This window comes from Ovis aries, chromosome 1, assembly GCF_016772045.2.
Source record: "Ovis aries strain OAR_USU_Benz2616 breed Rambouillet chromosome 1, ARS-UI_Ramb_v3.0, whole genome shotgun sequence".
NCBI lineage: Eukaryota > Metazoa > Chordata > Mammalia > Artiodactyla > Bovidae > Ovis > Ovis aries.
This window is the reverse complement of record NC_056054.1, coordinates 246,724,884-246,849,855: the sequence shown is the minus strand read 5'-3', so window position 1 is coordinate 246,849,855 and position 124,972 is coordinate 246,724,884. Positions and strand designations below refer to the sequence as shown.

The 124,972-nt window shown below is 42.2% G+C and overlaps 1 protein-coding gene across 1 annotated transcript; it reads right to left on the bottom strand.

Annotated features, from left to right (window-relative positions):
• Positions 1-3,989: 3,989 nt before the first annotated feature.
• On the bottom strand, positions 3,990-88,322 carry PCOLCE2 (procollagen C-endopeptidase enhancer 2). Its single transcript, XM_004003284.6, has 9 exons — positions 87,961-88,322; positions 86,855-86,963; positions 34,210-34,465; positions 28,082-28,206; positions 24,642-24,778; positions 16,233-16,387; positions 10,643-10,726; positions 7,503-7,670; positions 3,990-4,570 (listed from the first exon to the last, which is right to left on the bottom strand). Exons 1-9 carry the CDS (start codon positions 88,041-88,043, stop codon positions 4,440-4,442), a joined length of 1,248 nt encoding a protein of 415 aa, XP_004003333.1. The 5' UTR covers positions 88,044-88,322; the 3' UTR covers positions 3,990-4,439.
• Between the last annotated feature and the right edge of the window lie 36,650 nt (positions 88,323-124,972).

The following is a 124,972-nucleotide window of genomic DNA, read 5'->3' as shown; positions in this document are numbered from 1 at the left end:
GGAACACATTTTAGTCGGTTCTGATGAGGTGGGTGAACAGTGAAGTGAGTCAGAAAGAGAAGATAAGTATTATATTCTAACACATATATGGACCTAACAGAAGCAGAAGATATTAAGAAGAGGTGGCAAGAATACACAGAAGAACTGTAAGAAAAAGATCTTCACTACCAAGATAATCACAAGGGTGTGATCATGCACCTAGAGCCAGACATCGTGGAATGTGAAGTCAAGTGGGCCTTAGGAAGCATCACTACAAACAAAGCTAGTGGAGGTGATGGAATCCCAGTTGAGCTGTTTCAAATCCTAAAAGATGATGCCGTGAAAGCACTGCACTCAATATGCCAGCAAATTTGGAAAACTCAGCAGGGGCCACAGGACTGGAAAAGGTCAGTTTTCATTCCAATCCCAAAGAAAGGCAATGCCAAAGAATGCTCAAACTACCGCACAGTTGCACTCATCTCACACGCTAGTAAAGTAATGCCCCAAATTCTCCAAGTCAGGCTTCAACAATATGTGAACCGTGAACTTCCAGATGTTCAAGCTGGTTTTCGAAAAGGCAGAGGAACCAGAGATCAAATTGCCAACATCTGCTGGATCATGGAAAAAGCAAGAGAGTTCCAGAAAAACATCTATTTCTGCTTTATTGACTATGCCAAAGCCTTTGACTGTGTGGATCACAAGAAACTGTGGAAAATTCAGAAAGTGATGGGAATCCCAGAGCACCTGACCTGCCTCTTGAGAAACCTATATGCAGGTCAGGAAGCAACAGTTAGAACCAGACATGGAACAACAGACTGGTTCCAAATAGGAAAAGGAGTACGTCAAGGCTGTATATTGTCACCCAGCTTATTTAACTTCTATGCAGAGTGCATCGTGAGAAACGCTGGACTGGAAGAAACACAAGCTGGAATCAAGATTGCCAGGAGAAATATCAATAACCTCAGATATGCAGATGATACCACCCTTATGGCAGAAAGTGAAGAGGAACTAAAAAGCCTCTTGATGAAAGTGAAAGAGGAGAGTGAAAAGTTTGGCTTAAAGCTCAGCATTCAGAAAACAGAGATCATGGCATCTGGTCCCATCACTTCATGGGAAATAGATGGGGAAACAGTGGAAACAGTGTCAGACTTTATTTTGGGGGGCTCCAAAATCACTGCAGATGGTGATTGCAGCCATGAAATTAAAAGACGCTTACTCCTTGGAAGAAAAGTTATGACCAACCTAGATAGCATATTCAAAAGCAGAGACATTACTTTTCCAACAAAGGTCCGTCTAGTCAAGGCTATGGTTTTTCCTGTGGTCATGTATGGACGTGAGAGTTGGACTGTGAAGAAGGCTGAGCACCGAAGAATTGATGCTTTTGAACTGTGGTGGAGAAGACTCTTGAGAGTCCCTTGGACTGCAAGGAGATCCAACCAGTCCATTCTGAAGGAGATCAACCCTGGGATTTCTTTGGAAGGAATGATGCTAAAGCTGAAGCTCCAGTACTTTGGCCACCTCATGTGAAGAGTTGACTCATTGGAAAAGACTCTGATGCTGGGAGGGACTGGGGGCAGGAGGAGAAGGGAACGACAGAGGATGAGATGGCTGGATAGCATCACTGATTCGATGGACGTGAGTCTGAGTGAACTCCGGGAGTTGGTGATGGACAGGGAGGCCTGGCGTGCTGCGATTCATGGGGTTGCAAAGAGTCAGACACGACTGAGCGACTGAAATGAACTGAACTGAACTGAACACATATATTTGGAATCTAGAAGAATGATACTGAAGAACTTATTTACAGGGCAGCAATGTAGAAACCGACATAGAGAATAGACTTATGGACATGGGGAGAGGGGAGGAGAGGGTGAGATGTATGGAAAGAGTAACATGGAAATTTATGTTTCCATATGTAAAATAGATAGCCAACAGGAATTTGCTGTATGGCTCAGGAAACTCAAACAGGGCCTCTGTATCAACCTAGAGGGGTGGAATGGGGAGGGAGGTTCAAAAGGGAGGGCGTATATGTATACTTATGGCTGATTCATGTTGAGGTTTGACAGAAAACAACAAAATTCTGTAAAGCAACTATCCTTCAATAAAAAAAATTTTTTAATTGTTTAAAAAAAAAGACAAATCATTGCCATCTATTATTAACCACAAATCCCATCAATGGTTCTAAGTCTTCTTTCAGAGATGTCAGTGGTATAAGTAGTCTGGATTTCTTTTTACCTCATTGTGACTCCAACCTGCTCTCAGAAACCTATGGAGATATTTCCACTGGTTGTGAAGGGAGCTAATGGCTGCAAGCCTGCTACCTGTGGTACACCAATAAGAAGTTTCTGTAAGAAATGCTAAAATGTTTAGTAATTGCTCCCAAGGTCCCACAGCATGCATTCTTGAAAGGTAGTGAGCTGTCTAGAGAAGGATGGAATCAATCAGGATTCCACAGTTAAATCCTGGCTGCTCGCAGCTGCCCTGTGCCCTCTGTGGGTTGAGAGGGCTTTTCTAGAAGGTGGCACTGGCTCGGGAAGCTGCCACCAGCTCTTCTAAGTCACCCACTTCCGCAGCTGGTGAATTCCCTGGTTGGTGTTGTCTGGTTGTTAAGTTGAGTCCGACTCTGCAATCCCTTGAACTAGAGCCTTCCAGGCTCTTCGGCCCGTGGAAATGCCAGCAAGAATTCTGGAGTGGGTTGCCATTTCCTCCTCCAGTGATCTTCCCCACCCAGGATCAAGCCTGTGTCGACCCACATCTCCTGCATTGGCAGGCGGATTCTTTACATCTGAGCCACCAGGGACGACGCCCTGAATTCCCTGGTACTGATGGTCATCCCACCGGGAGAGTTTAGGAATGATCCCTAACCCTCAAACTAGCCCACATTCATTGCTTTCTTGTGCTCCCCTAGCTGCCCAAGCAGGATTCTTCCTTTTGAATTTCCATTTTCTGCTCTTGGAGTGTCTGGTCACGTCTAGGGCTGGGAGTTATTATTTTTACCCAAAGGAATATTTTCCCTTACTTCTAAAACATTGCTTCAGCTATGGGGGACCTTATGACCCAAGTCGGTGTTTATCCCTGGTATGCTTTTTACCTTCTTCAGATAGGTACAGTTATTTCCTCTTCTGCAGTTCCCGGCCAACAACCTCCTGAGGCTGGTTGCCACACCCCTGGCAGGTCCGGCTGTGTTTTAAGTAGCTCTGTACATGATGGGAGCCCTTTTATAGTTCTTCCTCTCCTGGGTGAGTATAGATTTTTTAAAGGCAGTGACAGAATGCATCCCAATAGATAAACCCTGACCCAGTTAACTAGGGATGAACAAAATAGCGGTGGGAGGAGCTCTTCTAATTTCTGTGCTTCTAATTCAGGTCCTACAAAATGACTATGATTTAGGCTAGGGAAACAAAGGCTAAACTCTGCAAGATGAGAGTTTTCCTCTGGGGCAGAGAAGACCTCTTCTAGTGGCAGGAAGGGCACTGGGTTTGGACTTAGGACTTCTAAGCTTGATTGCCTGTTCTGTCTTTTGGGAGGTGTGTGCTCTGGACAAGTTACTAAATATACCCGAGCTTCCATTTCTATTACAAAGTGAAGGACCTGAACGCGATTCCTGAGGGACATCGTTCCAGCTCTCAATTCTCTGGTTCTGCAGAAAAGAATTTTAGTCTGTTTACAGGACTGAATCCAACTGGTTCCTGTCGTCCTTGGACTGCTCTTTTGGTGGTGGTGGTTTAGTCGTTAAGTCATGTCCGACTCTTGCGATCCCATGGACTGTAGCCTGTCAGGCTCCTCTGTCCATGGGATTCTCCAGGCAAGAATACTGGAGTGGGTTACCATTCCCTTCTCCACGGGATCTTCCTGATCCAGGAATTGAACCCGGGTCTCCTGCATTGCGGGCTGATGATTTACCAACTGAGCTATGAGGGATGCCCCTTGATACAAGGACAACTTTACAGGTAAATACCAGGGAATATCCTTTTCATAGTGTTACACTTTTTAATGAAAAATTTTAATGGCAGTTATATAATCATTTAAAAATATTTTATTAAGCACTGGTTTTAAAAATGCGAGAGAAGAATATAACACCTCAGAGCAAATGCTTGAAGGTAAAACAAATATCACTATAAATATTGCACGTATAAAAATCTCTTTTTTACATCTTCACACAACTCATTTCTAAAATATCCTTTTACAGAGATACATAAATAAACTGCTTCCAAACTGTCAACGCTTGATACATTTAGTCTCATCACCCCACTGAGTCTGCAGGCTTCCAATCAGATATCTGCTCCTCTTACGTGCAAGCAACAGAACTTCCATCAGCAACACCTGAGCTCTCCTACCTACATCCTGTGAAGAGTAAATCTCTCTGAAAGCTCAATATTTCAGGTTATAAATTTTCTTTTCCTACTGAGAAAAAAAAGATCTTTCAAAGGCAGTGACAGAATGCAGCTTAAATGGACACAGTGTTAACATTGCTTGTTCTTCAGGGCGTCCAGGAGCTTCTGATTCTTGGTCTTGAACATCATGATAAAGCTGTTAGGCATGAGCTTGCCTCGCCCATCTTCACCCACTTGACCCATAATTATGTAATTTAAACCTAAAAGAAAATGTAAGATTAATTTTTTTTCTCTGTGTGTGTTGGTTTGAAACAACTTAAGACTATAACTTACCTCCAGATAAATGTTTTACAAATGGTGTAATTAGATATTTGTTCTTTCTAGCATAAAATCTTGTTTAAGGCTCTCATTGAAAAAAAAAAAAATCTAACTTTGACAGAATAGAATGTTCCTGCTCTGGTTACATTAAGAAACTGGATGGAATGATTAGACCCAGTCAGGTCCAGCTCTGCATAAGGTCTAGTATTTACTGAGTGTCCTCTACAAACACTATTCCCATGAAAAGCTCTCCTTCCTCAAGGGGCTGTCTTCAGAAGGCCCCTCCTGGTCCCACTAGGCTTCTGGATCTCCCCAGGCATTTGGAAACTATTGATCCATTGTCTTCCGTTGTTGTCTTGAACTTTTTATTAAACCCTCCAACATTTATATTATGTAAGTTTTTGAGGGCATGGTTGGACCATATACTTCTTTACATTCTTTTAGTCCCTAAAAAGATATGTACTAAAAAGTACTTTTATCATTGTACTATTTTTTTATATATCTGTGTGTCTGGCTAAGGTAAGTAAGCCTAGACTGGAGCCCACACTGAGGTATGTCGGGTTCAACTCTGAAGATTTACATTGCTTAAGAAAAATGTATGTGTTACCACCTCCTTTATTCTCCCTCTCCCCCTGTGTGTCATAAGAGACATTTCCCCCCCTGTATAAGCCTTCCTCTGTGGTCCGCCACTATAATCGTAGTGGTCCTGAACCTGTGAAGGCTCAGCAGGCTGGCCGGGCAGATGCCACTGCAAGAGAGATGACAGTAGGTATGAGATCTGATGAGATGAGATCTGACAGTATCCAGACCTGGATTATTTGCTGTTCCGGATACTTCTGGAAAGAAGTGTTACCTTTTACAGAGCCTTTACTATCCCTTCTTAAGAGTCAATGGAATTATTATTTGGAATTTATGTGGTTTACATGCATATTTGTTCTCGTCTCTGATTATTTCTTCAAGAAACTACGTTTTAGAGTATAATTTCTGAGCAACAGCATATGAAAGTTGTACTATGTTGCTTTTTCAACAAACTATAAGGTGATGTTGGTCTTATTTTTCTGATGTTCACTTTTCTTAGTAGTGAGGTACAATGTTACTGTATTAATTCATTATTTATTCTTGATTATATCCTTTCTACATTTTGCTTTGAAGTTACCAATTATTTTCTGTTCAGAAATCAAGTCCTTAATACTACTTAAATATTATCAACCTCTTATCCATTGTGTTTTCAAAAATTACTCTCCCATTTTATTTATCATGTTTGTTTGCATTTTAATCTAGTTTACAATGTTACATGAAGCTCTGAAGATCAAATCTGTTATGATAAAACTGATGAAAATTTTCCTTTCTGGCATTTTCCATTTTATTGTAGAAAGATTTTCTCACAATATATAAATTTTTTCAAAAATACAGTCGATGTGAGGCTGCTGGCCTCTTGACTTTTCTGAACAATCTGAATTCATAGTAAAGCTTTCTTAATGTGGATATCTGTATTTCTGTATGTGTGGTAAAGGTTTGGCTTCTTTTGATTGTGGAAGAGGTTTGTAATAAGACTGAGAAAAGGAACAAGCTGATGTCGGATGGGAAGTCATGGTTCATCACACAGCGGAGTGCCAGGCATTACTGCCATTCCAAAGAAAGAGAGCTGTGTATATGCTGTTGATGGAAAGCTGTCCACACACACATCATGTGGAGGGAAGGTTGAGCAGAATATGTGTAGAAAGATCGCATTTGTCTACATGTGTATGTACATTTTTACACGGACAGAACCTTCTGGAAGGAGCTTTTCACTGTGCCTCTGGGGAAAGGGAAAGGGCTTCCCTTTTTATTTTAAATCCTTCTCTACTTAGTTGGCACTAGTGGCAAAGACCGCCTGCCGATGCAGGAGACATCAGAGATGTGGGTTCAACCCCTGGGTTGGGAAGATCCCCTGGAGGAGGGCATGGCAACCCACTCCAGTATTCTTGCCTAGAGAATCTCTAGGGACAGAGGAGCCTGGTGGGCTATATAGTCCACAGGGTCACAGAGAGTCAGACACAACTAAAGCGACTAAGCGTGCACTACTTATTTAACTTTTTCAAAAACCACAGAACATACATTACTTTTATATACCTGTTTTAAAAAATTACGTGCCTCTGGCTCTAGGGTAACTTTCCTTTTCCTAAAATTTATCTTAATAAACTCACACTCACCCATGAATTTAATAATCTCATATTTACAGATGAGCCCCAGATCTTTTATTCTAGCCCATAGATACCTCTCTCTTCTGAACACCAGCTCTGAATTTCCTGTTCCTTTTTTAAAAAAATGTTTTTATTTGGCTGTACTGGGTCTTAGTTGCTGCTCATGGGATCTTCAATTGTCACTGAGGTATGTGAACTCTTAACTACAGCATGTGGGATCTAGTTCCCTGAACCAGGAATTGAACTCGGGCCCCTTCCATTGGGAGCGTAGAGTCTTATTAGCCACTGGACCGCCAGGGAAGTCCTTGAATTTCCTATTCCTTGATAGATATTTTCCTCTACACATAGTAGTGGTACTTTAAGTGCAGTAACTGAAAATCTCTTTCTCCTGAACCTCTTTCTTTGTCTGTTCCCTATTGATCCAACTTCAAATGCTTCTTGAACTCACTGACCATTTCCATTATCCTGTCTTCTTCCACAAGTTACAGGAACTGAGACTGGAGCCCAGTTCTGCCTGACTCCAAAGGCCCTCCTTCTCCATCAGAAGTGGGCAATACATGAGCCACGACTTGACTTCTCTAGACCAGCCATGGCATGGAAAGATCCATGACTTGCTTGGAGAGGCTCTCCTTTCCCCTTCTCTGCCCTTGAGCTCCCCCGGAAGAAAGCTGGGAGTTTTCTTGCTGCTCACCTCTTCTGAGGAGTGGGCACTGCTTGCAGACCACAATGACCTTGGCGCTCATGTTCTTGCCGGCCTGCTGAATTGCCAGATTGCCCTCTTTATAAATGTTGATGATCGAGACCGTGGCATGCAGACTCCCACCTCGAGGGATGGTGGTGATGACAGTGCCGGCCAAGACTGCAAAAGAAAACATTTTTAAAATCATAGGACAGTGAAGACCAATGTAAGCAGAACTGAAAATAGTTGTATTGATACATTCCACTAACTTTCAGACGGAAAACATTTTAATGTTAGAAAGAAGGGCTTAATAAGAGTCATTAAATTTAATTCTGTATATCTGTCATCAAAATACAGGTTGAAAAACAGGAGTCATGGGGTACCACTGTATATTACCCTAGCTGTTAGGTATTGAAAAAAACCAAAATAACTACCAAACTGCAGTCAGTTGCTGAGACAGAGACTTGTTTCAATGTTTTATCCAACTTGTGGATCAATTACCAAATGTGGTAATTGCATCTCTGCTTGTTAATACTCAACAGGACCATGTAACTTTAAGGCAGTGCCATAATAAGAAGTTGCATGATGGAGGTTTGAGCCATAAAGATCTGAGTCCTTGTGTCTGTGTGGGTGAGCACTTACCTTTCTGTATCTCCCCCTGGTTCCTCTCTTTTTATTTATTTATTTGGCGGAAGCTGGGTCTTAGTTGCCGCATGCAGGATCTTAGTTCCTTGACCAGGGATCGAACCCAAGCCCCCTACATGGGGAGCTTGGAGTCTTAGCCACTGGACTTCTGGGGAAGTCCCTCTGGGTCTTTCATATTCTCTTTCTTATCCATCCTTTTTATCTCAATGAACAAGTCAAAGCATAGAACTGAGGTATAACTTTAAACATTTCCTTGGTTAGAAAAAATTAGCAAAATTCCATTGCTTTTCATTACGTAACTCTCTCTTCTTACCATGTAACACTCAGAGAAGAGTCTTCCGAGCCATGTAAAGAAAGACACAGTGTTTCACAAAGGCATGCTTCAGGCATTTTTTTAAGAGGGCGTATTTCATGTGATGCAGGACTTGGACTGAATGACTTTTTGATAATCCTGTCTTTATCCAGAAAACCAACTGCAGCCCCCAGTCATTGTGAAATCAAAACTTGTCCCTAAAGGGATTTCCTTGGTGGTCCAGTGGTTAAGACTCCATGCTTCCACTGCAGGGGGCATAGGTTCGATCCCTGGTCAGGGAACTGAGATACTGCATGCTGCATGATGTGGCCAATTAAAAACAAAAACAAAACCCTGCCCCTAAAAGAGTGTTACCAAGGCTGGTTAAGAACCAACAGGCCTCCTGTGATAGTATTGGGTCATTTTGCCATGTAAGTCACAATGGAATGGATGGAATTTTGGACTTAATAATATTACCCCTTCAGGATAAAGTGAAAACTCACTGCTTATGTGGTGTGCAAAGCTCATCACATCAGAATTCTTATTACGCCTTACTTTGATTCCCAGTGATGAGTGATTCTCTGCAAAATGTCAGTCGGCAGTGGAGTGGAATCGGATAGCTCTGAAGGACTGGGAGGAAGATTTCCTTAAGCACCTGTTACAGGAGATCACACTGGATGTGGGAACAATGACACCTGGTGCTACTAGTCTTCATTTTCATGCCGGTTATTTGCATTTTGGCATGCAAACTCCAGATACATTTAGGGCCCTAGTTTTTTTTACTGGCGTATAGTTGCTTTGGGGGCATCCCAGGTGGCTCAGTGCTGAACAATGTGCCTGCCAATGCAGGAGACACAGGAAACTCAGGTTCGATTCCTGGGTTGGGAAGATCCCCTGGAGTAGGAAATGGCAACCCACTCCAGTATACTTGTCTGGGAAATCCCATGGACAGAGGAACCTGATGGGCTCCACTCTGTGGGCTCACAAAGACCTGGGCACGACTGAGCTGCTGAGCATGCATAGTTATTTTATAATGGGGTACAACAAACTGAATTAGCTATGTGTTTGTGTGTGTGTGTATGTACACTCAATCATGTCTGACTCTTTGCGACTCCATGGACTGTAGCCCACTAGGCTCCTCTGTTCATGGAATGTTCCAGGCATGAATACTAGAGTGGGTTGCCATTTCCTCCTTCAGGGCATCTTACCGACTCAGGGATTGAACCCACGTCTCTTACATCTCCTGCACTGGCAGGCAAATTCGTTACCAAATGCACCACCTGGGAAACCCCAAATTAGCTATACGTATACATATATTCCCTCCTTCTAGAGGGCCCTCGATTCTTTACTGTCCTCACATCTTTACCACAATATGGTCAATCTGGGCTGCAGTTATCATTTGAAGGCATAAGGAAAAGCAAGCAAAGCTTCTTCTGGGAGGCCCTCTGTGTTAGGTAACCTATTTAGGCTGTAGCAACTTTCTTTTCCTGATAAGACTTTTCTTCCATATTCCTTTCAAACATAAGCAACATAATTCAACTTGGGATCATTTGCTCTTGAGCAGTTTTCACAGAATGTGCAAGATTTTTTTAAAAATTTTATTTATTTGATGCAGGATACAGGATGCTTGGGGCTGGTGCAAGATTTTTTTAATTGGAAAAAAACTCTTTAGGAATTCTGATTCATTAGGTAATATCTGCCTGATATCTTCCAGTTTATAAGAGTTTCCAAACGGATTTCAGATTTCCAAGTTTTAATTTCATCCTCTGGAGGGACACTGCAGAGGAAATATTTGAATTTCTTCTGAGAGAGGCCAGCTTGTTTCTGATTTATTTAAGTTGAATTACAGATGTGTGAAAAAATACTCAGTACATGAAAACTGTGAGAAAAAAACAGGATGCAGGGTTTTTTTTCCTGGGGTGGGGGAAACACTGGGCTACACAGAATACACAGAACAGCAGTGTCATGTACCAGAGGTCAAATTATTAAGTTTTAAGTTTATGTGAAAAACGTGTATTTTCTGCTCACATTTTTCTCAGTTGTGAACTCTAACACTTCGAACAGTGCAACACACCTTAGTGTGGAGGAAAATATTTTCCTGGGTAGATGCAGAGTGTAACTGACCCTCTACCATCCCATTCATGGCAGTTCCTTTGAGATTAAGCGTGCAGTTTCGGGTTTCTGACTAAAGAGGAAAAACGGTTTTCTTTCTTACCGAAGTTGCTTGAGCAATAATTGCTCTCCAGAGTCCCCGACCGTCTACACTTCTGCTGACACAGGGCCACGGTGGGCTTTAAACCTTCATTCCAAGATGAAATACATAAGATTCAGGAAAATGAATGCATATATAATTGGTGTTTAGGTCTGAATCAGTCAATTTAAAATTCTCATTTATTTCTCTGAGCCCCCAATCTGTCACTGCAATGAAATAATTAAAGAACCTGCAAAGGATATTCCTCATGTTACCAACTTCTACTCTTAATTTCCTCAGGGTAACTCAATGCCCTCTACTGAGCTTTAAACCTGAGATCAAAGATAACCCGAATTTAGCCCTATTCTCTTCTTCCTTTATATATAACTAATGCTGTATCCAAAAATAGATACAGTCTCATGTGCCCTGCTTACCAAAAACCCAGAACAACAAATAAGAACACAGGAAATATAGGTTAACTCTTCACTTCACCAAAGGAACCTTATGGGGTTCCCCTGTGAGTGGAGGGAGTTTTCTTGGTGCATTTGAAATTCACAATTATCCAAATGTTAGCATCACAGGTTTTGGGGAACAATGCTCATGTGATGAAGTGTGCTGTATCTGTACTCAGATGCAACTCATCACTAAAACATTTTGAGCCTGTCATTGCCTGTAAGGATCTTAAGAACTGAGAAGTAGGCAAATTTAAAAGTACAGCTAAATAGATAAACACAGTAGTTCTCAATTGGGGGTGATTTCTCCCACTAGGTGATATTTGTTAAACTCTGGAAATATTGTTGGCAGTCACAACTAGGGGATGATACCAGCATCTAGCAGGTAGATAATCAGTGATGCTGCTCAACATTTCACAGTGAACAGGACAGCCCCCAACAGCAAAGAATTATCTGGCCAAAAATGTAAATAGTGCCAAGGTTGGAAAGCTGTGATATGATGATAATATTTAATCCTTATGAAATGAAATGAAAATATTTAATCCTCATTTTCATCATTAAAAATGTTTCCAAAAGAGGTGGCAAGAATACACGGAAGAACTGTACAAAAAAGACCTTCAAGACCCAGATAATCATGATGGTGTGATCACTAATCTAGAGCCAGACATCTTGGAATGTGAAGTCAAGTGGGCCTTAGGAAGCATCACTATGAACAAAGCTAGTGGAGGTGATGGAATCCCAGTTGAGCTGTTTCAAATCCTGAAAGATGATGCTGTGAAAGTGCTGCACTCAATATGCCAGCAAATTTGGAAAACTCAGCAGGGGCCACAGGACTGGAAAAGGTCAGTTTTCATTCCAATTCCAAAGAAAGGCAATGCCAAAGAATGCTCAAACTACCGCACAATTGCACTCATCTCACATGCTAGTAAAGTAATGCTCAAAATTCTCCAAGCCAGACTTCAGCAATACGTGAACCGTGAACTCCCTGATGTTCAAGCTGGTTTTAGAAAAGGCGGAGGAACCAGAGATCAAATTGCCAACATCCATCCGATGGATCATGGAAAAAGCAAGAGAGTTCCAGAAAAACATCTATTTCTACTTTATTGACTATACCAAAGCTTTTGACTGTGTGGATCACAATAAACTGTGGAAAATGCTGAAAGAGATGGGAATACCAGACCACCTGACCTGCCTCTTGAGGAATCTGTATGCAGGTCAGGAAGCAACAGTTAGAACTGGACATGGAACAACAGACTGGTTCCAAATAGGAAAAGGAGTATGTCAAGGCTGTATATTGTCACCCTGCTTATTTAACTTATATGCAGAGTACATCATGAGAAACGCTGGACTGGAAGAAACACACGCTGGAATCAAGATTGCCGGGAGAAATATCAATAACCTCAGATATGCAGATGATACCACTCTTATGGCAGAAAGTGAAGAGGAGCTAAAAAGCCTCTTGATGAAAGTGAAAGAGGAGAGTGAAAAAGTTGGCTTAAAGCTCAACATTCAGAAAACGAAGATCATGGCATCTGGTCCCATCACTTCAGTGGAAACAGTGAGAGACTTTAATTTGGGGGGCTCCAAAATCACTGCAGATGGTGATTGCAGCCATGAAATTAAAAGACGCTTACTCCTTGGAAGAAAAGTTATGACCAACCTAGATAGCATATTCAAAAGCAGAGACATTACTTTGCCGACTAATGTCCGTCTAGTCAAGGCTATGGTTTTTCCTGTGGTCATGTATGGATGTGAGAGTTGGACTGTGAAGAAGGCTGAGTGCCGAAGAATTGATGCTTTTGAACTGTGGTGTTGGAGAGGACTCTTGAGAGTCCCTTGGACTGCAAGGAGATCCAACCAGTCCATTCTGAAGGAGATCAACCCTGGGATTTCTTTGGAAGGAATGATGCTAAAGCTGAAGCTCCAGTACTTTGGCCACCTCATGTGAAGAGTTGACTCATTGGAAAAGACTCTGATGCTGGGAGGGATTGGGGGCAGGAGGAGAAGGGGATGACAGAGGATGAGATGGCTGGATGGCATCATGAACTCAATGGACGTGAGTCTGAGTGAGCTCTGGGAGATGGTGATGGACAGGGAGGCCTGGCGTGATGCGATCCATGGGGTTGCAAAGAGTTCGACATGACTGAGCGACTGAACTGAACTGAACTGCAAAACATTTGGTAATGATTCCCTTATATGTGGCAACATGTTAAGAAGAACTAAACAGAACCACTGTCATAGAGCTGTACATATTGGGTAAGAATTTGCCCTTCTGATATGTTCTGCTAACCCTTCTGTGAATTTACTCTTAATTTGTATCCCTACTTATCTCCAAAAGGATCTAAAGTGTATTACAATATTAAAATATACACAGTTTAATGTTAAAATATACATAGTAGCATATATATATATATATATATATATATATATATATATATATAATAGAGAAAGAGCTCAGAAAGCATTTAGAGGGAATATTGCTCTAAAAGTTGGGGACCTAAATTTATCTAATTCACCGAGTCCAAAGCTAAGTGCCTTAGTGGTTCTCCTTGTCTGATGAAAGAGCATCTTCTTATGCGGACCACTTGGAACCAGCTCCTTCTTGGCCTTAGGACATTAGTCTGGTGGTTGGGTGGGTGGCCCACCCTGACACTCTTCATCTTCCTGTCTGCTCTCTGCTGCCCTCTGTAGCCTCAACACCCCCTGCATCTCAGATGTTCCCTCTGGTCTATCTTAGCCCCTCAGTCCCAAGCTCACATGTCCTTCTGCTGAAGTCTCATCACCAATCTCTCATCCTTCATCCAACAGAACCTCCTCTCCTTTCAGTTCAGTTCAGTCGCTCAGTCTTTCTGTCTTTAGAGGTTCAATACACTGACCCCTCTCCTATTTCTCACTCCATCGCCCTGGCCCATCTTAATTCCTTAGCTTCTCCATGTAGTTTTCATGGTCCATTAGTTCAGTCACTTTCTTAACAACACTTACACTCCTGTTCTGCTCTGCCCTCTGCCCTTTAGCAGTCCGGTAGGAGACTCTTTTCTCTTTCTGTGTCTGCTCACAGACAGCTGAGAACACAGACAGACCCTCATCCAAGTGACAAACTGCCCCACAACCCCCAGGGCGCCCACCTCCCTTCTCGTTCTCAGCGGGTGACCTTGCCTATTTTCTGGTGAGAACGAAGATCACGGAACAAAATGTCCTCCACCAGACCTCTGAGCTGTCTCCATCTGTTCCCTCACTTCCTTCCTCTCCTAAGAGAGGAGGCTGCCTACCTCTGGCCTAAGGTCTGTCCTGCACACCCTCTGGAGGCCAGCCCCTGCCATCTTTGCAGAAATTTCCTCCTCACTTATTCCCTTGCTCCGCCCTTCTGTTTTCCCTCTTTGCAAGCTGCTTCCCCTTAGCTTTACCACGTTCAAACACTCAGGCTCTCTACCTCCCTTCCTCAGGGCTGAACCCTCAGACTGAGTTGCTGGACGTGGTGTTCATTTCCTTGCCACGCTCCACACGCCCCCTCACCCTTGTCCAGCTTCTACCTGAACCACTCGGCTCACACAACCCCTGCCAGGGTGTCCGGCAGCCTCCACATCACGAAATCAGATGGTACCATTCTATCCCTGCTCTTGTTTAAAGTCTCATCAACATCTGAGTGAGATGAATTCTCAACATTAAGTGAGAATCTAATCCTGAACTTTGCTTAAATCCACCAACAGCTTCCTCCACACTTAGGATAAAATCCCAAATACTTAGAGCATAAGGAGCAAGGTGGTAGAGCCCAAAGATGAAGCTAGAAGGAGAGGCCCCAGGGACAAAGTGTGAAGGAGATTGGCCCCTGCGCTGTCCTCTGGTCTGGCTGCTGGCCACAGGAGGCTTTTTAAATTTAATGAAGTTAAAAATTCAGATCTTTAGTTGCACTAATCACATTTCAAGCATCTAAATGTGGCCACCGTATTGGAAGGCATAGGCGTAGACAACAAATTCTGTGGGGGAAAGAAACAGTCTGCGATGTTGGGGGTCGGGGGAAGGGGCAGGGCATGCTGTGGGGAGTTAAGATAGAGGAAGTCAAGGGAACCCTAGGAGTGTGGCTACAGATGCCATGGCCCAGGCTTGAGAAAACAGGTGGAGAAGCAGAAATGAGACAGAAATGTGACAGAAATGAGTTAAATCTGTATTTTCATTTCAATGTATAGCAGTTGCAAACCTGTAGGAGATAATTAAAAATTCATGTTTGCAACTTCAGAGAAAGTTTAGGACTGGATATAAAAGCTGGAGAGCCACATGGGTGTAGACAGATGATTCACTGAGAGAACCGGAGAAATATTGCTGCTATGTGCAGCAGTACACTTCCGGGCCACAAGGTGGCACACTTGTAGAGTGCTCAGAAAAATTAGCCCTTCTGGAAGTGCCTGTACTCAGGACAGCCCTCTCTGCGAACTGGCAGAAAATGGTGGGCAAGAAAGCTGGGCTAATTTCAGCCCAATTCATGTCTTAACCTTAGATTCCCCCTTCCCACTTTTTTCTCCTCCCTTTTAGATTTTTGAGATCTGAGGCCTGAAATGCTGGAGGGCTGTGCTGACAGGGTGTAGAGACAAGAAACAGGACGCTCTGTTGCCCTTGGACTTCTGAGGTCATACCCAGACCGGAGGTCCCCAACTGGTGTCTACAATACATAGAATATTTTTTGTTTGATTTACTCCAGTTTGAAAAAAATAATATATTTTGTATGGCACATTTTGGATCATACCCCCCCCCACCCCCTACAACAAAGTCCAAATACTGGCAGAAATGAAAACAGGCAGGAATCAGAGCCCTGAAATTTTAACCCAAAATACTACAGTTCTATGTAATAAAAAGGAAACCATGATTTTATAAATGCCAAGAAAGAAAAATTAGGCTTGTTATGATCTCTACTTATAATAGGGTTCCTAGTATTTTTAAGTGACCATAATTTTCTTGGATAACATTTTAAAATTATCTTATAAGCATTCTTATTTCTTATACTTTCCTTTCATTCATGGAATCATATTATTCTCTTACGTAAGTTTTTGTCTTATTTAACTTACTTTAGTTTCAATTATTTTCCTCTTAATCAGGTTCCCCCCCCCCCACTTCAGAATAATTTTTCTTATACTCCTCAAGTTTGAGCAGAAATTTCAAAGCAGGCTTACTTGTAGTCGCTGGAAAGGTGGTGGTTACAGGCAGTGCAGTTGTTGTCGGCAATTTTTTGGGCCTGAATTTGTAGTGACCAATAAATCCATCTGCAGTTAAACTTAAATCTGATAAAAACTGAATGAGAAGTTCGTTTCTCTCAGATACAATTGGCCTAAAAGGGAAAAAAAAATGTTTTAAAAAATATATATATATAGATAGATAGGTAGATTTAAAAGTGTAAGGGACACCTCTGAAATGTAGAACTAACTTTCCTTTAATTTCCAACAATAGATTACTGTCTGTTTAAACCGAAAAGTTAAAAGACGACATTCTTAACCTGCTCAATATTCATGCAAATAGCTGACATTTACTGAACGTTTGCTCAGTTAGGCACTGTGCTTTTTGCAAACTGTTGAATTGTGCTTTCACAACCATGTATTATCCCCTTTTTATGGAACAGGTGACTGAAGATCAGCGAGTTCAAGTGATTTGCCCAAGGCCCTCTGCTTGTGTGTAGGAGAGTCAGGATTTGAACCCAGGACCAGGTGCCACTGGGGACAATGTAAACACTGAAGCTGCAGCTGGTGCTTCATAAGTGGTTTAGGGTCTGGTCTGACTCAGCAACCGCACAGCCTCTTTGAACTAAGACTCAGTTCCGGCTGGCCTGGGGAGCTAGGGATTGCTGGCCATGGGGAATCAGATGGAGAAACCTGGTGAACAAATTTCCACACCTTGTGAAGACACTATGAAAGGGATCATCTTAGCGAGGTGGTCACCTAGGGATAAGAAAGCCACGCAGAATTTAACGGGACTTTCATTTCATTGTTAGTAAGAGTTCTCATGCGTGCCTGAAATGGAAACCTTTCTGTTTATAATCTGGGTAGCAAAATGCTCTTAAGGAGAAAGAGAAAGTGATTGTTTTGGTGGTCAGGAACAACCTCATTAAGAATCTAATTTTAAAGCAATCTTAGGGGCGTGCTTGTTAGTTGGGACTAAAGATTTAGTGGCGATAATTACTGAGGCTCAGAAGCTCCCTTACTTAAATCTTAGGGGATAACTATGTTATAAAAGATGGTAGTTTCATCTGATCTTTTGCTATTGTTATTTAAACAATGGTTTAAAAATGCTGTTTGGCTAATTTCATTTTAAAACTAATTCAGAAGTGGAAAAAATTAAAGTTATTTAACCAAATTAATTGGTGGTTTGTCTAAACTCCTTTTTTGAGGCATCTTCTCAGCCGAACCACTTCTTAGGCATCTTGGACAATAAATAAATGAGGCAACTCTTGTTTTCCTTCACCTATCAGCTACTTTGAGTTGGAAGCGTGGAGGGGAAGGTAGATCTAGGTTTGACCACCAGGGAGAAACAGGGCAGGGTCTTCTCTGTCCTGAAGGTTATTGCCTTCCGAGCCAAGGGATGAACCAAACCTAAGAACGAGCTCTGACACCTCCATTTTGCCTTCCAGTCACAAAAATGGGACCAAGGTCATTTAAATAATGCTTCTGAGCATCAAGCCACAAACGCGAATATTTAATCCTGCTTCTGAAAAATATTCCATGAAATAAACACAGCGTGCATGAAACACAGTTCTCAACTACAATTACAAATAAGACATGCTAACCTTGTTTAGATGATAAAATTACAAAAAGCACTTCTTGCAAGCAGCAAAGAAAACCTGAAGATCCAACCAAGCCAGCCTTATGGGCACGATGTTATAATTATAGTGATCATTCACTGCCTCTTGTATGAACTAATCTTGGAAGCACTATACTGGAAGCTGAATTTTCTCAAGGAAGAGTATTTTTGTCACCAAGACATATTTCAGCTATGCTGCTACTGAGCTTTAGTATGAATGTGACAGAACTGCAGTGCCATAAATGTACTGAGGGCCAAGTGTTGCATTTGCAAATTAATGTTGCGAATCACTCGAAAGGCAAGGGGATATCTCATGTGTGCCCACTCCCCACTAGCAAATCCCAGGACTGGATGAAGGATGCTGACTGCTGTCTTACAGAACTGGCTATGAGAACTGTCTGCAGCCAACCAACCACCATATTTCTTGACCCACCTCCTCGTCTTCATCTCTACCACCCTTCCCTACCTCCTTGTCTTGACCTGGACCACTGCCACAGTCTCCCCCTTGCTCTTGTCTAGGAGGGGGTTCTAGGGGCACCAGTCCGGTCATTTTCCCCACCCGCACGGGGAGGGCCCCCATGTCTGCACGATGTGGAGTCCAACTCCACTCTCAGCCTCCTCTCTCTCTCCCACTCAAGGTGTAGGCTCCAGAACAGCACCCATCTCCTCTGTGTATCTTTACAACCAAACTCTGCTTGGAACGAATCCTCTTTTCTGTATCTAACTTCCACTCTTCCTTCAAGACTCAGCTTCAAGAAGCATAATTTCCCCCAACCTCCCCACCACTTGTCCCTACTGGACCAAAGGACTCCTTGTCAGAAATCCACCCAAGACTTTTCATTACCAATTTACCTGTCTGCCTTGTTTCCACCCCTCCTGCTACTCACCTCCGTATCTTTTATTAATCTTGGAGTTCCAGGTCCCTAACATCATGCCCACCACATGGCTGGGGTATATATAGTACCATCTGAACTGAACTGAATCCAATGGTACTGATACTGCGTTGAATCAGGCACAGGGATGCTGGTGATGTCCTGCCAGTCACAACACCCCTCCTCCTAGTCACACATCTAACAGGGGAAAAGTTCCCCAAATGGGTTTTCTCACTTTCTGTACTGCCCCACCCCAGAAGTACTCTGACTGTGGGGAGACAGTCCTCTGGTCCACATGCTAGTTGGTGGGCAGGCAGTCCAGCTCTTCCAGGCAAACTTCTCAGGAGGCCAGGGATGCTCAACAGCGCCCCCATCGCCTCCACCCACCCTCAGTGGAGGCAACCACTACCCTGAGTTTGTGCTCCTTCTTTCCCTTCCTTTATCTACAGATTTACTTATATAAGCTATGGTTTGTCCAGTAGTTATATATGGATGTGAGAGCTGGACCATAAAGAAGGCTGAGTGTCAAAGAATTGATGCTTTTGAACTGCAATGTTGGAGAAGACTCTTGAGAGTCCCTTGGACAGCAAGGAGATCAAACTAGTCAATCCTAAAGGAAATCAACCCTGGATATTCATTGGAAGGACTGATGCTGAAGCTCCAATACTTTGGCCCCCTGATGTGAAGAGCCGACTTGTTGCAAGAGACTCTGATCCTGGAAAAGTCTGAGGGCAGGAGGAGAAGGGGGTGACAGAGGAGGAGATGGTTGGATGGCATCACTGACTCAATGGATGTGAGTTTGAGAAAACTCTGGGTGATCGTGAAGGACATGGAAGCCTGGTGTGCTGCAGTTCATGGGGCCGCAGAGTTGGACACGACTGAGTGGCTGAACAGCAACGGTCTGTATCATGAATCCATATAACCTACAGGTTTGTATGCTTTTAAACTTCATATAAATGAAAGCGTATAGTGTGTCTTTTTCTGTTTTTTTTTTTTCTCACCCTCAACATTACAACTGTGAGATTTATCCACTATGTTCATAGCTATAGTGTGTGAACTGCAACAGAATCTGACTATTCTCTTGTTGATAAACTGTTTACTCTCCCTCCGGAACAAACAACATTAAAGAGAACACTTTTATGTCCTGTGACGCACGAGGACAAAAGCGTCGTTAGTGGACACACCAGAAGGTTAGGGTATACACTCTACACCAGGTTAAAGGATACAAGCTCGTGTTCAATTTTAGTAGATCTTGCCAAACTGATTTCCAAAGTGACTGTACCAATTTACATTCTTCTCAAAGATGTATTCACTGTGCAGCTTTCTTCTTCTGGGAATGCCTTTTCATGTCCTTTGCCCATTTTTCTTAATGAGTTGTTCCTTTTTCCTTATTCACTTTTAAGAATTTCTTGATATGTTCTGGAACCTAGACCTAGGTCTTTGTCAAGTATATCAAATATTTTACAAACATCTGTTTCGGTTTTGTGCCTTCTCTTTCTCTCCCTTTAAGGTGTGTTTTGATGAGCAGAAATTCTCATTTAAACTTCTCATTTAAGTTCCACCTGTAACCCATCTGTAATTGGCTTTTGTGTGACATAGATATGAACACAATTCATTTCCCCATGGAAACAAAAATGGTCCCTGCCTCCATTCTCAACAGGACCAATCTCTGGCTGCTGACCTGTGGGACTCGAATGTGCCCACTCTGCAGAGACACGTGGGTGTGTTTCTGGCTTCTCTGGTGTTTTCATTAGTCAATTTTTCTACCTCTCTGTTAAAACCACACTGGCTTGAATTACAACAGCTTTCTGACCTTGTTCCATCGTGGTAGGTTAAATCTTCCTGCCAGGTCTTCTCCTTCAGAACTGTTCCCTGATCAGGGATCAAACTGCTGTGGTGCCTGCATTGGGACCGTGGAGTCTTAACAACTGGACCACCAGCGAAGTCCTGAAGTGTTCTCTATTTATCCATTAGACCAAGCCTGTTGGTTTACAACCTTCATTTCTACTTTTTTTAAGAGGTTACCTCAATTTACCATCCATACTTACTTTGGCATATTATAAAGTTTCACAATATCTTCACCCGATTCTCAAACAATACAGAGACCTGAGAATCCTTCAACTCTATATCCAATATCTTTGCTCAGTGCTGGTTCCTGCATTTCAGTCTTTTATTCTGTGGTCATTACCTTTCTGCCTGATTTAAAGTTATAATGCAGTTTCTTCAGTTTGGATTTGTTGGTAGTAAACTGTCTCAGCTCTTATTCAACTAAAAATGTCTGTATTTCACCCACATTCACAAAAGAGAAGGTTTTCTGGGTAATTAATTCTAGAGTGTCAGACTTTATTTTTGGGGGCTCCAAAATCACTGCAGATGGTGACTGCAGCCATGAAATTAAAAGACGCTTACTCCTTGGAAGAAAAGTTATGACCAACTTAGATAGTCTATTCAAAAGCAGAGACATTACTTTGCCGACTAAGGTCCGTCTAGGCAAGGCTATGGTTTTTCCTGTGGTCATGTATAAATGTGAGAGTTGGACTGTGAAGAAGGCTGAGTGCCGAAGAATTGATGCTTTTGAACTGTGGTGTTGGAGAAGACTCTTGAGAGTCCCTTGGACTGCAAGGAGATCCAACCAGTCCATTCTGAAGGAGATTAGCTCTGGGATTTCTTTGGAAGGAATGATGCTGAAGCTGAAAAACTCCAGTACTTTGGCCACCTCATGCGAAGAGCTGACTCATTGGAAAAGATTCTGCTGCTGGGAGGGATTGGGAGCAGGAGGAGAAAGGGACGACCGAGGATGAGATGGCTGGATGGCATCACGAACTCAATGGACGTGAGTCTGAGTGAGCTTCCGGAGATGGTGATGGACAGGGAGGCCTGGTGTGCTGCGATTCATGGGGTCGCAAAGAGTCAGACACGATTGAGAGACTGAACTGAACTAATTCTAGAGTGACAGTTATTTTGTGTTAGCATTTTGAAAATATTTTTCTAAGATCTAACTTTCACTGTTGCTACGGAGAAGTCAGTTGTTAGGCTCTTTGTGATAATCTGTCTTTTCTTCCTGGATGTTTTTAACATCCTTCTTTGCTTTTTTGTGGTTTTACTATAATACATGCAGGCATGGATCTATTAAAATATATATTGCTTAGGCTTTATTGACTTCTCATATTTGATCATTGATATCTCTCCTCCATTTTGGAAATTGCTCAGCTAGTATTTCTTCAAACATTAAATTTCCTACATTCTGTATTTTTTCTTATGGAACCTTGGTTAATGTATATTAGGTTCCTTCACTCTAGCTTCTATAAATCTTAACCTCTTTTTCATATTTTCCATCTGTCTCTTTGAGCCATGTTCCAGGTAATCACTTCGTGCCTATTTCTCATCTTAAATCCTTTCTTGAACTATGTCATATCAACTATTTAACATATGTATTAATGTTCTTGTTTAAATTATTATATATCTCAGTTCTGGAAATTCTGTTAGACTCTTTGTTAAATCTATTTGATCATTTCTAAAAGTCTCTTGGTTCTTACTCATTTTCAACAGTCTGTACCTTAAAGGCTCTAAGTAACATATTTTACATGAATTTCTTTGCACATACTTATTTTACATTCTGTATCTCATAATTTTACTATATTTTACTATATATAGTAATTATGTAGTTAATATTTAATTAATATATTTAATTTATATTTAATATAAAATTAAAATATGTATGTTTTAATTGTACTATATTTTTACTGATTACTATAATCAGGCCTCTGTAGGTCTGATTATAGCTTGTTTCTGCTGCTGATGGTTTATGTTGGCTTTTTCTTCATGTTTCATGATTTTTTTGATTAGTACTTGTATTTCTTGAAACTTTATTTATAGGAATTCTTAAAGCCTATGTTAAGATGCATTCTTTCAGCGAGGATTTGTGTTTTCCTCTGTCATACCATGTGGGCACTCACAACTTGGAAATTCTTTAAGTTTCTGACTGCATTTTTTGGGGAATAGTCAGGTAGTGTAAATTATAACCTCAAATCCACATGTGGACTAGTTTTTGGTTAAGAATTCCCATCAGAGACTATTTTTCCTTTCTTTCACCAGAAGCCAAGGCCAAAACCAGCCAATTTTCCTTATTATCTCCCTTGGGGTGGGGGTAAAGAAAATTAATTCAACCACATTGGTGTCACATAGCCATCTCCAAAGCCAAATCTGTGTACAGTAATTCTGAAAGTAATGGCAACCCACTCCAGTATTCTTCCCTAGAAAATCCGATGGACAGAGGAGCCTGGCGGGCGCTACAGTCCATGGGGTCACAAAGAGTCAGACATGACTGAGCGACTGATTACATACACGTTTAAATTACTACTAACTTGTACGTATTCAAATTCTTAATATTATCAAACTTAATAAATATAAATGAATCTAAACTGGAAAGTAACTTGGGACTTTCCTAGTGGTCCACTGGCTAAGACACCATGTTCCCGATGCCTGGGGGGTCGAGGGAGAGGGGGCAGGTTTGATCCATGGCCAGAGAACTAGATTCCACAGGCTGCAACTAGGAGTTCGAATGCCACAACTGAGACCCGGCACAGCCAAAGAAATAAAAATAAATTAAAAAAAAAGAAAGAAAATGCTGTGCTTTAATTCTAATGTGCCTATGGGAAATCACAGAAATTCACTAAGATCAAGTGATGCAGATACTCTCATTAGGTTGAAGAACAGGGTAAGAAAGGCTTTTTTTTTAAGAAAGACTTTTTTTTAAGAAAGACTTTTTTTTTAGAAAGACTATTTAAATTAGCACAATGGTGATTTGCAGGCAAGCAGTAGTCATTTAAACTGCTACCTTTACCAGTATTGTATGCGAAGGTGTGATATGTAGTTTAGTCGCTAAGTCATGTCCAACTCTTGTGACCCCATGGACTACAGCCCACCAGGCCCCTCTGTCCATGGGATTCTCCAGGTAAGAATACTGGAGTTGGTTGCCATGCCCTCCTCCAGGGGATCTTCCCAACCCAGGGATCGAACCCAGGTCTCCCGGATTGCATGTGAATTTTTTACAGTCTGAGCTACTAGGGCTTATTCAACGAGAATTTGGGCAACCATGTGAGGAAGCATAAAGCTCCCAAAGGTCCAGGACAGGCCTCTGATCAGGTAAAATCATCTGCATCCAGCTAGCCTAAGCTTCCAGGTTTCCTCATCTGGATTCTCAGTAAACAGCCCCCAAATTTTTCCTTCGAATTTTCCTCATTCTGCTATGACACTGGAGCTCCCCTCGCAGGGCAGTGAGGTTTCCAGGTCTCTGGCTCAGCATCTGCGCCTGGGGCATCACCAACTCTGCTTCTGTGTATCTATTCAGCTGCCCAGGCCTCTCTGCTGCTGCTGCTGCTGCTGCTGCTAAGTCGCTTCAGTCGTGTCTGACTCTATGCAACCCCATAGATGGCAGCCTCTCTCTTGTTAACGCTGCCTTGCTCTCTGGGTTGGCTATTCTTTGTGTTGTTGCTGTGTGGGACTCCACTGGGAAGGAACCCAAGAATCTGTGAACAAAACAACACAACATCTTCCAGAAAATACAATATAATTGGACAATTTTAGGGGACGTCCCTGCTGGTCCCATGGTTAAGACTCCCCCTTGCAATGCAGGGGACTTGGGTTCAATCTCTGGTTGGGAAACTAAGATCCCACAAGCAGCAGAGCAACTAACCCCATACGCCCCAACTACTGAGTCTGTGTGCCACAACTACTGAAGCGCACTTGCCACAACTAGAGAGTCCGTGTGTACAACAGAACAAAGATCCCGCGTGCTGCAACAAAGACCTGACGTAGCCGAATACAGAAAGACATGCTTAACAAATATATTAAAAAATAATCAGGCAATTTTATAAGAAACAAGTTTAGAGCCCCTAAAATAAAACAGGTGCTACTTACGCAGGGGGGCTGTCGCCACAATACTTTCCAATTCTTTCAGCGTCGTTGATCTCCCCACCGTTAAACACAGCCACGTAATCGTACCGGCAGTAGTTATCACGCTCAACATCAAATTTCTCAAACTTTAATTCTATAAGCTTTAGTGAAAGCACAACATTAGAAGGGTCAAAGGGGTAGTGCAGAATAACCTCAAACAGAATTCTTCCTCTCCTCAGGTTTGTAAGGGTACTGTGTTTTTCCTTCCTAAAAAAAAATGTATTTACCTTGTTTAAATTTTTTCTTATCGTTTTCAAACTTCTTCTTTAGTTAACAACATATTCTCTTGCTTTCATTTTTAATTATTTCAAAAGATCACTTTAAGCCCAGATCAACCCTAGTTAGGATCTTTTTTTACTGTTTTTTTAAATTGTGGTAAAAGTCCCATAATATAAAATGTACAATTTTAATCACGCTTCCCTGATAGCTCAGTTGGTAAAGAACCCACCTGCAATGCAGGAGACCCTGGTTTGATTCCTGGTTCGGGACGATCTGCTGGAGAAGGGAAAGGCTACCCACTCCAATATTCTGGCCTGGAGAATTCCATGGACATATAGTGGCACTTACATTCACGTTGTTGTTCAACTCTCACCGTCATCCATCTCCTGAATATTTCACCTTCCTAAATTGAAACTCTGTCCCCATTAAACTCCAAGTCCCCATTCTTCCTCCCCCACCGCTAGCCCCTGGCATCTACCAATATACTTTCTGACTCTATAATTTGATTATTCTAGGTACCTCGTATAAGTGGAGTAAAACAGTATCTGTCTGCACTTACAGAATCCCATGGACAGAAGAGCCTGGTGGGCTATAGACCACAGGGTCGCAAAGAGCCAGACACGACTCAGTGATTAAACAACAACTGTATATTAGAATGCATTTTTAAGGTTACCGATTTAGGATCTTAAACATGGGAACTCTGTTCACTTACAGCTAAGAAAGTACAGAAACACTACATAATCCTAGCAATCTGTATTAAGACTTAAATTGGGTTTGTATTGGAGTGGAAATTGGGGCTATATACCAGCTTCATTCTTCTCTAGAGGAAAACTAATAGAAATAAAAAGTATTACCTACAATGTCCCCCGAGGTAGTGTATGTTGGGATGTGGTGCTTGTGTTCGTGTTTGGTTGTCTGAGATGGGTGGACACAGCAGTTCTACCTCAAGGGAAGGAGACTAATATTCCCATCACATGCAAAGAACTCAAATTCTTCAGGACCAGAGGTTCAGGGAGGTGGGAACTGACTCTGATGTCTTCTGGAAGTATGTTTTTAAGACTGTGTCTGCCAAGCACAGTGTGCTTGGTGATCTGGTTGATTTTTGAAGAGGCTGCATAGAAGCATGAATGCACAAAGTCAGTGTTAGATTTCTGAAGTGTTTTACTTTTTTTTGGCACTGGTACCAACAATAGTGTCCTAAAATACTCAAGTCAATAGGAAGTTTTGATTTAAAAGCAATCATTCCCCTTATAAAAGCAGATCTTTCGAGAGTACCTCTACCGTATGAATCAAAGGAAGTCTCACTGGGTTCATAAATACCCATGGCACCCAGAGACTGGTCCCTATTCTTCCAGGGTGGGCAGGCAACCCTCCCTAATGCTTACGGAAGATAATAGGTGTTAACTCATGTTAGGACAGTCACGATGCTATTAGCCGTTAGCTAGCGAAGACTTGGACAGTAATGTGGGTGAAGTTGTAACACCAGTGACATCACAAAGAGACATAAAAGGAAAGTTTGGCTTTGAACATGATTGCTGCATATCCACACATTTATCCACTTTTCAAAAGCACCGGGAAAGGGTGAATAATAGCTTATTCATACTCAACACTGCTTTAAGTTACATTAAAATATTTCCCCTTTGGGCCCTGTAACTTTTCATTGGTCAGAAATAAAATGCATTCCAGGTTACTAAAAAATTGGCTGAACTTTTTCTACTTAGAAATTGGTTACAAATTTTGGGAGAGAAAATAAAAATAAGGAGGATAAAGTGGAAAGCTATGATTTTTTAAAAAGATGTCTTTTAATAGAAGAAAATGCCCAAAGATTTACATAGAAATTACTTGACTTAATTTTCTCATATTATTTTTCTCATTTGGACAGTTTCCACTGACTTCAGACATTACAACTATGACTAGAGACTCAATTGGCTAAAGCCAAAAATTAAATAAATTAAATCTAAACGTAATTTAAATAAAGAGAAAAACTTGGGGAAAAGATGCTAAATTGTAATCTGCAAGTATAATTAAATGAAAGTCACTTAATCTAACATATTTACAAATGACACAAAGAGGAAAAATGATCAATACAATCTCAAGAATCACATAATAGCTTAAATGTTGGATAAATTTAATTTTTAAATGTTATATTAAACTATAAAATGTTCAATAGATTTACAGAATCCTTTATTATCAAATAAATGAGTAAATTTTTCATTTAAACATAAAACTGAGTTTTAGGATCATGATCAAAGTATGTGTGTGTGTGTGTGTGCACTCAAATCACTGACTTGCATAGTATATTTGCCTGAATAATTTCCACTAAGGAAATGAATATATGGCAAATAGTATTTGTGTAAACAAAAGATCAAGTTAGAAAAAAATTTTTTAACAATATCGTAATATTCACCATACCGTGTTTGGATTAAAGTCTATAATATTTCCCATAATAATAATTTTTAAAAGTTATTTTCAAAATTCTATAGCAAAGAGTTGGTTTATTCTCATGCTAAGTTCTGTCCTGAAATTAATATCTGAAAGTGGTCCCCAGAAAGAGTAAAAATTTATATAACCACAAACTAGTAAACACTGGAAAACTAGATCTCTGTTGATTGTTTTAGAGCAATGAATAGTTTTGTGGGGAACCTGCACAAATTTTAAACAACAACCAAAAGAAGAAAAAGAAAAAGCACCATGGAGCACAGCAGTTTTCATGTCAGAGACCTTGTTCTTAGAAAAGATGATGTGATGTGCTTGCACTGGCTTGGCTGAAGTGAAGCATTCTGGCTGTTCTGGATTTGGCGATTTGGAGGGCTGTTACCAGGACATGATGCTCTGTGAGCAGATGGTAACCTGAGGTGTACATAAACTTGGAGCTTTGCTGTCCTCCTGCAAGTTGGTCACTGCTGCTCATAAACCCATGCTTATAACACCTTCCACAGTGTTTAAACAACCTCATGTGGGATTTGCAGGCTGTTTGTATTTGAAACCTGTTGAAAATTGTAATTCTCTAATGGGAAGTTAAATCCATGACTTTGCAAGTCAAAGAGCACAAAGGCAGCTTTAACCTGGGTCTCTGCGTGAAGAAATGCTGTGTCCAGCAGGGCCTTCCTCGCCTGTTATCTTTAACAGTCCACACTGGGCAATTCACACATGCATACTTTCTTCATGTTTTCAGGGAACCTCACCTGATTCTTCGGGGCTACGATGTGCCACACACAAGCGACTCCTGCAGGGTAATCACGGTCTGGCCAGTTGGGGGTTTTGAAAGAGCCGGAAGGTCTTTCAAGGAGGCCTCCACAATACTGATCACCTGAAGTTATTAAAAATGAAAAAAAGTCCACGTGTATGGCAATGCAACCATATGGAAATAGGAACTTGGAATATTGATAGTATAACAAAGGCAGTAGCAGATGCTCTTAGTTCTTCCCTTAAAAATGGTTGTACGGTCTCCTTTAAACACACACACACATACGCACACACAGAATGATCTCGAGGTTACCTGACAGATCACACCAGCATAAGACAGTGAAGGAGAGAAATGAGGGCTTAGACTCTTTTCTTTTCCCCATTTTTTGGATGAGACAAAACATTTGGGCTGTTGCTCATTCAAACACCACGAAGGCTCAACCAAATCTATACATTTAAGAACTCAAGGCAGAGGTATTTATTAATAAGGCATTCAGGTCCATGGACAAAGTCTGAATGAGTTATTATAGACAACTCTTATTACGAGTAAACTGTTTATAAATCTTTCACAATTTTCAGGAATAATTTTGTCAAAACAATATATGTTTATAACACTGTCAGCGATACAGAAGAGCATTAAAGGTAGGATTGATTTCTAGATGGGCCTGATATCGGGCAAGCTCTCTCCTGGTCTGAGAAAAGTGACTGCTTCAGAAAAGTCTGCCGGATTAACAGGTACAGGCGTCGCGTGGGGTGGCTCCGCGCCTCGCAGCTAACCATGCCTCTGTACTTGGTGCCGGGCATGCGCACTTCTGCTCTGAATGACGTCAGAACAGAACCAGGATGGCTAGCCGCCAGGAGCCTCAGAAGGGGCTGTTGGCGGCGCCCTCACACCACATAGCACAGGCCTGCATGGTTCGACAGGGGCTGTGCTTCTTCACCCTGCGTCCCTCTGCTGCCCTCTGTCCCCAACCCTCGGTTCCTCCCTCGCCTGCACACTGAGATGGCCTTGTGTTGGGGGATGAGACCACCCCCCACCCATTCCTCTGTCTCTCCCACCCCAGAGCCTAACCTAACATAGAGCCCAGACTCAGCCGTGCTGAAGGGTCTCCCTTTAGGCACAAATCTCATTATTTCACTAGGAGGTTCCGGAAGTTTCACCAGAGCCAGACTCAGCAGTAGTTCTGATAGTGAGGATACTAAGGATGAAGGTTTGGTTTCAAACTTGGTTTTCAAGAGAATATTCTGCAATGCTAGCTTCCTGGCCTGTGCAAATATTAGCCTCACTTCCCTGGGACTGAACTGGGTTTCCTGGACACATCTAGACTCTTAGCAAAGCTGCTTATTCCCTGTGGGGGGTGGGGAGGTATTGAACTTGGGGTAAGATTCCCTCAAATCCCACCACTTAAAACTAACCACAATAAGTATGTGACAAACGCATTTCAGATATCTCTATGCATATGAACCAAAGGGTTAATTGAAATAATTTTAGAAAGATATTTCAATACAAGTTTTAATTTAATTTTACTTGGATTTAACCAACAAAGAAAAACTGAAACTAATTCATACACTTTAACAAAATATTTGACACAGAAGCTAATCATTCTTAAAAAGATTCTTTAAATTGAAGACAATGTATTATAAAAATTGAGGTTGGAATAACTTCTACAACTTTTTGTTTATGGAAAACTTCAAGCATATGCAAAGCAAACAGACAATATAATGAATCTCTATGTATTCGTCCAGTTTCAACAAGTATCATCATTCTACTATTATTTTTTAAAATGTCCTTTTATTTTTATTTATCCTTTTTGGCCATGCTGTGTGGCATGGGGACCCTTGCTTCCCCAGCCAGAGATTGAATCCAGGCCCCTGCACTGGGAGTGTGTGGAGTCTTAACCACTGGACCACCAGGGAAATCCCATCATTCTACTATTCTATCAATATAGCTAGCCAATGCCCACCACTTGCACTATGATTATTATTATTACTTTATAGGTTTGAGGGAGGTAAATTCGATACTTTGAAATGCACAAGTCTTAGCTGTAAAAAATTGAAAAATGGTTACACCTGTGTGAGCCACACTCCTACGATGTATGTATCCAAAATTTCTGTATCCTTCACTAGTCAATTTGCTGGATCTCCACATCACTTTTCTGAAAGATTCCACTGTAGGTTAGTTTTATTCTAGAGCTTCATATAAATGGAATCATATGGTGTTCCTTTTCTGTGTTTGACTTCTCTTGCCTGGCACAATGTCTGAGATGCATTGCTGTGTGTATTGGTAGCTTGTTCCTTGACATTGCTGAGTAGTAGTCTGGGGTGTGGAAACAATAATTTGTTCACCCATTCTCCCGTTGATATCCATTTGGGTTGCTTCCAGTCTGGGCTACTGTGAATGAAGATGTTATGAACATTTTTGTACAAATCTCTTGGTGGACTTGTATTTTCATTTCTCTTATATAAATACCCAGGAATGCAATTGCTGGGCCAAGAGTAGATGTAGATGTTTAACTTCTTAAGAAACTACCAAAATATTTCCCCAAGTGGTTTTACTATTTTATGCCTCTCAAGGGATGAGAACTTTGGCTGCATCACATCTTTGCCACCATTAAGTGTTGTCAGTTTGTTTTTTTTTAACCCAACCTGGTGGGTATGTAACGGTATCTCATTGTGTTTTTAATTTGCATTTCCCTGTTAACTAATGACACTGAACAATTTTTCATGCACTTATGAATCATTTGTGTATCTTCTTCTGGAAAGTAAAAGTTCAACTGTTTGCCCATTTTTATATTTATTGGGATCTTTATCTTTTTACTGTTGAGTTATATAAGTTCTTTATATATTCTGAATACAAGTCTGTTATGAGGTATTTTTGCAAATGTTTTTCCTATTCTTTAGGCTATCTATATAAAATTATCTTTTTATAAGCATTAGTTTTCACTTTAATGAAGTTTGCATGGTACATATTTTTCCATCTTTTTATGTTTAGCCTGTTTTGTCTTCATATTTCAAGTGCTTTTTTGTAGACAATATGGTTGGGCTTTGCTTTTTAACCCATTCTAATACTTACTGTCTTCTAATTGGAGTACTTAATCCTCTATATTTAATGTATTTATTGATATGCTTGGATTGAGTGTGCCAATTACTATTTTGTTCTATTTGTCACACCTTTCTCTTGTTCCATCTCTTCTTCCTTTCCTGCCCTCTTTGTGGCAGTTAAATAATTCTGGTATTTATTTTAATCTTTTGGCTTTTAGTTAACACAAAAAAGGCATTTTTAATGGATTCTCTAGGGACTGCAATATGCGTCTCTAACTTATCACAGCCTTTTAGGGTTAACAGAATGTTTCTTCATGTGTTGTATATTTCCACTTGCTTCTCCATCCTTTGTCCCATTGTTGTTATATATATTATATCATATATTATACTTGCCACAATACGCACGTAAGCTTTTTGTTTTGTTTTGAACAGACAGATGGTAAAGAAATGAAGAGAAAAAAAAAATAAAATAACACATAGTCTGCTATATTTACCATTTCCAGTGGCCTTCAATCCTTCTATTACCTTTTGGTTACCCTGCGGGGCCACTTCTCTTCAATTTAAGAAACTTCCTTCAGTATTTCTTGTGACATGGTTGTTTATCTGAAAATGTCTTTATTTCACTTTCATTTTTAAAGTCTGGTTATAGAATTCTGGGTTGATGCTGTTCCACTGCCTTCTGGCCTCCACTGTTTCTGATTAAAAGAAAGCCATCCTTCATACCATTGTTTTTCTATATGTAATTTGGGTTTTATCTGATTGATTTTAAGATTTTCTCTTTATCTTCTGATTTCTTTAATCATGATGTGTCCAGGTATGGCTTCATTTTCTACACATCTCATTTGGGGTTTGTTGACCTTCCTAGCTCTGTAAATTGATATTCTTCACTAAATTTGGGTGGCTCCAAGCCATTATTTCTTGAGATTCCTTTTTTCTGCACTTTTATCACTCTCTTTTTCCTCTGGGACACAAATTACATATATGTTAGACCACCTGAGATTGTCTCACTAGTCTCCAAGGCTGTCATTTTTTCCTCTTTTTCCTACTGGGTCTTCAGATTGAATCAGTTCTAATCAAAACCACTGCATTTTTCTTCTACCATCTCCAATCTACTTATAAGTCCCTCAGATAAATTTCAGAATTCCATAGTCTCTATCTTTCAGCTCTAGCATTACCATTGTATTCTTTTCTGAGACTCTCAGTTTGTTTTTTTACACATATATTTTCCTTTAAGTCTTTAAACAAATGTATAATAGCCGCTTTAAAATGCTTGTCTGCTAATGGTAACCCCTGGGCTAGCTGCAGGTCAGTTTATTTACTTATCTTTGGCCGTGCTGGTCTTTGTCGCTGCACTGGCTTTGCTCTTGTTGTGGTGAGCAGGGTTGTGGTGAGCGGGGGCTACTCTCTAGTTGCGGTGTGCCGGCTTCTCACTGTGGTAACTTCTCTCGTTGTTGAGCACAGGCTGTAGGGTGCATGGGCTTCAGTAGTTACGGCACGTGGGCTCAGTAACTGTAACTCCTGGGCTCTAGAGCATAGGCTTAACAGTTGTGGTGCATAGGCTTAGCTGCTTTATAGCATGTGGGATCTCCCCGGATCAGGGATTAAACCTGTATCTCCTGTGTTGGCAAGCTGATTCTTTATCACTGAGCCACCAGGGAAGCCCTGGGGGTCAATTTTTATTGACTGCTTTTTTTGTTGTATAGAGACACACTTTCCTGGTTTCATCATATGATTAGATACTGGACATTATGAATACAATATAAAGTATATACATGTGTATATGTATATATGCATACATTATGTATATGTATATACATTATGATACGCTATAAAGTCTCTAGATTCTACTGTGTTCCAATGAAAAGTGATTTTTGTTCTGGGAGGCATTCAACTTGGCTAGATCCAAGCTCGAAGTCTGTCACCCTGCTAATGGGCAGCAGCTGTATCTTGGATCAGTTTCTTCATATTCCAGATGATGCTTTTGTGCCAGGCCACCTGGGCTCTCCTCCATATATGCAGAGTTTAGCTGTTAGCCAAAGATTTGGGTGGATTTTATATGTATATTTTGTGCCTCAGTTCTTCAGAAGCTCCCAGCCAGGATTTCCTCCCAAGTGTTCTGGCTGCTCTGTCAGCCCCAGATTCTGTACTCTAATATCTCAAGGCTGAGCTACAGTCCAAGGCAAGAAAAGATTAGGCAGTGCCTTTAGGCAGAAGGCTGCAGATCTTGGCCATTGCAGCTGTCTTCCAAGGACGGAGGTTTCTACCCTTGGGAGATCACATGTACTGATGTGAAACTACTCCAACTTGTAGGGCGAAGCAAAAAGAAAAAGCTGTGAAACAATATGAAAGCATGATCCCACTTACACATTTTAAAAGTTATTGCAAAAGTACAAACTAATAAGTAAGTGCACAAACCATGTATGGGACCCACCAGCCATGCATGGCTGTTTCTAAGAGGGGATTACCATGGGGCGAAAAGTCTCTATATGTATGCAAGGTTTCACATTTTTTACTCCATGAATTTCTACATTTGAATTTTATAAGAATATATATGGGCTTTAAACAAATACTGATTTTTGTATATGGTTTATCTCAGAATACATGAATATAATTCCCTGTGCCATACAGTGGGACTTGTTGTTTAACCATTCTATATGTAACAGTCTGCATCTGCTAACCCCAAACGCCCAGTCCATCCCTGCCCATTGGCAAGACTGATTTTTTTTAATGGTCTCTTGATGGTTTGGTGGGCTCAGCGGTAAAAAATCTGCCTGCAATGCCAGAGACCAGGTTCAATCCCTGGGTAGGGAAGATCCTTTGGAGAAGGGAATGGCAACCCACTCCAGTATTCTTGCCTGGGGAATTCCATGGACAGAGAAGCATGGTGGGCTATAGTCCATGGGGTCGCAAAGAGTCGAATATGACTGAGTAACTAACACTTTGATGATTTGGTGGTATTTATTAGCTCTCTGTTTGAGAAGAATTGCTCTTAAACTTTGGATTAAGTGCCTAGAACAGTGCCTGACATAAAGGAGGCATTCAGTAACTATGGGCCCTTATTATTGCTGTAATGTGGGAACAATACCTCTTTCATTTGGTTCCGCAGCAGAGAACATGGCCATGAAGCCATTCCCAGCTGTGTTGGCGTCGGAAATCATCTGCACCATCATCTTGTTGCTGCTGGACACGAGGGCTCCAGGCCGGAACGTGCCGCAGAAGCGCCCGATGCGCTGGCCGTTGGCGTGGCCATTGTACACATCCACAAAGTCATAACGACACAGGTTGTCACTCTCCAGGTCTATGAATCGGAAATTGAGAACTACCACTTTTCCCTCCGGAACCTGCCAAGAAAACGGCCAAGGAGAAAACTGTGTCATGGAAGTGGCGTCTGAAGCCTTCATGTCTAAGCCAATTACTGAAATGAGCAGAGAAAAGTTTAATACCCCAGATCATGCTTTTTCCCTTCAACTCTGAATGAGGCCACAAAAGGCATTCTACCATAATGCGTTCCCAGTAAAAGACGAGCATTTATTATCTTTTCACAAATTCCACAATTATCTAGGGTACATGAGCTTATTCTTAGGGAGTCTGTCTCAAAGTTGCAAACTATTGGATCAGTCTTACTTTTGAAAATTAATTATTAATTTGTTTGGCTGCACTAGGTCTTAGTAGCAGCATGCGTTTTGGGGATTTTTTTTAGTTGCAGCATGCGAACTCTTAGTTGAGGCATGTGCGATCTAGTTGCCTGCCCAGGGATCAAACCTGGGCCCCCTGCATTGGTAGCACAGAGTCTTAGCCCAACACCATGAGGGAAGTTCCAGGATCAGTCTTATTAATTTATAAATCATAGCTTACAAAGAATACCAGGCCCAACTGGATCTTAGCACACATCTCACATCTGCACATTCTAAAGCACAATGGCACTCAGACATAGTGCTCAGCAGAGATACATTTGAAATGTCAATTCTTACAAATAATACAATAGGACAATCTCAAGACATAGAATGTTTCTGTGAAAGTCAAACTCAAAGGGTGATTTGGCAACAGTGTAGGTAATTTATAGATAATTAACTTTGGGTCCTCAAGAGGCCAGATCAATTATCTACACTGATTATATTGATTAATTGTTGAATCAGCTCTTCTCAAAGTCACTAAGTTTTTGTTTTCCAGGTGAAAACGATATACTAGGCAGCCCTGAAACATAATACACTGATGAAAAAGATGCGTTTTCACCTTCTCCACTTTCTCATAAGACTTTTTCACCATAATTTCCTCCTCCCTCCTTGTTCCCTGACTAAGCAGAGAAAAATGGCTACAAAAGCATTTGGCAGGATTCTTACAAAAGCCCCATTTATTTCACACTATCTTTTAATTTCTTCATACAAGCTGTTTAGTCGTAAAGTCTTGATAAGATTTGTTTCACACTCGATAGCATAAGAATTTCATTCTGTAAAAACCTACAGATGACAAAGATCAGTGATTTAAAAACAGCAAAGATACACAAGCAACACTGTTCGCTTCATCTTAATTAACCATCTCAGACTTAAGGATCAAAGGACGCCATCACATAAATGTGGCTTCCCCATGTTGCTAAGCTCCCCATACTGGTAAGTGACATGAATTTTTTTTTCCTATAATAAGAAGTGTGTCAGTGCCACTTGCCTTTTTTAATCAAACACATAACACCCAATGGAGAAACTATAACCCAGTAATCACAAGAAGGGGGATATTTTAGCTTTACCATCGTTGCATTCTAATTGCTGGAGGCTTATCTTAAGTATGAACATCAGAAGCTCTAAAGCCACAGTCTAAGAAGCTGACAGCAGAAAACACAATTTAATTTTTAAACATTCTCACTGAGATATTTGTTGCAGAATATCCTTGGTTTTGTTTTGTTTTGTTGCATACAGTCTCTCTTTATCCCATGATCAGAAAATTATTACAATGTGATGCCACATCTGCTACCTTGACTATAGGCAAGCTCTCCATGAATCACTGAAAAATTCCCAGTTAAGAAAAACATTTGGAACTAAATTAATTTGGATTGTCCTTGAGTGAATAATGACTATTTGCGTAAATGTATAAACCCTATGGAGGGCAATTCAAAGCTATGATACTCATCCACCCACAGAGTGAGTGTAGATTAAAAAGGAAAGAGGTCTAAGGATGGAGTCCTGGGGCATTCCAATGTCATCGTGTCTCCAAGATGAAGCCAAACCACCAAAGGGACTGAGTCAGTAAGTAGGAGGCAACCAGAAGGAGGATGTGGTGCCCAGAAGCCAGACGAAGAGAGTGCGTCAAGCAGGAAAGGCTGATTGGCTGAATCAGGCGCTGCTGTTTAGTCAGTAAGGTGATGACTGAGATAAGACCACTAGGTTTAGCAACCGGAGGTCACTGGTGACTCTGACATGACTGTTTTGCTGAAGCAGTAGGGATGAAGCCTGAGAAGAGAAGGATCAAGAGAAAATGGAGTGAGAGAAATTGGTGCAAATGAATACAGACAAGTCTTTCAAGGAGTTTAGCTGGAAAGATGAACAGAGTAAAAAGGCTGTAACTAGAAGGGGATGTGCGGTCAAGACAGGATATTAAATGGGCTGAATTAAGGCATGCTTGCTTGCCAGTGGGAATAATCCCGTAGAGAGGGCAAAACTGATGAAGTAAAAGAGAGGGAGAATTGATTGAGCAATGCCATTAGCAGGCCGGGGAGAGCTGATCTAAGATACCGTGGAGCACGGATGGTCTGCCCAGTGAGAAGAAGGCAGGTAGATGCAGGGAGGTTGGTACACGAGGTTGTGGTGGCATGTGAAACTTTTCTTCTGATCACTTTGCTTTTCTCAGTGAAATAGAGTATGAGGTCATCAGCAGCAAAAGAGTGGATATGGGAGGAGATACTGGGAGTTTGAGAACAGATGAATAGGTGTGTTAACAGATTAGGGAAGTGTAACAGGGCTGTCATGAGTGCTGAGGGTCCACTGGAAATAAATGAATTAAAAGTGAGTCCTCTCTACCGTATGATCCAGCAGTTCCACTCCTGGGTACATATTTGAGAAAAACAAAAACAGTAATTCAAAGACACCTGCACCCCAGTGTTCATAACACCATTATTTACAAAAGTTAAGATACTGAAGCAGCCTACGTGTTCATCAACAGATGAATGGATAAAGATGTGGCACATATATACAATGAAATATTACTCATAAAAGAATGCAATTTTGCCATTTGCAACAACATGGATGGACTTGGACTCTGGGATTCCCTGGTGGCTCAGACAGTAAAGAATCCTCCTGCAATGTAGGAGACCTTGGTTCAATCCCTGCGTGGGGAAGATCCCCTGGAGGAGGGCACGGCAACCCACTCCACTATTCTTGCCTGGAGAATCCCCATGGACAGAGGCCTGGCAGGCTACAGTCCATGGGGTCACAAAGAGTCAGACATGACTGAGCGACTAAGCACAGCACAGGATGGACTTGGAGAGTATTCAGGTCAGTTCAGTTGCTCAGTCGTGTCCAACTCTTTGCAACCCCATGAATCTCAGCTCGCCAGCCCTCCCTGTCCATCACCAACTCCTGGAGTTCACTCAAACTCATGTCCATCAAGTCGGTGATGCTGTCCAGCCATCTCATCCTCTGTCATCCCCTTCTCCTCCTGCCCCCAATCCCTCCCAGCATCAGAGTCTTTTCCAATGAGTCAACTCTTTGCATGAGGTGGCCAGAGAACTGGAGTTTCAGCTTTAGCATCATTCCTTCCAAAGAAATCCCAGGGCTGATCTCCTTCAGAATGGACTGGTTGGATCTCCTTGCAGTCTAAGGGGCTCTCAAGAGTCTTCTCCAACACCACAGTTCAAAAGCATCAATTCTTCGGCGCCCAGCTTTCTTCACAGTCCAACTCTCATATCCATACATGACCACTGGAAAAACCATAGCCTTGAACTAGACGGACCTTTGTTGGAGAGTATTAGGCTAAGTGAAATAATTTAGACAGAGAAAGACAAATACTGTATGATATCACTTAAGTGTGGAATCTGTAAAGTACAACAAACTAGTGAATATAAAAAAGAAGCAGGTTAACAGATACAGAGAACGAGTCAGTAGGGAGAGGGCAGGGAGGAAAGGGAGCAGAGGAGGAAAGTAAAAACTATTATGTACAAAATCAACAAGACCTGGGTTAGATTCCTGGATTGGGAAGATCCCCTGGAGGAGGGAAAGGCTACCCACTCCACTATTCTGTCCTGGGGAATTCCATGAACATCATAGTCCTTGGGGTCGCAAAGAGTTGGACACGACTAAGTGACTTTCACTTTCACAAAATAAGCTACAAGGATATAGTGTACGACACAGGGGATATAGTCAATAATTTATAATGTTAATAACTATAAATGGAGTGTAGCCTTTAAAAGTTGTGCATCACTATGTTGCATCAGAATAACTTACATAATCTTGTACATAAACTATATCTCGTTTAAAAGGAAACAAGTGAGTCCGCTGCATGGTTGTATTCTCTTTCTCCCCAGCCATGTTCAGCTCCCTAGGTGGAGGTCCAGAGTGGGCAGAGTTGAAGTAAAGCAGTGTTGTGGGTGGAGGTTGGGGAGGTGGAGGGATATTTGCCAAGTTAGGACAATGAAGGGAGAGAGGACATAGGCGGGGGAATGACCACAGTGGTGGGCTATGGAATCCACGCTGGGTTATAAGGACACAAGTCAGGACTCAGTGGGGTGAGGACAGTTGTTCTTGTTGTGACTCTGTTCAGTGGCTCAGTCATGTCAAACTCTTGGCGACCCCATGGACTGCAGCACGCCAGGCTTCCCTGTCCTTCACCATCTCCAAGAGCTTGCTCAGACTCATGTCCATGGAGTCAGTGATGCCATCCAGCCATCTCATCCTCTGTCGTCCCCTTCTCCCCCTGCCTTCAATCTTTCCCAGCATCAGGGTCTTTCTAATGAGTTGGCTCTTTGTATCAGTTGGCCAAAGTATTGGAACTTCAGCTTCAGCGTCAGTCCTTCCAATGAATATTCAGGACTGATTTCCTTTAGGACTGACTGGTTTGATTACCTTGCTGTTCAAGAGACTCTCAAGAGTCTTCTCCAACACCACAGTTCAAAAGCATCAATTCTTTGGTGCTCAGCCTTCTTTATGGTCCAACTCTCACATCCATACATGACTACTGGGAAAACCATAGCTTTGACTAGCCAGATCTTTGTTGCCAAAGTAATGTCTCTGCTTTTTAATATGCTGTCTAAGTCAGTCACACCTTTTCTTCCTAGGAGCAAGCGTCTTTTAATATCATAGCTGCAGTCACCATCTGCAGTAATTTTGGAGCCCAAGAAAATAAAGTCTGTAGATTGTGGTGGAGGCAAGGATAATGACAATGGATGTGGGTGACTAAGAAGCGATGGAGGAGGGAAGCTAAAAGACCCAAAGGGATCATCCACACAGATGTTGAAATGACTGTCAATAATGACAAGTCTGGTGCTGAAAACAGTGACCATAAGCCAGGGCCTAAAGTTTATAAGAAACGAGGAAGGCTGTCCTGAAGTCTTCCAGTGACTGCAACATGGAGGGACCCAGGACACGATAGTCTTGTTTCACTGGTGATTTCTCAGTTCTCTGTCTCTGAGAAAATACCGTGACTGCAGTGAGGCTGTTGAAACGGAACCCAAGCTTTGGAAATTCATTCCCTATGGGATAAATCATTTCTTCTCCAATGTTCTTTACTTGGTCTGGATGCAATGAAAAGTTGAAGCTTCTCTGAGAATGAGACACAAATATATTGGTAATAGAAAATGGGCTACATTGTGTAACTCTGAACACAAAATCCAACAACCCTAACAAAAATTCTTTGGAGGGAAGATTTCAGGGGAGACTGGTATTCACTGTGGGTCTCCTGGGACTAGATAAATGCCATCTTGCACTGAAGGCCAAGAGAAATTCTGTTGCAAGTGAGATGCACGCTGCAGTGAACCCCTCACTATAGCACAACACTGTTCATCTTTATACGAGGAACCAAGATTGATGCCCTGTGATATGAACTCTGCTAAGAGTTCCTGGATTATCATTCAAAAGGATTTTGGAAAGCATCTTCTCTGAAGATGACCTTCCACTTCAAGAATCTATAGTCTGTACCCTTGGTTTTTCTTTGTTAGGAGTATAAAAAAATATTGAAAGATACATAAAGTAATATACACTTGGATACCAACAAGCCAGAATTGATTATTGTTAACATTCTTTAAAGTCTCTTCCAATAAAGTAAATAAATAATTCCAGATGAAATAGCTTTCTTTGTCCTCATGTACAGCCTTATTCCTCTGCCTTTCTCAGAAGCAAACACTCACAAATTTAGTGAGTTTCCTTCCATGCTATTCAAAAAGCTAAGTTAATATACCTGTTATGTATCCATGCAAAATCCATAATTGTGTTTTTATGTCTGTTTTAAAAATGAATGAAACTGGGATAATGCTGTACATATCACTTTCCAACCTGGGAGTCCTTGAATTTTCTCAAGGGTGAGGAAGAAGAGAAGCAGGAGAAATTAAAACAACAGGGACTTGGTAAGCTATTTCTTCTGCCTAGAGCACTTTTCCACTTCTGCCCTTCTCTTACTCAGGCTCAGGGTCTCCGTTTCAAGGTCACCTCTTCCTGGAGGTGCATCCAGACCCCTCCCATGTCCTCCCCTCAAGATAGGCTCTGCCCACAGGTCTCCGAGCCCTGGAAGGCTCAACTCACTTACTTGGCCCCTGTCTGTTTTCCCTGAAAGATGGAGTTCTAGAAGGTAAGGATCCCCGTGCCTTGTTCACTGTTGCATTCCCAGCTTCTGGACAATCCATGGCCCCAAGCAGCTGTATCATAAAGATTTACTTAATGAATGAATCCATCAAGAGCTAAATGGACATTAAGTTCTTTGCACAAATCCTGGACAAGGTACCTCCTGGGTGGCTCTGCCTCTTTGAGTTTTAACATCTCATACCCCATCCAGCAGCAAAAATCTACAAGGCCTCTCTCTTTTCTAGGTCATTCTTTAAAAAAAAAAAAAAAAAAGAAGACATATCCTTGGGGAAACTATCTTTCAAATCTCCTGTAAATGCTAACACAATGCAGAAACTCAATTAAGACACTTTCTTGGGGTAACATATTAGACAAGGCCACTGATTTGTGAGATCAAATTGACCAGGGGATAAATTATCTGCCTGTAGAAAAATAAATCTGTATTTGTGTTTTTCCCTATCAGCAGCTGAATCCTTCATCGGCCAAAGCCCGGCACTGCAATAATGACCTCAGCTCACCCCGCAGCGCCTGGGATGTCCTCACGGTCACAGGCAAGAGTGCCAAGTCGCTCAATGCCAATGCCAGGGCTGCTGCCAAAAAATGAACTGGGAATTGCATTCTAGGCTGGTTGTTTGTATTTTCAGGAAACTATAAGCAAGTGCAAATAGAAGTCAGCTTCTTTTGTGTGGAGGAGTAGATTTCTGCAGAAATGGGAACGCTCCTTTGTATCTACAGCTTTTCTTTCCCCAAAACACCATTTACTAATTTAAGCAAAAAAAAAATCTGTTTCTAAAGCTTGAGATTTTAAAAAGCCCTTGTTTTTCATTCCTTTTTATGACTAATACCAAGCTTCCCAGGTGGCTCAGTGGTAAAGAATCTGCCTGCTGATGCAGGAGCTGCAGGAGACATGGGTTTGATCCCTGGGTCAGGAAGAACCCCTGGCAACCCACTCCAGTATGGGAATTCCAAGGACAGAGGAGCCTGGTGGGCTACAGTCCACAGGGTGACAAAGAGTCAGACACGACTGAGGATGTACGCACATATGTACTATATATCTTTATCCATTCATCTGTCAATGGACATTAGGTTGCCTCTCTGTCCAAGCTCCTGGGGCAGGAACTGGCAACCCACTCCAGTGGGTGGACTCTAGTCACTGAGTGACTAGCACACGCACACGTCCCGGCTCCATGTGCTGGCAGGCTATACTCCATGGGGTTGCAGAGTCAGATACAACTTAGTAACTGAATGAACCGAATGAACTGTGAGAACACTGGGGTACATGTGTCTTTTTGAATTAAGGTTTGCATAGGTTGCTTAGCTCAGTGTTCTGTGATGACCTAGAAGGGTGGGATGGTGGGGTGGGAGGGAGGCTGAAGTGGGAGGGGATATATGTATACATATAGCTGATTCACTTCGTTGTACAGCAGAAACTAACAAAACATTGTAAAGCAATCATACTCTAATTTTAAAAAAGAGAAAAGCCCTCGTTTTAATCTAAGATTCTCCTGTTCCACAAACAGACCTTGGGGAAAGCGTGTTCTAAAACACTGACCACAGTTTATTTATGGAAAGTTCAAGAGGCATAGCAGCTCTGTTGTCAACTCATTTATATCCCCAAATGTAATCCAGGGCAATGTACATACAAATTATGTACAAATATTTGGCGATGCCTCAAGAAGGGGATAAATCCAAAGCTTCAAGATCTTATTCATGTATATTCTGTGTCTATGTAAATACTCTTTTGAAAGATTGACCTGTATAAGCATTTGGAAACCAGAACACACATTTTGATTCATGGAAACAACATGTGATGTTTAGAAAAGAAATTTTTTTGGCTGGGGATTGAAAAAAACAACTCTATTTACCTGCATGTTTAAAAGGAGGGTGGAAACCCCCAACTACCTCAAGCCCAGGCCATGAGAATCAGTCGAAATGGAATGATACGCCTTTTTTGAAAACTGTCCAAAAGCTTTCCCATCGAGGTAGGAATAGAATCCTCACTGTACCTACAGTCACACACCTGGATAGTGTGTATTAGGTGCCAGATATTTTTCTAAGCACTTTACTCATATTATTCCATTTAATAACAGCAAACCTATGAAGGTGATGTTAGCCCCATTTTATAGTTTACAGGTAAGGAAACTGAGGCACAGAGAGGGAAAGGCCTCGTATAATATCCCTGACTCTCCGGCCTCATCTTTCTCTGTCATGCAACAATCTGGCTGTTCAAGGAACCCCCCAAGCTGGTTTGCCACCTCAAGGCCTTTGCACAGTCAGGCCCCTCTGCTCAGCACACTCTCCTCCCTGATATTCACACATCTGCCTCTACCTACCCTATCATTTAACACTCAGCTCAAGTGTCATCTTTCCAGAGGGGCCTCTCCTGAGCCCTTCAGTTGCTTTAGATCATGTCATCCACATAACCATGCTATTTCTTTATAGATTTTCAACTGTCTCTCCACCAGAATGTACAATCAAGAGACCAGAGCTTGTCCACAGCTAGTCCAATACCTGGCTATTACAGGAGTTCAAAAAGTAACTATTGAATAAATGACTGAGATCCTTATAATCTTTTTTTAAAGAAATTTTATTTATTTATTTTGCTGTGCTGGGTCATAGTTGGGACACGTGGGATCTAGTTCCCTGACCAGGGATCAAAGCCAGGCCTCCTGTATCGGAAGCGTGGAGTCTTAGTCACAGGGCTACCAGGGAAGTCCGCAAACACTCCTATTCTTAATTTTTTAAAAACAAAGCAGACCACAGCTCCTATAACTAGCACATTAAGTTTATGTAACAATGTACATTAACTAATGGGCTTCCTTGGTGGCTCAGTGGTAAAGAATCTACCGACGCAGGAGATGTGAGTTCAATCCTGGGTCAGGAAGATGCCCTGGAAGAGGAAATGGCAACTCATTCCAGTCTTCTTGCCTGGGAAATCCCATGGACAGAGGAGTCTGGCGGGCTACAGTCCACAGGGTGGCACAGAGTTGGACACAACTTGGTGACTAAAAATCGACAACAAACAGGTACAAGGCAAGTGGCAGTGGCACGCTTCTGAAAAGGAAGAAACTGCCTGGAGTGGTTGTGATGACTTAGAGGCACCCAGCAAGTCAGCAGCAGAGGCCAGGTCTCCTGACTCCTTCCCGGCTATGTTTCCCGTGGCCTGATACAGGCAGAGGCTGAGGAGGTGCTTACGATCTCAAGTCCTCTCCCCAGCCCCACAGGAAGCTGACATGTCCCAGCCTGCACTGCGGTTAGGTAAGGCCAGATGCCTGGGTCCTGATCAGTGGGATGTAGTGAGGGAAGTCAGGTACCCATGTCGAGGCCTAGCCATAAATGTCTCTGCCCAATCCTTTCAGAGTTCTCTTTTGGCTCTAAGGAAGAAACACAACAGAGGAAACAGGAAGGTTCTAGGAGAAGGCAGAGTCACACAGGAGTTAATGCTCAAAAGAGCTGTCCAGGACAGTCATCCAACAGCACTGGATTGTGTCATAAGCGAGAAATCACCATCTGTTCAGACTCACAGACACAGAGTGCTTCACGACGGCGCTGGTGGTAAAGAATCCACCTGCCAATGCAGGAGATGCAAAAGATGCAGGTTCGATTTCTGGGTCAGGAAAATCCCCTGGAGGAGGAAATGGCAACCCACTCCAGTATTCTTGCCTGGAAGTCCCATGGACGGAGGAGCCTGGCGCCCTACAGTCCATACGGTCACACAGAGTCGGACGTGACTGAAGCGACTTAGCGTGCACACACAGACCCAGAGGAGGCTGCCAGGGGGAGGGAAGGATTGGGAGTTAGGGACTAGCAGATGCAAACTCTTCCAAATAGAAAGGATAAATAACATGGTCCTACTGTATTGCATACCTGTTATTTACCTGGGCCAAACTATGGTGGAGGTAATGAAGATAATGGTGACCTCCTTCAAAAGATCCCATGCATGCACTGCTACACTCAGTGCCCCCAACTCTGCAGCAGGCCACCACCAACCCATGCCTCTGCTGGAAACTCCTGGACACTCACAGGAGTGAGTGAGTCTTCACACCCCAGATAATCATGATGGTGTGATCACTCACCTAGAGCCAGACACCCTGGAATGTGAAGTCAAGTGGGCCTTAGGAAGCATCACTACAAACAAAGCTAGTGGAGGTGATGGAATTCCATATATTTCAAATCCTAAAGATGATGCTGTAAAAGTGCTGCACTCAATATGCCAGCAAATTTGGAAAACTCTGCAGTGGCCACGGGACTAGAAAAGGTCAGTTTTCATTCCAATCCCAAAGAAAGGCAATGCCAAAGAGTTCTCAAACTACCACACAATTGCCGTCATCTCACACACTAGTAAAGTAATGCTCAAAATTCTCCAAACCAGGCTCCAGCAATACATGAACCATGAACTTCCAGATGTTCAAGCTGGTTTTAGAAAAGGCAGAGGAACCAGAGATCAAATTGCCAACATCTGCTGGATCATGGAAAAAGCAAGAGAGTTCCAGAAAAACATCTATTTCTACTTTATTGACTATGCCAAAGCCTTTGACTGTGGATCACAATAAACTGTGGAAAATTCTTTAAGAGATGGGAATACAGACCACCTGACCTGCCTCTTGAGAAATCTGTATGCAGGTCAGGAAGCAACAGTTAGAACTGGACATGGAACAACAGACTGGTTCCAAATAGGGAAAGGAGTATGTCAAGGCTATATATTGTCACTTTGCTTATTTAACTTCTATGCAGAGTACATCATGAGCAACGCTAGGCTGGATGAAGCACAGCTGGTATCAAGATTGCTGGGAGAAATATCAATAACCTCAGATATGCAGATGACACCACCCTTATGGCAGAAAGTGAAGAGGAACTAAAAAGCCTCTTGATGAAAGTGAAGGACGAGAGTGAAAAAGTTGACTTAAATCTCAATATTCCGAAAACTAAGATCATGGCACCTGGTCCCATCACTTCATGGGAAATAGATGGGGAAACAGTGGAAACAGTGAGAGACTTTATTTTTGGGGGCTCCAAAATCACTGCAGATGGTGGCTGCAGCCATGAAATTAAAAGATGCTTAGGAACTAAAAAGCCTCTTGATGAAAGTGAAAGACGAGAGTGAAAAAGTTGACTTAAATCTCAACATTCAGAAAACTAAGATCATGGCACCTGGTCCCATCACTTCATGGGAAATAGATGGGGAAACAGTGGAAACAGTGAGAGGCTTTATATTTTGGGGCTCCAAAATCACTGCAGATGGTGACTGCAGCCATGAAATTAAAAGATGCTTATTCCTTGGAAGGAAAGTTATGACCAACCTAGACAGCATATTCAGAAGTGGAGACATTACTTTGCCAACAAAGGTCCGTCTAGTCAAGGCTATGGTTTTCCAGTAGTCATGTATGGATGTGAGAGTTGGACTACAGAGAAAGCTGAGTGCCAAAGAATTGATGCTTTTGAACTGTGGTGTTGGAGAAGACTCTTGAGAGTCCCTTGGACTTCAAGGAGATCCAACCAGTCCATCCTTAAGGAGATCAGTCCTGAGGGTTCATTGGAAGGACTGATGTTGAAGCTGAAACTCCAATACTTTGGCCACCTCATGCGAAGCGTTGACTCATTGGAAAAGACTCTGATTCAGGGAAAGATTGAAGGTGGGAGAAGAAGGGAACAACAGAGGATGAGATGGTTGGATGGCATCACTGACTCAATGGACATGAGATTGGGTAAAATCGGGGAGTTGGTGATGGACAGGGAGGCCTTGCCTGCTGCAGTCCATGGGGTCGCAAAGAGTCGGACATGGCTGAGCGACTGAACTGAACTGTATAGCACAGGGAACTATATTCAATATCCTGTAATTAACCCATAATGGAAAAGAATATGAAAGAGAATGTATATATATGAATAACTGAATTGCTTTGCTGTACAGCAGAAGTGAACACAACATTGCAAATCAACTATACCTGAATAAAATAATTTTTTTAAAGAAATTACCATTTGTTGTGCTAGGCCACTGAGATTTGGGGGACTTGGGGTACAGCTTTGCACTTTAGGTTAATTATCCTGACATAAGCCAGTTGTCCTGACCAAGCAGTTCGGTGACAGGCAACTGGAGAGATGTCTTTGTTGTTTTTTGGTGCCTGTCAAGGCTATGGTTTTTCCAGTGGTCATGTATGGATGTGAGAGTTGGACTGTGAAGAAGGCTGAGCACCGAAGAATTGATGCTTTTAAACTGTGGTGTTGGAGAAGACTCTTGAGAGTCCCTTGGACTGCAAGGAGATCCAACCAGTCCATTGTGAAGGAGATCAGCCCTGGGATTTCTTTGGAAGGAATGATGCTAAAGCTGAAACTCCAGTACTTTGGCCACCTCATGCGAAGAGTTGACTCACTGGAAAAGACTCTGATGCTGGGAGGGATTGTGGGCAGGAGGAGAAGGGGACGACAGAGGATGAGATGGCTGGATGGCATCACGGACTCGATGGACATGAGTCTGAGTGAACTCCGGGAGTTGATGATGGACAGGGAGGCCTGGCGTGCTGCCATTCATGGGGTCGCAAAGAGTCGGACATGACTGAGCGACTGACCTGAACTGAAGTTCTATACAAATCAACATTATAACATGGCCAGCGAAAAACTGGGCACAGTCTCAGGTTGTGTGACTGGTGAGAGAGGTGACAGACAATTTGGAGCAATCAGGAAAGTGAGTGAATTCAGCAGGCGTCACTGAGGTAGGTATGTGCTGTAAATTCAACGGCTCCTGCAAAGTCTAACTGGCACCACCATCATGAGCCCACGATGCCTTTACCTGTGGCTGGGCAGTGAAGGTGAGAAGAGGGTCAGCAGCCAGTGGGACTGCTCCAGCTGGGAAAAGAAATGGATCTAACGACTGAAGACTTGGCTTAGTCCGCAAGGGAAAATTCTGGTGGGAAAAACTTGAAGAAGCAATAAGGCAGAACCCAGGGCAACAGGATCTGAGGAAATTCCAGTCAGGATGGGGAGACAGGCAACTGGGCAATGAGCTGCTGGTTTAGGTTTTGCTTGGGATAGAAGAAAGAGTCAGGTATAAATGCAGAGTATTCCTTTTTTTTTTAAATTCTGAATGAAGTTATTTTATTTTTTATTGAATTATAATTGATTTACAAAGTTGTGTTAGTTTCTGGTATACAGCAATGTGATCCAGTTATATATATATATATATATATATATATATATATATATATATATATAAATAAAACAGTTATTTATATACATATATGTGTGTGTGTATATGTATCTGGGAGTTGGTGATGGACAGGGAAGCCTGGTGTGCTACAGTCCATGGGGTCACAAAGAACCGGACATGACTGAGCAACTGAACTGAACTGAACTGGTATATATATGTGTGCATGTGTGCACGTGTGTGTGTGTGTGTTTGTGTGTGTGTGTTAGTCGTTCAGTCGTGTCTGACTCTTTGCAACCCTATAGACTGTAGCTCATCAGGCTCCTCTGTCCACGGAATTCTCCAGGCAAGAATACTAGAGTGTTTTGCCATTCCCTTCTCCAGGGAGACATATATATACATATCCTGTTTCAGATTCTTTTCCATTATAGGTTATTATAAAATATGGACTATAGTTCTCTGTGCTATACAGTACGTTCTTATTGTTTACTCTCTATATAGTAGAGTGTATATGTTAATCCCAAATTCCTATATTCCTCTCCCCCTTCCCCTTTGATAACAAAGAATTTGTTTTCTACGTCTGTGGATCTATTTCTGTTTTGCATGTCAGTTCATTTGTATCTCTTTTTTTAAGATTCCACATTTTGTCTGATTTACTTCACTTAGTGTGATAATCTGAAGGTTATTCATGTTGCTGCAAATGGCACTATTTCCTCCCTTTTTTATCTCTGAGTAGTATCCACTCCAGTACTCTTGCCTGGAAAATCCCATGGATGGAGGAGCCTGGTAGGCTGCAGTCCATGGGGTTGCAAAGAGTCAGACATGACTGAGTGACTTCACTTTCACTAGTATCTCACTATATATCTACCACATGTCCTTTATCGATTCATCTGTCAATGGACACTGAGGTTGCTTCCATACCTTGGTGGTTGTAAATAATGCTGCAATGAACACTGGGGTGCATGTATCATTTCGAATTACAGTTTCTCCCAATATATACCCAGGAATGGCACCCCACTCCAGCACTCTTGCCTGGAAAATCCCATGGACAGAAGAGCCTGGTGGGCTGCAGTCCATGGGGTCACGAAGAGTCGGACATGACTGAGTGACTTCACTTTCACTTTTCACTTTCATGCATTGGAGAAGGAAATGGCAACCCACTCCAGTGTTCTTGCCTGGAGAATCCCAGGGACGGGGGAGCCTGGTGGGCTGCCGTCTATGGGGTCGCACAGAGTTGGACACGACTGAAGCGACTTAGCAGCAGCAGCAGCAGCATGGTAGCTCTATTTTCAGTTTTTTAAGGAAACTCCCTACTGCTCACATCTTTTCACACTGGGGCCTTGTCTGCTTTTCCTGTGGCTCATGACATCACTAGTACCCTACTGTGGATGTAAGTGATGACAAATCTGAGCAAGTTAGGCAATTCATCATCACCTTTCTTGAGAACTGGAAATTCATTACTTAATTTTTCACTAAATACAAGCTGCCTTTTTGGCCATTTGTTCCTGAAAGGATTTACTGCAAAATAAAAAAAAATCATTACCCAACAATAAAATAAAAAATCACTACCATACAATAAAATAAAGATTTATAAAACAAAGAGCTGTAGATTTATACCAAGCAATAAATAACAAAACCATTCTAGCAAGAGCACTCAGACTGTTTTAAACAGAACAGCTCAGCCTTTGTTTCCCAGCATACATTTCATGGACAATGAATCTATACTTCCCATGTTGTCCATGGGACCAGCCCACTGGAAGCCTGGTGGCCTCATGTGTCACTGGTGCCATGTGGCTGCAGGGAGCAGAAGCATAAAATACTTATCCTTCCACCACCTAAGACTGAACACAGTGGCTGAAGTCGAAGCTATCTGATGTGATCACTGTGCGTCCTGAATACTGCCCTTGAGAGGTCTTAGCTGTGTTGGGAAAAAATAGACAAGTTCTCACGATTTGTCTTTCTCATCTAACCACAAGTTTAAGAGAGAATTCTGCACACTGCATATGCGTAATATGTATTTCTAGACAAGATCTCGGCAGAAGATGGAACCACCAAGGGAAGCTCTACCAAACCCATCTTGGATTACTATAGCAACTCTTAGGAGTAATATGCCTTTTAAAACAATGAAAAATCCACAACAAATAGTAAACTACATGAGATGCCCTGAATGACAGGTACACATCAGAATGGTCTAGGACAAATGAGGACATCTGGCTATCCTGGCCTCAGGGCATCTGGGTCCTTCCTCTAAAGCTTGAAGCTGTCTCATTAAAAACCACAGGTTGAGAGACTCCCCTCATGATCTGGTGGCTAGGATGCTACAATTCCACTATAGGGGCCTGGGTTCAATTCCTGGTTGGGGACCTAAGATCCTGCAGGCCAAATGGCATGGCCAAAATAAAAGTAAAAATTTAAAAATTTAGAAAAAGGATTTCCCTGATGGTCCAGTGGTTAAGACTCCATACTCCCACATTGCAGGGAGCATAGGTTCGACCCCTGGTTGGGGAAGTTCTACAGGCCACCACGGTATCAGTTCAGTTCAGTTGCTCAGTCGTGTCCGACTCTTTGCGACCCCATGAATCGCAGCACACCAGGACTCCCTGTCCATCACCAACTCCCGGAGTTCACTCAGACTCACATCCATTGAGTCCGTGATGCCATCCTGCCATCTCATCCTTTGTCGTCCCCTTCTCCTCCTGCCCCCAATCCCTCCCAGCATCAGAGTCTTTTCCAATGAGTCAACTCTTCGCATGAGGTGGCCAGAGTACTGGAGTTCCAGCTTTAGCATCATTCCTTCCAAAGAAATCCCAGGGCTGATCTCCTTGCAGTCCAAGGGACTCTCAAGAGTCTTCTCCAACACCATAGGTATCAGGAAGCCATTCTTTCACCCTTTTATCCATTCAGCAGCTCTTCATTTAGTCAACCTATGGTTTTTATTTTACTTATGTATTTATTTATGTATTTATTTATTTACTTATTTATGTGTGTGTGTTTTTATTTATTTATGTACTTACATAAATAGATTTATACCAACACACATAAATAAATACATACATACATTAAAAAATATACAAGTAAAATAAAAACCATAGGTTGACTAAATGAAGAGCTGCTGAATGGATAAAAGGGTGAAAGAATGGCTTCCTGATACCTGGAGAATGGAGTCCAAACTCCTTAGAATGTGTGAGGCCCACCCTTCTGACACTCTACCCATCCTCGAACATACCCAGCCTCTTTCCGTTTCCACCTCTATGAAACCACGTGTGCATCCCCTGCCTGGAATCCTTTCTTCCTGTCTCAGACTATCCACTGCCACCCTGATCCCAAATTCTGGGCCAAGCGGCACCTTTCTAGGAACCCAGCAGCCTCCCAGTCCTCCACCAATGCCCACACTCAGGGGGACGTTATCTTCCCTCTTTCTGCTCCGGGAGCCCACTCATCTACTGTTCTCCCTGCTCTCTTGGTAGATCCCTCAGCATCTACGGGGCCCACAGGGTGTGGGGTGTTCTCTGCCTCCAGAAGGACTGTGAACCTTCCACAGACAGGACTGTTTCATTTTGATTCATCTGTGTCTGAGTCTGAACCCACGGGCAGCTGGAGGCCAGGTATCAAAAAAAGTGCAGTGAAAGTTTGTTAGGTAGGAGATAGATGGCTCCTGGGTTGGACAGCTGGTGTTTGTCAAGTGGATTAAAACCGAAGCTTTGTTTTCACCCAGACACTCCAAGGACAAAGCTAGTGGCAGAAACTGAGCTCTGCAGAAGTAGAGAGATAAGATGACCACTCCTGGGCTCAAGGAAAACGTCCCCGTCTGCACACGTGCAGGAAGGTTCCTTGGGGGTCAAAAGGGAGGGGGCACCACCCTGTAAGAAGCGTGGGCTTGCACCCACAGGCCTCTGCAATAATAGACTCCATCTTAGCAAAATATTGCATATGCATGTTGGGGAGGGTCCTAGAACAGGTCAGGTGTGGGAAAAGAAATGAGACAATTGGCCAAGGTAAACAAAGACCCGGGCTTCCCTGATAGATCAGTTGGTAAAGAAAATCTGCCTGCAATGCAGGAGACCCTGGTTCGATTCCTGGGTCGGGAAGATCAGCTGGAGAAGGGATAGGCGACCCCACTCCAATATTCTTGGGCTTCCCTTGTGGCTCAGCTGGTAAAGAATCCGCCAGCAAAGCAGGAGACCTGGGTTCAATCCCTGGGTTGGGAAGAACCCCTGGAGAAGGGAACAGCTATCCACTCCAGTATTCTGGCCTGGAGAATTCCATGGACTGAATAGTCCGTGGGGTCTCAAAGAATTGAACACAACTGAGCGACTTTCACTTTCAAACAAAGACCTGGAAGAACTATATAAGTGATTTAAATCACCTCTTTTCTGTGCTCCTCTTTCAGGGCACACACACACCTCTCTGGGTGTGTATTTCTGCCTAGCTTCTGTCTTAAATAATAAACTGCTTCTCTGTGTGCTTTCCCATACCTTGTCCTGTTTTTACAACTTTTGCCTCCTTGAAACATTTCCTGCTTTCAAAGGGAGGACCCCTTTGCTTCTAGCCTCTAGCCTGGGGTGATCTAGTGGGTAGAACTCCTGGTTTTCATCCAGGCCACCCAGGTTCAATCATGGGCAGAGAACTATGATCTCTCTTCAGGACAGCTCACTGCTCTCTCCAAGATCATTAGAACGGAGATGGGGAACAGTTTCCAATCTTCACTTCAGTCTCAGATCTGTGAACAGTTTGGGGAATTTCTATGCCATTTGATTATTTGTTCTGCAAATCAACAAGTATTTGTCAAATACCAGCTGCTGGCACAGCATCATACATCAGGCTGGAGAAAACAGACTCCGAGGTTCCCTGTGACCCGACAGTGCCTCCCTGGAGCAAGCTGTGCACGCTAAGTCGCTAAAGTCGTGTCAGACTTTTTGCCACCCCATGGACTATCGCCTGCCAGGCTACTCTGTCCACAGGGTTTGTTACTGTCTGAGCCACCAGGGAAGTTGCTTGGAGTAAGTTAGGGCTTCACTAAGACATGTGAGAGAAGTTTTCCTTGACCTCAGGAGAGAGAAGTTGATTTGTAAGAGCACCCATCCCAAGCTGTCTGCTTTGTTATACTTTCTCAATCTGCATGGGATTCCCAGGTGGCACTAGCAGTGAAGAATCTGCCTGCCAATGCCAGAGATGCAAGAGACTTGGGTTGGATCCCTGGGTCAGGAAGATCCCCTGGAGGAGGGCATAGCAATCACTCCAGTATTCTTACCTGGAGAATCCCATGGACAGAGGACCCTGGCAGGGCTACAATCGCAGAGTTGGACACGATTGAAGCAACTGAGCATAAACATATATACTGCTGCTCTGGGCCTCAGTTTCCTCATCTACAGAGTCCATGGGGTCGCAAAGGGTTGGACATGCCTTAGCACACACGCACTCTCAATCTGAATATAATGGATTTTGACTCTTTACAGTAAGGATATTCATTGCTTCTTCTTAGCTGTGTTTCAGCAGACTGCAGGTAGGTCACAGAGATTAAAGCTAGCCAATTTTTTCATGCCTTCAAAATATGGAACAAGGTACTTAAGTCATTTTAGGATATGTTTTCAATTCTCTAGAAGCTGTCAACACAAGTTAATCCAGAATGGGATAAACATGATTGGTGGAGATTCTTGGAGAAAATCGTTTCTACCCTAAGCCACTGTTTCATGTTTTCTGACAGCGAAGCTTAATGGTGATGGACACAAAAGCCAGGGTTGCTCTTTGCTAGTGAGGGGCCTTTCTGTCATACAGTACCTGGGGTTTTCTCCTTAAGAACATGTGGGTGTAATTTTTTTTGAAAGCTTTTATAGGACAGCATTGATTTTTATGCAGTGACCTAAGGAAAAAATTCTGAAATATTTTCAGGAACATAATTTTGTAATCTGTGATTTCATCTGAGAAATCTGTAACGGCCCAGGAATACAAAATTCTACTATTTTACGAGGAGTGAAACAGAAAGCCCTTCCCTTCTGGGATGAGAGAAGTCACAGGAAGGTAATAAACACATTTCAAGCAGAACAGATGCAAATGTGAGCATCCAATGTTCTCCTCAAGGAGTAAGAAATGGGGTTCATGTGGCCACATTAGGTTGTTACAAGAAAGAACTCAAGTTGTTTTTAAAACTAATTCCTGGACTTCCCTAGTGGTCCAGTGGTTAAGAATCTACCTGCCAATGCAGGGGACACGAGTTTGATCTCTGGTCCCAGAAGATTCCATATGCCTCAGGGCATCTAAGCCCATGAGCCACAACTACCAAGCCCAACCAAGTTCTAGAGCCCCGCACTCCACAACAAGAGAAGCGACCACACCCCAGCTGGAGAGGAGCCCCTACTCGCCGCTACTGGAGAAAGCCCATGCAGCTTTCTGAAGACCCAGTGCAGCCAAAAATGAATAAATTTTAAAATAAAAATAAAAATGTAATAAACCTGATTCCTTTATCCAAAAAAAATTCATGCTATTTTATAATTTAAAATAGCACTACAAGACTTTAATGGAAAATAACAGCCCTGACTCTCTTCCGATCCCTGATGTCCACTACTCAGGGACAACCAAATTAACTCTTTGTCTGTTTTATCTGGCCTTTACCTCCTACTTTTTAACAAAATGCTTGTGTTGCTATTTCTTGACTTATCCTTTGAAAACTTCATCTCTTTACTCACTACTTTGCCCCTGTTCCTTCATCAAGAAGTGAAAGTGTTAGTAGCTCAGTTGTGTCTGACTCTGTGTGATCCCATGGACTGTAGCCCACCAGTCTCCTCTGTGCGCGGGATTCTCCAGGCTAGAATACTGGAGTCGGTCTCCATTCCCTCCTTCAGGGGATCTTCCCAACCCAGGGAATGAACCCAGGTTTCCCTCACTGCAGGCAGATTCTTTACCGTCTGAGCCACCAGAGAATCCAATCATCAAAATTCTGGTTAAATCAATATTTAGAATTTTCAGTATTAAGACCACATACATATTACTCACTGCTGAACTAAGTTGTTACAGTTCTTGTATAATTTTTTGTTTTTCTTAGGTTAATAAGTTGCCTTGTTCCTTAAGTGTCCTTTGTTTGCCTCGTGCCTGTCACTCAAACCCCGCACACAATAATGGGCAGGCACTTCCCTGGTGGCTCAGACGGTAAAGCGTCTGTTTACAGTGCGGGAGACCTGCGTTCGATCCCTGGGTCGGGAAGATTCCCTGGAGAAGGATCCCTGGGTCGGGAAGATTCCCTGGAGAAGGAAATGGCAACCCATTCCAGTACTCTTGCCTAGAAAATCCCATGGACAGAGGAGCCTGGAGCAGGCTACTGTCCATGGGGTCGCAAAGAGTCGGACACGACTGAGCGACCTCACTTCACTGGTGTCCTATCAATTCCATTTTCCTCTTGGAAACAATGATTCTGGAAGCTTCTACCTCCCTGTCCTCTCTTTCCAGTCTGGACTGGCTGCTGAACAGCAGCGAGGCTGGGATTTCCTTTTATCATCAACTCAGGAAATCCCCACAGGGCTCCTATGTCTCCTTTCTTGTTTTCCTTATTCCCTCATTGTGCTGGAGCTCGCCCTCCTATAGTCCTCTTACAAAGGGTACACAGAGATGAAAAGTCTCAGATCTTGCATTTCTGGAAACACCTTAATTCTGTGCTCACATTTGTCTGCCAGCTTGGCAGGGTATAGAATTGTAGCTTAAAATAGTTCTCATCAGAATTTTAAAGGCACTGTTCACCACTGTCTTCTAGGTTCCAGTAAGTTAACATTCCTTTCTCTTTCTACGTGATTCCCCATCCTCCAGAAAGGATTTTCTCATCTGTGTTTAACAAAGATGTGCCTTGGTGTTTATCTTTTTCCATTCATTGTGCTGAGTATTATTTCTTTGATAGTTTCCTCCCCTTCATATTCTGTTTTTGTTTTTTTTTTCCTAGAACTCATCTTGGTCATACAGGGGTTCAATAATTTTCTTTTCTCTGCAATATCCTACCTCTTCTCCTTTTGTTCTACTTTTTGAGAGTGTTCAGGTTTATCTTCTAGCTCCTCTATTGATTTTTTTCATTTCTACCAAGTTATTAATTTCCAAGAGCATTTTGCTTATCTTCTTGTTTCTTTTTCTAAGTATCCTATTCTTATTCTACAATAATCTTTTTGACCTCTCTGAGATAACAATATTCATTTTGAAATTTTCTTCTGCCCTCTGTGCTGTCTGTTTCTTTGGAGTTTCTGGTTTTTGTCTGTTTGGGGCTCCACTCTTTCAGGTAAGAGGTTTTCCTCAAATATCTAGGGAGCTTCAGCTGTCTATTCATATTCAGAACTGGGGCCAGGCTGACAGAAAGCCCTGTGGCAGGACTGATCACCACAGTGTGGCTGAGGACAGACTGGCTTTTTCCTTGAGTCTCCCAAAAGTCAGTGTCTGGAGGGCCTTCCTTTGGGGCCATTCATTTTCTCTGAGATTCTTCAATGCCTTGCCCAAAGGGTAAGGACCTTGCTATAGCTTTCATGAAAAGAGCAGAGAGTAAGGGGATCAGGAGGGCCCCCCCTTTCCATACGCACACTTTACTTACCCAGTTTTCAGTGCCACACCTCGGCCTGACCCCTTCTGCTGGGCCTGCAGTTCCCAGGTCCAGAGTCCCTCTGCTTCCTGAAGAAGCAGCCCTACCATGATGGAGGCAACAGGCAGGGGAGGCGCCCCGTGCTGCAGGGAGTGGGGAGGGAACTGAGGTGGTTAATTGCTCTTATGTGTGCATGCTAAGTTTCTTCAGTCGTGTCCAACTCTGTGCAACCCCATGGACTGTAGCTCCCCAGGCCTCTCTGTCCATGGAATTCTCCAGACAAGAATATAGGAGTGGGTTGCCATGCCCGCCTCCAGGGGATCTCCCAATCCAGGGATCGAATCCAGGGATCCCAATCCTGCGTCTCTAATGTCTCCTGCATTGGCAGGCGGGTTCTGTACCATTAGCACCACCTGCTGCTGCTGCTGCGTCGTTTCAGTCGTGTCCGACTCTGTGCAGCCCCATAGACGGCAGCCCACCAGGCTCCCCCGTCCCTGGGATTCTTCAGGCAAGAAGCCCAATCGCTTTTAAAACACTTTCAACTATAACTCCAGTTTTTAACCTCCCCTCCTCTGCTGCCTTCCAAGAAATCTGGCACCTCCAGTTCCTTTCAGGGATTCTGTGGCACAAATCAGCTTGCTCTGCTGTGGCTCTGTGCCCCTCCCCTCTGGCAGATACACAATTTTCATTCTCTCTCCTTTGCTAATTCAGTTACCACTGATCATCTGCTTTCTTACCCTCCAAAATTTTGTCAGTATCTCTCATCTACCGTTAGTTCCATTCCAGTGCCCTTTGTCCTTGTGGGTTTAAATTTTTAAATTTCCTTACCGTAATTTTTGTGGGATCTTGAGAGAAGTCAGAAATAAACACAAGCATTTAATCTATCGTGCTTAACCAAAAGTCACTAAGGTGATTTTTATAAAGACTAACATTTATCTTATCCCTTTCCTTTTTTGAGTGCTTCCCTGGTGGCTCAGATGGTAAAAAATCTGCCTGCAATGCATGAGACCTGGGTTCGATCCCTGGGTTAGGAAGATCCCCTGGAGAAGGGGAAGGCTACCCACTCCAGTATTCTGGCCTGGAGAATTCCATGAACTGTATAGACCAAGGGTTCACAAAGAGTCGGACACAACTGAGCGACTTTAACTCTGTCACTTTTCCTTACTGATAAATATCTCTCTTCCTCCTTCCTTCCCTCATTCCTTTTTCTTCCTTCCTTCCTTCCTTTCTTTCTCTGTATCATAGATAAAGATAAGTTTCAAGCATGTTCAATAGAATATAATAAGAATGATAACACTGTATTCTAGGTTATTTGTAAGACTATGCTATGTATAACATTATAAACTTATGTATAAGAATACACTTAAAAACAAAAGCCAGATTCTATTAAGCACTTGGAATAATGCTTCTTCTATTCTATTAAGCATTATTCTTAAATACCAAGAACAATGCTAAATGCTATGGAGGACTCAAAAGAACTAAAAGACAGCTATGTTATCATTTTTAATGGCTTTATTCTAGTGTATGTCTATACTACAGTTTATAGAAACAATCACATCTTTTTCTCCCTTTAGTATGTTTCACGGGGCTTCCCTGGTGGCTCAGGCAGTAAAGTATTTGCCTGTAGTGCAAGAGACCCAGGTTTGATCCCTGGGTCAGGAAGATCCCCTGGAGAAGGAAATGGCAACCCACTCCAGTATTCTTGCCTGGAGAATCCCAGGGACAGAGGAGCCTGGAGGGCTACAGTCTGGGTTGAAAAGGGTCGGACACAACTGTGTGATTAACACATGCCAATATGTTTCTAATTTTTCATTACTATATGATCACAACTATGTAAGTCTGCTTGTGTTTAAGGGAATATTTCTGTAGGATGAATTCCTAGAAATGGCTCGGTCAAGTTAAGGAGTATGGGCATTTTAGATGATTACAAAATATACCCAACAAAAATGCATAGTCTCATATTTCACACCCTCAGCTACACTGATGCAATCAAGACATACCAATCTGGTAGGCAAAAAATGACATTCCACTGTTGATTAATTTTACAATGGGCATCTGGAGGGGACACCTAGGTTCACTTAAGGTGGTAGAGATGAAAGGGAGAATGGCAGGGAAAAGAAACTTCTCTAAAGATGACCTCGAGGTTTCAAGCCCACAGGTACCATCCGCATTGGAACAGTGAGACAGAGAGAAAGCTTTTGTTTTGTTTTAGAGGAAAGCAGGATGGACGGAGAGAGGGTGTCACAAGTTTGCTTTTGAACATGACAAGTATAATATATCAGAGGTATAATTTCAGTATCAAAAGGCAGTTGGAATGATGGTTGGAGGGAGGGGAATGATTTTAAAAGGTGTCGTTCTCTCAGGAAAGAGGACATGGAAAACTTTTTTACAAGAGAAAACACAGTCTGAGGCCAGAGATGACTCTTACTCTAGCCACATGTCTCCCAAATGTGAAGCCACAAGGTGAGGGTAAGAGAGGAGGGTGTGTGCGGGGCTGAGAGATGCCAGGAGCCACAACCCAAAGGCCATGTCCTTGGTACGCGGTTAGGAGCGTAAACAGAGGCAGCTTCTCCGTTATTTCCACTACTGTCTTCCCAAGACCAACAACCTCGCTAACTCTGCTCATAAATTCTCCTCCCCTCTGAGCCCCACTCCCCAAGGAAGCTTTTCAAAAAACATAAATGAAATTACAAACACAAGTGGATAGACGAACATGCTTTTTAAGAAAAACCTCAGGACTCTCAGAGGAGAGTTTAGTCAGCAGGAGAAAAGACACTGAATCCTTTTGCTCAGATGGTGTGACATTTAAATTAAATGTTCTGTGACAACAGCACATTTAGGGAAAATCACAAAAATAAGGCACTCGTGGATGGGAAGAAGAAAATTGGAGAGAAGCTGAGAACGAACTCAGTAGTCCAGACGGCGTGTAATTGGCACAGATGGTTTGAAAAGTCACAGCAGGGCGGAGGTCATCAAACATGGCCTGGCATGGGGTCCTGCCCCGCCTCTGCTCTGTACCCTGTCTGTTCTTGTTTCTGCAACTGCAAACCTTGGTCTTATTCATAAAATGGAAAAAAAAAAATTTCACCCTTTCCTCAAAGCTCTTGGCCGCCTAGAGGGATGGCTGATATCGAGGTGAGGTGTTATCGTGTGGGTTTTTAATTCAAGAAAATGATTCTTGAAACTAGAGCCCTGTAGTGCCAGACAGCGGTTCTGCTTTTATTAGTCCCCACTAGGACACAGGTGTCAGGTAGGGTTTTAGTGTTTCTTTAGTATCTCAGACCCCATTCCAATTCTGAAAACGTAAAAAAAAAACAAACAAGAAACTTCACTGAGGCAAAACTTACAAACCATACAACTGATTCCTCTTAAGGATACATGAGGTAAAACTTGCAAACCATACAACTGATTCATCTCAATGATTTTTAGGAGATATTTAGAGTTGGGCAGTCATCATCACAATGCAATTTTTTATACGTGAATTTACTTTTACTTCTAAATTAAATTTTTTTTTTGGCTGCACCATCCATCTTGCAGGATCTTAATTCCTAGACCAGGCACTGAACACAGGCCACGGCAGGGAAAGCACTGAACGCTAACCACCAGACCCCAGGAACTCCCTCTTGATCCGATTTTCTAACATTGTCATCCCTTCCAAAAGATCCCTCAAGCCCGTTCAGTTATTCCTCAATTCCATGCCCAGCCTCGGACAACCACTAAACTACTTCCTATCTCTATAAATTTGCTTTTTTGGATATTTCATATCAATGGAACCATACAACACGTGGTCCTTTGCATCTGTCTTCTTTCACGTAGCATGGTGTCTTTGAAGTTCATGCATGTTGTAGCATGGACTTCATTAGCACTTCATTCCCTTTTATGGGCAAGTAAATTTCATTGTGTGACATACCAGGTATTATTTATCCATTCATCAGTTGGTGGATATTTGAGAGGTATTTACTTCTTGGCTATTGTTCATAGTGCTTTCATAAACATCTTTGTGCAAAGTTTATGTAGATGTGTGCACCTAAGAGTGCAACTGCTGGGTCATTTAGTAAATGTTTAACTTTAAAAGAATCTGTTTTGCAAAGTGGCTGTAGTATTTTCCATTCCTACCATCTGTATGCAAGAGTTACAATTCTTCCACATCCTCAACAACATTTGTTAAAATCATCTGTTTTTTGATGATAATTATCCTAGTGGAAGTGAGGTGATAGCTCATTGTGGTTTAGGGTTGTATTTCCCTAGTGACTAATGATGCTGAACATATCTTCATGTATTTATTGACCATTCATATATCTTCTTTGGTGAAATGTGTATTCAAATGTTTTCCCTGTTTTTCTAAATTGTTAACTCTAAAATAGTTTCAAATTTCAAACAGAAAGCATCAAAACTTAATGTGTAATAAAGATGAGCATCTGAGTCAAACTGCAAAACCTGATTTCACACATTGATTTCATGATAAGAGGAACGTGCAAGGCACCCCTAACAAGTTTGGTTGATGAAGTTACCACACAGAAAATGACAGTGAGTTGACAACAGTACCTTTTAAAGAATGTGTTTGTTAGGAACACTGGATTCTCATTTTAATTTCTCAATCATCAACAGTTTCTACAAAACATGTTGAAAAACTGAACTGGAAATCCACACAGAAAAATACGAATCTTGACTCCCACCTTACAATCTCACAAAATTAATTAGAGATGGATCGTAGATATAAACGTAAAAGCTAAATCTATAATACTTCTAAAAGAAAATATAGAAGAATATCTTTACAACTCTGGGTAGCAAGAAAGCACTAACTATAAGAGTAAAAACTGATAAACTGGACTTCAAAAAATCTTCAGTTTTTGGTCATAAAATGAGTAGATAAGCCACAGATGGTAAAAAAAATATTTGCAATACATGTATCTAACAAAGAACTTATATCCAGAATAAATAAGGAATTCCTACCATAGGAAACAGATGGGGAAACAGTGGAAACAGTGTCAGACTTTATTTTTTTGGGCTCCAAAATCACTGCAGATGGTGACTGCAGCCATGAAATTAAAAGACGCTTACTCCTTGGAAGAAAAGTTATGACCAACCTAGATAGCATATTGAAGAGCAGAGACATTACTTTGCCAACAAAGGTCCATCTAGTCAAGGCTATGGTTTTTCCTGTGGTCATGCATGGATGTGAGAGTTGGACTGTGAAGAAGGCTGAGCACCGAAGAATTGATGCTTTTGAACTGTGGTGTTGGAGAAGACTCTTGAGAGTCCCTTGGACTGCAAGGAGATCCAAGCAGTCCATTCTGAAGGAGATCAACCCTGGGATTTCTTTGGAAGGAATGATGCTAAAGCTGAAACTCCAATACTTTGGCCACCTCATGCAAAAAGTTGACTCACTGGAAAAGACTCTGATGCTGGGAGGGATTGGGGGCAGGAGGAGAAGGGGACGACAGAGGATGAGATGGCTGGATGGCATCACTGACTCGATGGACATGGGTCTGAGTGAACTCCAGGAGTTGGTGATGGACAGGGAGGCCTGGTGTGCTGCGATTCATGGGGTCTCAAAGAGTCGGACACGACTGAGCAACTGAGGTGAACTGAACTATCTTATAATTAATAGTATTTTCACATAAACAAGAGGCGTGATTACAAACTGTGCCAATGATAAAAACAAGGTTCTACTGTATAGCATAGGGAACTATATTTAGTATCCTATGATTAAGCCATAATGGAAAAGAATGTAAAAAATAATATATATATATATATGACTCACTTTGCTGTATAGCAAAAATTAACACAACATTGTAAATCATTACACTTTCACAAAAAAAGTGTACCAATACATTTTATAATAGTCCCAGAGGCAGTCAGTTTTATTTTTTATTCTTGTCTCTAAAAGTTAGAAAATACTAAGAACCATAGGATGTCAAGAAAGGTAGTGAGCGTTTCCTGGCTCTGTCAGAAAGTTCTGGTGAGTCAAATCAAATCAGGATCCAGAATAACAGAGTGACTTCTCATTATAAATGACAGGGTTCTGTAAAATGTCAGATTGATGGGTTTATCACACTCCAGGCCTAGAAAGCTGTTTCAATTTGGGCAGGAGCAGTGAATGGGTTCCTGATTCTGTCTATGATAACATTTAGCTCTAGAAAGTATTTTTTCATGTTCTGCTGCAGCATTTGGGTGTGGTTAGAAAATATGTCTATTATTAAGTTATTGACTTATTTCTCTGAAAAGTGAAGAAAAACATCCAGTGTTGGGAATATGCCAAATTCTCAGCAACTACACCCTATGTACCCCAATTCAATCTCAAAAGGTTCTAATTCCTAATTTTTAATGTAAAATACTGACATTATGGATCTGAATAATAGGTTTACTCTAGGCAAGAAATAAGATTTATTGCAGTCATACACCAGAGCAAGTCATTTGAAGTAAAAGAAATGTCTTTATCAACATTCTCAGTGAAGCAAAGCTATTTTTTTTAACTCTATATGCCACTTCATTTCAAAAACTTGCATGAGCACACTTATCTTCAGCTGCCAGACACCTAAGCATATCCTTTACTGCGGCCAGTCCCTTGAACTGCAAGTTTTAAAGACAGGGGCTCGCTGATATCATGTGATAATTTTTGTATTTTCCTTATTTTCCTAAAGCACTGATTCAGTAGGAAGCCAACTGTTAACTGCCACCTGTTCTCTTTCCGAGTTAAGCAGTATTTGGAAGGACATTTTGGTGTGGGGTCTGATGTACACTCCAGCTTAACATGTTGAACACCACCCCTGATCACCCCGGCAAATCTGCTCCATCCCACCTTCCCTGCCACACTTGGTCTCACCCTTCCGGTTTGCTCAGGCCAGTAACTTTGAAGCCATCCTCGGCTCCTTCCTGTCTCTTCCACCCCACATTCTGTCCATCAACAATTCTTATTGGCTCTACTTTAAAGTATATCCAGAAACTAATAAGCTCTCCCCTACCCCTCTGTGGCTTTCATGCTGGTCCAAGCGTCATGACTTCTTGCCTAAATTGTAGAAAGAGCCACCTAACCAACCTCCCCTCTTCCATCCCTGCCACACCCCCCCTGCTCTGCTCTTAACACAGCATCCAGGGATCTATTACAAACACCGGTCATGTTGTGTCACTGCTCCCCCAGAGCTCAGCACTGGCTCTGGATGGTTAGTTTCAGCTTGGCTGGCCTGTAGCACCCAGTGATTCAATCTCACACAATTAGATTCTAACTGAATCTAATTAATTAGATTCAATTAATCTAGGTGTTGCCGTGAAGGTATTTCACAGATGTGTTCACATCTACAATCACCTTGTTGTTTTTTTTTTTTAATTAATCTCTTTATTTATTTATCTGATTGTGTTGGGTCTTAGTTGTGGCATGCTGGATCTTTCCATGCGGCTAATAGATTCTCTAGTTGTGGTGCTCAGGTTCCGTAGTGGTGGCATGAGGGCTGAGCTGCCTTGCAGCATGTGAGATCTTAATTCCCAGTCCAGGGATTGAACTTGAGTCCCCTACAAAGTGGATTCTTTACCACTGAAGTTCCTACAATCACTTCATTTTAAATAAAGATTATCTTGATAATGTGAAAGGGCCTCATCTAATCAGCTGAAGAGCCTTAAGAGCAAAACTGAGGTTTTCTTGAGGTAAAGAGAGAACTCTGCTTCAGGACTGCAACATGTTCGACCTCGACTGACAAACGCTAGCCTGCTGACCTGCACTACAAATTTCAGATTGGCCAGCCTCCACAATCACATAAGTTGATTCCTTGAAACAAATCTCTTTACATATGTACTTCTGTGGCACCTGCCAATGCAGGAGACACAAGACTCGGGTTTGATCCCTGGATGGGGAGATCCCCTGAAGGAGGAAATGGCAACCCACTTCAGGATTCTTGCCTGAAAAATTCCATGGACAGGGAGCCTGGCAGGCTACAGTCCATAACATCGCAGAGTTGGACATGACTGAGCGACTGAGCAGGCACACGCATGTGTTGGTATATGTGTGTATGTATACGTGTGTATATATTTATATGTACGTATGTATATATGAGGGCTTCCCCTGGTAACTCAGCTGGTAAAGAATCCACCTGCAATGCAGGAGATCCCAGTTCGATTCCTGAGTTGGGAAGGTCCCCTGGAGAAGGGATAGGCTACCCACTCCAGTGTTCTTGGGCTTCCCTGGTGGCTCAGATGATAAAAAAAATCCGCCTGCAATACAGGAGACCTGAGTTTGATCACTAGGTTGGGAAGATCTCCTGGAAGAGGGCATGGCAACTGACTCCAGTATTCTTGCCTGGAGAATCCCCATGGACAGAGGAGCCTGGCGGGCTGTGTGTGGTCCAGGGGGTTGCATGGACGAATGAGCTACCAAGCACAGCACAGCACAAGTATACATGGATGTATATACGTATGTGTGCATGCTAAGTCACTTCAATCATGTCCAACTCTTTGCAACCCTATGGACTGTAGCCCACCAGGGTCCTCTTTCCATGGGATTTTCCTGGCAAGAATACTGGAGTGGGTTGGCATTTACTTCTCCAGAGGATCTTTCCAACCCAAGGATAGAACCCTCGTCTCCTGTGTCTCCTGCATTGCAGATTCCTTACCCACTGAGCCAACTGGGAAGCCCGTATATACATATACATGTTGCATATTTATATGCACATATGCATATGTTTGTATGTGTGTACATGTTTATCTAGCTCCTACTGGTCCTGTTTCCCTGGAGACTGCTGATGCAGGTTCCCCATGTCCAATGCCTTCCATTGGCCCCTCTGGATCCATTCTCTTCCCATCTCCACCCTACTCCCCTTCCTGGATGGTTGATCTGGATCCGTGTATCAACCATTGTCTTCAGGGTGCTGGAGCCATGGGAAGCCCCAACAGGAAACTGAAAATAGGAAGAGTGAGATGGGGATGTTAACTTCCCTGGTTCTTTCTGAGGTCATCGTGGGTTGACTCCTGTGTTCTAATAATGTCTCCCTCCTCCAGGCTTCCCTTAGCTTTCTAAACATCTTCTTAGAACACAACACCCCTCCTCCATCATAATCTTTTGAATGTGCTGTTTTCTATGGAGACTCTGATTGATAAGACTACCTTGCTCACACTGGTCTCCAGGCCTTATATGATCTCCTGGTGGCTCAGATGGTAAAGAATCCACCTGCATTGTGGGAGACCTGGGTTGGGAAGATCCCCTGGAGAAGGAAAGGGCAATCCACACCAGTATTCTTGCCTGGAGAATTCCATGGACAGAGGAGCCTGGAAGGCTACAGTCCATGGGATCACAAAGAGTCAGACACGACTGAGCAACTTTCACACTTTCACTTCCTTGTCTGAACTCAGGATCTGCTTCTCTTCGTTTGGTTCACACCACAGGCCTCTTCACTGCTCCCAGCACATGCCAGGCATGCAAAGCTCCTCGAGGGCAAGAAGCTCTGTCTGCAAGGTTCCTTGACATATCCCTGGTCCTCAAACAGTGCCTGGAACACAGTTGTTGTTGTTTAGTTGCTCAGTTGTATATGACTCTGCGACCCCAAGGACTGTAGCCTGCCAGGCTCCTCTGCCCATGGAATTTTCCAGGCAAGAGTACTGAAGTGGGTTGCCATTTCCTTCTCTAGGAGATCTTTCCGACCCAGGGATCCAACCAGCATCTCCTGCATTGGCAGGTGGATTCTTATCACTGAGTCACCAGAGAAGCCCCCCTGGAACACAGTGCTCAGTAAATATTTTTTGCATAAATCAAATAAAATCATTTCATCAGTCTCCATACTAGCCTTGTTCCCTATTGTGTCCCTAACAGATGCTGCGTCTTGTGTCTTTATCATAGCTCACAAAATAACACCAAGTGGAAAGAAAAATCTTGTCTCTTGTTGCCTGGATTTGTAACAGAAGCCACCATGTCTGTTCCCCTCATAAAGGTCCCCAGGATCACTAAATACATATCTTAGGAAAGTGTGAAATCACTATTCACCCAGAAAGAAGTATCATCATCAACAAGATGACAATTTAACTGTTAATTCATCCTCACAAGACGCGAAGAATTCCCCTCAAATGACTTGTTTTTTTTCCCCCAAAAGATGTATGGCATAAATAGAATGAAATATGTAAATTTAAATATAACACTTAAGGTGTTGTGACTGGATGTTATAAACACTCATTCACCAAACAATTCCACAAATGTTAAAAATGATACTATAATCTAATCCATTTCATTCAGCTCTGTATCACTCACGTTTTTGTAAGACTGGCTGGCTTGAAAAGTCAACAACATTTTTCCCAAAGTGAACTAGCTAGTAGAATACACTCTTAACTTATATTAGCTGTTCATCGACTTCTCTGTTTTACTATTTACAGATTCCAATCCCAAATGGTTGCATGCGTAAAGCTGCAGCTTTGAAAGTCACCACGAATAGTGCAGCCTATACTTTGTACTGTCGCCTATACAAAATGAATACGTACATGAGTACACGTATCCTAACACTGTGCAGTGGAACAGAAGGCACAGAAGAGCTTCACTCCATGATGCATCTAAGACTGCTCACCCATGCTGGCAAGGAAAGCAAACGTTCAGAAATCAACATTCAATCCACAGGGTGTGTTGTTCGCTCATGTCACTGATAACGCAAACTGACTGGCAGTCACCCGGTACAATCATACAGTGACTTATAATGCACGAACCCCAGGGGAAGTGCAAACAGCACACATGTGTAACACAACTAGACACAAGGGAGGCTGGAGGAAGGGAACATTTCGTTCAGCAGCAGCATTCTGCAGATTATGAACATCTTCAGATTGTCTCCTTCCCCAGAGATCTTTGGCAATAAACAGATATTCTTCGGCAGGGATCTGTAGCTTCTGTGCTATTCTGCCTAAAATCAGGTTTGGTCATTGAATCTGTTCACTTATTCATTCACTCATTTATACATTCATTCTTTCACTCAGCTGCTACTACATGTGTCAAGCACTATGTTAACTACTAGGAGAAGAGGAAACTAAAACAAGGATCTCGTCCTCAAGAGCTTTGCAGTTTAGTACAGAAGACAGATTAGTAAACAGATGACCAGTGATCAGTGCTATAATACAGATATTCCCCAGATGCTATGGGGTCACAGAGGAAGTATATTCCAGTCTTCACTGCGGGACAGAGAGACAGCCAGGAATGTTAACCGGGAACTCCTTTCTGACTTAGTAATTCTATGATTCATTTCTCTAATAAGAAATACAGCTTCATTATTTTCAGATATATAAATAGCTACGATTTGTCTCTATAAATTGTCTCTACACCACTGTAATTCCTAAATACAATGATGCAAGTAATGAAATAATATATGTATTGCTAAGATTTATATGGATAAATACATATAAGACTTATGGAGAATAATAAAGCAAGTTCATTAAAACTGTAACTCACAATTATAATAATAAAAACAAGTATGTTAGACAGCTCTTAGGGTCGCTGCCTGACTTCTGATAAACCTCTTGCTCTAAAAATTTTTTTTCAGCTACATATATGCATCCCCCAAACAATACATGCTTAGCTGTAATCCCTAAAAACAATGGTGCAGGTTCCTATTAATGTGATGACTGTGCCAGAATCCCCTCTAAAATCTCAGTTGTTTTGGAGTATCCCAAAGGGATATCTACACAGGCCCACAAAGCAGTCTGGCTCCCTAGTGATAGTATTCACAGGTCTTTCTTCTCTTACTGCTGGAAAATAAGTTGCGTGTATGCGTGCTCAGTTACCAAGTGTGTCTGACTCTGCAATCCCATGAACTGTAGCCCGCCAGGCTCTTCTGTCTGCGGGATTTTCCAGGCAAGAATACTGAAGTGGGTTTCTATTTCCTTCTCCAGGAAAAAAAACTGATGGCTCCTGAAAAAGCTGAGAATTACCACATGATCCTGCAATTCCACTCCTAGGAGTATGCCCAAAGGGATTAAAAGCAGGAACTCAAACAGCCACTTGTACATCCATCTTCGCTGCAGCGTTATTCAAAATTGCCAAAAGGTGGAAGTAACCCAAGTGTCCCTTCACAGACAAATGGATAAACAGAACGTTCCTGGTGACTGATGTGCCATCCAAGTTCCCTGAACAGGCCGATAAAGAGGAAGCCTCTATCTATTTCAAGGGTGCTATCTCCTGATGCTCCTAAGATTCTGCACTCCCCCAACCTCCAAAGGTTGCAGAAACTTGTGAGCTGGGATGATGAGAACACCTACCTCCCATTCTGCATCCCACTGAGTCACCTGGGACCCAAGGCAACACTACTCACAAAAACCGACCCTTAAGCTCCACCCTCCCTATCTTCTAAAGCAGCTTTCTAAAGTAAACACCAAACAACTTAAACATAAATAGACAAAGAAGCAAACCAAATCCACTACTCTCTCCATAGGAGCTAACCTTAATTCGTGAGTAAGGCCTTTATACTCATAATCATCTGGAAGATATTTCGTATTCACAAAGGACAAGAAACCTCAGAAGTTGCTGAATGCCACATACCAAGTCATCTGCATTCAGAGCAGTGATGACCTCACCATTTCTTCAGGGAACATCAGTGGGGAAATGCTTTGCATCATTCAGGTTTCAGTTCAAATGTCACGTCATCAGCATCAATCTCTATTCTTTTACTGTCTTCATGGTACCCACTCCCATCCAACAATCAGTGATCTATTTTATTGTCTCTCTTTCCCCCCAGAAAGGAAACACCATCAATGCAAGAACCTTCAGTACTGTATCTTCAGAATATAAAACAAGGCTTGACACATACTAAGCATTCAGTAATTATTTCCTGACTGAATAATATCTTTGTTTTAGTATTTACCACATGGTAACAGTATTTCAGTATTTACCACTGTTCTTAACACTGTACGTGCAATAGCTAACTTAATGTTCAAAGGGATCCTATGAGGTAGGGAGTATTAGTAGCCATAGTTTATAGATAAGGAAACTGGGGCATGGAGGAAACTAACAAATTCCAAACTCAACCTCATACAGCTAGTAAGTTACAACCCCAAAATTTGATGACTTGAAACAACAATGTACTCGTTTCTTTTAATAATAAATTTTATTTATTATTATTTTATAGTAGATCCTTGTTGGTTATCTATTTTAAATATAACCAGTGTGTTGTTATCATTTAGTTGCTAAGTCGTGTCTGATTCTTTGCAACCACATGGACTGTAGCCTTCTAGGCTCCTCCGTCCATAGGATTTCCCAGGCAAGAATACTGGAGTGGGTGGCCATTTCCTCCTCCAGAAGCTTTTCCAAATCCAGGGATCAAACGTGAATCTCCTACATTGGCAGTTGGATGCTTTCATGTACTCTCAATTCTTATGGTTTTGTGAACTCACTGGTCTCAGCTGGGTGGTTCTCGCTTGAATTATCTCACGCAGTTACTATCAGTTCTCCGTTAGGGCTTAAGTCATCTGAAGGCTTAAGTGGGCTGATCCTCCAAGATGGCTTTTCCACTCACATGTCTGACACCCTAGCTCAGAATACTGGAACAGCTGGCGGTTATCTGAGTGTGTTTCTCTCTCCATGAAGCCTCGCTACAGGGCTAGCTTGGGCTTCCTCACAGCATGGTCATCCTTACTAGGCAACTAGCTTTCCCCCAGAGTTCATATTTTAAGAGACTAAGACAAAAGCTTTAAGATTTCTTATGCCCTAACTCCGGAAGTCATGTAGTGTCACTTTTGCCTCATTCTATTTTTCCATCAGGTCAGTCAAGATTCAACATTTGGAGGGACTAGGAAAAGGCATGAATACCAGAAGGCGCGTTATTTAAAGGTCATCATTGGAGATTCACCATCACAACTGTAGAGCTGGTGTTTGAACCCATGCAGTCTGGCTCCAGAAACTATACCCATGGAAGTGTCTCTATTAGGAATAATGAACAAATTCATTACTTAATTTGTAATAATGGGGACTATTCTGATGATCTGAGGCTCCAAAAGTGAATTAAAATCTCCATCTCTAAAGACAGAAAATTATTTCTAATTTTTAGCTGGCAATTACTTCTCTGCCTTTAACATCTTAGTTTTAAAAGTTAGAGGGTATTTTCATATGGAAGATGGTATGGAGATTCCTTTAAAAACTAGGAATAAAACCACCATATGACCCAGAAATCCCCCTCCCAGGCATGTACCCTGAGGAAACCAAAATTGAAAAAGACACATGTACCCCAATGTTCACTGCAGCACTATTTACAATAGCTAGAACATGGAAGCAACCTGGCCATTGACAGATGGATAAAGAAGTTTTGGTACACATAACCAATGGAATATTACTCAGCCATTAAAGGGACACATTTGAGTCAGTCCTAATGAGGTGGAAGACCCTAGAGCCTACTATATAGAGTGAAGTAAGTCAGAAAGAGAAAGATAAATATCATATACTAACGCATATATATGGAATCTAGGACGATGGTACTGATGAATTTATTTGCAGGGCAGCAATGGAGAAACAGACATAGCAAACAGACTTATGGACATTGAGGAGAGGCGTGGAGAGAGTGAGATGTATGGAAACAGTAACACGAAACCTACATTACCATATGTAAAATAGATAGCCAATGGGAATTTGCTCTATGGCTCAGGAAACCCAAACAGCAGCTCTGTACCAACCTAGAGGGGTGGGATAGGAAGGGAGATGGGAGGAAGATTCAAGAGGGAGGGGATATATGTATATCTATGGAGGATTCATGCTGATGTTTGACAGAAAAAAACAAAATTCTGTAAAGTAATTATCCTTCAATTAAAAAAAAAAGTTAAAGGGCATTCTCAGGTAGTGTGGGATGGGGATGGTTGGTTGAGGGCCCATGCCTTGAGGAGAACCAGGGAAGGTTTGGAAGCGCTTCTGTTGACAAAGTCTTATGAAAGACCATATTTTAAGTGAAGAAAGGACATAGTAAGTAGGAATAGATATTTCCAGCGGGACCTAGCCATGCCCCAAAGGGATTACCATCCAGTTTGAAATGCATTGGCTTGCAGACAAATTCTACACAAACACCACACTTTTATGCCTTATTACAACCCTGGAAGAGAGGTTGAAAAAAAACACATTTATTGAGTACTTTCTTGCATCAAGCGCTGTGCCAAGGGCCTTTCATCTACTACCTCCTTCAATCCTCACACTACCCTTGAGGCAGGTCTGGCCATGATAGCCAACTTTGGAAAGTTCTGGAAACTGCATCACATTCCTAGCAAATGGCTGAACGATATTTCAGTATGACTTGCCAATGCCCTTTCTTCTAGTTACTGGATAATGCCATACTCAAAAAGTTCCACCATGAACCCTGTCACAATGTGCTACCGTGATTCATTTCCCGGACATCTCCCAGACGACTGACTCTTCCTTATTATCCCAAACTCTGTTCTGGGACATGGTTTTCCAATCATTACAGTCTCTGTGCCCAACCCAGCATCTGATCTCTGGTAGGTACTTTAATGTCATGAAGTATGATTTATTCACAGAAGATCAGTCATAGCCCAGGCTTTTAGGAAGTCTGGATCAGACCTCCATCAGACTCCCACTGACACAGGCCAAGACTTCAGACCTTTTGCTGCAGTGCCTGTACCTGGAAAAACATCACCTCCATCAACAAAATACAAAGAAATTTTAAGGGACTAAAAATAACTGCGCATGTGCCTTTGAGCTGTGCACATGTGCAGTTGGGGCAAATTCTGGACAACAAGATACAAAGAGACCAAATACACAACTGCCACTTCTGAAGAGCCAGGAGCAAAAACAGGGTGCTGTGAATGGCCCCTGCACTGAACACCACCTCAGGGGTGGGCCAGCCACCTCAGCCACCCCCCTGGCTCAACCCCAGGACACACCCCTACCCTCACCCCGTATGAGGAACCAGCTCACCCCTCCGCAGGGAATGAGCAAGGGAGCGTGTTACTTGTTTTCACTCCCCTCTGCTGCTGCAGGGGCCCCAGTGAAGCCTTGCCGGAATTTCTTGTCTGGCCTCTTATCAGTCTCCATCAATTAAGAAGGGCCAAGAACCCTGGTCAGTAACAATATCAACTCCTTTCTGGGAGCAGTAAACAGCAATCCAATCTCCATTGGCTTCCCCGTACTTCTTCTCAGCCTGGTCTATGGAACAGTCAGTCTGTGACTAAATGGTCTTCCCCTCCCTCCACACTTTGGCAAACACTATTTTATTATTTGTCATGCTCAGCAGTGTGTTGGAGAGGTGGTGAGAGAGAGGTCCTGCTTTAACTGCAACTCCCCACATTTCTATGGGTGCCCCATTTATTTTCAGATATTTATACTGGTTTTCCCACAGAAGGTAATGGCACCTTACTCCAGTACTCTTGCCTGGAAAATCCCATGGATGGAGGAGCCTGGTGGGCTGCAGTCCATGGGGTTGCTAAGAGTCAGACACGACTGAGCGACTTCACTTTCACTTTTCACTTTCATGCATTGGAGAAGGAAATGGCAACCCACTCCAGTGTTCTTGCCTGGAGAATCCCAGGGGCAGGGGAGCCTGGTGGGCTGCTGTCTATGGGGTCGCACAGAGTCGGACACAACTGAAGCGACTTAGCAGCAGCAGCAGCATACTGGTTTTGCAGAGACCTGCCACACTGACTCTTATGATCTAAGAAATAATGTAAATGAAGAAAACCCTTCTATTCTCCCAAGTTCCTAGAGTAAGAAATTCAAGAGTACCCCCAAACTGCCATTGCCACCGCTGATAAAGTTGCTAAATTATAAGGGGTGGGTGTGTAAGTTCAAGGGCTTCCCCCGGGGCTCAGTCAGTAAAGAATCCGCCTGCAGTGCAGGAGACTCAGGTTCGGTCCCTGGGTCGGGAAGATCCCTTGGAGGAGGACAAGGCAACTCACTCTAGGAGAAATACCACTCCATGGCAACCCATTCCAATTGCAAGGAATCCACAAAAGTCTTGGAACAATTCAAATTTGCCTGTAATTCCATATCATAGATTGAACTCTGAGAAAGGGAACTCTGGGAAAGTAACTCCACCAGTCTTTTTAATAATAAAATATTTAGAATCACTTCTGAGTGTTTTACCTCTGTTAAATGCTTTCTCATTAGACAGCTTTTTAATAGAGAGTTTTAGATTGCTATATTTATGCTCTATTATAGCAATATTTCAGAAAAAATGACTTTTTGTCATTAATATATTATTAAAGAGAATCTTTTTTAGAAAAAATACCCAAAGAAGAGTTCATTTTCATGGTCTCTCATTTCCTTCTCTGCTCATTAAGCCCTTTCTAAGATATCTGCCTTCACCAAGCACTAAAAATACAGGCAGTACAAACAAGCACATTAATAAAACATCATGTTGTCAATCAACAAAAACATATTTGATTTCCATGTGAGACAGCAAAGAAAAACAAAACAAAAACAAGCAACAGAAGCCCTTAAGAGCAAACAGCAAAATAAACAAATTCAGAAAAATTGGACTGAGGCCTCAGTGGGAAAACGTCATCTACTTGGCTTATTTATTTAGGATCTGTATTCTTCCCTCCTTCTCACAAGGATGGAAGGCAGCAAGGAAAACGTTTTCATTCTTCCAGTGTTTTATCAACTGAAACCTCACTGGGACAATTTAAGGGTCATAAAGGGGCTTCCCAAATGGCTCAGTGGGTAAAGAATTCGTCTGCAATGCAGGAGATGCAGGTTCAATCCCTGGGTTGGGAAGATCCCCTGGAGAAGGCCATGGGAACCCACTCCAGTATTCTTCCCTGGGAAATCTTATGGGCAGAGGAGCCTGGCAGGTTACAGTCCAGGACACGACTGAGTCGGACACGACTGAGCAACTGAGCACATGCCCGCGCACACACACACACACACAAGAGTTGTAAGAATCACAAAGCTTCTGAATGACACTCTCCTAATTAAGAAACAAGCAGCTATGGCGCTCTTGTTCATATAATCAAGTTTGGGCATGAGACATTTCTGTTAACTGTACTCGTCTTTACTAAGGAATTTGATATAAATAATATTAAGTCAAGCACTGCGTTAAATTACTACTCAGGCAGCTGAAATAATGAAGCCTAGTCCAACCAATGTATATGTACATTAAGACAAACCCCACAGTTAAGACTGGAATTTAAATCTCTATTTAACTCTAAATCCTACATGGAGTTTAAAGCCAGGAAATATTTGTTGAAGGCCAAAATTCCATTCCCCTATCTGTCCTGCTGTGGTTATGCCAGGCAAATAATAATTACAGTAATTTTAGAACTCCTTGCTATAGCCTTCAGTATAATTAAGGGACTTAAATGTTGAGTTCCTGTCTAAATTCCCTATTTGTTTTCTCAAATTATATACCTAGTGCTAATTTTAATAAATAATCACTATATGTATCAATTTTCATGATATTCCATGTCCCACCCCTGCTTTATTTTCATGAAGCCATATGAAGGTTATTGGGAGGATGTATATCCCAATCAAATTTTCAGTCTATCATTTCTTTAAACTAAATGTGAATGCCATTTAAATTTAATCAGGCTTTTGGAGGATGTATTCCGTATGATGACTTTAACACACATTAGTAGTAACAAAATCCCCCCATGGTACAGGAATGCCTATACATCATTGTTTGTCAGGCATACTTAGAAATATCAAGGCATGTATTGTGAAATAGCCCTGTGCTATCAAACAAAGGGCATATAACAATTTCTCAAGTCTCAGAGCAGCATAGAGGGAAAATGAGTCATGGCATCTTTTACTCTTTGCGTGAGGCAAGAACTATTTTCATTTAAATCATCTAAAACCTTCAATAATTTTTAAAATCTCATAAGCCTTATTCCACATTATCAATACTTAAAACTATACTTACAGTGAGCAGCATAATTATTTACACAACAGAATTGCTATTGATTTTCTATTTTTAAGGTGTTTATTTTTAAAAAATGTTATACATTTATTTATTTTTGGCTGCACTGGGTCTTTGTTGCTGCATGGAGGCTTTCTCTAGTTGCAGCAAGCAGGAGCTACTCATTGTGGTGACTCCTCTTGTGAAGCACCGGTTCCAGGGCTCATGGGCTTCAGTCGTTGCAGTTCACAGGCTCTAGGGCTCGGGCTCAGTTGTGGCGGTGCATGGACTTGTTTGCCCCTCAGCATGTGGGATCTTCCCGGATCAAGGATTGAACTGGTGTTCCCTGCATTGGCAAGTGGACCAGTGGACCATCAGGGAAGTCCTTGATTTTCCTATCTAACTCCTCCTTGTTGTTGTTTAGTTGCTAAGTCGTGTTTGACTCTGGCAATTCCATGGACTGCAGCCCACCAGGCTCCTCTGTCCATGGGATTTCCCAGGCAAGAATAGTGGAGTGGGTTGCCATTTCCTTCTCCAGATCTTCCCAACCCAGGGATCGAACCCGGGTCTCCTGCATTGGCAGGTGGATTCTTTACCACTGAGCCACCAGGGAACCCTAACTACTCCCTACCAGATTATAAACTCCCTAAGGATATAAATTCCCTTTTTACTCCCAGGACCCCACCCAATGCTCAGTACACAGTAGATGCTCAACAAGCATTGAATGAATGTCTGTTTATTTATTACAGAAGGGCATAAGAGTGCATTTGTATTGCCAAGTTAGAATTGTGCTAGTCTTTTCATGCCATTTTCAGGGATATTTGTAAAGATACAAATGCTTTAGACCTCAGTTTCACCATTTGTGAAATGGACATAATAACATGTATCCACTGACATCATGGAATAGGATGCAGATGAAATAACTACGTGTTATTATTTTAGATCCATGACCTACATAATAACTAGTATATTTAATTGCTGTTGAACAGAAGAAAAAAGGTAGTTATCAAAGTGACAGTACATATATTACTTGGGGAACCTGAAGATCTACATATGACAATTGACGCCTTTTTTCTTGTGTGAATTAGCTAAACAAGGAAAATTTTGCCACATACTTTCAGCTTAAATGGGACTGACTCTATTCATTGCTGTAATTCTCCTCCCATTTCTGGCATAGGTCTGTGACTTTTTGATCGTCCCACATTACTTACTTCAGAGTTAAAGGAACCTCCAGTACCAAATTTTAAACTGTTCAAATGTTAGCTGGTTTTTTTCCCAAGCCAGATTTCTGCCAAAAATAATAACTGAAACCTTCAATAATCTGCTCTCTAATTTCAGTGCCTTTAAAAAAATTGGAAATAAAGATGAGACATAAATCATAAATAAATGCCTTGCAATTTCAATGATGATTTATAACAATAGGACCACATACATGAATTATCTCATTTTTAAAAACTGTTTCTGTTAATGATACCCACTTTTAAATGTAAGGACAGAATAATTTTCACTGACATCTGCCTGCCAACTGCTATTTCTTTAGATAATAACAGCAATTCAGATGCAATATTTAGTTTTAACGTCAGGAACCAATTTAAAATAAAGATTTCTACATACCTAGTAGAGGAGAGTTCCCAGAAGGTTCTAGGCTTCAAGTTTCCTCTAATTTGCATAGCGGCTATAAACAAAGGTTCAGCTGGTTCCACTTAGCTGGCCATGCCACATGCAGCCCAAGTCAGACTCTGAATAGAATTGCTTTCGCAAGGTGTGATTTTGCTACCTATGTATGCTCTTCTTATTTTAAAAAATTGTTTCAAATAATCACTATGAATTTCTAGTTCTACTATGAGATTGAAAAATGAACAAGTTATGGATGAGGCTATCACGGTTCAGAAGAACTGCTGATGTGCCAAGTTAGCAACGAATTTATCAGGAAACCACTAATAGAATGGTGATCTTTGTGTCTCTGGGATCAAGAAGTCAAGGTGCCTGTTGGGCTTTACCTCCCTTCCCACTCAGAGCCTGCGAAACATGTCATCCCAGGCTGCCCAGCCCGCCATGCTCGCATATCCCACATATTCATCTGTGTGTCTCCAGCACCTAGAACCATGCTTAGGGGGCGCTCTTTGTAAATGTGCCTTGCCAATGTAGCAGTAAGCTGTATCCCACTGGCTGTGCTCTTGTTGACAATGGTCTACTCTTTCTGACTTTTGGGCAGGGGCGGGGGGATCTCTGGCAGGACGTTCTCCAGCACAGTCCTGCCCCTCTGGGCATATGTGCCCACCACAAGGACCACTGTAATAGAGAGGTCCAGGTGGTGATATGTCAATAAGTGGAGCTTCACTTTGTGTTGCCAGGCTTGATACAGGTGCAGTTACTATTAACAGTTCTTATCCTTCAATCACTTTGGATGACTTTTGCCTCAACCCAATCATGTCCTTCCAAGCCTGTTTAGAAGACCAGCCACCATTTTCTAAAAATTAGACATCCTTCAGCTGTCAAATCACACTTAACTCCTGACCACCCTATATATGCAGGCTTAGTATTTTATGCAGACGCTCCTTAGGTCACAGGAGTGAACATCATCTCATAAAGGAAACTAAGAAAACCTTAACCCCATTGCTGATAACAAAATATTTTAAAATTTATTAATCCTCAAATTCTCTGATTTGATCATTTTTTAGAACACACTCAGGAAAATTGATCTGAACATTTTTTAGAACACACTCAGCAAAATTAATTAGTAAAACCTAATACCAACTCATCTCACACACTAGTAAAGTGATGCTTAAAATTCTCCAAGCCAGGCATCAGCAATACGTGAACCGTGAACTTCCAGATGTTCAAGCTGGTTTTAGAAAAGGCAGAGGAACCAGAGATCAAATTGCCAACATCCACTGCATCATGGAAAAAGCAAGAGAGTTCCAGAAAAACATCTATTTCTGCTTTATTGACTATGCCAAAGCCTTTGGCTGTGTGGATCACAATAAACTGTGGAAAATTCTTCAAGAGATGGGCATATGAGACCATCTGACCTGTCTCTTGAGAAACCTGTATGCAGGTCAGGAAGCAACAGTTAGAACTAGAACAACAGACTGGTTCCAAACAGGAAAAGGAGTACGTCAAGGCTGTATATTGTCACCCTGCTTATTTAACTTATATGCAGAGTACATCATGAGAAACGCTTGGGCTGGATGAAGCACAAGCTGGAATCAAGACTGCCAGGAGAAATATCCATAACCTCAGATATGCAGATGACACCACCCTTATGGCAGAAAGTAAAGAGCCTCTTGGTGAAAGTGAAAGAGGAGAGTGAAAAAGTTGGCTTAAAGCTCAACATTCAGAAAACGAAGATCATGGCATCTGGTCCTATCACTTCATGGCAAATAGATGGGGAAACAGTGGAAACAGGGGCTGACTTTATTTTTCTGGGCTCCAAAATCACTGAAGATGGTGATTGCAGCCATGAAATTAAAAGACACTTACTCCCTGGAAGGAAAGTTATGACCAACCTAGACAGCATATTAAAAAGCAGAGACATTACTTTGTCAACAAAGGTCTGTCTAGTCAAGGCTATGGTTTTTCCAGTGGTCACATATGGATGTGAGAGTTGGACTATAAAGAAAGCTGAGTGCCAAAGAATTGATGCTTTTGAACTGTGATGTTGGAGAAGACTCTTGAGAGTCCCTTGGACTGCAAGGAGATCCAACCAGTCCATCCTAAAGGAAATCAGTCCTGAGGGGTCATTGGAAGGACTGATGTTGAAGCTGAAACTCCAATCTTTTGGCCACCTGATGCAAAGAGCTGACTCATTTGAAAAGACCCTGATGCTGGGAAAGATTGAGGGCAGGGGGAGAAGTGGACGACAGAGGATAAGATGGTTGGATGGCATCACCGACTCAATGGACATGGGTTTGGGTGACTCCGGGGGTTGGTGATGGATAGGGAAGCCTGGCATGCTGCGGTTCATGGGGTCACAAAGAGTCGGACATGACTGAGTGACTGAACTGAACTGAATACTAACTTCACTCTATACGCCAGGCTCTAGGTTCATCCACAACACTACGACTGACTCAATTTCTTTTGTTTTTAAGGCTGAGTAATATTCCAGTATATATATATATATATATATATATATATATATATATATATGTACACACGCACACACTACATCTTCTTTATCCATTCATCAGTGGACATCTAGGTTGCTTCCATGTCCTGGATATTGTAAGTAGTGCTGCAATGAACATTAGAGCACATGTGTCGTTTTGAGTTATGAGGGTCATACTGCATATATATGAAATCTAGAAAAACAGAACGGATAAACCAGACAACGGACATGTGAACACAGCAGGGAGGGAGACGGTGGGAAAAACTGAGAGAGTAGCACTGACATGTGTATGCTACCATGCGTAACACAGGGATCTAGCAGGAAGCTGCCGTGCAGAACAGGGAGCATAGCTCGGCACTCTGTGATGACCTAGAGGGGTGGGAAGTCGGATCGGGGCGGCTGGAAGGGAGGTCTAAGAGGGTGGGGATACAGCTAATTCACTTGCTATACAGCAGAAACGAACACAATGTTGTAAAGGAACTATATTCCAATTAAAAAAAAAAAAAAACAACAACCTTGAACATTATCTACAACAGCACCGTCCAAAAGAACTTTTTGTGATGATGGACATATTCATATTAAATACTGTCTAATATGGTGACTGTCATCTACATGTGGCCACTGAGCATTTGAAATATGACTGAGGAACTGGATTTTTTAAAAGTTTTATTTGGCCATGCTGGGTCTTAGTTGTGGCATGCAGGATCTTTAGTTGTGGCATCTGGAACCTAGTTCCCTGACCAAGTATGGAACCTGGATCCCCTGCATTGGGAGTGCAGAGTCTTAGCCACTGGACCACCAGAGAAGTTCCAAGGAACTGGATTTAAAATTTGTAACTTAAATTTAATTAAGTTTAAATTTAAATAGCCAGTGTTGATTGTGCATTTAGACAGTGCAGCTGTCCACAGAATAGCAATGAATTCTTTTAAGTACTATAATTTAAAGACAAATCTAAATTTCCACTCTGCAAATTGAACTTCCATATCAGAAAGTCCAATACAAATGGCTAGAAAGTTTGCTTGGGACCACTATCTAGCCTTCACCTTTCTCAAAGTATATAGACATTAACATCAGACTTTCCCCAACCCCCCACTGATAAGACACAGTTTGATGACAAGGATTTGATGGCGAAAGCCACCTTGCCGGGACACATCTTCAGTCTAGAAGAATGGACTGGGAGGCAGATGCGGGGTGAGAGGCGGGATATTTCTAGCTATGGGAACTTGAGTTTGAGGGCTACTCTGAGACTCTTCCATCTTGAGAGGTCTCTATGATATTGAATCACTAGTGGGATTTACTGACTGCAGGAGCTGGAAGGTAAACTGGATCTACTGGCTTTCAGAAAGCCTTTAATAGACTGCCTTGATTGAGGCTATACCAGAACACAGCCCTGTCTGGAGCAGGTGACAAGGAAGGGTCCAGAGAGAGCCTGGAGTATCGGGCCTCTTGGCTGGTACCACTCCACCCTTGCTGCATTCAGAACCTCTAAGACAACTGCATTAGGCAGAAGGCTCTATATTTCTTCATCTCCTTGGTAACTACCCTTGTCCATTCTACCACCTTCTCTCTCCTGGAGACCACAGAGCTTCCTAATTGGTCTCCTGGCTTCTACTCTTAGCTCCCTACAACTCATTTTCCACACAGCAGCCAGAATCATCTTTTCAAATCAAATCATCTCTGGACTTCCCTGACAGTGCAGGGGTTAAGATTTTGCCTTCCAATTCAAGTGTGCGAATTCAATCCCTGGTTGGGGAGCTGAGATCCCACATGCCGGGAGAATAAAAGACCAAAACATAAAACAGAAACGATATTATAACAAATTCAATAAAGACTTTAAAAATGGTCCACATCAAAGAAAAAAAATCTTAAAAAAAAAAAAAATCAGATCATCTCACTCCTCTGCAAGATTCTCCAGTAGCTTCTCACTCAAAAAATTCAACCTCTTCACCATGGCCTGCAAGGCCCTGCTCACCTTTTTGACTTCTTCTCTAGTCATCCCCTTTGCTCATTCTGTTCCCAGCCACACTGATCTCCTGGCTGTTCTTCAGACAAGTCAAGCTTCTTTGAATCTCAGGGCCTTTGTACCAATGCTTGCTATTCCCTCTGCCTAAAATGCTCTTCCCCAGACCTTCACATGGCTGGCTCCTTATCATTCAGGCCTCAGTTCAAATGTCACCTCCTCAGAGTGGCCTTTCCTGATCACCTCATTCATTGCCTACCACCACTACGTTATGTCTGTTTAGTTGTTTCACAAATTTCTTGAGGAATATTAACATATTATAAAACTCACCATTTTAAATGCACTTTTAGTGAAAATACCAAGTTGTACCACCACCATAGGTCAGTTTTAGACTATTTCCACCTTCTTGAGATCCCTCCTGACCATTAACTGTTAATCCCCATACCTACCTGTCCCCTGCCGCAGGCAAGCACTAATCGATAATACTCTGTCTCTACGGATTTGCCTTTTCTGACTATTTCATGTAAGTGAATCATACAATTATCATCTAATACTCCACTGCTCTGTTTTATTTAATTATTATTATTATTTTTTAACTGTGCCATGCAGCTTGCAGAATCTTACTTCCCTGACCAGGGACTGAACCTGCACCCTCAGCAATGGAAGTATAGCATTCTAACCACTGAGCCATGAGGAAATTCCCTTATTTTATTTTGAAAATATTTTTTATCTTGGTAAAATATACATAACATAAAATGCACCCGTTTTCACCATTGTTGTAAGTGTATAGGTCAGGAGCATAAAGTACATTCACATTGTGGTGCACCCATCACCAACATCCATCTCCAGAACCTTCTCATCCCTCCCAACTGAACCTCTATATCCATTAAATACTAACCCCTTTCCTCTACTCCCCAGCCTGAGAAGACTACCATTCTACTTCCTGTCTCTGATTCTGACTACTCTTGGTGCCCGCATGTTAAAAGAATCATACAATATTTGTCCTTTTGTGACTGGTTTATTTCACTTAGCATAATGTCTTTGAGGTTTATCGATGTTATAGCACGTGTCAGAATTTCTTTAATAGTTAAAGCTGAATAATATTCCTCTGTATACCACATTTTGTTTGTCCATTAATCTGTAGATAGATACCTGGATTGCTTCTACCTTTTGGCTATTGTGGCCAAGAACATGGACATATAAATATCTGTTCAAATTCCAGCTTTCACTTCTTTTCAGTATACACCCTGATGTGGAATTTCTGGATAATATAATTCTATGCTTAATTTCTTGAGAAAGTGTCCCATTGTTTTCCACAGCAGCTGCATAATTTTACACTCCTATCAGCAATGCACAAGGGTTCCAATGTCTCCACTTCTTTATCAACACTTGTTATTTTCTATTTTTTATAGTAGCCATCCTAATGGGTGTGAAGTAGTATCCACTTTGTTTTTACAATTCATTCATCACTACTTATTTACTTATTTAAATGAGAAACATTTAAATATTTTCTTATTTACTTGTTTGTTTAAACATTAATTGCCTCATCTCTCCAAACTAGGATGCTAGCTGCATGAGGGCAAGGAGCTTGTTCACCATAACTCCAGTGGTATCCAAGACCCAACATACATTTGTTGAATGAATAATAGACCTTAGGGCTACAAGCTTCTACAAACTGTAGCCCAACCACCCTTCTCCTTCTTTTATCAACCCAGGGATACACAGAAGCTGCTAAGTCGCTTCAGTCGTGTCCGACTCTGTGCGACCCTATAGACGGCAGCCCACCAGGCTCCCCCGTCCCTGGGATTCTCCAGGCAAGAACACTGGAGTGGGTTACCATTTCCTTCTCCAATGCATGAAAGTGAAAAGTGAAAGTGAAGTCGCTCAGTCATCTCCGACTCTTTGCGACCCCGTGGACTGCAGCCTACCAGGCTCCTCCGTCCATGGGATTTTCCAGGCAAGAGTACTGGAGTGGAGTGCCATCGCCTTCTCTGACACAGAAGCTACGGAACTCCTTTTAGCTACTCTGACACACCAGAGAACCATGAGGAAGAACTGTAAAGATTTTTACCAATGATGTAGTTCTTTTCCTTGTGAAATATGAAGAAAAGAATATACCACCAGACTATAACCTTGAGAGCATCCACAGCCTTTGTGAATATTCTGCTGAGGATACAATTATAACTAGGAGAATGTGCTGGGCTCCTCTGGAAGATCTTGGTGCTACTCACATGCAAACATACAAGTGGCAGCTGCTTGAAATAGAATCAACCAGCTAAGAGTGAAAACTATAAAACTTTTCACTAGAAAAACAAATTGTGCCGTCCTTTCTTGTACATTACCTATGCTTTCTAAAAATAAATTTTTTTTCTAAAAAGGCTGGCATTTGTTACTCAACTTTTGAACATTAGTTCGGGCAGCCTAGGCAAACCACAAATAAATATGTCACAGAGACTGCCTGTCGTCTGCTTGTTTTCCCTTCTTTCCACAGTTGATAGAAGACGTTTATTCAAAAGAAGACTTCTGGATTTTAGCGGAGCTCACAGATTCCTGACAAGAAGCCTTCATTTCAGGGCTTCCTTGCAGCTAGTAGGGGCCACGTAATTAATAACTGGCAAATGTGATGTGAACAGCGAGGTGCATGTAATTCTGCACAATGTCCTTAAAGGGAGGATCTGTGCCCTTCTTCTCTTCCTTTTTGCTGGCTAGACCATGTATCTAACTGATGGCTGGAACTTGAGCACACATCTGAGAGGATACTGAGTTCCTAATGATTTGAAGCAGCCACACCAATTCTGGATTGTCTACCTCCAGATCCCTTCATGTAAGGGAGAACCAAGCTTCTGGTTTTTTGTTGCTCTAGTTGCTAAGTTGTGTCCGACTCTTCGCAACCCCATGGACTGTGGCACGCCAGGCTCCCCTGTCCACAGGATTTCCCAGACAAGAATACTGGCATGAGTCGCCATTCCCTTCTCCAGGGGATCTTCCCAACCCAAGGATCGAACCTGCATCTCCTGCATTGACAGGTGGATTCTTTACCATTGAGCCACCAGGGAAACCCAACCTGGTTGAGCTACTGTTACTTTGGATCCCTTTAACTGGGAGCTGACCTAGTCCTAACTCACATAGAATCTCCCCAACAAGATTATAGGAGAACTGAAGTACAAAAATTTCCTAAAGGTACATGACAACATTGATTGTTCCATCAAAGATGAGCTGCTTATAGCTGATGCCAAGCCCAGCTCAGCCAATATACTAAGTGGGTGGCAGTGATCTGCCATGTTGCCTGTGGGTCAGAAGGAAAGATGAGTCAATACCAGCAACAAAGGGTAACAGTGTTGGCTAATACTTAGTGAGCACTCATTATATCCCAGGCACTCAGCCCAAGAGCTTTATATGTACCATCTCATGTTGTCTTTACAATAATCTTGAGGTTTAAAGAAGATAAATCCATCACACAGCTTATGAGTGAAGAAATGTGGGCCCACCTACCTCACCTTTGCATTGTATCCATAGGCAGCATCCATTAATACTTCCCTCCCCCATACATAAGAATGGGGTAGTCAGGGCTCTCTAGAGCACTCTAGTTTGTCAAGGAGAACTTTCACTGGACACCCTCCTCTGTCCCACCAACACTAACAATGCCCCTAACACCCAAAACACTGGGCTAACCATGGAGTCTACTTGTCAGGCACAAGATGCCTCTCAGTCCCTAATTTCCTCAGATCATTTTTAACTCATAGCCATTTACTTACAACTGAAAAACAACTATAATGTGAAAACCAAGTTACATGTTTGTTTCAGAGCCTTATTTTACATTTATGCTAATATCAATATTTTGAGGGGCTTCCCTGGTGGCTCAGCAGTAAAGAATCTACCTGCAATGCAAGAGACCCGAGTTTCATCCCTCGGTCAGGAAGATCCCCCGGAGGAGGGCATGGCAATCCACTCCAGTATTCTTGCTGGAGAATCCCCACGGACAGAGGAGCCTGGCAGGGCTACAACTGAGTCGGACACAACTGAAGCAACTGAGCATGAACATTTATACCGCTGCTCTGGGCCTCAGTTTCCTCATCTATAATATGGGAATAATAGTACTTTCTCACAGGATCTCAAAGATTCGGTAAAATTATGCCTGTTAACTTCTGGCACACAGTAAGTGCTCAACAAGAGGTATCTACTTAAAAAAATCATAATTCATGGCTGACATTGAATGAAGCTTTCAGTGAACTAATGTGTTCAATTATTAAACAACTTCCCTAAAATGAAAAATTACAGAAGATAACAGTCACTACTGTGCTAACTGGAGAGATGACTCAGTCTAGTTGACTAAATCCAGACTTACTTTTTTTAAGCTAGCTGTCTCTAAATCTGACTTCGTATCTTAACTTAACTTAATCTGTGCTATTACTAACCAGCCTGGGCATTCTGTTAGTTTTTGTTTGATATTTAAGCATTTCTCCCCCTGAAAGTGAAAGTAAAAGTTGCTCAGTCCTGTCTGACATTTTTCGACCCCATGGACTATGGAATCCTTCATGCCAGAATACTGGAGTGGGTAGCCGTTCCTTTCTCCAGGGAATCTTCCCAACCCCGGCATCGAACCCTGGTTTCCCACATTGCAGGCAGATTCTTTACCAGCTGAGCCACAAGGGAAGCCCTTTTCCCCACTAAGTTATTATTATTCTCTATTTTTAGATTGCCTTTAGTGGTGGTTTTTAAAAAATATCCTTTCCCCCCAAATGCATTTGTGAGAACAATCATTTAATTTTTTTAATATTTATTTGTCTATGCTAGGTCTTAGCTGCAGCATGCAGGATCTTGTGTTGTGGGATCCTTTTTAGCTGCAACATGCTTTTAGTTGCAGTATGTGGGACTTCCCCCACCAGGGCTCAAACCCTTGCCCTCTGCATTGGAAGCTCAGAGTCTTAGCCACTAGACCACCAGGGAAGTCCCTTTAGGGTGGTTTTAAGTCAGAGACATTAATAGGATTTTTTTTTCTTTTTCTTTTGCCTCACTGCCCTTCAATGGAAATAAAGTAGTCAGAGGTGAGTACTACCTTTGATTTTCTATCCACCACTGGAGACATTTATGAAAGGCACAAGCAATAAATAGCTCCTAAAAGTCTTTACAAGAGGCCTTTGCCTGAAAATAGCCTTCATTCTGAATCCATGAAATTCAGCTGAGTCCAACTGGGTTTTCAGAAAACACATCTGCTTTAAGAATTTATCCCTCCAAGCATTATCTCGAGCCCTTTCTAATTGTTAACACAGGACACCACCAGTTCTACTAAAAATCTCCCAAATAGTTGAGGCAAAGCCAACATTTCACTATTTCAGACATTTACCCCCAACCCAAATTCTGTCACCAGAGAAAAAAAGCAGCAGCTTTTAAAGTTTTCAGTATTCATTTTTGGAGAATAATCTTTTAAAAACTGCTTACTGTGATTTTCCAGGTACATTTGCTATTGGGAGGGTACACTCCAGGAAAACCTTCGCTGCCAATAAATCCAGACTCTCCGGTAAGAATGCCGCCACATGTGAAAACAGGTCTGGGAAAATAAGAGAGGAAAAGAAATCTGAAAGAGAGCCTAACAATTCACTGTCAGTTTCAGAAAGATGTAGTTTATTAATAGGGATAAAATGAATACTATTAAGTGCCTGCATCATATAGGGAATTTGAAATACTTATTAGCGCTTAGAATATTTACATTATGCCTAATAAAACATTCAGTCCAGCTACAATGATCTCCACCATAGTAACACTATAATAACAAGATCAATCTACCGATCTATCCATCCATCCATCCACCATCCATATGCAATCAAGTTCTTATCAAGTGATAAGATGTCACTGGAAAATGGTAAATAGAAAATGTAACTCAGGGGAGTGACAGAGAAAGGGTGAGAGCTAGGCTCTGTGAAGTGCATGGTTTTAAAGATAGACAAGTAATTAGTTAATGTGGAAGTTTTAATTTCCTAGATTAAGAGAGATGCCTAATTCTCCCCGTTTTGGAAAACAGTTGGCCATTGGCAGAGCCTCCCACTGAAAAAGGAGGTTGATGGTGATGGAGTTGGAAAAGGAGATGCCAAAGCTGGCCATAGGACGAGTCCCCAGCCCAGGTCCTGGAGCCATCCAGCAGCTCAGAGGTTGGTGAAGAGTTAACTTTCCGAGAGCTGCTCCCGGGCGCCGGGCAACTCGGGCTTTTCCGTAGGCTTAAGCCTCTGGGCAAAGCGTCTCCAGGGAAGAAAACAGAAGTAAACCAAAGTTCACATATTTGGGCCCCAGTGCTTCTTTGCACCCATATAAAGCTGCGGGCAGAGGAGACCCAGGGCAGGTTAAGCCCCTACCACGTGGTGGCTGGCCAGCTGCAGGGCCGTCCAGCGGGCGAAACTAGGGGCGCAGGAGGGAGCCCCGACGACGGGCGCCGTCCCGCGTCTCGGTGGCGCGTGGGTCCCCCGGCGCCCCAAAGTGGACCGGGTAATGCAAAGCAGCGGGCGAGGGGAAGGAAGGGAAGAGGGGAGGGGTGCGGATGGGGGTCGCGTTACCTCTCCGAGAGCTGCGGCCGCGAGTGCTGGGCGGCAGCGACCAGCAGCAGGCAGAGCGGGGCCCAGGCGCCCGCGCCCCTCATGGCTGGTGAAGACGCTCGGGGCTCGCCCCACCCCGGCGCGCACACCGGAGCACCGCGCGCTCCGCACCCGCCCGGGCTCCCGCCCCGGCGCGCCCCGCACCCCGGCTTCTCCCGCTCGCTCGCACGCGCCGCCGCAGGGCAGCCCAGGTAGCTGGGTGTGCGCGGCAGGCGGGGCCGGGGCGCTTTTCTAGAGGCGATTACGGTGCAGTCTGCTTCGCCGCTGGATGTCCCCTGAGGAGTTGCTCTGGCAGCCACAGGCCACTGCTGAATATCCCGTTTGTTCTCCAGCGGCGAGAGGGGGCGGCTCCCAGGCCGGAGCCTCCTCCTCTCTTGGGGCGGGCGGGCGGCTCCTCGCTGGCACCCCGAGACCCGCAGTCCCGGTCACATCCCGCCGGCAGGGGCGGTGAGGAGAAGGATGAAAGAGAACCCCCTGCCAAGTGGTACCCAAATGGGACTTGGTGCCTGGATCCACAGATGATGGGGGGTGGGGTGGCCTTGGTTTGCTTTAGGGGGTGTTTTTCTCTAGTTGCTTTTAAATAAAAAGTATTGACGCTTGCTGGTTGCTGGAAAACGTAGGGTTCCTCCTTCAAACACCCAGCTCCAAGGACAGAAAGGGGAAAATAAAAGAGGGATTCTATCATATTTTAACTCCTACCCTAATTCTCTTACTTTAAGCAAACACGGACCTACACACACACACACCCCTCCATACACACGTAGAGTGTCAGTAGATTCTTTTATGTATTTACTGGTGTGTGAGAATAGGGAGATAGTTTCTATTTGGGAGGGGGATTAGAAGTTAGAAAGGAGTTTTCAGCCATGCGATTTGTAACCTAATTATCATTATTGTGCCAAATATAAGACAAAATCCGGATCATCAGTTCTCACTATCCCCTGTTATGTTTTGAAAATAGTATTTCTTTGCCGGCATCTCTCTCTTTTTAAAAAGATATTTTCCAACAGTGTCTTTTTCTGTAGTATTAATTACTTAAGATTTATAGAGAATTTCTTTTTCCAAGAACAATTGCAGTCTTATGGAGTCAAGACTTTATTTCTTTTAATTAGTTTTAATTAAAAATAATTTTAAATATTTATTTTGCTAAGTGCTTCTCAATAACCATGGATTAGTAAAAGAAAAACAAGAATGGAATGGATTCACCGAGGTTTTTCAATGACCAGGTCCCCACAAAAGGGATATAGCTGAATTTAGATGCCTCCTTTTAGATGTTCCTCCTGCATTATTTTCACCATTCTAAGCAAAATAATAATAATAAGCATTAAGATAGTACTTACCAAGACTTCATTCCTAATAATGAACCTACAGTGTTAAGAACATAATTACTCCTGGCAAGGAAATAAACAAAAGTTGGCTACATAGAATAATCTTATTTTTAGAAAAGTGGATTCCAGGATTCAATAGTAGGAACCAGAATTTCCCTGTGGGGTTTAGATTTTCTTACTATTTTTGAAAAAGTGAAGGAAAAATACACCAAGAACTACAACTTTAAAAAAATTTTCTAAAGGCACCACACCCTGTGAGACATTAAAAAAAAAATGGATTACAGAATTTGGCAAACAACATTGCATCCTGAAACCGACACCATCAACCCAATAAAATTGTTTTAAAACAGCAAATAGGAAAATAAATGATTGTTTATTTTGCATATTTTTCAAGAGTACGCTATCCAATAGCATATGTGTTTTAGATGATATTTTATTGAAAAGTCGGAGTTTTAAATTATAGAGTGAAAATATTGCTCAACTCACTTTCTGGTAATGATTTGAAGTGATCATAGCCAGAAAATACTTCATTCTTAGGACTAAGCTAAGTTTTCAAAATTTTGAATTAAAAAACAAAGTATTAAACATGACTAAGTGGATAGATAACTATTAGAACATAAGAACTCAACAACTCTTTTCTTAATTTATGTGTTTATATAATGACTGTGTTTATTACTGCGTTTATATCCTCACTAAAAAAGTTAGAGTTTCAGCACTGATAGTTCTATTATTGTTGAGATATGTAAAAAGACATGGATGTTACCATATGATTTTAGAAATTTACTGAGACCTCATGATTTGCTGTTAGAAATGCATATTTAACCTGGAGCTATAATTCTGACCAAAATTATAAACCTTTAATGTCCCAAGAAGTTTAATGTGTTAAAATTGAGACAGACCCAAGTGGACTCTGAAGCTTCATATAAGAACCTTCAGTGAGACTGATTTTTGGACTTCAGAGATGCAGTGTTGGTATAATGGTAGGTAGCCACAGAATTCCAGGCACTAGGAAAGGGGAAAGGTGGAAGGGACCAAACCCTGTGGATGCAGAGTGGTAGGTGAGGTGATCCTTGTTGTTCAAAGTGTATATTACCCAGCCTTTGCAGTAAACCAAATCACACAGACTCAAAGTCATAAGAGTATGAGAATATTCACCAGTGGACTAACCACTAACAAAATCAGACCACACTCAAATGTATTTTATCAGCATAATATCAGCACCTGTGTGGACATAATATCAACACCTGTGTGTACATTTTGAAGAAAGTGGAGAAAACCACTAGACCATTCAGGTATGACCTAAATCAAATCCCTTATGACTATACAGTGGAAGTGAGAAATAGATTTAAGGGACTAGATCTGATAGACAGAGTGCCTGATGAACTATGGATGGAGGTTCGTGACATTGTACAGGAGACACGAATTAAGACCACCCCAAGAAAAAGAAATGCAAAAAAGCAAAATGGCTGTCTGAGGAGGGCTTACAAATAGCTGTGAAAAGAAGGGAAGTGAAAAGCAAAGGAGAAAAGAAAAGACATACCCATTTGAATGCAGAGTTCCAAAGAATAGCAAGGAGAGATAAGAAAGCCTTCCTCAGTAATCAATACAAAGAGGAAAACAATAGAATGGGAAATACTAGAGATCTCTTCAAGAAAATTAGAGATACCAAGGGAACATTTCATGCAAAGATGGGCTCGATAAAGGACAGAAATGGTATGGACCTGATAGAAACAGAAGATATTAAGAAGAGGTGGCAAGAATACACAGAAGAACTGTACAAAAAAGATCTTCATGACCAAGATAATCACGATGGTGTGATCACTCACCTAGAGCCAGACATCGTGGAATGTGAAGTCAAGTGGGCCTTAGGAAGCATCACTACAAACAAAGCTAGTGGAGGTGATGGAATTCCAGTTGAGCTATTTCAAATCCCAAAGGATGACGCTGTGAAAGTGCTGCAAAGGCTGGGTAATACACACTTTGAACAAATTTGGAAAGCTCAGCAGTGGCCACAGGACCGGAAAAGGTCAGTTTTCATTCCAATCCCAAAGAAAGGCAATGCCAAAGAATGCTCAAACTACTGCACAATTGCACTCATCTCACACGCTAGTCGAGTAATGCTTAAAATTCTCCAAGCCAGGCTTCAGCAATACGTGAACCGTGAACTTCCTGATGTTCAAGCTGGATTTAGAAAAGGCAGAGGAACAAGAGATCAAATTGCCAACATCCGCTGGATCATGGAAAAAGCAAGAGAGTTCCAGAAAACATCTATTTCTGCTTTATTGACTATGCCAAAGCCTTTGACTGTGTGGATCACAATAAACTGTGGAAAATTCTTAAGAGATGGGAATACCAGACCACCTGACCTGCCTCTTGAGAAACCTATATGTAGGTCAGGAAGCAACAGTTAGAACTGGACATGGAACAACAGACTGGTTCCAAATAGGAAAAGGAGTACGTCAAGGCTGTATATTGTCACCCTACTTATTTAACTTATATGCAGAGTACATCATGAGAAATGCTGAGCTGGATGAAGCACAGCTGGAATCAAGATTGCCAGGAGAAATATCAATAACCTCAAATATGCAGATGACACCACCCTTATGGCAGAAAGTGAAGAAAAACTAAAAAGCCTCTTGGTGAAAGTGAAAGAGGAGAGTGAAAAAGTTGGCTTAAAGCTCAACATTCAGAAAATGAAGATCATAGCATCCGGTCCCATATCCTCATGGCACATAGATGGGTAAACAGTGGAAAGAGTGGCTGACTTTATTTTGGGGGCTCCAAAATCACTGCAGATGGTGATTGCAGCCATGAAATTAAAAGATTCTTGCTCCTTGGAAGGAAAGTTATGACCAATCTAGACAGCATATTAAAAAGCAGAGACATTACTTTGCCAGTGAAGGCCCGTCTAGTCAAGGCTATGGTTTTCCAGTGGTTATGTATGGATGTGAGAGTTGGACTATAAAGAAAGCTGAGTGCCGAAGAATTGATGCTTTTGAACTGTGGTGTTGGAGAAGACTCTTGAGAGTCCCTTGGACTGCAAGGAGATCCAACCAGTCCATCCTAAAGGGAATCAGTCCTTGGGTTTTCATTAGAAGGACTGATGCTGAAGCTGAAACTCCAATCCTTTGGCCACCTGATGCAAAGAGCTGACTCATTTGAAAAGACCCTGATGCTGGGAAAGATTGAAGGCAGGAGGAGAAGGGGACGACAGAGGATGAGATGGTTGGATGGCATCATCGACTCGATGGACATGGGTTTGGGTGCACTCTGTGAGTTGGTGATGGACAGGGAGGCCTGACGTGTTGTGGTTCATGGGGTTGCAAAGAGTTGGACACGACTGAGTGACTGAACTGAACTGAACTGTCTGAACTCAGTCGCTCAGTTGTGTCCGACCCTTTGCAACCCCGTGGACTTTAGCCTTCTTCTGTCCATGGCATTTTCCAGGCAAGAATACTGGAGCCGGTTGCCATTTCCTACTCCAGGGGATCTTCCAGACCCAGGGATCAAACACACTTGTCCTGTGTCTCCTGCATAATAGGTGGAATCTTTACCAGTGAGCCACCTGGGAAACTCCTTGTTGCTACTGCTGCTGCCAAGTCGCTTCAGTTGTGTCCGACTCTGTGCAACCCCACAGACGGAAGCCTGGCAGGCTCCCCCATCCCTGGGATTCTCTAGGCAAGAATACTGGAGTGGGTTGCCATTTCCTTCTCCAGTGCATGAAAGTGAAAAGTGAAAGTGAAGTCGCTCAGTCGTGTCTGACTCTTCGAGACCCCATGGACTGCAGCCTACCAGGCTCCTCCATCCATGGGATTTTCCAGGCAAGAGTACTGGAGTAAGGTGCCATTGCCTCCTCCAGGGAAACTCCTTAGCTAGGCCCAATATGTCAGCATCTTTGTTAGTTAGTGCCTGGTCAGTTCATCAACCTTGCAAACATCTGAAAATGCAACATAAATACATCGAACATTTAATCCATGGTGCAATACTGATCTTGTAAAAGGTCCAGAATCCCACAAGATAGAAACAAGTGAGGTTGAAAGAAGTAGAGGGATGATGGACTTTCTTTGACAAATGAAAACCTAGAAGAATCACTCCAGTGAACAACTGAAGGAAAAAAGCTAAAGGTCTCCGACCGAAAAAAAAAAAAAAAAGATTTTTAATGCCAAAAATATTAGAGATGACCATGTGAACAATTAAAACTCCCTAAACTATTTTTTTCAAAAGTAATCTACTTTATGATTTTGTGAAAGTCAAAGGTGGAGGGAAGAATGTTTGTATCTTGCTCAAATGCATTTTCATAGGGAAAATTATTCTGAAAAATCCACATTTGATTCAGTATTTTGAGAACTGGCACATAGCTGCAAATATAGATGGAATTTGTTAAATACAAAATTTAATTTCAAATTTTTTAGTTTTGTTTTTGAAGGTAACATTCTAAGCACTTTTTCATTATCTGCTGTGAAAATTTGGAACTTGTTTTCAGTACATTTTAAGTGGCCTTTTAATCTCAGATATGACCATCTCTAATTACCCTGAAAGGCACCTGAACCACAATCCAGGGCTCTGCATCAGATTGAGGAGGAGAGGCCAAGAGAGGACATAATAGGGAGCTGGGTTCTATCCTCACATCCCTCCCATTTGTTCTCTTAGAGGACGAGCCGTATCTGGAACTCAGGTGTGCTCTGTGCTCCCTTGAACTCGACACTGCTCCAACTACAGCACACGAGTCTCAGGATTTATAAGTGCTCCAAATGTATAAAGAAAATGAAAAGTATATGGAAAGCAACGTGTAAGTTTTTTTTATGCAGCCCAAGTTAGTGACAATAAAATGTTCAGGATGTTTGTTTCCATAACGCGTGTCATTCTTCAAAACTGTCACACTGGAATCTCCCTGTGTTCTTTTATCTAGGAAAATATAATAGTGTAGAGTTATGATATTAATACTTAAGTGATGAAGTGCCTCTCCTGAATTCAGTTTTCTAGATACTATCAACATTCAGGAACAGTCTGTAATCTTTGAATTCTTGTGCACAGATACTCTGTTCTTGTGACCAAGGATTTTGGAAATTAAAAGTTCATTATTTTATTTTTTTTTTGATGAATAGTAGACATAGTATTCCTCCTAAAGAACAGAACATTGGAAGGGAATTGTACTGGTTAGTCTTCTTAGCTTCAAACAACTGAGTTTATTCTGGCTGGCTCAAGCAGTATAAGGAATGTATTTTAAAATAGAAGGTAGTTTATATTACCATTAAGAGAACTGGAGAAACTTATTTCAAGGCTATTTCCCCCAGAATAATAGGCAAAACCTTGCTTCAGAAATGGCCCCATGAGAAATCTGTTGACATTGCTGCCACCAAGGCTAAGCACTAAATGCAAGTGCTTCAACTTGTTGCCACTGCCACCTCTGTGAGCACAGCACATGGATTTCTGCCCAGTGAAATTCAGTCTCCAACACTCCTACCTCAAAGGCCAGACAGCTCTGCTGCCACCTACAGAATGAAAGCTCATCACAGACCCTCTTGTCTTGGATCTCTTGAATGGGTCTTCTGCAAGTGCATATGGTAATGTTCATGTCACGTGCCTGCATCTCAGCTGCAAGAAAAGCTAGGAGCTCAACTCTTTGTGCGTGATAAGAATTGCATGTTGTATCAATTTCCCTCAATACTAAAAAGCTACTGAAAAAATAATGACTGGCACAATTATGATTAATGTCCAAGACAAGGGAATATACAAAGTTCCATTAACCTGTCTCTACTGAGGAAATCTGATGTGAGAACAAACTCAGTGGAAAGGACCCTGATGCTGGGAAAGATTGAAGGTGGGAGGAGAAGGAGACAACAGAGGACAAAATGGTTGGATGGCATCACCAACTCGATGGGCATGAGTTTGAGCAAGCTCTGGGAGTTGGTGATAGACAGGGAAGACTGGCATGCCACAGTCTGTGGGGTTGCAAAGAGTCGGACATGACTGAGCAACTGAACTGATTGAGGAAGTTGGCTTCCAGGTGGTCTTTATGTAAACAGGTCCTGAAGAAACCTAATGTGTGTTGAATGAAACCAACTCCACTCATCTGCCCATTTGGGACAAAGAGGTCGGCAACATTTTCCTGGTTTGGAATGAAACTCTGTCCAACGGAAGCACTCCATGATAAATCATCACCATCGGCATCATCACCATCATCATCGTCACCATCTCTGACTTTCACTGAGCACTAATATTATGGCCTTGCCTTGTGGCTCAGCTGGTAAAGAATCCACCTGCAATGCGGGAGACCTGGGTTTGATCCCTGGGTTGGGAAGATCCCCTGGAGAAGGGAAAGGCTACCCACTCCAGTATTCTGGCCTGGAGAATTCCATGGACTGTATAGTCCATGACCTTACACGACTGGACTGAGTGACGTTCACTTTCACTTTCAATATTATACACCAGAAACTGTGATATAAATGCTTTACAACAATATTTTGTTTAATTATCTCAAAAACCCTATATAGTGAAAATGATTATCACTATTTTTACAGGTGAAGATTCTGAGATTTATAGAGGTTAACCAATAAACCAAAACCTGCCATATATAAAAGAAGTGCTAGAATTTGAACTCACGTTGACTAGAAAGTCCAAGCTCTTGATCAACACTGCACATCAATTCAACAGAGCCTTGCAGGGGATTCTAAGTTCAGTGTATATGGAGATGGTGCCTGGAGTTGATGGATATACACTGTATATATGCGCCCAGGAACACTGATTCCATTTTCAGTGTTTCTCCAGCCTCTGCCTCACCTGCCCGCCTTGGGGCGTGTGACCAAGGACTGTCCAATCAGAGAGCTCTCCCAGGACTCTTCTGTTGTTGTTTAGTGCTAAGTTGCCTCAGACTATTTGCAACCCCACAGACTGTAGCCCGCCAGGCTCCCCTGTCCACAGGGTTCTCCAAGAATAGTGGAGTGGGATGTCACTTCCTTCTCCAAGGGATCTTCCTGACCCAGGGATCAAACCTGCATCTCTTCTACTGGAGGTACTGGCAAAAAGCTTCTTCTACCCTCTGGAAGCAGCATGTAAGCAGATGTTATAGGAAAGAGGAGTGAGCCTGAGGTAAATGCTTCAGAGAAACAAGATATTCAATTTCCACATGAAGATGAACCTCCAAGAATTTGGAAAAGATTCTGGTGGAAACCCAAGATTCTACCACAGAATAAGGAGACTTGGTCATGAGAAAAGATAAAAGCACCAGTGTTAATCAAAAAACTAACTCGATCCTAAAAAGTCCTCAGTGAGTGGAACATTAATGATACGGAGGGCCATGAAGTAAAGAGTATAATTATCCACATGACCAAATCAAACCAAAACACCTCCGAATGATTTTATTAGGTTGACTTTTGGGGATAAACATTTGCCTAAAAGAATGATTTTTATTAACTGTAGGTAAGAGGTTTCTTTTTATTCATTAGATATACATCCCATAATTAAGTTAAAAAAAGTCATTTGGATGCTTTTTGTAGCTAACTCATCCAGCTATGTCATCAGGACTCAACTTTACTCATAAGTCATGCCAAGATGGCGGCTGTCTTCAAGAAGGCAGTGCAGTGGAGTCACTTGGGGGAAAGTGATGGGACCCCAAAGATTAGAGGAATGCCACCATGATTGCCCACTAACAAGGAACCAGGAGTCTGGAACAAGAAATACCAGAGTACCACAGAGTATTAGCTCAGATCCCTTTGCCCTAGACCATCCTGAGGTCCTATGCCCTCCTCACTGATTCTCAAAGCTCAAGAGTTGGGTGTCAGACCCAACCCTAACCAGCACCAAGGAGCAAAAACTGAAACTCTCTCTTAAGCTATATGGGTTTTCATCTTCGCTCACCATGTCTTCTTCTTTTTATTTTTTAAGACAAAATTTCCCTGAGTAAAAAGGAAATACATGCTCATGATATAAAATCTGGACCACATTTAAAAAGAGAAAGAAAAAAATCCCCATTAATGTTGCCACCCGAAGATGACACTGGTGTCCATTTTGTTCCCTGTCCTTTCTGATGTGCCTCTTCTACCATAAAACTGTATCCAGGGATTTGAAGAGTGTGTTTTCAATCCAAGTCCTTCTTTGATTTTGGGACAGTTACTAATAGAGAAAATCAATGATAATTTTCGAGTGTCATTACTGCAACGACAGGCTGAACATGACTTCCTAAGAGGAATGGTGGCTTATCTTTTTCTGTTTTAACTCCATTCACAAGTCACTTCCTGCTTACTCATCGCTCTTCTAAACTGCTGTTGGGAGAAACCAATTCTAACCACAGGCAGAACTAGCAAATCTACGTCCATTCAATTGTCTTTTATTTGTCCCTCAAGGAAAAGATTCACATTCATTGCTCATTAAACATCTGGAATAAAAGAATTTGTGTTTGCAATCTGAACCTTGTTTGTTATGAGTTGCAAGATTGTTTAGGGGTTATTGCTTTTGAAAAAGTGAGGTAACTAGCTAAAAGCCATTATCTAAATAAATATTATATGTAAACAAAGACTGTAGAACTATGAGACTGAATCATTAAGACATTTTTTAGAGTGCTGTGAATTATGCAGTTTGTTTTCTTTTTAGCATTTCTGTAGAGATATTGCAATTTGAGAATGAATGAAAATTAAACAAAATTAAATTTAAGAATTTCTCTGAAAACTTTATATATAAAGAATTTATTAATATAAACTTATGTGTAAGAATTTATATGCAGTATAGTACGTGAATGTTTATATATAAATATGTATAAATTATGGCTATGAACACAGTTCTAAATCCATGCTGTTAATAAAACTAGCTTCAAGTATGTGTCCCAAAGCCTTTGACTTCAGAGTTCTAAAGACATTTTATAGTCTTGTAAATGCTTTTGAAATAATCCCAACGAAAACTTCATTTTTCCTAAGAAACGAGTTGAACTCTGAATACGTATTTTTTTCCACTAAGATAATTGCAAAAGAAGATATATGTAAGAAAATATCACTTTGCATAAATTTAAATAAACCCCAAAGGTTTGCACATCAACATATATTTATTGTGGATATTAAGTGGTTATTCATTTTAAAAATTTGCATGAGACTTGTTTGATGGAATTTAATAGGATTACAGCTCTTGACAGAGTCCAGAGCCTCTTCTCAGGGACACGGCAATTGCAACATCCTAACTGAGGGATGTTTGCCAGACGCTAATGACAGGAGTATCCTGGCTCTCTGTATAGAGCTAATTGCCCAAATGAGAAGTTGTACCAACAGAAGTGCTGTGTCTGTGTCTGGAGCTGGCATTGTCTGTTTTCTCAATTGGTAATGTTTCCATTGGCAGTGTGGAGAGATTTTGTTCGTTTGTTTCATTTTCCTTTGAACTTTGTGCTTTATTTTTGGTAAACATTGAGAATTCTGAACAAAGTAATATATGAACATATATGTATAATATGCCCAGCATTTTCTGCACATGTACTGTTTATGCATATGTAGATAAGGATTCGGCTTTGAATGTGTATATACATCGTCCCTAGACAGTGCTGAGAATACAATAACACATTTTTACTCTTTGAAGTTCCCTTTTCTAAATGCCAAACTGACCAGCCTCTTCTGACTACATGTTTTTCCTTATAATGCTGCAGTTCTGATTCAATGGGCATGAATTTGAGCAAACTCTGGGAGATGGTGAAGGACAGGGAAGCCTGGCGTGCTGCCGCGCTAGAGTTGCACAGAGTCAAACAAGACTTAGCGACTGACCAATAGCAACACAACGACAAAGTTCAATTAGATTTTTAAATCTCAGCTAATCCAAAATCTTCCCTTCCTCCCTCCCTCTCTTCCTTTCATAAGTTTTTGAGAGTCTCCTTTATATCAATTGCTGCACTAAGTCCTGGATATACAGTGTTGAATAGAGCAGACCCAGCTTGTATTCTCACCATTGAGAATGCCCTTCAAGGTTACTTCTCCTTGGTGAGTCAAGGGAACTAATCTCTTTCATTTTGTATGGTGTTGGTTTGGTCCTCTGGGAGGCAAACACTAGTACAGACTTAGGTGTCCAAGAAATGCCTGTGGGAGATAAAGGCAAGAGTAGATGGGGAGCCTCAGACTGCAATGCAGACTGGCACCTGTGAAAGGAGTTAGAGAAAGAAGTGGGGTTGGGTTGGAAGAACTTTGGGTAACAGTGCAGTCCTGAGTAAAAGCTGGGCCGCAGCATCAAGAAGCTCTCGCAAGGAGAGGAGACCTGGGTTGGGTAGGAGAGGGCCTGGCTCTAGTATTTCTGCCATTGACTGGGAATAGCCTGGTGGCCTTGGCATGCATCTTAGTAGATTCCTAAGTCAGACATGACTGAGCGACTTCCCTTTCACTTTTCACTTTCATGCATTGGAGAAGGAAATGGCAACCCACTCCAGTGTTCTTGCCTGGAGAATCCCAGGGACAGGGGAGCCTGGTGGGCTGCTGTCTATGGGGTCGCACAGAGTCAGACACGACTGAAGTGACTTAGCAGCAGTAGCAGTAGCAGCATGTCAGCTGGAGGCTACCAGCTAATGACAGTTCTTAACTCAGGTTCTCTCCTGAGGGACATCTGTATGGTATACTCCATGACTGCCACGTAGATAGATTTTAGGGTTTTATCCACAGATTGTACAGTATCTGCATGCTCAGTTGTGTCCAACTCTTTGCGACTCCATGGACTGTAGCTTTCCAGGCTCTTCTGTCCATGGAATTTTCCAGGCAAGAATAATGGGGTGGATTGCCATTTCCTTCTCCAGGGGGAATCTCCCTGACCCAGGGATCAAAACCGAGTCACCTGTGTCTCCTGTGTTGGCAGGCAGATTCTTCACTACTGCGCCACCTGGGAGATGATCTTCAGAGGCAACTTTATTTTCAAGTTTTTGGAAGGCATAGGAGGATAGTGAGAGTGGAAGAAATATTTCACTGCTGCCCCCATGTAAGGACTGCTATATCAAGAATTTAACTGTCTGGCAACAAGGGACACAAGCAAGCACAGGGAACTATATTCAATATTCTGTGATTAAACCATAATGGAAAAGTATATGAAAAAGATTATGTATCTATATATATATGTATAACTGAGTCACTTTGCTGCACAGCAGAGATTTACACAATATTGTAAATCAACTATATTCAATAAATTTTTAAAAAAGAATAAATAATATGAATAAAAATTTATACTATGAATTCACAGTGATGGTACAAAATTTGAAAGGTCAAATTTAACAAAAATAATTTTGTGTGAAAAAAACCTAATTTTGTAACACCCAAACTTTACTGTGTTCTTCTGTTTTAGGAGAGAGGTCTAGCGCCCTCCATGGTCCAACTCCACTGAAAGTGTTCAGTTCAGTTCAGTTCAGTCGCTCAGTCGTGTCCAACTCTTTGCGACCCCATGAACTGCAGCACCTCAGGCCTCCCTGTCCATCACCGACTCCCGGAGTTCACTCAGACTCACGTCCATCAAGTCAGTGATGCCATCCAGCCATCTCATCCTCTGTCATCCCCTTCTCCTCCTGTCCCCAATCCCTCCCAGCATCAGAGTCTTTTCCAGTGAGTCAACTCTTCGCATGAGGTTGCCAAAGTACTAGAGTTTCAACTTTAGCATCATTCCTTCCAAAGAAATCCCAGAGCTGATCTCCTTCAGAATGGATTGGCTGGATCTCCTTGCAGTCCAAGGGACTCTCAAGAGTCTTCTCCAATACCACAGTTCAAAAGCATCAATATAGGACTATTTGTAATGATGCATTTCTTTGGATGTCTAAGGCTCCAAATCCTTTTTTCACTCTTGCACAATAGACACTTACCAGCAGTAAGGTATAAAAGTAGGCACACAGCAGGCATCCTATATTGCCTGTCTCTTCTAGACTGCTTGTGTTACCTACAAATCTAGGACGTCCAGCCCTGCAGTTCTAGGACATCTTGGATTGCCTTTCTTCTTCTCTTAAAGAAAATAAAGCCAAAACCACACCATCCCATGCCGCCATCACCACCGAAAGACTTGTAGTTGAGGAAAAGAAAGACGAAGTTTAAAAATGGATTATCTCCAGAATAATTGTACTCTAATGCATTTCCATTGGACCCTCCTCCAGCTTGCCATCTCATCAGGTAGTTCTAGGGGGTCTGAAAACATAGGCAGCCCAAAGGATTTTAACTGATAGTATAGCAAGCCAACAACTCTCCATCTCCAAAATGATTATCACCAAGAAAAAATTGAATACCAGCAGTCAACTGAATTCTTCAGGGCAAGAACAAATAACTGAATAGTAAGTGTCCAGATGGGTACTATTTCAGATGAAGACATGGTGGTTGGACTTTTTTTTTCAATCTCTGCTAAAAGCACTAAAGAAACAGGAGAAACTTGCGTCTTAGTTTCCAAAAAGGGAAACACGAGAACATTAGGCACAATGAGAAGGTGGTTAGGAGATTCTCGCTATTGCTACTCCTCAACATTTTTGTGGTTGGATCTACACTTGTCCCAAATACTAGCTCCCTACATTAATTTTAAAGCATAGCTATGATGTCTTTAATGTTCTGAGAAACAGTAAATTAAAACATAATTTAGCTGAGTATCCAGATGTGTGCTATTCAATGACAGCCACCAGTCACATGTGACTATTTAAATTTAAATTAAACTTATATCAATTAAAATCTAAAAATTCAGTTCCATAGTTGTACATTTCACATTTTGAGTCTCCAGGAGCCACAGCTATGGGGCAGCACTGATCTAGATGACTGGTTAGATTTTAAATAAATTGGCCTGGTCTACAAGATAGTCAAACAGCTTCTCACTTGCAAGTGTTTAAATAGTGTGTCTGCCTTTAGCAAATGCTTATAACTTATCTCTCTTACTATGAGAACTCCCCTCCTTGCTTACCTTCCACTCTCTTCTTTCTTGCCCTTCCTTTCATTGATTCTTTTGTTATCTGGTGTGAAGACCAGTTGCTCCCAAACACTCTCAGCAGGTTTAGCCTGTCTCTCCCATCCCTGGTGTTTAAAGCCCAGGGGAAAAGTTAGACTTTAAATCAGTTAGAATTTCAACATAACCAACTGGAGATTTGTACCCTTCCTCTTGAAAATGAGCTTTATCAACAGGTTAAATTCAAATTGTTAGAATTAAACAAAATCATATTATCTTAATCCTATGTATTATTTAGCCAAGTATAGATTTAAAAGAACTTACAATTAGATAAAAATGAAAAATATATTTGAAAGCTAGGGCAAACAGCTTTAATTATCTTTTCAGAGGAGTCTTTATTTATTTTTTAAATTTTACTTTATTTTACTTTACAATACTGTATTGGTTTTGCCATACATCAGCATGCGTCCACCACAGGTGTACACGTGTTCCCAATCCTGAGCCCCCCACCTACCTCCCTCCCCATACCATCTCTCTGTCTTTAGAAAAATCAATGGCCTCTCTGAAATTCTAAAAAGTTTTACAATATGTGAAACTTACAGTGTTTCAAAGAAATTAGAAATATTTTTATATTTACTTTGGTCAAATGTCACATATATAATTAGGGACACTAAGTCTATTGTTTAAATCATTAATAAAATCTTGCCAATCAAATCAGACACTTGTTTTGAATTTAATTGTGCAGCACATATGAATCCTCTAGTGACAGAACTAGATGTTATGAAAATGAAACTTTCTCGATTTTTCTAGAGATGAAATTATGCCGTCTCTCAAGCCCAGGTGGCACTAGCGGGAAAGAATCTGCCTGCCAGATTCCTCCTGCCTGCAGGAGCCTTAAGAGACTTGGATTTGATCTCTGGGTCGGGAAGATTCCCTGGAGAAGGGCATGGCAACCCACTCCAGTATTCTTGCCTGGAGAATCCCATGGACAGAGGGGTCTGGTGGGCTACAATTCATGGGGTCTCAAAGAGTGGGACATGACTGAAGCGACTTAACACACACAAAGCCCTAGAAGGCAGAAAGCCTCATCTTGCTTCTTGAGTCTAAACCCAAATCACTGCCAGTTTCTTCTCAGTTTATTCTGGGTAGTTCCTCAGTGGTCATCATTCCCCTTCTCTTCCTCTTCTTTAAGGAGTGACCTCATTCATTCATTCATCAAATATTTATTGAGCTACCACTATTCAGCAGGAACCAGGCACTGGGGATATAATGCAAATAAGACAAAGTCATAGGACTCCCCAGATAGTTCAGTGGTTAAGAATCTGCCTTCCAATACTAGGGACATGGGTTGGATACCCGGTTGGGAAACTAAGATCCCACCTGCCCAGGGGCAACTAAGCCCTCACACCATAACAACTGAGCTCCGTGCATGCACCACAACTAGAGAGAAGCCATGTGCGCACAATAATTAAAAAAAAAAAAAGACAAAGTCCTTCCCCTCAGAGAGCATGTGTTCCAGTGGGGAAGGAGGACAATAAGAAAGCAAACGAATAAATACATGAAAAATATTGACACTAGTACAAGCTCTAGAGAAAATTAAAACAGGATGTTGTGGTTGAAAGTCCTGGGTGAACAGGGAATCCTCACTGTGATAATATTTAAGCCAAGACCTGAATAATAAGAAAGAACCAGGCTTGAGAAAGAGAAAAGAGCATTTGGGTGAAGGAAACAGGAGACACCAGCTCAAAGGTGAGAAAGAGCTTGGCTTCTAGTCTCCGAAGACTTCCATGAGCTCCAGCAGCAGCAAAGAGGATAGTATATCTCCTCCCTAACCCTGAGCAATGCATCTGGCTACCTCAGTAAGGGAGGGACTTGGGCAACCAGCAAAGTTTAGGAAAGAGAAGCTTATCTTAGACTTTCACCACACAAAAGTAAGCATTCTTTAATCAACTTGTGCACTTCTCCCCTTTCATTTTCTATTCCTTGCATAACTTTTTTTTTTTTCACTTTTAGTAGAAAATAGCCCAACTGGTAAAGAATCTGCTTGCAATGCAGGAGACCTGGGTTCAATCCCTGGGTTGGGAAGATCCCCTGGAGGAGGGCATGGCAACTAACTCCAGTATTCTTGCCTAGAGAATCCCCACGGACAGAGGAGCCAGACAGGCTGCAGTCCATGGGGTCACAAAAAGTTGGACATGACTGAGCGACAAAGAACAGCACAGTACAGAAATAATATTAAGAAAGTCTGGAGTTCGGTATAACATAATTTTTAAAGCAAGAGCCAAGATGATGCTTTTTCTTTCACAGGAGCATCATCTTTCTTGCAGGACCACACTAGCCAGTTGTCGCTCTTGCCTCAGTTGAGCACCAAAACGAGAAATAGGTATGGTGAAGTTCTTGGGAAACTTCTTTATGCCAATGTGATTTTTCAAAACATGTATCATAATTAAAGGGCCTCCCAGGTGGCTCAGTAGTAAAGAATCTGCATGCCAAGCAGGAGACATAAATGGCTGCTCACTCCAGTAGTCTTGCCTGGAGAATACCATGGACAGAGGAGTCTGGCGGGCTACAGTTCATGAGGTTGCAAACAGTCAGACACACACAAACACCACACACACACACACAAACACACATTCTAATTAATATACATCTAATATCCTCCCTAAAGTCTTTAAATTATTATTTATTCCTTGAGGCTATGTCATCTGCCCACCTATTTGTATGTCCATACATCCATCCACCTGTTGGGCAGATTTCATCAAATATACAAGGGGGCAGGTCCTTCTTGATCCAGTCCTGCTTAAACCCTTTCCTCTCTCCCCTCCTTTGGAATCCCTTTGGCGCTTTTTCCATGCTGTGCAGCTTGGCACTTTATGATGTATTGAATGCATTATCCATTCTGACCACTGCAATGGTGGCAAGAATTAGGGTAGATATTATTCCCATCTTGCTAATGAGGAAGCCAAGGCCTGGAGTATTGACATCTATGAGTGCTCTATTCTCTATTAAATATCTGTCTTTCTTTTTTAAATTATTTTTATTGAAGTATAGTTGATATACAGAGTTAGTTTTAGATGTATAACATAGTAATTCAATATTTCTATAGATTATATTCCATTCAAAGAAATACTAAATCACTATGTATCAGACACTAGCATAGTGTTGTTTGTCAATTACACTTCAAAAACATTTACAAAAGAGACAACATTTGTGGTAACCAGAAGTGGAAGGCAGCATAGGGAAAAGAATTGGATGAAGGCTGTGAAAAGGTACAAACTTCTAGTTAGAAGATAAATGAGTACCAAAGATGCCGTGTACAACATGTTAAATATATTAACACTGCTGTATGTTGTGTGTGAACATTTTGGAGAGAATGGGTACTGAAAGTTCTCATCACAAGAAAAAAATTTTTATGTTTCTTTACTTCTGTACTGTGAAATGGAATATTTCCTGCCATATCAATAAAGAAGGATGTGCCAGGCATCCGAGAAGCCAGCCCTCCAGATATGAATTTCTGAGCCCAGGAAGAACAATGCCTGCTATCTAACAGCAGTTGAGCTTCTACCACAAGCTGCCACCACTCCCTATGGTGAGCAAGGAGCTAAGAATATGAGTAATCAAACTGCAGGCTGCTGGCCCCAGATAGCTGAGATGCACGTGAAAGGAATGATTTCAGTAAGTCCAGACTCTTGCATCTTCCCTTACATAGAAAAGCACTTAATTCCCTAAACTGAGATATCTGATTTTCCTTAATTAACAATAATCTTTCAGTGTTCAAACTACCTGCCCCTTGCTGCAAACTTCTGTATAAACTGACTCCTCCTCCTGCCTCTTTGGAGCAGCTCTCTCAGGGTCACTTGAGATGCTGTCTCCCAGGCTGAAGTCCTAAAAATTCCCACCAAGTAAAATGTGACTTTGAACTTCTAGGTTATGACTACATTTTAAAGTTTACAATACCTATGGGAGATGGTAACTGGACTTGTGATAATCACTTCATGGTGTATGTGGGTCAAATAATCATGCACTACAGCTTAAGCTTATACAGTACTACTAATCTTATGTAGATTATGTCTCAAAAAAACTGGAAGGAAAAAAAAAGCAATGGAGTAAATCTCTATGCACTGGTAAGAAGCGATGATCAAGTTTTATATGTTTAAAAAGTAAGTTGTTAAATATTGTTATAATAGGATCCCATTTGTGGAATAATATAGACGTCTCTGTATGTATCTACATGTACATATTTGTATACACACATATGTTTATATTTATCCATATGTATTTGTATATGCCTGAAAAATCTGGAAAGTAAGCAACTGCACGAGGGACTTCTATGTTTACCTTACACTCTTCTGAATATATGAATTATTTATAAGAAGAATATGGCAATTTTATAATTAAAGTTTTCTTTTACAATTAAAACAAATACTTTGTGCTAGGTGAAAAAAGTTATTATAAAATAATGTCTACAATTCTCTGTTCTGTAAATATATCCTTGTTACTTTGCCTGTGCTGTGCTCAGTCACATCTGACTCTTTGGGACCATGTGGACTGTAGCCCACCAGGCTCCTCTGTCCGTGGGATTCTCCAGGCAACAATACTATAGTGGGTTGCTATACCCTGCTCCAGGAGATCTTCCCTATCCAGTGACTGAATCCATGTCTCTTGTGTGGTAGGCGTATTCTTTACTGCTGAGCCACTGGGGAAGCCCATTGCTTTGCCTGTTTTCCCAAAATGTTAAACATACACCTTTGACCCAGAAATCCCATTCTTACATCTTTTCTCAAGAGAAATAAAAATATATGTCTACAAAAAGACTTATACATGAACATTTATTGGCATTTTATTCATACTAGCTCAAAGGTAAAATAGCCCAGGTGTTTAACAATAGGAATGTAGATAAACAGACTGCAGTGCATGCATGCAATGGAAAACTACTCAGCCACAAAAAGGAAGAAGCTTTTTTAATGCCTGCCAGAACATGGATGAATCTCAGAAATATTATGCTGAGCAAAAGAGGCCAGCCTAAAAGAGTACATAACACGATTCCATTTATGTGAAATTTTGAATCAGGCAAAACTAATCTGGAACAGCAAAAAGCATATGAGTGGTTTTCTGAGGCCAGAAATAGGGCTGGGTAGTGGATGAGTATTGGAGAAGGCGATGGCAGCCCGCTCCAGCACTCTTCCTGGAAAATCCCACGGGCAGAGGGGCCTGGTAGGCTGCAGTCTGTGGGGTCACAAAGAGTCAGACACGACTGAGTGACTTCACTTTAACTTTTCACTTTCCTGCATTGGAGAAGGAAATGGCAACCCACTCCAGTGTTCTTGCCTGGAGAATCCCAGGGACGGGGGAGGCTGGTGGGCTGCCATCTATGGGGTCGCACGGAGTCGGAGTCGGACACGACTGGAGTGACTTAGCAGCAGCAGCAGCAGCAGTGGATGAGTATCGATTACCAAGGGTGCAAGAGGACTTTTGGGGGAGGTGGAAATGTTCTATAGCTCAGTTGTGGTGGTGGTTCCATAGGTATCTGCTTTTGTCACAACCCACTGAATTGTACACTTAAAATAGGTAGATTTTGTTGTATGAAATTTATATATCAATAAAAACTATATATATATATCTACCTATAAAATGTATATATGCGTGTGTGTGTTCTTAAATTCCCTTTCTTCTATATAAGAAGGTCAATGAAGATGTAGGGAACTATATGTAAGCCAGAAAGTTCCAGACAAGGAAGACACTGTACCAAGAATGAGCATGTTTCTTAGCTTAGAGGATAACATGCAATGAGCAGGTAGAAATAGTTTCCAAAATATAGGAGTGAGGCCACTGCACACACTGGAAATTCAGCTCCTGGGAGGGTAGGCTTCTAGCTGCTCTTCCTAAGCAGTGGCTCATAGATTCCAATAGAGCATAATAAAAAGTAAAAACCTGAGGTGGTAATACCTGTGGCCTGGCCTCATTAGGTCCCTGGGGAAGGGGATGGTGAAGGCAGGGGCAGCCCTGACTCCCCTGAGACTCCAGGGGCCTCTCTGGGACTGCAGCTGCTTGCTGGCTCCCCCTAGAGGTGGGGACTCTCTGGTGGGAATGAAGAGAAAGCCTTTCCCACAGTGTGGGCTCCAGAGAAGACAAGGCTCACAAGAGAGCTGACCAGAAACTGGTCCTCTTGGAGACTCTGACTTGGAGCTGCTCACCTGGGGCTCTGTGGTGGTGAATTGCTTGGTTCCAGGCTTCTGGTCTGAATGACACCAGGCAGCGGAGACTGGCAGGGCTGGAGCTGAAATGGACGCTTGTGGTCAACTCCCCATTCTTGCGCTCTTAGTGCCTGGATTGTCCTTCCCCACTCTTAGTCCAAGTTGTCCTGGCGAGGAGGCTCCACCCTGGCTCTCTGGGGAGAACAGTGACTCAGGCAGCAGTAAATCAGAGCTTCCCACTCCCCTGACCACAGCGAGCACTTCAGGGATGGGCATCTGACTGCTCCCTCCCCAGAGCCCATGGGTTGCCACGAAACATTTTTGCAGAATGAGACATTTCTGTGAAGAGTGAGATGTGGAGTCATTTTTGCTCTGAAGCTAAGAGCTGAGGGGATGTTGGGTCAGATCTGCTGCCACCATCTTGATACTACTGGAGCTATCTCAAAGGAAATCAGATGAGAGATAGAGAGCAGTCCTAAAGACAGTGCTTGGGCCCAGAATCCCGCCATGATTGATGAGTCCATCCTGGGACTTTCTGTTTTCTCACTCAGTTCCCTAGCCAATTCCCTTCTTCTTTAAACCCACCGGTGTCAGGTTTTCTGTCTCATGCAACTGAAATGGAAAATTCCTGTTGCTTCCACTGCGTGGAGTTACCCCACCCCACCCCACCTCCGTCAACTGGCGAATATGTCCTTCTCTTTCAAGATTCACTTTATGCACCAACCACCTTCTAAGTCTTTTCTGGCTCCCCTGCCCAAGGTGAAACTTCCTTCATTTTCCTCCACTGTACTCCGTACACATTTGTATCAAAACACCTAAATTCCTTTAGAACCCTTACTCTTATCATTGGTGGCTCTCTCTCTACTAAGTTGTAAAGTTCTTAAGGACAGGAGCTGTCTATGCATTGGTTTTGTATCCTCAGAGTCTAGCCCAGTGTCTGACACATGGTAGGTATACGACTAGCATTTGTTACATGAATCAATGAATGGGGCAAGGATCTGTATCCAAGTTTTCCTATAAGTGATATGCACATCCTTGCAGCTGGACAGAGTGAAGTCATGGGGAATTTGGGGTTGACAGTGGAAAGAATCAATCTGTTCATCAGTCAGCCAGTCAGTCTATCCGAATCTTCTTAGGCATCACTCACAGCTGGAACTCCCAGGCAGACGAGGGACTCATGCTTGGAAATAGGAAACCCAGAGCTGTTTAAAAGCCCCCTAATGCCCAGAACTGATTTTTGTGGCAACCTTTCCCCAATCCTGCTCTCTCTCAGGAGATCTGGGTGAGCAGTTCTGGAAAGCCAAGGGCAGAAAACCTGAGGGATGAGGTTGAACATGGAACAGTTTCTAAGTATTTGATAAATTCTTATTGATCAATTGAGTTTGTTTCCTCCAGGTACTTTTTTTATCTCCATTAATATGAGAAGCCCACTTAGGGTTATAAATATGACCAAAGGCAAAATAAAATGACATTAGTGGATATAAACAGAAAATGTTTGCAGCATCAGATGTTTTGTCAAAAGTATCCTCAACACAATATTATTAGTAAGTAGGTCTGATCACCTGTCATGTTGTGGACTGATCTTGTTGACTTTTTCTATCTCCCAAATGAGAAGGTCACCAACCCTAAGTTCCATCATCTATTAATATTAACTAGAAAACCTTGGGCAAGTCATTCAGCATATCAACGGTATAGCTTTATCACCTCCTCAATGGGACAATAAAATCCTCATCCTTACTTATTAATACATCTCATAGTTGAAATGAGGATTAAATGAAAGGAGAGATGGAAACTGAAGTGAGCTTGCATGCCTTTCAAGTTCTGTATCCTTTAGTGCACAGGTTACAAACTGCATCTGTCTTGATTTTCTTGGTTGCAAGTGACAGAAAAACAACCCAATCAGCCTTAACTGAAAACACGATGTTTTGGCCCTTGTAACTGAAAAATCCCGAAACAGATCTGGGATCCAATGGCATCACTGGAACCCAGACACTCTCTCTCATCTCTGGTTATCTTCAGTGTTGGTTCAATTTCCGAATATTATGTGGTTAGAAGATGCTTTCAGGAGCAGCAGACCTCATTCAAGTATGTTGGGACAGAGTAATTATTCCCTAAGACTCCCAATAAAAACTTCATTGAGCTTTATGACTGGATCATATGCCCATCCCCAAACCAATCAGTGTGACCAAAAGAAATGTCATACTTTTTTTTTCTGATTAGCAAGCCTGAGACACATGTCCATATGTTGAGCCAAGGATACAATCCACCCCATATTCATTCTATGAGCTGAGAGAAGAAGAGTTGGTGATCCCCCAACTCTTTCAAGGGAAATTTCAAGGGAAATTATACTGTGGTTAGTAGTAGGGAGAATAGAAGCTACATGACAAAACAAATGTCAGTTACCCATAAATAACTCTTAAGACCTCAGGACACACAAGAGTGGTGATATTGGCTGGAGGCAGATGGGAGAGACAAAGAGGGTCACAAGAGCATACAAACTAGAATTTCTCTGGGTTTATCCCTCCCTGCTATGTGGGAACTTCAGAACCTCAGCTTCCTCCCAAATTATTTGGGGAATCCCTGGAGATTTTAGTGAGGAGTCCTGTGTACGTGTGGAACAGTTCTTCTGGGTATCACTCAGGACCTGTAACCTCTTCCCCCTTTGCAGTGGCCTCCTGTGGTGTTTCCATGGCTGCTAAAGCCAAGGTACCCAAAGCACAGTGTCCAATGCCTTCAGAGACAGTGGAGGCGGTGCACGCTTTGCTGAAAGGACCAAACCCTTTAAAAAATGGCGTCTCCTCACTTCTCCAACAAGGACTCGGTGTGAAGACAATACCCTCCGCTCTTATTTCTGCCATTCAGGCCCTCTTACCTGACAGACAGGGGTCAGGGGTGCCCAGCCAACAAGTAAGCCAGAAGAAGGGGTTGGGGCACAGCTGTTAGTGGTTACAAAGCCAAGGAAATGAATCCGTAGAGTCCAGGGAAATTCCTGGATGCAGTGCCTGGTTCAAGTCCCAGTCCAGAGCCCAAGTCCAGGGGAGGGGAACAGATAGTTGAGAAGCACCAAGGGGGAAAAATGAACTTGAGCTTGAGTTGATTGTCCGGTGAGTGTCCTCTCTCTCAGAGCTGCTGGCTGGGCCAGGCTGTGCTTACTTGGCCACAGAGATTAGTTAAACCACCATGTGTGTTAGTAGTTAGCCTTTCCTGCAGTCCTCTGCCTGTCTGAGTCCCTGGGGGCTGGGCTGGCCATCAGTCGACAAGGTAAACTACAGAGAACCACGTCTCTCCTGCAGGAGTTGCTCACTGTTGCTCTTGGACCAGTGCCAGAGTTCCAACTCTTTATCCCTTGAGGGATGACCCATTCTTCATGCAAATTCTTGCCTGGGAAGGATGGCAGTGGTGGAGCTGACTGCCCTGCTGGTCCTCCAGGCAGTGGTCATTGCACATCATGACAACAACATCTAATACAAACTGAGAGCTTGCTATGTACTGGGCAGATTTAAGGGTTTTTCACTCTTTTAAAAAAGTCTGATTTATTAATTTATTATTTTTGGCTGTGCTGGATCTTGGTAGCTGCGTGGGCTTTTCTTCAGTTGCAGCGAGTGGAGGCTACTCTTTGCTGTGGTGTGCGGGCTTCTCATTGCTGTGGCTTCTCTTGTTGTGGAGCATGGGCCCCAGGGCAGGCAGGTTTCAGGACCTGTGGCTCCTGGGCTCTAGCGCATCGGCTCAATAGTTGTGGCACAAGGGCTTAGTTGCCCTGTGGCTTGTGGGACCTCCCAGACCAGGAATCGAACCCATGTCTCCTGCACTGGCAGGTGAATTCCTTACCACTGAGCTACTAGGGAAGCGCTGCATTCCTTCTTAACAGCAATCTTCTGCTTTAGGAACTATTATTATCCAGTTTATAGATGAGGTCACTGAAGCAAAGAAAAGTTTAGTAAATGTAACTGTACTTTGAGGCTGAATATTTGTCCATCTCAATCACTGTTGTGTTTCTTGTGCTCCATATAATGCCTGACGTAGAGGGGTTATCTGAGAAATACTTTCAAAATTGATGAATGTACAGGGTATGCTGTGATGGGCTTCTCTGATCTCTCATTTGGGACCAAGGCAATCATTGCCCCAACTTCTAGGGTGTCAGCATGCTGGGGTGTCAGATGCTAAGGTCTCCCGATTGGCATATGTCTAGGAATTTTCCACAGGACAAGATTTACAACTGTTCCCCCAGAATGGCATCCAGTGGTAAGTCTATGTGGGAGTTAAAAAGACCAGTCCCAGTTTGGGAATATTCTGAGGGGCCATCCCAGTTCCCACTGAGGCTGGAGTCAGCTAGGTAGGCCTCTGTTGCATCTGCAGTGCAGTTCCGTCCCTCCTCTGCCCAGCCTTGCTTTCCTCACTTCTTTATAAGTGTCACTGCTGTCTGGAAAATCCCATGGACAGAGGAGCCTGGTAGGCTTCGGTCCATGGGGTTGCGAAGAGTCGGACACGACTGAGCGACTTCCCTTTCACTTTTCACTTTCCTGCATTGGAGAAGGAAATGGCAACCCACTCCAGCATTCTTGCCTGGAGAATCCCAGGGACGGGGGACCCTGGTGGACTGCCGTCTATGGGGTCACACAGAGTCGGACACGACTGAAGTGACTTAGCAGCAGCAGCAGCTGCTGACTAAACACCTTGGATCTGCCACCAGGATCTGCCACCTACTTGCAAGTCTCCATCTCAGGGTCTGTCTCTAGGCAATTTGACCCAAGGCAGATGGAACATGCTACTCACTCAGCCTTGTGGCTCTCACCTCAACAATCCTCTCTAGAGGTTGACTCTTCTTCTAGAACTATTTGAGGTGACATGACTATGGGCCGTTGCTGCAAAAACCTTTGCCTTCTTCACTGAAACCTCCAAAATTCAGGAAGATGCCACCCCTCATCATAGCTGCTCTTTCTAAACTGGACCCTTTGTTCAGCCCTGATGGCCAGAGGTGGCTCTCTCATTCCAGTGCTCCAGGTCATAGTGATGGCTTAAGATACAAAGAAGAAGGCTTCTTCCCTTCAAAATTCTCTCAGGAGCTCCACCCCAGCTTCACAGTCCTGCCTATGAACCCTCCACGCTGGTGACCCTCTTGGATCAGACCATTTCCCAAGGCTTCAGTAACCAGCACCACTGTTCCCCAGTGAACCAATGGCCGTGAGTTCAGACTCCTCCTTCCTAGTGAATTCCTGCCAGGTGAATTCCCTTCTTGCTCTTCCTTTCCATCTGACTATTATCAGGGTCACATTATATACATCTGAACCACAAAATGGGTCTACTTTCTCCCCACAGGTCCTCTGTAAGTTTGCCTGACTCTCCATTCTCCTTGCCTCTCCCCAGGATCTGCCAAGCTCTGAGGATATTGAATATATTAGAACTGGGAGGGAGGGTAAAGGTGGGAGGGATGTCTACTTACTGAGATAAGATCCAGACAATGTCTCATTATATATGGCAGAGGAGTTAAGAAGTCAGACAAACCCAGCTTCTTTACATACATACCTATAAAATGGGGACACTTCCCTAAGTTGTTAATATAACTGAATAAAGTCAGGCATGTGAAGCACTTGGCATTGTGCATGGCATGGAGTAAGTGTTCCATAGATGATGTTTGTGCCAGTTACTTGGTTTTTGCCTCTCTGCTCCACTTTGTGGGAGGGTAGTTGCTGCCCATAGCTGCTACAGGTATGATTTCTAATGTCTTCTTTTTACCTTTTTGGTCTCCTACTTAATAATGTTATACCTAGTTAACAAAAGTGAAAGTAGAGTCGCTCAGTTGTATCTGACTCTTTGCGACCCCATGGACTGTAGCCTACCAGGCTTCTCTGTCCATTGGATTTTCCAGGCAAGAGTACTGGAGTGGGTTGCCATTTCCTTCTCCAGGGGATCTTCCCAACCCAGGGATCAAACCCGGGTCTCCAGCATTGCAAACAGATGCTTTACTGTCTAAGCCACCAGCTTTTGTTTGTTTGTTTGCTTCGGCCTTGCCACGTGGCATGTGGGATCTTAGTTCCCAGACCAGGAATTGAACCCACAGCTTCTACACTGGAAGTGTGGAACCTTAATCACTGGACCACCAAGCAAGTCCTAAAGTGTTTGTTCGTTTTTTGTTTGTTTTTCATATTAAATTCTCACTTCTCAGATGACTGGTATGGTTTCTTGTCTCTTGACTGAGCCCTGATGGATATCACTGTTTTCCATTTTGTGAATGAGAAAACAGGAGTTCAAGTTGATTAAAGAATTTCCAAAGGTCACAGAGGGACCTTGTGGCCACAGAGGTTGAGATGGTTGAATGGCATCACCAACTCAAAGGACGTGAGTTGGAGCAAACTCTGGGAAGTGAAGGACAGGGGAGCCTGGCATGCTTCAGTCCATGGGGTTGCAAAGAGCTGGACACGACTGAGTGACTGAACAACAAGCACAAGGTCACAGAGTGGTTCGACTGCACTGGCATATCCTGCATTATACAGTACAGCTGAGATAAGCCACGTTGCACCCGCTCCACGTCACCCTCAGGTTTTCATCTCTGTCTTGGCTGCAGCCAGTTGCATAATGGGAGGGACTCTTCCCATTACCCCGGGGGAGCTGAGGATAAAGCCCAGCTGCTGCACGGCTAACAATGGGACACTGCGTGCCTCCAAACGCTAGATTCCTCTCCACAATTCTCTATTTAAGAAAACTATTTTTTGACCAATTTCTAAATTTCTCATAAAGGGAAAAGGAATAAACAGTAAATCAGTTATAAAACATTTCAGTACTAGTGAATCTAAAAGGGTTCACTAAGGATTATAACATTATCTTGACCAAAACAGATTCTGTAGGCTTGACCCAGAATTTTGGGGAGAGGAAAAAAAATTCTCAAACCCAGCTATTTTAATTTCATTCTTATTTTTAAAAGTGTTTCTTGGAGCACTTTTTGATGGAGGACAAGTGGTCAGAGAGAAGAAAAGGAGTTAGGCCAAAAAAGAAATCTTTCCCATCAAACAAGGGTGGACAACTTATCTTTAAAAGATGAGGAACCAGCATTCTAATAGACTATCTGGGGAAAAAGCACAATGACATTACTGGGAATCTAGCCAAAGTGGGGACTATTACTGGATGTTTCTGACTTTGTTTAGAATATTCCTGGAACTCAATATCTTTATAATGACATAGAGATAGAAGCTTTTCCTACTATGAAGAATGCCACAGTCCATTAGCAGAAATTGAGCTATGTTTTAATTTTATTATAATGAATATCTGATTAGAATGGTACTCCAAAGAAAAACAAATGAGTTGTTAAGCAATTATTGTCAAGAAATAATGCGTAATGTTATTAGATGAATGGAAAAAGACCGACCCCAACATGTCTGTGAAAACAGAAAATACAGTCCAACTCCTGGATCACTACCTAGGAATGAGGGCAGGGTTCTCATTCCAGGCAGTGATAAGTTATTGGGCTTGATGTTTCTCTAATAGAAAAACAAAGTCATGTAAGCAAAGAGTCATTTTTACAAGTTTAAAAAACTAAGGACACCTAATTTTGTGTCATCATGAACAAATGTTCCTTGGAAATATAATTTTTTTGCATAAAAAATGGTTTTCAGAATCAGGCCAAGGAGCTGAACATTCAGAATTTATTAAATATTGAGTGTTGCCAGATAAAAGCCAAGAAAAGTGAATATTTCTGCTATCTAGCTACTTCCTTTCTTTCCAGTATTCCAATATCTTGCTTTCTCAATGGCTGACTTTTATTTGGCTATTTCTTGGAGGTTTGTACTATTTATGCTATTTACTCATTACCAAATTTTTAAAAAGGAAAAAAATGGCAGAATCCACCAACTTTTCTACAAGTCAGAAAGGGCTTTCTAAAGCAGCATATTTTACAATTTTTCGTACAGCTGTTACTGAGGGCACTTTTAGAGTACTTCCTAAAATTGTTTTTATCCATTCTTCAAGTCATCAAGGATAGCAGAGAGAACATGGCAACGTCAGTGTGCCATTTTGGATAAGATCACAAGCTCCAAGGGCCAAGAGATTTGGATTTGGAGTTTTGGTTCAGCCATTCACTAGCTATGTGACCTTTGTGTAGGTCACTTAACATTTCTGAGCCTTAATTTCCTCATTTACATAATGGAGTGCTGACAGTAGCCACCTCATAGGACTGATGAGTACAATAGATGATATGCCTGGCATATCATGAATCCCCTGGGAGTTGCTATCTAATGAAAATGCAGGGACCAAGGACAGGATCTGAATGAGGGTTATCTCTTGCCAGGGTATCAACTGAATATGATGAACACTTGCATAAAGTTCACTGAAGCTTTTACTCATCCATATTTGTTGAACTCCTACTATATAAAAAGAGTTTACAAAGCTAAGTAAGTAACAACCATGCCTTCTAGAAATTTAGTCAAGTGAAGTCATGAGTTGTTGCTCAGTCACTAAGTGCTGTCCAACTCCTTGCAACCCCATGGACTGCAGCACGCCAGGCTTCCCTGTCCCTCACCATCTCCCTGAGCCTGCTCAAACCCATGTCCATTGAGTCGGTGATGCCAGCCAACCATCTCATGCTCTGTCACCCCCTTCTCCTGCCCTCAGTCTTTCCCAGCATCAGGGTCTTTTCCAGTGAGGCTACTCTCCACATTAGCTGACCAAAGTTTTGGAGCTTCAGCTTCAGCATCAGTCCTTCCAGTGAATATTCAGGGTTGATTCCCTTTAGGATTAACTAGTTTGATCTCCTTGCTGTCCTAGGGACTCTGAAGAGTCTTTCCAACACCACATGTTGAAAGCATCAATTCTTCGGTGCTCAGCCTTCTTTATGGTCCAACTGTCACATCCATACATGACTACTGGAAAAACCATAGCTTTGATTACGTGAACCTCTGTTGGCAAAGTGATGTCTCTGCTTTTTAATACACCATCTAGGTTTGTCATAGCTTTTCTCCCAAGGAGCAAGCATCTTTTAATTTCATGGTATGGTCACCATCTGCAATGATTTTGGAGCATCCCAAATTTAAATCTGTCATTGTTTCCACTTTCCCCCCGTCTATTTGCCATGAAGTGATAGAACCGGATGCCATGATGTTAGTTTTTTGAATGTTGAGTTTTAAGCCTGTTTTTTCACTCTCCTCTTTCACCCTCATCGAGAGGCTCTTTAGCCCCTCTTCACTTTCTACCATTACAGTGGTAACACCTGCATATCTGAGGTTATTGATTTTTCTCACAGCATTCTTGATTTCAGCTTGAGCTTCATCCAGCCCAGCATTTCACATGTTGTACTCTGCATATAAGTTAAAAAAGCAGAGTGACAATATACAGCCTTGACTTACTGCTTTCCCAATTTTGAACCAGTCCTTTGTTCCATGTCCAGTTCTGTTGCTTCTTGATCTGCATACAGGTTTCTCAGGAGGCAAGTAAGGTGGTCTGGTATTTCCATCTCTTTAAGAATTTTCCACAGCTTGTTGTGATCCACACAGTCAAAGGCTTTAGCATAGTCAATGAAGCAGAAGGCGATGAAGCATGATGGAAATATCCAAATAACTTAGGGACAGAAGAAAGAAGATCCCACTGTGTGGGTCAAGCAGTGAGCTCTGGAGAGTCTCAGGGTGGAGCATTGTGGGGTTCCCAAAAATGATACAGGTGGGTTGGATTGGACGAGGGGAGGTGACAGTAACATTTCAAGGGAGGAAATAATATAGAGCAAGAAAAAGAGGTGGCGACCTGGGCAGTTTATTCGGAGAACTACCCTGTTTGGCTGTAGCACTGGGTGACAGTGAAAGAATAGTAGAAAGGTGGAGCCAACCTTTGAACAGAGTTTTGTGTGTTTATCTGGTTGGTTGGTTTTGGTTTTAAATAGGTGATAATATGTAGCCACTGGTAGAACTCAAACATGCAAATATCTTTTACCTTCTTTTTCTCCTTTAGCTGGGTCCTATCACTTTCTTCTCTCTTTCACTCATAGTTCTTGAAAGTCTTGCCTAAATACTTCGAAAACCAGAAGCTTCTGAACCTTTGCAGCCTGACTTCTGTTTATCATTCTGCTTTGAGTGGCCTTATTGAGCATCTCCTAACATTCCTTTTTTAAAAATAGAAATTTATTTATTTTAATTGGAGGCTAATTACAATATTGTAGTTTTTTTGCCATACATTGACAAAATGTATGGCACGGGCGTACGGGAGATGAGCTTGCTAAGGAGCTGAGAAAGAGCAGCTCAAGATCCTGGATGAAGATCAGGGAGGAGCTGTGTTATGGAGGCCGAGCAAAGACAGTACAGGAGGAAGGGCCAGTGTATGCATGGCACGGATCTGCCACGGGCGTACATGTGTTCCCCATCCTGAACCCCCTCCCACCTCCTCCCGCCAATCCCATCCCTCTGGGTCATCCAGTGTTTATTGAATTATAGTTGATTTACAGTGTTGCATTAATTTCTGTTATAAAACAAAGTGATTCAGTTATATATCTGTGTGTGTGTGTGTTCTTACTCACACACACTTTGCAGCCAACTCTTTGTGACCCTATGGACTGTAGCCCATCAGGCTCCTTTGTCCATGGGATTCTCCAGGAAAGAATACTGGAGTGGGTTTCCATGCCCTCCTTCAGGGGATCTTCCCAACCCAGGGACTGAATCAGTGTCTCATGTCTCCTGCATTGGCAGGTGGATTCTTTACCATTAGCGCCACCATATATAATGTTCTTTTTCATATTCTTTTCCATTATCACAAGATACTGAACATAGTTCCCTGTGCTACCATAACATTTCTATTTATTTTTATTTTTGGCTGCACTGGGTCTTCGCTGCTTTTTGAGTCGGCTTCCTCTAGTTGCAGTGAGTGGGGGGAGGCACTCTTTGTTGCAGTGCTTCAGCTTCTCACTGTGGTGTCTTCTTGTCGGGGAGCACAGGCTGGGCACTCGGACTTAAGTAGTTGCGGCTCTGGGCTCTGTAGTTGTGGCTCACAGGGTTCAAGGTACAGGTTCAGTAGCTGTGGCTCACAGTTCTGGTTGCTCCGCATGTGGAATCTCCCTATACCAGGGATCAAACCCATGTCCCCTGCAGTGGCAGGCGATTCTTATCCACTGCACCACTAGGAAGTCCCAGTAACATTCTGGATGCCCTTTGTAGTCCCTATCAGGTTGACACACTGGCCCTTCCTCCTGCACTGTCTTTGCTCGGCCTCCATAACACAGCTCCTCCCTGATCTTCATCCAGGATCTTGAGCTGCTCTTTCTCAGCTCCTTAGCAAGCTCATCTCCCTCTGCCCATCCTGAATTATCAGGACACCTGGGGATCTGATCACATGTCTCTTTCCTTCTTCTCCACATCTCTTCCTGAACTATCTCACCCTCCTCTTCAGTTCCACCTCTCACCACTTCCATGCTGAGCATGATACCCAGATCCCCATCTTTGGTCCAGTGCTCTTTCCTGTGCTTCTGAACTGCACTTCCACTTACCATACCATACTCTACTTGGAGTTTCTTCAGGTGCCTTAAGCCCAGTGTGTCCATTAAACTCACTGGCTACCATATCCTGCAGTTTATCTTACTGAATGATGCTACAACCCACGCATTGCCTAAGCCAGAAATCCAGTGTCATCTGAGCCTCTTTCTTCTCCTTTACATCCCATTTCCAGCCACCAAGGCTTATTGCTTCTCTCTGAGCCTGTTCCTTGAACCCATCTACTTCCATTCATCCCCACTGCCATTCTCTTATATTCTCTGCTAATCCTAAATGGTCTTTCTTTTCCCTCCATCCATTCTCCATGTTGCAATCAGATTGGGAATTTTGTGGGGGTTTTTTTGAGATGCAAATATTGTCCCCTTATTTAATCCCTCAATGGTATCCATTGCTCTTAAGGATAAGTCGCAGACTCATCACAGTTTACAGGCCATATAGTAAGATCTGCAGATATGACCCTGAAATGGCAAGTGGGCTTTACTCTAAGCGTGCTTATGGTTCTCATTACGTTTAGGATGCAGGCCAAATGCAGAAAATCCACCAGATCTTTGACTCCCTGGCTCCCATCTGCCTCTCTGGCTCATCCCTGGACTCATACACACACTGTCCTCCAGTCATCTTGAACCTCTTCCAGGTCCTGGACTGTGCCATAGTCTCCTCTGCGCCTAGCTGTGCACCTGCTGCTTGCTCTGAGTAGAGCATTTGTCTTCCCTTCTGCACCTGGCACATCCTGCTTACTTTAAAAATGATGTTCCTTGGTCTCTTCCTCCAGGGAGCCTTCTGAGACTTTCAAGTCTAGGTTAGTGGCCCCTACTCAGTGGAGAAGGAAATGGCAACCCACTCCAGTACCCTTGCCTGGAAAATCTCACAGAGGAGCCTGGTGGGCTGCAGTCCATGGGGTCAAAAAGAGTCGAGCATGACTGAGCGACTAACACACACTTACTCAGTGTTCCGATTTTTGTGTCGTCATTTTTGCTTGCTATGTGTTTATGTTTCTGTATTGTGATTCTCAACTCACTTGCCAGGTTCTTCATTTGGACTACAAGCGTGGTGTGGAAAGGACCAGGTCTATGTTACTCATTGCCATATTCTCAGCACCATTCACCAGTGTATGGCACGTAGTAGGCATGTTAGGTGAATGAATGTATGAATTCAACACCAGTTATTACTATAATAATAAACAATTAGAAACAGCAGCTATTGAGAGGTGACAGGAGATTGAGATTGACATATATATGCTATTGATACTATGTACAAAATAGATAACTAGTGAGAACCTACTGTATAGCTCAGGGAACGCTACGCAATGTTTTGTGGTGACCTAAATGAGAAGGAAATCCAAAAAAGAGGGGATATATGTATATGCATAGCTGATTCACTTTGCTGTACAGAAACTAACACAGCATTGTAAAGCAATTATACTCCAATAAAAATTAATTAGAAAAAGAAAAAACAGAAGCAATTTGAAACAGCTATATAAGACATTCAATTTTCTATGTAAAATGACTTTTTAGGTTTAAGGTTGCCTGGTGGGCAGCCATCTATGGGTTGGCACAGAGTTACCACAGAGGGTAGACACGACTGAAGCGACTTAGCAGTAGCAGCAGTAGCATATACAACATATAAGTTTCACTAGCTTCATAAAGACAAAGTAATTTAAAAAACCCCAAACAGCAGCTATTAAATATTATCATTCATTCATTCAAATCACTGTTTACTAAGGACTTATCATGTGCCAGGCACGGGGTTGAAAAACTGGTAATGAAAAAGCTACAGAAATATGAAAACACGTTTATAATGCAGCATAATGTAAAATAAACAAGCCAGAATACCAAACTGGGTGTACGCTATGATTACAGCTCTATAAAATATGTAGGAGGCAGCTTGGTGTTATGCAGTGGTTTTAAAGGTTTTCTATTTTTAGTTAAAGGCTTTTTGTCCAAATGAAATTGGAGAAGCCCCAAAATATAAAGCAGAAAAAAGCAAAGATTTTCTGCTGGAGATAGGGGATAGGAGCCAGAGCCTTCCCACACTTTCCTCCACCTCTCTCCTCTCTGCCCCCAAACCCCCACCACCACTCCCAAGCCGGAAGGCAGCCACTGTGGCATGTTCAGAGAGGATTATTTGAAAATCCCCAGAATAGACTTCTGGTTAAACATTGCTGTTTAAAAGCATACACTTTTCTTTGATCCCTTCCCAAACACCACTAAAATGACAACAAACAAGTCAAAATGGCCCAAGTCCACAAGGACAGAGGGAAGGAGTGAATAGTTAGCGTCAACTTTGTGGGGAATAGGGACAGGGTCTGGCTGAGTGGTAACTAACCTTGCAGAGCTGAGAAGCCAAAACAGTTTCTGCAGATGAGAAACAGTTAAGAAGGAAGCCAGTTAATGACACCACACTTCAGAAAGGCCCTAGGATTGAGGGGCACAGATTCTTCTGAAGGTAGGAGGTGGGGCTGCAAACAAGAGGCTCATGGAAAGTCTTTTGAAGGAACAGTCAGATCCCCAAGTTTCTCCTCTCAGCAGACAAATGAGTATCTTTCTCCCAGCCCAGCAACCAGGTTTGCTCTTTGGGTACAGTGACCCAGAGGAGCCTCTAGATTCAGGGATATGGACCAGCCAAGGATGTGCAGAGACACCTTGCTGAGAGAAGAGAATGAACTGACTGGTCTAGGGTGGGACATGCAAGTCACATTGGGTCAACCGAGTCCACCCTTGACATTTTTACATTCTGAAGCTGAGAGAGAAAAGCAGAGTTAGAAGGATGAAGTCAAACACAGATGAGAGAAATTGTGTGTGTGTGTGTGTGTGTGTGTAGGCTCTGTTTCTAGTCCTGGTGGTTACTGGCTTTGATGTGTTCCTATAACCAACTCTTCCTTCAATTCTGCAAAGCATCCAGGATCCTTCTATCTTATTTTGCTTTTTGTCTTTGTCATTATTGTTAGCTGCTAAGTTGTGGCTGACCTTTTGCGACACTGTGGACTGTAGCCCATCAGGCTCCTCTGTCCATAGAATTCTCCAGGCAAGAATACTGGAGTGGGTTGCCATTTCCTCCTCCAGGGGATCTTCCCCACCTAGGGATTGAACCTGGGTCTTCCACATTGCAGGCAGATTCTTTATCGCTGAGGGTTGCCATAACAAAGTACCACAGACTGGGTGGCTTAAGCATCAGAAATGTATTTCCTCGTGGTTCTGGAGGCTAGAAAGTCTGAGATGAAGATGTTAGCGAGCTGGTTCCTTCAGAGGCCTCAATCCTTGCCTGACTGAAGGCTGCCTTCTCCTAGTGTCTTCACATGGTCCTCCCTTCATGTCTGTGTCCAGATCTCTTCTTCTTATAAGGATACCAGTTAGATCGGATAAGGGCCCACCCTAATGACCTCATTTTACCATAATTACCTCTTTGAAGCCCCTTTCTCCAGACAGTCACATTCTGAGGTACTGGGAGTTAAGGCTTCAATAAATGAATTTTGGGGTTTTGGGGTAAAGACACAATTTAGCGCATAAAAACAAATATGGGTTGCAAGTAAATAATATTTTCTTTTCTTTCTTCCTTTTTAAAAAAGCTATTTCTTTTTTTAACTGAAGTATAGTTGGTTTACAGTGTTGTGTTAATTACTGCTGTCTGGCAAAGTGACTCATATATACCTTCCTTTTGAATGTACATTATGGTTTTACACGGGATATTTTTTGCATTATGGTTTATCACAGGATATTTAATATACTGTGGTTCCCTGTACTATACATTGTTTATCCATTCTATACATAAAAGTTTACATCTGCTAACCCCTACTTCCCACTCCACCCCTCTGCCAACCCTCTCCCTCTCAGCAAGCAGAAGTCTGTTCTCTATGTCCATGAGTGTTTCTGTTTCATAGATAGGTTCATTTGTGCCATATTTTAAATTCCACTTATAAGTAATATCATATGGTATTTGTCTTTCTGACTTAGAGTATGATAGTCTCTAGTTACATCCACGTCGCTGCAAATGGCATTATTTCACTTTTTAAAAGCTATTTCTAATTTAGTTTCTGCCTCTTAGACTCAAAGAACTCCCTGATTCACCATCCCCTCAGCTCTGTGGACTGCCTGGTGGACATCAGAGTCTTCCTTGAGTGTTCTTTAATTCTGCACTGCACTGCCCTTCACCTTTCCTAATTTATGTTCCTTAAAGCAAGAAGGAGATCATATCCAGCAGTTTGTACAGTCTGTGTTGCTAGGTGATCAGATTAGTAGAGATCTACTTATTAGCTGCTTGATTTGGTGAAGTTCTCTCTGCCTCAGTTTCCTCCTCTGTAGCATGGGGATGATGATAATAGAAGGCTGCTGTGAAGATCAATGTGTTAGTGAGTGTAAAGAATTTCAGAGCCTGGCATATGGTGAGTGTTCTGAAAGTGTGTCTATTATTTATTCATCCAGTAATCTCTATAGAAATAACTCTCTGTCACGTATATGGTAGATGTTCAGTAAATATTTCTTAATTCTTTAGTGACTCAGACGGTAAAGAATATGCCTGTAATGTGGGAGACCCAGGTTCAATCTCTGGGTCAGGAAGATTCCCTGGAGAAAGGAATGGCAACCCATTCCAGTATTCTTGCCTGGAGAATCCCATGGACAGAGGAACCTGGCAGGCTACAGCTCAAGGGGTCACAAAAAGTTGGACAAGACTGAGCAATTAACACATAATTCGACTTTATAAAAATGTGTGTTGTAATAAGTGGTTCTTAAAGATATCTTCAAATCTTCATTAATCAGTATCTTGTTATTTGCCAATGTGAGGATATCATTTCTTTTTCATTGTTTAGTCAATGGCTATCATAAACAGCTGTAACTCTGGAACACCTCTTAAGTACTTTAAGCAAGTTGATACAATAAACAAGTAAAGAGCATTTTCTTGTACTTTAGAAGCTCGGTCATATAGAAAAAGAACCTGGGGTAAAAGTCAAGCTTGCTCTCTGTTGGTCCTGGCTCTCCCCCTTCTGTGAGACTGACAGAAGTCTTGTGTTCTCCAGACTCTGGCACCTTTATTTACAAACCAAGGCTGGATTACGTAATCTTTAGGGTCTTTAACATTCTTATTACTTATCTTTTAAAGAACATCTTATCTGAGCTGCTAGATCTTTAAAAGTTACATTCTCCCTACTTTTCTG

What these genes read in the sequence shown, in the direction of transcription:
- PCOLCE2 (XM_004003284.6), bottom strand. Translation starts at nt 88,043, where the DNA reads ATGAGGGGCGCGGGCGCCTGGGCCCCGCTCTGCCTGCTGCTGGTCGCT. An exon ending in TGTGGCGACAGCCCCCCTGC is followed by an intron (nt 16,388 to 24,641) that starts GTAAGTAGCACC and finishes TTTCCCTTTTAG; the next exon opens with GCCAATTGTATCTGAGAGAA. An exon ending in TTATTGCTCAAGCAACTTCG is followed by an intron (nt 7,671 to 10,642) that starts GTAAGAAAGAAA and finishes TTTCTTTTGCAG; the next exon opens with TCTTGGCCGGCACTGTCATC.